Raw genomic sequence first — 115,164 nt, 5'->3', positions numbered from 1 at the left:
AACATCTCCTCTGCTCCTGCACCTAGTGCTCAGGATGGTTAAAAACACTAGTTTCTGTCACAGGATAGGGGAGAAAAACAAGTTAACAGGATTAATTAACATAGTGCGATAACAGAAAATCTGGAGTTGTTTTTTTGATGATCCAGACCTAATGGGTTAGGAAAGGCTTTCTGGAGTTGACCATAAAAGGACCAACAGGAGCAGAAGGTAAAGGGCTTTGGTGATCCTAGGAGCACTGCAGTGTGCCATAGCTGCAAGGCATGTGCTAGACTTATGGTAGGATCTGGGGAGACCAGGCAAAGAGGAGAGGACTGGACTGAGAGCCATGAAGTATATTTTCTTTTTTAATGAAGTAGTGCCTTGGTGTAACAAGTAAACAAAAATGGGGGGAAAAAATGAATTTTCTGCTTTTCCCAGGTCACCCATGTTTATCAGTCCACGACTTCATTTTGCACAAAGCTAAAAATTGTGTTGTTTAAAAGTGGAAATGAGCTTCCCTTACTCCACGCCTAGTTTTTTTTCTTTTAGCCCCCCATGGCCATCTCCAGTACAAAAGGCAGGGGGAGCCCCTGGGTAAGAGGCGGAGGTGGGAGAAGGGCTGTCTAGCTCCTGGACACCATGGTAACTGCCCAACACTTTCACTCCAGGAGGAGAGGTGGTGGAGGGTGCGCTGCCCAAACTCTGGGGTGGGGTGCGCCCGGTTGGGTGTGGCTGTGCAGCAGGGGAACGTGACAGGCATCCTGGGCCCTTGCCCCCCTTGGTTCTTAAGACAGCTGCTCTGTTGCTGCAGCCCACCTATGTAACTGATACTTCTCTAGCACTTAAAACCCAAAATACATGGCATTAAAGTTAACTCTGTGAGTTGTCCCATCCCCCACTGAGCTGCTGAATGGCTCTGGAAAACACTGAATGACCTAGTATTCCACACCAAAAAAAAATTTTTCTTTTAAATACAAGTCTCAGGTACAACTCAGTGTGTTCTCCACTAGTTATTTTTTAGCTTGTATTACTACCATTAATAACATTTATTAAGCCCTTCCTTACTATGTAAGCAGTGTTATTTAATTCTCAGAACTGCTTTATGAGCTCTAGCCTATTCTGAGTCCTATCACATGAAACAGATTTCAAGATTCCATACCTTGCTCCTGGAGCGCAACTGACTGAGGTGGGATTCTAAAACTCAATTTCTTGACTCTTTGAAAGAGTTTTTCCACATTCTGTTAAGACTTACCAAAACCCTACAAAGGCAGACATGAGTAGAAAGAGCACCGAATTACAAGAATCTGGATTCCAGTCTTTGCTGTCATTTCTTTTACGTGGGCCAAGTCACCTGGTAACTTGTTTGAATGGCAGCTCTCTCAGGTCCTACCCTAGGCCTACAGAATCCAAGTCCAGTGGGGCTCAGCAAGCATGCTCAGATTTGAGAACCAGTAAGTAGACTAGAGGTCATTTTCATCAACTGTAAGGTAGGTGTTTCAATTCTTGTTCTGTTAGTCTCAGAAGGTTGCTGCGATAACCAAATTAAGTGATAAAGGCACAAGACTTCAGAAACCCTTGAAAGAGCATCTTTACTGCTAACTTGCTACCATTTTTCATTCACTGTGCTTTTAGAGCCTATGCTTCATTTTCCCATAGTACTTCAAAAGAGAGGAAATTACCATAGTGTCTATCTAAGATGGGAAGCAGCCTTGGTCTGAAACAAACTTGCCGTAGTTAAGGGCTGCCATTGTTTGACCCTCCACACCAATTCTAACAATGGCGTTACTGTTCTGGTGATTAATATAACTGTCCCCATGGTGCTGGTGTAGAGCCTTGGCTATATGTAACCATCCTTTTGCTTATGCTACACTCAGTTCAACAACACCAAAATACCCAGAGGGTGAGACTCAAATCATGTTTTAAAGCTTCCGAGGTAACTTCAGTTGTAGCCAAGGTTGAGGCAGTACTATATGGAGAAAAAATGTGATGCTAATTTCACAAGGGAAGATCTGCCACCGTGTTCCACTAGGACCCTCATGGACATAATCAGCTTCTATTTTTATTCCCTCCAAGTATGAACAGACAGGGGAGGCATCACAAAGAAAGCATTAGTGCTGGGGTGATGGAACTACGCACTTCCACGGATGCACTTGTATTTTTGTGATGACCTTGGCCATAGTTCTAACAAGAATTTTTTTTTTAATACAGAATACAAACTTGTCAGTTTCTGCCTCTCCAGGTTGTAACTATTTTCATCTTCTATCTTAAGGATTTTTTTTTTTTTTTACTGTGGTGAAACAAAAGTAAAGCTTACTCTCAACCATTTAAGTATACAATTCAGTAGCATTAATTATATTAACTCTTGTGCAACCATCACTTTGAAAACTTTCATCACCCCAAACAGAAACAATTAAGCACGCACTAACTTACCGTTCCTCTTCCTCCCAGCCCTTGGTAATCTGTGCCTCTATGAATTTGCCTAAATATTTCATATAAATGAAGTCCTTTTCTGTCATACATACATACAGCACATTTTGTTTATCCATCTGTTAAGACACATGGCTTGTTTCCTCTTCTGGTATTGTGAATAATGATACCATAAACATTGGCACACAATGTTCCTGAGTCAAGGAATGGAACTACTGGGTCATATGGTGAATTCCACGTTTGGCTTTTTGAGGAGCTGCTTACAGAAACTGCACCGTTTTACATTTTCACCAACAAGGTACAGGGTTCTAGTTTCTCCATATTCTCATTTCCATTTGGGATTAGATTTTGGACTACTAGGTGTGAAGTTTTGTATCTCACTGTGATTTTCATTTTATTTTCCTCATGACTAATAATATTGAAAACCTCATGTAAGGATTTTTGTAATTTTTAAAATGTCTGAAAGTATTCTTAAATGTGTTACAATATAAGTTTATTGTAGAATTTAGACTCTCAATATAAATCCAGTGAAAACTAAAATTTGTTGAACCATTATGTTCAGTATTTTGTTTTCCTTTCCTGGACACCTGCTTCACTATCCAAATATGACGGTAGCTGTCTGGCCACAAATTTAAAAAGAACCCAAGAATGATGTGGAGAGACTATCAATTAAAACTGTCACTATGACAAGAAACCTGAAGGTTTGGGAAATGATGCACTTTACACCAAGTTTCAGTCTCTTCTTTTTAACTCAAGTGTTCTGAGGGGAACTTAAGCTGTGGGTTACTTCCAGGTTAGAAATGTTTTAAGCCTCCTGATTACAATGAGATACAGAATCTGAGCAGAATTAAACAGTAAGCTCTCACATTCTCACTTCAGCGTTTGCAAAGATTTTAAAGCCCCCTTCTTTTGCTCATTACTCACCCCTCAACTTTCAGTCCCCACCCTTGTTTAATATTAAACATTTAACTATGGTTAAATAGTATTTTTTGGTATTACTCACTTTAGTTAAATGAAAAATTATGTATCTTAATTAGTGAAAAGCCAATACTTCAACCTGGGAAAAAAAAGCCTGTGGTGACACATTGGACATGCTTTTGAATCAGTATATTAAGGAGACATTCATACATTTCAAGAATTGCTTAAATTCTGATATCCAGATTTAAGCTTGTGAACATATGACTTTAAACATACAATTAAAGCTATTCATAATTTGCTATTCTACTAACATTAAATTACAGTTACTTTGGAGCATAAGTTAAATGGTTTAAAGTAAGCCTGTAACATACCTGCAAAACACCTTCCTAACTCATACATGCAAAGTACTTCTCATCACTCTAACTTCTAAGTTACCCTGCTCCAGAAGTGACTACTCTAAACTAAGGCTTACTGTGGTCCAAAGAGAAGGAAGAAAAAAAAAAGTAACCAGGACCAATAGCTAGATATATTAAAAAAAGATGGCACAGCAGAAGGGAATGCAATCCTACAAGCGCAAGCCCTCAAGAAGCAGCATGTTATATGATAAACCCCTTCTTTAGAAAGGTGTCATTTCTATCACTGATACCACAGGCTAAATTATATAGCATGCCATCTTCAAGTAACAGTTGAGGCAATAGAATAAATGCAGAGGCATCACAATGAATCCCACTTAATACCACTATACAGACCAACACTTCTCTACAAATTCGTCTGACTGCCAGTTAAATACAATTTTAACTTCATAGCTTAACAATTAAGGGTCATACACTGAAGCCAATACATATACCTGGCATTTCAGTCTAAGCTATTCCATGTACATAGCTGAAATCAATTACAAAGTATGGCCTAACAACTGCTAGGGGAAATTTTTTAAAGTAGTTTTTACAAGTATTAAACTTATCTTGCACACTGAAGTCATCATACATACAGGGCAAAGTCAGAGCTTTTATATTCGAGTTTATTCTTCATTTAACTTTTAAAACACTACTATAATTGATTATTAAAACAAACAATAGCAAGTAGTGAGCATGTTATGATTATAGTCCTTCACTCAATCACTACTGCAAATAAAATGCCAGCAGTGAGTGTTATTCACTGGCCCCATTAGGAGGTCTGACACTGAACACCACCCCGAGGATGATGTTCATCATCCTCATATGCTTCTCCATTGTAATGGCGCCGTCTTTCCTGATTTGGATCAAAGTCCACTAGTTCTACCTGGTCCATTTCATCAGTCTCTTCTACTTCCTTCCTCTCAGGTAGGAGTTTTTCCAGCAAAGAGAGTTTATCCGGGGAGAGAAAGCCATTCTCAGGAAAGTTTACCTATAATAAGAAATTTCTACTTTAAGTTTAAATGACACTTCATCCTTAGCTCCTTAGACAAATACCATTGACCCATTTTCCCCAGAAAAAAAACATGAAACCACACAATCTTTTGGTAAATGAAACCACACAATCTTTTGGTAAATCTGCCAATCCCAGGTTAGAACACATGTTCTAAGAAGGCATATATCATCTACTATTCTGAACTAGAGTTCAAGGTAAGGTCTTAAAAAAAAGATCCTAATAAAACTACACTGTAATGATCACTTCTATTCAGCAAATACATTTTTAAATAGGAGAACCCATCCTAAAACACATTCTCATTCCTTCTAATGGATAATTTAAACAAAGCTATTGTTACTCAAAGACAGTCCCACCCAAAGATGTTTTTAATAAATGTTAAATTTGTGGGTCTGAGGCTACTCAAATTTAAGATTGAGGGAAATGGTTGGGTTACTTTAAGAACCAGAGCATTGCAGTATTTTGCCAAAAATCCACACCAGCTATCATGCTTCTGTTGAACTTTAAGATTCCAGTTATAGCCTTTCATTAGTAAATTACCCACCTGCCACCACCCCCCATCTTTAAATAGCCGATAATGATGCAAACAAACCAATACCAACTTGTTAACAAAAAATGTTCAACATAACAAGAGTAACATTAGATCTAGACAAGGGAGAATATAAACTTGGCTTCTGGCCATTCAGAAACTTAACTGCTACTGGATTTTAATAAACTAATCATTCTCTAACATTTCTACAGTACTGTATAGCTTACCTTAAATTCAATGATTAGGCGACCCTTTTCATATGGTCTACGATAAATTGGCATGCCTTCATTTAGCACACACTTGATATCTCCATGCTTGACAATCTGACCTAAAAACATTGAAGCCAAATTCCTTAAATACAATCACACTTTTACGAGGCAGCGAAAATAAAGAACAGAGCAATGTCCTAGCTCATTGATAGAGGTAAATTTATATGAAATGATGCTGATACCTTTCATTTATAGGTTTTCTAGGGGCTTACAAGAGAGCCAAGAACGCATGATTTCAGCTCAAGGACAGACAAGTAGCAACTTAAATGCCACTTTCCTCCGTGGCTGTACTAGCTACGAGCAGACAATGAAAACACTAGAATAGAAACAGACGCTTATCTAGTTACTGTACCTGGATGAGAAGTGATGACTATGGTTCGGTTGTCAAGAGTAGATATTGGCTTTTGGAAGCCACACAATGCCTCAACCAGCTGTATGTCCATACACATGAAAAGGTCTTCTCCTCGTCTGTACAATGTAAGTATGGCATATACTTAGATCTTCAAACCAGCAATGATTACAACTACCAAAGTAGGCAATTCTGTTCTCTTAAAAACAAATGGTATCTTTCAAAAGATGCCCTTTCTTCCCCATTCTTTTTTGTTTGTTTCCTTTGATAGGTACGAAGTGGATTTATTTAGAGAGAAACATACTCCAGAGTGTGGGCCATCTCAGAAGGTGAGGAAGGCCTCTTCCCCATTCTTAAGAGCTGAGAACTGGGTAAAGCAAACATATGGAAACTGCCAGCACAGTTTCCTGGACAAGGCTTCAGAATCCCTCCACACACTCTAGGCAGTGGAACAAACCTCAGGCTGGGTCCTGGATAAGTTAGGGTCTATGAAATTAAATAAAAGGCATATGGCCAATTTCAAGGGGAAGTAATTTATTGATGTACATGAATTAAGTAATATAGTGCCTGGCACAGTATGAACACTATTTTTATGTTTAATAACAACCCACTTCTTCCTCCTCATGCTTACTTTCTTTTCCAATTCATATTAATGACATCTTTTCATCAGGCAGAATACTCTCCAGAAATACTCTTGTTGAGGACTCACCTCAAATGATAGCATCAAAATTCTGAGCTCGATAGCATTTCCCATTATTCTTGAGACACTATTAATCTAAAACCTGTTCCTTGAGATGTCATTCCCAACAGACTTACTGGAACCCTACTCCAGTCTAATGTTTTAAAATTACCCATTGATACATTATTTAACACTGTTAACTTTCTTGTGCGTCACTATAAATTTATCATAAACACAAGATTATTTCCTAATAGACGTGAATTAATATATTACAGCTTCTTACACAGATGATTCTAGACTTTTATTTAAAATTAAAAGCAACCCAACTTACCATGAACTCAGGATGGAAGAAACTGGTGAAAGCTTTAGGGTACTTATTTCAAAACCAACTGCTTATAAAAAAAAAACTGGAGGCAAAGTTTTGTCTAGGGATGTTTCCCCTACTCTATCTATTTATACTTATATAACACATCTCCTAACTGAAGTATATCCTTCAAAATCCGAATTAGGCAACAATTTACCTACATTTAGACCAAAAAACCCAATGATTTTTGTCTTTAGCTTCTTCTAAGATTGAAACAATGATTAACAATCATTTATAGAAGACATATATAGTCTAACTTTTCTGCTATACTTTTCTAGGTTATTTCTAGGAAATGTATTCTACAAGTAATGAAAAAGCTCACTTATATTTGAGGAAAAAAAAACAAACCCAAATATGCAAGATGTCGGTTTGAGTATTTGATAAAAATTTTTACCGAGTAAAAACAGCATGGTCCTTCTGATCTAAAACGATGATAATATCTCCTGGCTCCAGTCCTGGTTCTTGGTCTCCTTCACCATGGAATGTTATCTTCTGGCCATCTTTCATGCCTAAAAACAAAAGGCTAATTTTATACTCTTAACATCTAAGTAAGGTCAGAATCTCTACTGAAACACAAATGCATGTTTGTGCATGAAAAAAATGTTCAAGTCTTTGCGGATGCTGAAGTTTTACAGAATTTACCAAAAACGCCCACATGCTTATTAGATCAGTCCAATTTCTTACTGAAGAAAGCTATCATAGTGGAGAACACAGATTCTAGAAGCAAACAAGTCAGGCTTCGAATCTCAGAGCTGCTATTTACTACTAGGCCAGATTACCCTAGGGAAGCAAATTGCATAACCTTCCTAAGTATCAACTTTCCCACAGAGACCTATGTCCTCCACCAGGGCTCTTGTGGGGGACTAAAGAAAAAGGTCTATGCTGGCACCAAATCAGTGACTGGCAAACATTATAACCATAAATGTTTTTAACTATTTCATCACTTAAAAAAAAACTTAAGTCAAATCATTTCTATTAAGTCTAACAGAAGCATAAGTCAGATTTTCTTCCATTGTATTAGCAGTAATATAAAATCTAAAAATTTAAAAAATATGTAATATTTATATTGAATGATTTTAGTCTTTTTTTTTTTTTAAAGAGGATAATTATAGTTGGGTACTTTCAGACCATGTGGTTATCAGTGTCAAAAATAAAGTTTTTCCAATAGGCAAATGCTTTAAAAAAATTATTATTTTTGGCTGCTTTGGGCCTTTGTTGCTGTGCAGGCTTTCTCTAGTGTGGCAAGCAGGGGCCACTCTTTGTTGCGGTGTGCAGGCTTCTCTTGTTGCGAAGCACGGGCTCTAGGGGCACAGGCTTCAGTAGTTGCAGCATGCAGGCTCAGTAGTTGTGGCTCGTGGGCTCTAGAGTGCAGGCTCAGCAGTTGTGGTGTATGGGCCTAGTTACTCCGCAGCAGGTGGTATCTTCCTGGACCAGGGCTTAAACCCGTGTCCCCTGCATTGGCAGGCGGATTCTTAACCACTGCGCCACCAGGGAAGTCCATCCAACAGGCAACGTTTCTTAAAGGCCAACACTTTTACTGAGATTTCTTCCCTCTGGCCCATACACCTTAGTTCAGTAAGGGCTTACTTAAGCCAACTAACACCTCTTTAAACAGAACTCATGTGTTTGCAGATGATTTCTCTACAGCAGTAGTGCCAGATTTCCTGAACCAATGATCACTGAAGTCACCCAACAAGAGCAACTTTGTCTCACTTTCTATTACGGAAAGTATTAAACTTACATAAAGTAGCCAACAGTACAAGAAGTCCCTATATATCCATCAATATAGATCCAGTAATTACCAGGTCATGACTACTATTTCATGTATAACACACCTCCATCCACATTCCCTGCATATATTTCAATTAAAATCCAGACATACCAATTAACCCAAATACTTCAATATATACCTCTAAAAAGAGAAGGACTTAAACCAAAATATCAGTATTACACATTGACAAAAGTAAACATTTTTTAAAAATTTATTTATTTTATTTATTTTTGGCCGCATTGGGTCTTTGTTGCTGTGCGCGGGCTTTCTCTAGTTGTGGCGCACGGGCCTCTCATTGTGTGGCTTCTCTTGTTGCGGAGCACGGGTTCAAGGCAATTGGGCTTCAGTAGTTGTGGCTTGAAGGCTGTAGAGCACAGTCTCAGTAGTCGTGGCACACGAGCTTAGCTGCTCCGTGGCATGTGGGATCTTCCGGGACCAGGGCTCAAACCTGTGCCCCCTGCATTGGCAGGCTGATTTTTAATCACTGTGCCACCAGGGAAGCCCAACAATCTGTCTTTAATCATTCACAAGGCAAAGTAACTATCTCACTACACTAGTGAAGCAATTAAACTCAGCTAAGTTTTGCTGGTTGTTCCATTAATGTTAAGAGTATGGGCAGGGGGCTTCCCTGGTGGCACAGTGGTTGAGAATCTGCCTGCTAATGCAGGGGACACGGGTTCGAGCCCTGGTCTGGGAGGATCCCACATGCCGCAGAGCAACTGGGCCCGTGAGCCACAACTACTGAGCCTGCGCATCTGGAGCCTGTGCTCCACAACAAGAGAGGCCGCGATTGTGAGAGGCCCGTGCACCGTGATGAAGAGTGGCCCCGCTTGCCACAACTAGAGAAAGCCCTCACACAGAAACGAAGACCCAATACAGCCAAAAGTAAATAAAAATAAATAAAATTAAAAAAAAAAAAAAAAAATTCCAGCTGATTTTTAAAAAAAAAAAAAGAGTATGGGCAGGGATTTCCCTGGAGGTCCAGTGGTTAAAACCCCACGCTTACACTGCACGGGGCACGGGTTCAATCCCTGGTTGGGGAACTAAGATCCCATAGGCTGCAGTGTGGCCAAAAAAACGGACAAGTGCAGCATTCATAAATGGCTTCACTTACTACTAATGCCCTCCTGAGTACATACTGTTGGTAACAAGTGGGGAATCTTACCAGAGAGAAATTCAAACCCTACTCAACAGGGACCAATTAAGGGGAAAAAATGGAGGGAGGAGAGGTACCATGATTCACATGGGTGAATACTATTTCAGGAGCTTAAGTTAATGTAGATGTATATTTTCTAATAACAGTTTCATTTTAAAACAGCAAAGTCTGAAAGAGCCAACCATGCTGATTATTTGAGTAAGCAGCACCATTTATTCTGGGGCTATACACATTTCTAAAATTTCTACAATGAGTTTGTACTGCTGTAATACATTTTAAAGCATTTTTAAATAAACTGAAAAAATTAAGGAACTGGCAAAATAAAGTAAATCCTAATAATATTTAAAGGAAATTTTAAGTTATAACCCAAGAGGCAGAAACTGACATGTTTACATAATCTGTAAAAACTATTAGAAAGTAACATTCATAGTCTAAGTTCTTACAAATAAGTTAATTAATCAAAATATACCTATTCCTTACTCCAACAGTAGTTTTAAACAACTATAAAATGTAACGTTAATATAATTTGCAATAGCACTCAAGAATTGAAAATAGAAAGTGGCTCAGAACTCACCTTTGTCAATATGAACTTCTAGAATTTTCTTCTCTCGAACTATCTTCCTTCCATTGCAGCTTTTACATCTATCTTTAGGACTGATCCGCTCCCCATGGCCCTGGCACTCCATGCAGACAGACTGAATTTGCTGAACCATTCCAGGTCCTATCTGATGAATTCTTATTTGCATTCCAGTACCTCGGCAATTGGGACAGCACTCTACTGCTCCTTTCTTACCACCTCGGCCTAAATAGTTCAAAAAGAAATTATGCTTGAATTTAGTACTGGACATGGTGACGAACGTTTTAATGAGACAGTTCCTAAACACTCCACTTCATTAATATTTTCAAGGTCTGATGGAATGCCGCTGTAAGAATCTACAATTCAGCCTTTTTATTTGATAAAATATCGCCACAATCAGCTTATCTATAAACATATTGACTGCTATTTTCCCAAGGAGTCATTTCAGAATTCTGGATTTTAAACATGTGCTCCCAAAGCACAATTCATTCATTCACTCATTCATGGCTGAGTTGGGTCTTTGTTGCGGTGCGCGGGCTCCTCATTGCAGTGGCTTCTCTTGTTGCGGAGCACAGGCTCTAGGCGCGCGGGCTTCAGTAGCTGCAGCTCGTGGGCTCAGTAGTTGTGGCGCATGGGCTTAGTTGCTCCGTGGCATGTGGGATCTTCCCGGACCAGGGCTCGAACCCATGTCCCCTGCATTGGCAGGTGGATTCTTAACCACTGTGCCACCAGGGAAGCCCCCAAAGCACAATTCTTAAAAGGCTACTTTAACTGTGAGATGAGAACATTTTAGAGTTTATTCTCTTTAGAAAATACCGTATTTCCAACAAATAACTTGTATTTATTAGAAAAACACCTTAGAGATTCATAGCCAATAATTTGACAGCTGCTGATACCCCAAAAGAGAATACTGTCAAATCATATTACAGATTATGAAGCCACTGGAATGCCTCTGAAGTTCTAGAGCGGATAGGAAAGACTCATCTCTGAACAGTATTGAGAAAAACAGACACCAAATTATATCAGTCCCACCTGCATTCAAAATAAATACATAAAAGTGCTGATAATTTGCTAATATTTCTCTAGGAGGTGGATTCAGGTGGTTTTCGTACTTGCACTCTTCAGAATTAGGTAGTGCAATATGTCAGTTTTATATATCCAGAACGGCTTCAGTTCCATTTTCAATTATATTATGAATGTTAAGACATACCTTCACATTTGTCACAAATCACATTCTTTTGCAGAGCTAGTTTTCTTGTTGCACCATTATATAAATCTTCTAAGGTTACTGTGAGTTGATGCACGACATTTTTACCTAGAACAAAACATTGCACATTAAAAATCTAAGATGCTGAATCTTGTGTTCTACACTATAAAAACGGTAAAGGATAATGAAAGATGAGCCCTACAAGGGTACACACATAATCCTCTAACTGTGGTGTAATTTCAAATAAGAAACATCCAGTGAGAGTTAAGCAATTTGTATAAGGACGTAGTTACGGCCATCCTACATTTTACGGCAATCAAAAATGTTAACTGCAAAAATCACTTGAGAAAACTCATGTTATTTAAATAGACACATTTCACAGTAAATTAACCCAAACTGCTTTTCTGTCCTAATATATTCTTTGAATCGTTCACTTATTATATTGAGTAACATGACCAATTACATCATCCAAAAATTCTTCAGCACACTAAATTCCAAAAACTAATCAAGTTTGCCCAGGGAACCTGACATATTTATTCAGCACTAACTGTTTAAAGGCTAGATTTCTCGGGCTTCCCTGGTGACACAGTGGTTAAGAATCCGTCCACCAATGCAGGGGACACAGGTTCGAGCCCTGGTCCAGGAAGATCCCACATGCCGTGGAGTGACTAAGCCCGTGGGCCACAACTACTGAGCCTGCGCTCTAGAGCCCGTGAGCCACAACTACTGAGCCCGCACACCACAACAAGAGAAGCCACCACAATGAGAAGGCCGCACACCACAACGATGAGTAGCCCTCGCTCACTGCAACTAGAGAAAGCCTGCACGCACAGCAACAAAGATCCAACGCAGCCTCCCCCCCAAAAAAGGCTAGATTTCTCATCCTTTACCATAGTGCTGTCCAACAGAACTTTCTACAGTGATGGAGATGTTTTGTATCTTGTGCTAGCCAACACAACAGCCAGCAGTCACACATGGCTATCGAGCATAAAATTATGGCTACTGCAGACTAAGTAACTAAATTTTTATTTTTCTTTGCAGTAATCTAAATTTGATGTGGCCAGTGGCTACAAAAGAGTGACCTATTTCATCTAGCTAGGAATGGGAAGTGGAAGGTGGAGATCATCTAAGAACAGAAGTTACAGAAATGTAGTCACCTGCCGATAGGTAATAAGTTCCTAGCTAGTGATTCTCCCAGGACTTTATCTACCATGAAATACTGCCTTACGCTTAAGTGAAAGAAGCTCTTGAACTTCCTATCTGCAGAACATGTCTAATGAACATTTTTAGTTACCAATCAAGTGTGAAGCGCCCTCAACTATAACCTGTTTCTAGATCCACTTTTCTGTTCTGCATCACTAATACTGTTCCATGTAATTGGTTCTGGAACGCTGAAAACTGCCCTTCTTACTTTAGCCTTATAGAGCTTACAGTATAGGGAAGAAATAAAGCTTCTAAAATTTAAGCAAATATTTTCCAATATCACACTAAAAAAATGACCTTGCATTGATCTAAGCCACACAGTAGAGTTTGCCAACCAACTGACCTTGACTGAAAATTGTTTTAAGGTAAATTTCTTAAAAATAAATAAAATACACCCCCCTCTCCTTTTAAGAAAATCTGAATAAACAATTTCCAGTCCTTCTGAATCCAAAAAAGCTCAAAGAAAATTTAGTGGTTTGCCCATTCCTTCTAGAATGGGCTCTACCCATTAGTCCTTGTTTATATGAACTACACTGGGAACAAAGTAAGATAAACTCTGACCAGAACACTGTACTTCTACGAGCAGTATTTCCACAGCCCAGAAAACCACATTTCTATTAAATGTTAAGGGCACATATTTTGATATAATAAAACTGAAACAAGATTAAACAGATAGCATGCTATTTGGAGGCAATGAACCTGTGTTCCAATCAAGACTCTGATGCATAGCAATATATGACCTTGACAAAAATTTACCATTCTGAACTGTAATTCACTTTCGCCTGTGTAAGGCCACTGTACCTCCCATTGAGGCTGAGGGGTGGGGGTGTGCAGATTGAGAATAAAATAAAATCTGTGAAAAGGGTTTTGAAAATTATGCTCCTATACTTCATTCCTTTAATGCTTGATAACATCACAGAAATCCTATGTACCCCAAGTGCTTTAGAAGCACTCACTTGTTAGCACTCGATTGGCTTAGCTATTTTTAGTCTCATCAAATCTCATTCTTAAACTCTTACCATAAATCAGTTTACAACATTATGCTAACAAGTAAACAAGCATTTAGTAGGTGAATTCTCAAGAATTTACTTTGACCAACGGCTAATTTTAATTTGCCACATGTGAACTGTCATTCTTACCTCTCCTTTCTCTCTGCATCCTGCCTCCTCCTCCAAAAAACATATCGAAGATGTCCATGGGGGAGCCAAAACCGCCACCTGCTCCACCTTCTTTAATTGCCTGCTCTCCTCCTTTGTCATATAATTCCCTTTTCTTTGCATCAGAGAGCACTTCATAAGCTTGAGAAATCTGTTTAAACTGTTTCAGAAAAGGGGGGATAAATTTCACTCAAAAAACTCAACTGTTACAAAGCACAGCCACTACATTAGACATACTCAATTTCATGTTGTAATGGAAATACCGTACACCTGGCAAGAACTATTCAGCTATGTTATGAGTGTACTACTTGCCTTCTCTCCTTCATTTGGATTCTTATCAGGGTGGTACTTCAAGGCCAGTTTCCTGTAAGCCTTTTTCAATTCTTCTTGGGTGGCATTGGGTTTGACCCCCAAAACATCATAATAAGTGGTTTCTTTCACCATTTCCTACAGTCTAAAATAAGAAAGTTCAATTTTAGCCGACTTTCAACTGGTAGTTTTAATTAATAAAATTTAGGCATAGAAATCTGTTCTCTGAGAAACCTGATTGTAAGAACACCACCTTCCCTAAATTTCACAGAGAAGGTAACAATTCCTTTGGTAATTTAGCTATCAATTCTAAGACTAAATATAAGTTAATAATTATCAGGGGATAATTCAAAAGCCTCCTATAGTAGCTGGTTCCCACTCTCCCACCTGAAAGCTCCCATAATAACGCGACTATTGTCTGGATTTTTCCTGTTTCCCTTCCCAACCAGCGACAGAGGGCAGTAAAGAAGAGGAGCACTAAGAGGTTCAATCCACTACCATTATTCTTAGTAAATCTGATAAATCATACACTTCCTAGAAAAGACATCTGGGCACAAGGCGGGGAGGCAGTGTTTTATGAAACTAAGAACACCAGCTCCAGAAAGCAAGCTCCCCTCCCCCTCAATCCTGAGGCTGTTTCTCAGTCACAGGACGTACAGCTCCTCTGCTTCAACCGCCGAACCTCTTTCGCCCCCACAAGCCAGCGTAGTTTACGCGCTGTTAGGTTTTGCCCTGCACTCAATGCCGACCGTTAGGGGTTCCTTCCTTTCCCCTCCCACCCAGGATGAAAGGGGTGGGAGAAGCCCAGCACCCAACAAAGCGAAGGAGGAGAGACCCGAGAAGCGAACGCCGCAGCCTCCGCCCGGCTCCTCCCGCAGCCCCTCGCCCCCCTAGCTCCTTCTGCGCGTGCGCAAAGGGTCGCCTCCCCCCCCCCCCCCCCCCAGCCCGCGGAGGAAAAGACTGAGGCGGCAGGTCCTCGGAGAACCCTGGCTAGATAGATAGGGCATGGAGAAAGCTCCAGGAAGGGTCTCGGGCCCACTCGCTGCGCGCCGGCGAGGGTTGCCGGGGTACCCCCACCAGCCCTCCAGAAGGAGAATCGTGGGTACAGGAATCGACAACCCTCCCGCCCACGCGGAGCCAACCGCCTCACGACCGCGGCTCCATCTGGCTTCCCGGCGCAGCCAACAGTGCCGGCCTTGGGACGAGGTGAAGCCCGAAGGCTGAAGCTCACCGGTGAGAGGGCCGATGCCGGTATGGGGGAGCGGGAAGGAGCGCGTTGCCGTGCGCAGCTCGGGCAGCCGCCGCTCTTCCACCTTTTCACCGAGCGTTCTGGAAAGTTCCGCCTGGAGCGCTGCAGCCGTTGTCTTTTGTAGCCGAGCGCAGGCGCGTCACCCACCGGAAGTCCCGCCCTTCCCACCGCTGCCACCGCCCGCGGTTGCCTGGGCAACGGCGCGGGGGCGCTCGGGCTGGGAGGGGCTGTGCGCAATCCTTGGTCTGGCGTTTGTGGAACTTTCTGGAGCCCTATCCTCCACCCAGCGAGTGCGAGAGTGCAGAAGTCTCGAGCGGGAACTGGGATTACCTAAGAGCTATGCGATTTTGGGTCGGCAAGGGATTCCCAAATCTGTGGGGCCGCCGCCGCTTGCGGGAGCGTGGAAGACTCGAGAACTGGGCCCGGGCAGGGCCTGTGCGCTGAACAGGAACCTCTCAGAACAAAGCTTTTTGCCGCACCTCTTCCCCCGTCGGCGCCTGGTTCACCTCTTTTGGCGTCTCTAACCGGCTTAGTTTTTTAGACTTGAGATTCTGGGAAGCCGCCGAGTGCGAAATGCTGAGCAAGACGGGCCTGGGCCTCAGAGCAATCACCCATGCTGTCCAAGGCCTCGCAATTCACCAAACTGCGAAGTTGGAAGAGCTCTTAGTGCAAGTCCAGACCCGTATACACACGTTATTTGCTTTGGGCCTTGCCATACGTCGGGCTCAGGCGGTGCTCAATGGGGAAACGTTTGCATTACCGTGGTGCGAACCGTGGGCCAGTAGTCTCTCTGGCCAGGCGTTCACCGGGTTTGGCTAGCGGGGGGCACAGTAACACCAAGAGTGGCTAACTGGCAAATAGTTTTAATTATTTGACCTAACGTGTAAGTCCTACTAGTCTGTGGATCTGGATCTAGAGTCTGCAGAATGAGTCCTTCAGGCTTTCAAATGTTGAGTTCAGGACATAATGGAAGATGGGGTCTGGCTTCCTTATTCAATAACAAAACAAACACAGGAGGACCTAGCACCAAGGAAGATGGACATGCAAAGCTGAAGAAGCCTGGTTCACTCAGACTTTAGTAGGGAGACAGGCAAGCCAAAGAACTGTAGGGGAACCCTATTAATCTGATGAAACAGGGAAAGCTTCTCTGGGAAAGTGGCAGTTGAGCTGAGTTGTGAAGAAAGAAGAGTATTCCCAGCAAGGACAAAGTGCAAGGGAAGGATATGATTAAGGTGTGAAAGAATATGTTTTTAGGAAATTGCAGGTACTTGAATATAGCCAGAGCTGAAAGCTGGAGTGACGGAAGGTGAGGCTTCAGAACTAGTTGGCAAACACCTGTTGGTGTATGTTACTAAAATAAGAATTTTGAACTTTACCCTGGAGGCATCCCATACTTATCAGTTCAGCCTTATCTCTTTAAATTGTAGCTTTGTGCATTTTCCCAAATGCAGTTTTTCACCTGTTCGTGCTTGTGGTACGGCTGAGAAACACCTTTTTTTTTTTAAATTTTATTTATGTATTTTTGCTGCGTCGGGTCTTCATTGCTGCACGCAGGCTTTCTTTACTTGTGGTGAGCAGGGGCTGCTCACTGCGGTGGTTTGTTGCGGAGCCCGGGCTCTAGGCATGCAGGCTTCAGTAGTTGTGGCTCGTGGGCTCTAGAACGCAGGCTCAGTAGTTGTGGTGCACCGGCTTAGTTGATCCATGGCATGTGGGGTCTTCCTGGACTCGGGGCTCAAAACTGTGTCTCCTGAGTTGGCAGGTGAATTCTTAACCACTGTGCCACTAGGGAAGTCCACACCTAATGTTTCTAATCTTAGATGTTACCTTCTCAATTATCACCTCAGGTGTAAAGGGTTTTGTTTTGTTTTCTTAATCTTCAGTCACTAAAACTCCAATGCTGCCAGGCAGCGAGCTAGGGCTTGATAATATAAAAATCACGGAAGTCGTTTTCCTTGCTGTCAAGGATAAATGTTGACAAAAGAGTATTGGGGTGCCAAGTAGGGGGAACCTTGCACCATCCAGATGAGTATCCCAGGCGGAGAGACCAACAGTTGTGAAAACATGAACAATTAAAAGAGAACAGTAAACAAACAGCTAATAAATATCGTCCATGTGTTATGTAGGCTTTGAAGTCCTCAAGTCCCTACTTTAGTGTAACGTGAACTGTGCATTTGTGAGTCTAACATTGGTTAAGCATATGAAATAAGCATCAGTATGGTGTATATCAAATCACTTCAACGGAGAGTTTCCACAATAAATATTACCATGGCTAGTGTTTCTCAAGTATTACCATATTTAGTGTTTCTTTTTACCTGAGGAACCCAACTGAAATTCCCACACGTTTTAGAAAGGTGAAAGTGTGATACAAACATGAAGATACCGTCTTGAGACTGAAACATTAAGACTATGAAATATGATATTGAAAATACTTTTAAAATCTGCAAGCTCTTTAAGCTTAATTCCTTTTTTCCAGTTATATATATATATTTCAGATTATTTTCGAGTATAGATTATTACAAGTTAATTCTTTATTAAGAATAAAATAAAGGGCATAAAATTTGGTTAAAAAAGAAAACTATGTACTCATTTGCTTGTATATGCGTAGAATATTTCAGAAAGATACCCCAAAACTAGTAATATGGTTGCCTGTGGAGAGAGCTAGCTGCTGGGGGGAGGCAGATGGGAGGAAGAAATTTCACGATATACCTGTTTGTAATTTTGGAATATTTAATCCATTTGAATGCAATACTTATTTAAAAAACTTAAAAATGTATAAAATTCCCTCCTCCCAATTCAGGCTTTGAACTAGTATCATCACTCCAGAAGCAAGTTAGGTGATTTTTAGTTGCCTTAAAAAACATCATTACGGGGCTTCCCTGGTGGCGCAGTGGTTGAGTGTCCGCCTGCCGATGCAGGGGACACGGGTTCGTGCCCCGGTTGGGGAGGATCCCACATGCCGCGGAGCGGCTAGGCCCGTGGGCCATGGCCGCTGAGCCTGCGCGTCCGGAGCCTGTGCTCCACAATGGGAGAGGCCACAGCGGTGAGAGGCCCGCGTACCGCAAAAAACAAAAAAACCCCCATCATTACGTATGTTCTGTTTGACGGTTTTTCCTTCATAGAAACTTATGTCAGTGGTGCTGAAAATATGTGCTGCTAAATATTCTGGTTTTTCAGTAATAGAAGTTAACACTTTTAAGAAACATTATTTACGTAAAATGCGAAAAGATTAGAAGTAATTTAGAATGTGATCTTTTTTGGTGCAGAAATAAGATCATATTATACATGCTGTTTGCAATTTGCCCTTTTGGCTTAATTTATTGTCATCTTACTATGTTAGGATAAATAGTCTAGCTTGTTACTTTTAACGAGTTTATAGTGTATAGCATGCAGGCACCATATTTAAACATTCCCCTATTGAGCATTTTGGTAGTTTCCACTGTTTCATGAACAATGTTGCTGAGATATTCTCAAATAACAGCTTTGGGCACTCATGAAAGTATTTCTGTAAGACAGACATCTGGAACTGAAATTGCTGTGTCAATGTGAATGCAAATTTAAAATTGAATAAATAACTTTCCATATCAGCTTGTACCCCTGTCAGCAGTGTATGAGTGGACTTTGCCAATGTGAGTTCTCTCTTTTTTTTTTTTTGTCTTGTCTAACCTTAAAGGTTAAAAAGTGATATCTATTGTTTTAATTTGACTTTCTTGAATTGTGTGGTTAGCATCTTTTAAATGTTTACTAACTCTTCTTCTGTCACCCTGTCTATTCCTCTCATTTGACCATTTTTCTGTGGTGTCCCTCCACTGTTTTAATGATATATAATAGCACCTTTATCTGTGATAGATAGTAGGTGTTAATGTGTTGTGTGTTGCAGTTATTTTCTCTAGTGTTTTGTAGCTTTTGACTATATGTGTATATATTTGGACCATATAAAGTTTTAAATTTTTATGTAGGTAAGTTTCAACTTTTTATTTTGGCTTCTTATTTCTTTTCTTCTCCTCTCTTCTTTTCCCCTCCTACTTCTTCATTTGCTATGTTTAAAAGACTTCACCAATCCAACACTGTAAATATATTCTCCCAGGTGTTCTTCTAGCACTTTCATCGTTTAATTTTTCATATTTAAATCTTTTTTCCACCTAGAAGTTCTTTTGGTGAAAGGACTGAGGGTTATTTGTAATTAACTGAGCTTTATCTTTCTGCAGATGGTGAGCTAGTTTGTCTAAATATTTTAATACTCTTTCTCCTAACTCGTGTGAGATGCCACTCTTATTATGTACTAAATTTACTTAAATTTAATGTCTGGTAGGCCTCTTTCTCCTCATTGCTCCTTCTTTTTACAATTTTCCTGGCATTTTCTAGTATTTTTCTTCTTCCAGATGAGCTTAAGAATGTTTCTGGCAGATTACCCAAAATCCCGACATGATTTTTATTGTCATTACAGTGCTTTTATATATCAGTCAGTTTGGGAAGAACTAGCATGTTTATAATGTTGAATCTTCCTCTCTGTAAACAAGTTATATTGTGCATATAACTGTATATTCATTTTCTTTATTGTGTTTTATGCTTTTTTTAAGTTGAAGTATAGTTGATTTACAATGCTGTGCCAATTGCTGCTGTACAGCAAAGTGCCTCAGTTATACACATAGAGACATTCTTTTTATAATTTTCTTTTCTATTACGGTTTATTGCAGGAGATTGGATACAGTTCCCTGTGCTATACAGTAGGACCTTGTTGTTTATCTGTTCTACACGTAATATTTTGCATTTACCAACCCAAATTCGCCGTGCATCACTCTCCCTCCCCTCTCTTGGCAACCACAAGTCTGATCTCTATGTCTGTGAGTCTGTTTCTGTTTTGTAGATAAGTTTGTGTCATATTTTAGATTCCACATATAAGTGATATCATATGCTATTTGTCTTTCTCTTTCTGACTTACTTCATTTGGTATGATAATCTCTAGTTGTGTCCATGTTGCTGCAAATAGCATTATTTTGTTCTTTTAAGGCTGATTAGTATTCCATTGTATATTATGTACCACGTCTTCTTCATTCATGTGTTGATGGACATTTAGGTTGTTTCCATGTTTTGGCTATTGTGAATAGTGCTGCTATGAACATAGGGGTGCATGTATCTTTTTAAATTATAATTTTGTCTGGGTATATGCCCAGGAGTGGGATTGCTGGATCACATGGTAATTCTATTTTGAGTTTTATAAGGAACCGCCATAATGTTTTCCATAGTGGCTGCACCAACTTACATTCCCACCAACAGTGTGAAAGTGTTCCCTTTTCTCCTCACCCTCTCCAGCATTTGTTATTTGTAGATTTTTTAATGATGGCCGTTCTGACCGATGTTGAGCATCTTTTCATGTGCCTACGAGCCATCTGTAGGTCTTCTTTGGAGAAATGTCTATTAAGGTCTTCTGCCCATTTTTCAATTGGGTTGTTTTTTTGCTGTTGAGTTGTATGAGCTGTTTGTATATTTTGGAGATTAAGCCCTTGTCTGTCTCATCATTTACAAATAGTTTCTCCCATTCTGTAGGTCGTCTTTTTTTTTTTTTAATGGCTTCTTTTGCTGTGCAAAAGCTAGTAAGTTTGATTAGGTCCCATTGGTTTATTTTTGTTTTTATTTCTATTGCCTTGGGAGACTGACCTAAGAAAACGTTTGTAAGATTTATGTCAGAGGATGTTTTACCTATGCTCTCTTCTAGGAGTTTTATGGTGTCATGTCTTATGTTTAAGTCTTTAAGCCATTTTGAGTTTATTTTTGTGCATGGTATGAGGGTGTGTTCTAACTTCATTGGTTTGCATGCAGCTGTCCAACTTTCCCAGCACCACTTGCTGAAGAGACTTTTTCCCACTTTATATTCTTGCCTCCTTTGTTGAAGATTAATTCTTCAACAAAGAATTGTTGACTGTAGGTGTGTGGATTTATTTCTGGGCTCCCTATTCTGTTCCATTGATCCATATCTGTGTTTTTGTACCAATACCAAACTGTTTTTGATTACTGTATGCTTTTTGTTTTAAACCAGGTCCTGATCATTTCTTCTTAAAGATGTTATTAGACATTGTCTTTTTGTTTCTATCACGAATGGTCTCTTTTCTTACCATTATATTTTATTTCAGTGGTGTGCTTTGTAACTCTTGCCAGGTTACAAGTATCCATGGAGATAGCTGGAGATGACTGGAGGCATGGTAGGAGCCAATTTCTTAAGGGCTTGAGACTTATGCTAGGAGCTTGAATTTTATCTTGAAAGCTCTTGAGAGATCCTGGAAGATTTTAGGGATGGGGTGATATAACATCTAACAGCTGACTTTTTTGGGAGGAGCGCCTGTCAGGTACTCTCTATAAATGTCATATTTTAATCATATCAACCTTGTTTTACAGATGATTTGATCATATTTACATTTTAGAACAACCATTTGGGTGCTAATGTGGAAGGTGGATTCATAGGAAGCTTTTATGATGAGAGATTAGATTAGAATTGGTAAGGCCAGGACTTCCCTGGTGGTCCAGTGGTTAGGACTCCATGCTTCCATTGCAGGGGGCACAGGTTTGATCCCTGGTCGGGGAACTAGGATCCCGCAAGCCGCATAGCATGGCCAAAAACACAAAAACAAAAACAGAAACAAAAAAACCCCAAAACAAAACAAAAAAATAATTGGTAAGGCCTACACAGTAGAAATGGAGAGGGAGGGAAATATAAGTATAGAGGTAGAATCTGCAGGTTGCGTTGACTGGATGTAGAGTTGATGGAGAAGGAGTCATGGCTGACTTCCAGCTTTCTGGCCTGAGCAAGAGGTTGGAGATGTCCTTCCTGAGATGGGGAGACCTGAAAGAGGAGGAAGAGGAAGCTGTGGTGGGGGCAGAGTTGGAGGGGAGGAAAGATGAGTTGAGTTTTGGGTGTGTAGAATTACTGCTATACTTTTTTTCTTTAAAAAGGAAAGAAAAATTTTATTAGAAAGTACAAAATGGAAAGTAAATTCTAGCTAAAATTCTAGTTTAAATGCTTGTATGAATTAATTTAAATTTCTTGCAACGTTTAGTTTTTAATTGACTGTGGGGCCTATTGGAGCTGAAATATATATTTTTTTGAGTGTCACCAATTTGTTCTGGTTCTCCTCTTATCTCTGTGACTACACATTGTCTCAGTCTTTTTTATGAACTGTTCTCCCTTTCAACCCCCAACCCCCAGTTGTTATTTTTTATTTTATTTTTAAAATTTTCTTTATTTTCTTTATTTATTTTTGGCTGCGTTGGGTCTTCGTTGCTGTGTGCGGGCTTTCTCTAGTTGCGGTGAGCAGGGGCTACTTTTGGTTGTGGTGCGCGGGCTTTCCATTGTGGTGGCTTCTTTTCTTGCGGAGCATGGGCTCTAGGCGCCCCCGGTCTTCAGTAGTTGTGGCTTGTGGGCTCAGTAGTTGTGGCTCGTGGGCTCTGGAGCACAGGGTCAGTAGTTGTGGTGCACAGGCTTAATTGCTACGTGGCATGTGGGATTTTCCTGGACCAGGGCTCGAACCTGTGTCCCCTGCATTGGCAGGTGGATTCTTAACCACTGCGCCACCAGGGAAGCCCTGTTATTTTTTACGTAAACTTTTAATTTTAGAATAGTTTTACATTTACAGAAATGTTGCAAGAATAGTACAGAGAGTTCCTGTATACCTGGCACCCAGTTTTCCTTGTTGTCAGCTTCTTAATAAAAATGGTACAGTTGTCACAACTGATGAACTAAAATTGTTACATTATTATTAACAAAAGCCCATTCTTTTTTTAAATTGAGTATAGTTGACATATAATATTATATTAGTTTCAGGTGTACAACAGAATGATTTGATATTTGTATACACTGAAAAATGATCACCACAGTAAGTGTAGTTACCATTCATCACCATACAAAGTTACAATTTTTTTTCCTTTTTAAAGTCCATTCTTTATTCTGATTTCCTTAGTTTTTACTTAATGTCCCTTTTCTGTTCCAGGACCCCATCCAGAATACCACATTACTTTTAGTCATCATGTCTCTTTAGGCTTTTCTTGACTGTGACAGCTTCTCAGATTTTCCTTATTTTGGATAATCTTGACAGTTTTAAGGAGTACTGGCCAGGTGTTTTGTAGACTGTCCTTCAATATGGGTTTGTCTCATGTTTTTTTCATGGATTGGCTGGGTTTATGGGTTTTGGGGAGAAAGACCACAGAGGTAAAGTGCTAGTTTCATCATATATCCAAGGTACATACTGTGAACATGACTCATCACTGTTGATGTTGACCTTGATCACCTGGCTGAGGTAGCGTTTGCCAGATTTCTCCATATTGTGAAGTTACTCTCCCCCCACCCCCGCCACCTTTTTCCATCCTGTATGCTTCAGAAGGAAGTCGTATTCATCTTGATATCATCAGCATGAAGGCATGGTCTGGCACAGAGTAGTGTTTGTTGAACTTAACTGGTTCCCTGTTATTTTGTGAGTCTCACTAAAGTCCTGACAGATAATTTTCTCTGTTTTATCAATATGAAATAAAAATTAATGAATTTGAGTAACTTCCTGAAAGTCACACATTAAGTGGTCAAATTGGAATTTGAGCCCCGTCTTTCTGAATGCAAAGCCTGTGGTCTTTACCATTCTGGCTTCACAGAGACTTGTATTTACTTTGGCCATCTTCCCTAAGTACTTGTAATACAAAAGTGTCTATAGATAATGTGGTTAGATCCTTCGTATATGGAACTTTCATTCTTCTATAATTCATCTTTTCAATTTAAAGTTGTACTTTAGACTTCTTAGCCTTGAAAAGGGGAGACGTCTGTGCCCTGTATTGCTTGATCCAATTCCAATGGAATGTCTTCTTTTTAATTCCCTACAGAATTGTGGAGGGTGGGTTGCCGCAGGGCCATACTGGGAAAATGGATACCAGTTAGGATGCTATTACAGTAGTATGGGACTGGCTATATAATTTGTAAGACTCAGTGCAAAATGAAAACATAGGGTCCCTTGTCAAAAATTATTGAGATGGGAATTCCCTGGCAGTCCAGTGATTAGGTCTTGGTGCTCTCACTGCCAGGGCCCGGGTTCAGTCCCTGGTTGGGGAACTAAGATCCCGGAAGCCGTGCAGCACAGCCAAAAAAAAGATTATTGAGGAATTCGAGACAGTGACAGCAGAGCATTAAACCTAGCATGGGGCTCTTCTAAGCGTGAGACCCTGTGTGACTGCACATCACACAGCCATGAATCTGGCCTTGCCGTAGAAGTAGCAGGCAAAGAGGGCCAATATTAAAGCTGTGGGAGTAGGATTGGAGAGTAGTGGTAACGCAAGATATTAAAGAGGTATACCTACAGGGATTGTTGATGATTAGATGTGATAGGTGAGTGGGTGGATAAAATATGGAATGTAAAGTTTCTGATGGGGTAATACTATTCACTGACACAGGAAATCAGAGGACCAGATTAGCTCTGAGGGGAAAATAATGAGTTCAGTTTTCAACATATTAACCGAGTGTGGATATTCAGGCAACACTTGGATATACAAGTATTCATAGAAAAAGAGCAGGAGGATACAATCAGAACTGATAGTACTTACTTATCTCTGATGTTGAGGATCAGGGTGGAGGGTGGCCACTGGGTGGGGACTTTAACCTTTTTTTTTTTTTTTTTTGCGGTATGTGGGCCTCTCACCGTTGTGGCCTCTCCCGTTGTGGAGCACAGGCTCCGGATGCGCAGGCTCAGCGGCCATGGCTCACGGGCCTAGCCGCTCCGCGGCATGTGCGATCTTCCCGGACCGGGGCACGAACCCGTGTCCTCTGCATCAGCAGGCGGACTCTCAACCACTGCGCCACCAGGGAAGCTCAACTTTAACCTTTTAAAGAAAGTATCCATGTATTTCTTGTATAACTGAGAAATATTTTTATTCATGAAAATCAAGTCACAAAGTATTATTGTGTTTGTAAGAGAAATGGATTGAATCTGAAAGCAAAAGTTTGCAAAAGTTTACACTAGTAAAAAGAGAGGCATTTATGAAAGAAATAGATTTGCAGCTCCATATTTTCTGTTGCCAGTAATACCATACACATGATTCAAAATAGGCTGTTAGTTTACTATTCTTTAATTTTTTTGTTGAGCACTCACAATCTATTGGTTGCTTTACAGGGTGTATAATTTAAAAAATGTACATAAAATTTTACTCTTAAGTTGTATCTCTGTATGATCTTAGGAAAATTACCAAGCTACTCTGAGTATAGTTTCTTTATTGGTAGAGACAAAACTAACTTTACTGGGAATGTGAGAATTAAATAGGATTATAAGTGAAAGTTCTTTGTAAACTCTAAATTTTGTAAATTCATACCCTTTAGCTCTGCAGCCTTCTTAGTGAGCCTCCCGTCTCCTTCCCAGTTCATCTCCAACAGCCTACCTTCTCAACTCGTTTTCTCACCACCTCCTGAACATCCCTTGTACTTTTCTGCTTCCTTAACTTTGGTCTCATTCATTTGTGTAATCAACAAGTGTGTATTGAGCATCTCACCCGCCTCGAGGCTTTGTTTAAATATCACCTTCTCAATGAAGCCTACAATGTCTACCCTATTCAAAATCACAATCTGCTCTTCCTCTTTAGCACTCCCAATCCCCCTTAACTTTTTTATATCACTTCACACTCATGACAAAACAGATTACTTACCTATTGTCTCTTCCCGCTATACCCTCTTCCCAATAGAAGTAAAATTTCATTTAGATAGAGATTTTTGTCTGTTTTGTTTTATGATGTATCCCAGGCATATAGAACACTGCCTGGTACAGAGTAGGTACTCAATACAAGTTTATGGAATGAGTGAATGAATGAATATGCATTGTGCCAGACTTTAAGCCAGGCACCAGGTAGATAGTTGTGAAGAAGCAGAGATGGTTCCTGCCCTCATGGAACATCCAGCCTAGCACTGTAGTGGTTTTTCTGCCTGCTTGGGCTGCCCTCCTGCAGGAAATGTCAGTGACTAATTTCTGAGTTCAGAGTAGCCTTTCTGCTCAGCAGTGAGCAATTTTCAGATAATTTTGCTTTTAAGTCTTAAAAAAAATTCTGATAGAAAGGAAGAGGGGGGTGGAAATAGCAATGCATTTTCTTTAGTCATTCTAAGTTAAAAGTCAACAATTTTCCCCAATGCAAGGCAGAACAGTATCCTCTTTAAAGCGCCGGGCCTTATAGATTGTTGAAAGAGGTCATGGAGTATAGCTAGTTTACTTTTTCGTTCTTTCTTTCTTTTTAACCTGAAGAAAGATGGTTGTAATTTTTCATGCCATTGAAAATGAAAAGATGTGCAATAAACATGTTTATTGCTGTCTTTTTGTAAATTGTGAAATGCTTCATCCATGAGATCTTGACCTATTTCTTCAGGTCCTCTATATGCAGTTGGTCAATATGAGTTTTTATATTGCTAGAACTCTTTTTTAAGAAAAGAGGGGAAAAAAGAGCTCAAATTGAGTGTATTTAAAAATAATCTGCTGACCCAGCACACATAAAACAATGCGTCAGCAGCTATTCTTTCTCTCACTCTGTTCTCATACAGGCAACCACACAATCCATGGACCGTCCAAGGCTGGGGGGCCTACCTGCAAGATGGAATAAAGAATTAAGGAATAACACTGCTGCACAGGTATGCAACTGAACTAAATGATTTTTAATATCCCTTCCACATGGAGACTATTGATCTTGATAATTTAAACTCCCAAATCCTGTTTGCCCTCATTTATTTTAATAATCCAGTTGATAACATTTTGTGTACATATGTCTTCTAAATAACTATTTTAATTCTTCACCTCACTTTGCTATCAAATATCTTCTAACTTAAGTTTGATATTCCACCTTAATTTCTTTATCTGCATGTAAATTCTGATGTAGATATGAATTATTTTTGCCCATGATCTTTTTGTCAGAAAAAAATAGATGAAAGGAAACTCTTGTAGAAGTAGCCTCAATCTATTGTCAAATATTTCTGTGGTGTCCCATGAACCCATGATATGATGTAAAAAATTTACTCTGCCAGATTTTTATTATTGTCTTGCACTAGATAACAACTTAACTTTGTTTAACAATTGTTGCATTGTGAATAAACTCTACAAGATCCTCAACAAAACAAAGAACAATACAAAATAAGAATTCAACTCAAGCAATGACCCCTATGTAAGGTCTCCTCTAATGCTTTTTTTTTTTTTTGCGGTACACGGGCCTCTCACTGTTGTGGCCTCTCCCGTTGCGGAACACTGGCTCCGGATGCGCAGGCTCAGCGGCCATGGCTCACGGGCCCAGCCGCTCCGCGGCATGTGGGATCTTGCCGGTCCGGGGCACGAACCCGTGTCCCCTGCATCAGCAGGCGGACTCTCAACCACTGCGCCACCAGGGAAGCCCTCCTCTAATGCTTTTGACTGATTTATAAGCCCTCTTGTGTGCTAACATCACCCTGTAGATACACTTCTATCATAGCATTTATGTAAATGTATATAATGTATTATAAACATTGATGCCAATGTCTTCTTTTAGAAAGTGTTCATAGACATTTCCAAGGATACAAGAAAAATCTCTGAAACAAAAAAAATCACACACATATACACACACACACACACACGCTGCCATAAATTAAAAGTGCAGAGAATGAAGAAATAAAAACATGGCTAGAGACAAAATAGAGCCAGGGACAAAGCTAAAAATGCAGATAGGAATGACTTTCACATTTGCTACAGCTGGGCCATGAATTTGTCTCTAAGCTGACAGCCTCATTGGTCCTACAATTCGTGGTGTCCATAGGTAAAAAACAAACCTGTTACTCTGGAGAAGTAAAACTATTCCCAGAATTGAGATCAGATTGGACTGTCTCCCAGGGATGCTTATGAAGAGAACATTGTGTTATAAGAGGAGCAGTGCCCTTGACAGCATCCCTGACAGGGTGTCTAGTTCACAAGGATGCCTCTTACAGCCTGATGGCAGCACACCAAAAAGGGATTCATGGGCTAAAGCACTTTTTCTGAGGTGGAGCACTCTCAGTGATCATGGCTTCGCAACATTTTATTTCTCACACCTAGTACAGTTATTGGCATATAGCAGGTGTCAAAAAGTATTTGTTGAGTGAATGTCAAATGGAGAAGACATAGTTCAAAGGCTCCCTCTAAAAGACCCCGCTGATTACCAAGACCTAACATCCTGCTCCCCAACTCTGCACCCCTTTTTAGCTATCAAGCGATACAGTTATGAAATATTTCTTCTACTGTTGGGGTAAATTGCCATTTCAATTTTAATATTAAACTTATCATGTCTTCTCCAAATATGGGAGTGAGGCTGGGCCATTTGTGTGTGGGTGTACACACTTGCTGGTGGTGGTAGTGGTAGTTTTGGGTCAAGAAGGTACTCATCAAACTGGGAGGTCAGTTTGCTAGTGACCTTCACAGTGCTACTGGCTTAGATCCAGACTCCCACATCCAGGCTGTTCTTCAGAGCAGAGGCAGAGTTGGTGATGGTGCCACATTGGGCCTTTGTCATTGGTCTGTGTGCTGAGCATAAGGAAGACCCAGTAACAAGTCACAGGGGCACTGGCATTAAAAGAGACTCAGCGCTGAGTTAGCAGCTCCTGACTCAGGGCTCCTTATAGTCCTGTAGGGTGACTGGGATTGAGCTGAGCTCACGGGTTGGAGTTCAGTCACTTTAGCTGGCAGAGTTAGAGGCTTGGGTTAGGCCCTGGTATAAGGGTTTTTCTTCCTGGTGTGTGTCACCATCTCTCATTCCTGTCTGTCATCTTCTTGTTGTCATTGACGTTTTAAAGGTGTTTTAGAGCAGGAACGCAGTCCCTCTGTGCAGCTTTCCACCTGCATAATCACAGGGGTGTCTTCATCATGATGAGGGAACTCTTCATCTTCTGGTGTGAAACCTTTCCTTGTTCTTGCTTCAACAGCAATGGCACTGCCAGGCCTAGAACAGGAAACTGGGAGGGGCAGTGCAGTGGCAAACAATATGGGCTCTGGAAGCTGACTCCCTGGGTTTGAATCCTGGCCCCGTGACAAACAAGTTACTTATTCCTTCTGTGCCTCAGTTTCCTCATCTGTAAAAAAAGGATAATAATGGTACCAAGCTCATAGGATTATTGTGAGGACTAAATTTGATGATACATGTAAATTGCTTAGAACAGTGCCTACATGTAGTAAACATTATATAATAATGTTTGCTCATAATAATAATAAAATAACAAGTATTACTGTCCTATTCGAACAGAAGAACTAATATAGCTAGTAAATCAACATAATATTGACTTACTAAAATATTGATTGAGTGCCTGCTATGTGGTAGGGTCTTTTCTAGGTCATTGAAACAATGTTGACCATGATAGACATAACCCTCATGGAGCTTACAGATGAATGGGGCCACAGACGTTAAACTGACAGTTACACCAGTATAATTGTACACCGGCATCTCTCTTATTACGGAAGTTGAACCTTGACCCAGGGTTCAGGCATTTTAGTCTTAAGAATTCCAACATACAGTAGAAACAGCACCTCTTATTTTTTTTTAAAAAAAGAGTGTTCTTGTTATCTCATGCTGTATGACAAAATGCCCCCCACATTGGTGGCTTAAAATAACAACAGTAATTTATTTGCTCAAAATTCTGCAATTAGAGCAAGGTTTATCAGAGATAGCTCATGTTTGTTCTGTGTGGTGACTACTGAGATTCCTCAACTAGGGCTGGAGGGTCCATCCAAGCTGGATCACTCACATACTGTCTGTTGGCTGGGAGCTTATCTGGGGCTGTTGACCAGGACCCCAGTATTCCTTCATAGGATCTCTTCATGTGGCTAAGTTGGGCTTCTCACAGCCTGGCAGCTGGGTTCTGAAGAGAAGCACGCCAAAAAGATAGGCCACAATGTGCAAGCACTTATCAAGGCTCTGCTCACATCCTACTTCTTAATATCCCTTTAGCCAAAGCCAGTTCCTTGGCCAAGACCAGAGTCAGTGTGGGAGGGGACTATACAAGGGCAAGAATTCTGAGAGGGGAGAATCAATAGGGTCTAGAAAAGTAATAGACTACCATAGAGAGAAAGACTAAATCTATATTTCCTAAAAAAATTTTTTGTCCTTTTTTCTCCTTAATCACATATGCCATATCCCCTATCTCTGAGACATCAGGGAGAAGTCACATATGTGGGAAGTGAGGTTTCTTCTGTATCAAAAGTCCTTTGGAGAGTGGTTAAAAACTTCTGTTACAGGCCATATAATTTAGGCCAATATTATTCTATGTTAAGTAGATGTTTTACTCATTGAAAGTATGGTGAAGAAAGAAAGTAAATTTAATTAAACTGTGTTAATTTGATATGCAGAGCTGGATCTTTGCTAGTGAAAAGAGTGACAAAGTAGGAGGGTCCCAGCGTTGTCTGAATAGTGTAAAAGTATAGACATACAAATTGGTTGTCAAGAGGAGCCAAACCACGGTCAGGAAAATGCCACTGGGCATCCAGTCTGAAGTATAGTGAGAAAGACAAATGGGAGAAATCGCAGGTAGGTCAGTATCTGAAGGGCACTGACAAGTTCAGGAGAGTAGAAGAGCTCAAAAGTGAGTCTGTGAAAGCTGAGTGTGTGCTGGAACTGAGCTCCCAGCACTGAAAGTTCCTTAAAGGGAGGGGCTGGGTCTGGCTTGTTGCCTTCTCTGTCCTCAACACCTAGCTCACTGCCAAATACAGAGGAGGCACTCCAAGCGGTTGTTGAATGGATATAGCCATTGAGGTTTGAAGAAACTGCAGGTTGTAAACCATTCCCTCTCTTTAAGATCCTGGTGCCATAAAATAATTAGAATGACTCTTTAAAAATTATGTACCCTTTAAAAAATATGTCACTCAGGGCTTCCCTGGTGGTGCAGTGGTTGAGAGTCTGCCTGCCGATGCAGGGGACACGGGTTTGTGTCCCAGTCCGGGAAGATCCCACATGGCGCGGAGCGGCTGGGCCCGTGAGCCATGGCCGCTGAGCCTGTGCGTCCGGAGCCTGTGCTCCGCAGCGGGAGAGGCCACGACAGTGAGAGGCCCGCGTACCGCATTAAAAAAAAAAATGTCACTCTGTGGTGGTTGGAGGTGGCAGGGCTCAAAAAGTCACTCCTCTGATTAAAATCCTTTGATGGCTTCCCTTCCCACCTAGATATCTACATGGCTTCCTTCCTTCTTTCAGGTCTGTACTCAAAAAAAGGCCTTCAACAATAAACAAAGTATCCTCATCACTTTCTATCCTGCTTTTTCTTTATAACATTTATCCCCACATGACTCGTATATTTCTTCTTTTTTAAAAAAATTTATTTATTTTTGACTGCGTTGGGTCTTCGTTGCTGCACGTGGGCTTTCTCTAGTTGCGGCGAGAGGGGGCTACTCTTTGTTGCGGTGCGCGGGCTTCTCATTGCGGTGGCTTCTCTTGTTGCGGAACACAGGCTCTAGGTGCGCGGGCTTCAGTAGTTGTGGCACGTGGGCTCAGTAGTTGTGGCTTATGGATTCTAGAGGGCAGGCTCAGTAGTTGTGCCACATGGGCTTAGTTACTCTGCGCATGAGGGATCTTCCCGGACCAGGGATTGAACAGTGTCCCGTGCATTGGCAGGCGGATTCTTAACTACTGCGCTACCAGGGAAGTCCCTATCCATATATTTCTTTTTTATGGCCTGCCTCTCCCCACTAGATTGTAAGCTCCTTGAAAGCAGAAGCTTTGTTTTGTTCACTGTGGTATAGGCCCTGGCACCTAAAACAATGCCTGACATGTAGAAGCTGCTCAAAAATACTTGAATGAATGAAAAAATGTACCAAGCAATGGAAAGCTAGAGCTTCTCTGATTTCATCTGGCTATAGGCCAAGACCCTGGAGAATCTTGGCCTCTAGTGGGATGCAAGTGTCCATGTGGGCTCCTAAATCCATGTGCCTCCTACTTGACCAGAGGGAAGAACTGATCTTGACAGTGCCAGGAGCCCAGGCCCTCCTGTTCTGGAGTTACTGTTAACTCTGTGTAATTGTGAGGTTGAGGGCCTGGATAGTACAGGATTCATATGGTTTGGGAATGGTACCAAGGGCAGCTGCATCAGTCTTTAAGTTAGCTAGAGTACTTTTCCAGCTTCCAACCAGAGAACCTTGACTGAATGGGTTCAATAAATTGAAAGAAACCCCTGTGTTGGGTATGTGGATAGGCAAGGAAAAAGTGGTAGATAGGATTATGAGGGATAGATAACATCTCATTCAAAAGTAAGACTAAAAGTTACTGAGTTTAGTCAGATTTGTGTTTTGAAATATTTTCTCTAGTTGCATGTAAATGGATTGGAGGGGGCTGGAGTGAATTAGGGAGAAAATAAGGAAGAACATTCCAGAGGAAATAGCATGAACATCAAGGAATGCAATAGAGTATTACAGCTGCGCCAGGGCTTAGCAGGGATAGTTCATCTATCTCTCTAGAGTACTGAGGAGGAGGGGATGGAAGGGTAAGAAGTTCAGCATTGCTCATATAAGGCTGGCAATGAAGAGATGATAGAAGGTAAGCAGGATAAGTTAGAATTAGTATGTTTATAAGAAATTTCAGAAGAGACCACCACAACATCTGCAATTTACACAAATAAGAATTGATGAATTGAAATGAAAGTTCTAACAGGAACCATCAATGGTATGAATGTTAGTCCTTGGGATTACAGTGACGATCCCCTAAACTCTTGCAAAGTTAGATTCTTGAGAGAGTTAATCTATGAAATCAACACATAGTGGGAGAGGTTAACTAGTATTGAAAGTAGGAGTTGAAAACAATAAAGTGTAAATTATAGGTGGAAAATTTTAAAGTAAATTGCAGGGTATAGTTTATGGATACATTAGCATGTTTACTCTGTGATGTATAGAACAGAACTTCTCTACTGGTGCGCCAATTATGGGTGTGACTCTAAGAATTTAAAAAGATTATCATTAAAAACTTAATCAGAAATGACATAGCTATTTCACCATGAAACCTAATGTCAAAAAGGTAATATTCACAGAAACATGGTCAATTTTCTCATGAAAAATTTTAAAATATTTTATTTGGATATTTAGCCAGAATCAATGTTATTTTCTCAAATGGTCTATTTTAAATTTTTATCACATATAATTATAAAGAAAATATAATGATTTTTTTAAACCAAGTTCCTCATAGACCTTAAGGTGACCCCAGTATGATTCGCATATATAATTTTATCTTTGTGCCATGACATCAAAAAGTTGGGAAGCAGTAGGAGTTACTAACTTACCTAAAAAAGAGAAATAGAATATCATTAGAAAATATTTAGGGACTTCCCTGGTGGCACAGTGGTTAAGAATCCACCTGCCAATGCAGGGGACACGGTTTCGAGCCTTGGTCTGGGAAGATTCCACATGCCGCGGAGCAACTAAGCCCGTGCACCACAACTACTGAGCCTGCGCTCTAGAGCCTGTGAGCCACAACTACTGAGCCCGTGTGCCACAACTACTGAAGCCCGCGTGCCTAGAGCCTGTGTTCCGCAACAAGAGAAGCCACTGCAATGAGAAGCCCACGCACCGCAACAAAGACTAGCCCCTGCTCGCTGCAACTAGAGAAAAGCCCGCACACAGCAATGAAGACCCAATGCGGCCATAAATAAATAAACAAACAAACAAACAAATTAATTAAAAAAAAAGAAAATATTCAACAGGAGTGTATAGGTTGTATTCCCCCAGAAGCATACACAAGGCAAGGATTTGAGTGCAATTAGTTTGTTTAGGAGATGATAGCAGGAAGGATCAGTAGGGGAGTGGAGAAGTGAGACAGGGATGGGAGGGAAGTAGTACCCGTGGGTTAATGCACAGGTTACCCCTCTAGACAACTGGGGCTGGAGAGCCTCTGGGAGACAGAGTAGTGTATGCTTCAAAGTTGTTTCGCCCCAGGGGTGTGGAAACAAGTTTACCCATTCACTTCTTTACATCATTTTCACTACTGCTCCCAGGAGTGTAAATCCCATCCCTTCTGGCCTGTATGCAGTCAGAGAAGGCTCTTGGGGCCGGAGGAAGCCTTCAGGCAGAGTCGTAGGTACTTGCAGTGAGAAGTTTTTGGATATGTGAAAGATGCAACTACTTGTATAGCTCACTAGGTTTTGGTCCTATCCCCACTAAGTGACTTTTGTTATTTGCCATCTGACCTAGGTTGGCCTACAGAGAAGAATATGTCTTGTCTTATCCAGTTGCTACTGCCTCCAAAATAGCTCTTAAATCAGTCTACTTCTGTATTCTTGTCCAGGCTGCCAACATCCTTTGTGCTACATCAGTAAACTCCTAACTGCTCTCAGCCTTTCTGTTCTCATCCTCCCTTTCAATCTGTTCTTCTTCACAGCAGCCACAGTGATCTTCATAAAATGAGAATCAAATAATGTCACTCCCTGGCTAACTCTTTAGGGTTTTTTCATTGACTATAGGATGAGCTTACATACAGTTCCTGAATGGTTTACTATCTGACCCTCGCTCATATCTCACCGTTTTCCTCTTACGAACTACTCTTGAGCTCCATTGGATTTCTGTCATGCCTGAAAGAATATGCTAAAAGCCCTACTGTAGGGCTTTTGTACATGCCCTTTCCTCAGTCTATATTATAGACCTAGAATATTCTTCTACCAAGTCTTGTCTGTTTCATTTTCATCTTTCTGGACTCAGTTTAATTGTCCTTTCCTTAGATAGGTCTTTCTTGACACCCCTCCCCAACCCCTCCCACTCTACCCTCTCTCCTGCAACAAACAAAATTTCCTAGCTATATTTTCTCTCAGAACTCTGTATTTTTCCTTTTGAGAAAATCTCTGAACCAGACCACTGCAGCCTCCCCAGGTTGGTCCTCTGGCTCCAACAGCCTTACCCTTAGACCAGGAGTCTCAAAGTATCAAAGAAAGAAGGGCCTTTAAGGGACGGGACAGATTATGTAAATGAGTGGGTGGAGACAATGGCAACTAGAGAGCACTTGGCAGCCACTCCAGTTCCAGCTGTTTGTTGCCAGAATTTGCTGGATTTCTTTCCCAAGAGACCAAGAATCCTGATTTTCATGCAAGATTTTCTAATTTCTAACTGTTATAATTAAAAAAAAATTACCCCCCCTGAGCAAAATAGCCAAAACAATCTTAGAAAAAGGAAAAAAAAAAAACAAAGTTGGAGGTCTCACACCTCCTGATTTAAAAAGTTATTATAAAGCTACAGTAATCAAAACAGGGTGGTACTGGACCAATGGAATAGAATAGAAAGCCCAGAAGTAAACCCTTGCATATGTAGTCAAATGATTTTCAACAAGTATTCCAAGACCATTCAATGGAGGCAAGACAGTGTTTTCAACAAGTTGTGTTGGGAAAACTGGATATCCACATGCAAAAGGATGATGTTGGATGCTTACTTTATACAATATATTAAAAAAAAACTCAAAATGGATCAAAGACCTAAATGTGAGACCTAAAACTGTAACACATAGGGGAAAAGCGTCCAATGATTTCTTGGATATGATACCAAAAGCATAGGCAGCAAGAATAAATATAGATAAATTGGACTAGATCAAAATTAAAAACTTCTGGGGCTTCCCTGGTGGTGCAGTGGTTAAGAATCTGCCTGCCAGTGCAGGGGACATGGGTTCGAGCCCTGGTCTGGGACGATCCCACATGCCGCGGAGCAACTAAGCCTGTGCACCAGAACTACTGAGCCTGCCCTCTAGAGCCGGTGCTGCACAACAAGAGAAGCCACCGCAATGAGAAGCCTGCGCACTGCAACGAAGACCCAATGCAGCCAAATAATAATAATAATAATAATAATAAATTAAAAACTTCTGTGCAGGGCACAGTTGACAGAGTGAAAAGGCAACCTACGAAATGGGAAAAAATATTTGCAAGTCATATATGTGATAAGGGGTTAATATCCAGAAGATTAAAAGAACTTCTACAATGCAACAACAATAAAATAACATGATTTAAAAATAGGTAAAGGACTTGAATAGGTATTTCTCTGAAGAAGATATACAAATGGCCAAAAAACATGGAAAGATGCTCAACATCGCTAATCATTAGAGAAATGCACATCAAAGCCACAGTGAGATATCACCTTACCTCACACCCATTAGGAGGACTGCTATTAAAAGAAAAAAAACCGAAATAAGAAAATAACAAGTGTTGGCAAGAATGTGGAGAAATTGGAACCCTTGTACACTGCTGGTGGGAATGTAAAATGGTGCAGCCGCTATGGAAAACAGTAGGTGGTCCCTTAAAATATTAAAAACAGAATTATGAATCAGCAATCCCAATTTTGGGTATATATACAAAATAATTGAAGGCAAGATCTCAAAGAGATACTTGTACAACGATGTTCGCAGCAGCATTATTCATAATAGCCAAAAGGTGGAAGCAGAGGAATAGTGTGGTGTATACATGCAATGGAATGTTTTTTAGCCTTGAAAAGGAGAGAGGTTTTGACACTTACAAGTGAATTAACCTTGAGGACATTATGCTAAGTGAAATAAGCCAGTCACAAAAAGACAAATACTGTATGATTTCACTTACATGAGGTATCTGGAGTGGTCAAACTCATTGTAACTTAAAGTAGAATGGTGGTGGTTGCCAGGGATTGGGGGCGGGGGAAATGGGGAGTTGTTTGAGTTTTGGTTTTGCAAGATTAAAAAGTTCTGGGAGGCTTCCCTGGTGGTGCAGTGGTTAAGAATCCGCCTGCCAGTGCAGGGGACACGGGTTCGAGCCCTGGTCCGGGAAGATCCCACATGCCGCAGAGCAACTAAGCCCGTGCGCCACAACTGCTGAGCCCGCGTGCCTAGAGCCCGTGCTCTGCAAAAAGAGAAGGCACCGCAATAAGAAGCCCGTGCACTGCAACGAAGAGTAGCCCCCACTTGCGGCAACTAGAGAAAGCCTGTGCGCTGCAACAAAGACCCAACGCAGCCAAAAAAAAAAGTTCTGGAGATAGATTTTACTACAATGTGAATATTCTTAACACTACTGAACTATACACTTAAAAACAGTTAAGACGGTAAGTTTTATGTTATTTGTATTTTGCCACAATTAAAAATTGAAAAAAAAATTTTATTTGAAAAAAGCAAACCAAACAAAAAAACTCCAAAACTCTGAGTATACTAACAAAACACATTTATCACAGTGTGGTTTGAAGCCTTTGCCTTCCATCAATGAATTTCAAATCTAAGCATGTACAATATTAGGATAACCTGGTGGGCTTGTTAAACATATTGCAGGGCCTCGCCCCCCAGAGTTTCTGAATTAGTAAGCCTGGGGTGAGGACTGAGAATTTGCATTTCTAACAAGTTCCCAAGTGTTTTGAGGCTACTCCTACTGATCTAAGGATTATATTTTGAGGGCTACTGCATTAGATAATACCACAGGCTTATTCTCTATTAATCTCTATATATGTGTTTGTGATAAATCTTTGGCTTTGGAGTCCTTGAGAATTTTGTGCCTGCCATGCCCCGAAGCCGTGCATTATGCCATGTGACCCTGCTTCTTGGGCCGGTAGTATGCTATAGAGAAATGGCTAGACCTAATAGGCTGGACATTTTTGCACAGTATATGTTGAATAATCCAACTAGACCTAATAGGCTGCCCAATTTTGCACAATATATGTTGAATAATCCAATTAGAATAATCCAATCCAGTTTTGAATGCAAGACACAACATAGGCAGGTCAGGTTGAAGTAGAGGCTAAGAGAAGCTTAATTCTGAGGAAATAACTGGTCAGGTCACCAGAACAGCCACTCTTTACCTCGAGCAATGTGAACCACATTCTACTGCCATGAGGCCTGCGTGGCTGCTGAGAAGCTTCCTGTGCTCCTCCACTTACTGGTGTGACCCTAATATAAACCTGCATCTTCTCTGCTAACAACTGCCAAGTCTCCCTTCCGTGTTTCCTGGAAGATCCTCCCACTCTGTTTTTATAGCTCTGATATCGCCATCATACCATTGAGTCTCTGCTTTTCTTTGGAAGGAAACAATATTCCAAATGAGAGAGGAGTTTTTCCATCTGCCAGAATGCCTTCGAATAATTGCAATATATGACTCTTAGGGAACATCCTGGAATTGCCGTAAAAATCGGTAAACACATTTCATTCCAGCATCCTGCTTCTCCCCTCCCTGACTGCCCCTCAGCCAGTTCATTTACTGAAGACAGCATTAAAAAATCTTAGCAGGTTTCTCCGCTAAGGTTTCTCCCCTCCAGTCCTTTCTACCCCAGAATAGGAGAAAGCAGATTGTAGCTTTGAAAGGGGGCGGCCACAAGCAGCTACTGTCTACAGCGCAAAAGGTGGCCTTAAAAGTAGTGAGCTTTTCCTTATGAAGGGAATGTCAGAGGCTGGACGGCTGCCTAGAAACGGCCACCGAGAGAAGAGCAGCCTGAAGACTCTCCCATTTCAGAAACTAAGAGGTGGTGATGGGGTAGCAGCTCTCGCATAGACAGATGCTGAGAAAGCTCGTCCTCTTTGGGATAACTGCCAAGATCCAAACTTGGACCGTGGCCCAATACAGGTCCAAGTGGGGCGGGCACTTCCGGATCCGGGCATCGGGCGAGATCCTGTCAGCAGGTAGTCACTGGTTGCTCTCCAGTCTGTCTCGCGACGTCATCCCACAGCGCCGGAAGTGGAGGAGTAACGTGAGCGTGTCAGCCTCCGCCGTTTCTAGGTAAGGCGGTTATCGGCCTACCTCTTCTGCCTGCCGGGTTGAGAGCCGTGGGAGTGGGCCTCAGGTCGGGTCCGCTGTTGCCTGTTAGGTGATGTGCCCTGAATAACGCTCTCACGGCTTCTTTCCCGGCAGGCGTTGCAGCATCCTCCGGCTCCAGGGCTCTAGGGCTCTGGGCTGCCCATTTCCCGTCTGCCGTGTTTTGGCGGCGCTCATGTTGGCCTCCGTCCCACTTCGCGTTCGTTCACCTGTGCCCCTGACACCTGTACCTAGCTTGGAACACAAGCAGAGGAAAGATTAGAGAATGGGCACTGTCCAACCCAAGGAGGCGGCGCAGCCTGTCAGGAAGGACATTGTTTTCTCCAGAAACGCTCCATGAGAGGAACTTGAGGGCCCTTCACAGCGTCCTCAACAGGCCTTACACGAAGACCAGAAGAAGCAAGCCTTTTCTCATGCAGACCAGTGATAGCGGTTCAACAAAGCAAGGATATAATTTCTATGTGGAATTAATGTGGTCCAGGTTTGGAGCCTTTTGAGAATTTGATTTATATTGGGCGTCATTAGAACACTTGAGACAGGACTCTTCACGTGGGAAGACACAACAGATTTGTGCCCTTTCACCTTAGTTGTGCTCTCGGATGATCTTTTTACATTTCCTTAGCTCCTGCTTTCATCCTACCTTCACTATTAACAAGAATGATAGTAGTGTTGAATGCTTGTTTTTTGCCAGATACTGAACTTTTTCTTCTTAATTTAGCCCTTGTGACAACGCTGTGGTGTAGAGCACTAATTAATATCGTTTTACAGCTGAAGAAATAAAAGACTTAGCTTAAATAACTGGCCACAAGTCTCACAGTCCGTAGGTGGTGGAGGCAAGATTTGAACTTGAGCAGTTGGATTTCAGAGGCTTGGATGTTATCCACTATTTTATATTGATTTTCCTCAACTGTTGATCAAGTTCCCAAACACCTTACTCTATTGTTGTCTACTATTTTAGGGAGAAAATTGAGGTTGTCAGGTGGGCTCTCCCTCAAATTTCTGCCTCTGCCTTCCCTTCATACAGTCATCTAGCTTTACACCTATCTTTACCTTTCCTTCAGTATCAGAGGATGAGCTGTCTCCTGATCAAAGCAATTTCCTTTATTTTTGCTTCTGACCTTTCTTTTATACTTTCACCCATGAGACCTTGTTTTCATTTGTCTTTTGTGCCCTTGTCTATGTCCCAGTTATGTATAAACAAGGTCAGGTTTCTCATATCCGTGTGTGTGTCATCACCCCACCCCCCACGCTCCCAAGCCAGAAAGAAAGAAAAAGTTCCTAGTGATCCATCTTCCTTTGGCTCTCATCCAGTAACTCTCTTCCCCTCTCATCCAAACTTTGAAAAGAGTATTCTAAATTCTGTCTCCAACTCCACCTGCTGTTCCTTTCTGCAGTCTAGCTTTCAGATCTGTCATTCCCCTGAAATTTTATCCTGTAGTCACTAGTGATTGATTATCAAACCAGATAGACATTCTTCAGTCATTACTGGATTCCTTTGCTGCTTTTGAAACTTGATGATACCTTTCACTCCCTACTCCTTTGCTTCTCAGGACAATACACTCAGCTGATTTATTCAACAAACATGTACTGTGATATAGAGATGAACAAGTCAAAGTGCCTCCTTCCTTTAAAGAGCTTACGTTCTGGCTGTTTTTCCATGTGCCTCTCTCACCAGTCATTTCTCCTGTGGATAGTCTTCTTCCTCCTCTCCTAAAATGTTGGGTGTTTACAAGGCTTGTGACTTTGGCCCATTGTTCTTTTCATTCTGTACACACTGCCTAGGTGAGCACATCAACTAGCTTGGTTTTAACTCCCTCCTGCATGCTCCCAAATCGAAGTGTCCGCTTAGATCTCCTCTGAGTTTCGTGCTCACCTCTGACTACCCTGGACAGCTCTGCCTGCGAGTCCCACAGACTGTTCAAATTCTGTCTTCTCTGAACTTACTCTTAGCACATCCATCACTAAATCTTGTTGATTTTGCCCCCTAAATATTTCTCAAATCTGTGCTCTTTTTTCCATCTCTATTATTGTCTTACTTTGGACCTTCTTTGATCTGAAATATGATGGCCTTCTAACTGGTATCCCCCCCTCTAGTCCTGTATCCGATGTTATCTGTTCTCCACACTACCTACCCTCCTCCCCCAAATGATCTTTGAAAACACATCTGACTGAGTCAAAGTCCTGCTAATAATATTTAAGGGGATCTGTCTGTTCATTCATACAATCTTTTCTCTCATTCAGCAAATATTTATTGTTTACTAAATTGCAAAATCCATTAGAGCTTCTAACGTTTGAGCTTTGCAGCTGGTCACCCAGGGCTCTGCTTCATCTGGACCAGCCTGCATCTCCGTCCTCTTTTTTTGCCTCATACTTAGGTTGCAGCAGTCCTGAACTGCTTCTTCATGTGCACTGTGCTGTTTCTTTGTGCACTGCCCTTGCTGTTCCCTTTGACTGGAATCTTCTCTCTGATTCCTTTCTCTTCTTCCTGCTCCTCACCTAATTAGGCTGCCCACTTTCACCTAATTAACCCAGTTAATGTATAGGTCTCATTTTAGGCCCACCTCTTATTGGAAACCTTCCTTGACACTTCCTTTCTCCAAGTCTAGGTTGGATACTCCAGCTTTGTGCTCCCACAACACCCTTTGCATAGACCAATCATTATACTTTCCACATTTGTTACAATTGTTTTTGAGTCTCTCTCCTCCACAAGACTCTGAGCCTTTTGAAGGCAGGTATGATGTATAATACCTGCATCATACAATACAAGTGAGATGTGTTACCTCCTTATTCCCAGCACCAGGGTGGCATAAGGTACATGGTAGACATGCAGTAATTTTGATTGAATGATCAAATGACTGAAGACAAAAAGTATATGATGTAGTGATTACGAACCCATTCTCAGGAGTTCCCTGGTGGTCTAGTGACTAGGATTCTGGCCTTTCACTGCCGTGTCCTGGGTTCAATCCCTGGTCGGGGAACTGAGATCCTGCAAGCCATGCAGTGTGGTCAAAAAAACCCCAAACAAGACAACAACAGCAACAAAATAACCCGTTCTCTGGAATAATTCAAATCCTATCTCTGGCACACATTGGCTGTGTGACTTGAACATGTTACTTTTCTTTTCTAAGACTTAAATTTTCCTTAGAATGAGAGTTGTGAAGATTAAATGAGATGATGTAAGTAAGACATTTAGCAAGTGCCTAGCACATGGTATGCACTTGATAAAAGTATGCTGAAGACCAGCAGATCCAGAAGTACAAGACCAGACCTAGCCTAGGCCAGTGACTTCCAGAGATCCTTCCTCCGAGTTTCCTGAATGGATGCAGTCTGTTTACAAGGAGATTATAATCTCATTTGGCCAGTGGGATTACATCCATATTTCATTTTCAGAAAAGGTAAATCCGACCACACGCAATAACAAGATGTAGAGAAGAGAAGAGGAGATGTAGAGGATAGAAGGCTCTGTGAAGGCCTCAGGGAGGAGGTGGGACTTGGAGGTTGAGAAGAATTTTTTGTTTTTTTAGGAGGAAGGGAAGAGTATAATTCAGTACCAGGAGAGCATATTCATAATGACTTACTTGGGAGACCTGATGTAGTATGTTATACCTGAAGGATGTATGTGAGGGGAAGGAAGGAGAGAGAGGGATGGGTAAATGGGACTAGTTTTATGAAAAGAAGTGGGAGGTGAAATAAGTAACCTCTGTGGGGTTAAAGTATGAGTCTCAACTTCAAGCCTGAGGGATTTGGGATTGATCAGGGCTGTGCTGGACATTATGGTAGCCCTCAGCCACGTGTAGCTATCGTAACTTTAAGATAAATTTTAAAAAAGCTAAGTAAGAAATTTAGTTCCTCTGTTGCACCAGCTACATTTCAGTTGCTTGATTGTCACATGGTGGCTACGTTAGTGTTTAGAACACTTATATCATTGCAGAACATTCTTCTGGACAGCGTGTTCCAGGTTACCAGATTTCTGGCCTTGTGCGGCCCATCAGATCACTTGGGTCCCTTAAGAAATAATCAGAATTTCTTTCTGACCAGTCCCTACAACTCTGGAGTGAAAAGTGTGGGGCTGAAAAGTAGAGAATTAGGATTTACCCACATAAATGTGGAGATGGGGTTGCTCAGAGAGAGTAGCAAAGCACCCCACGTAAGAGGAGCTAGAGGAGGGGAGAGAGAAGGAAGGCAGGAGAACCTGGATAGGATTATTATCTGGTCATTCACTTGCAAATATTTATTATATTCTTGCTGTATGCTAGGTATTAAGTGCTAGGGGTATAGTGGAAGGAAAAATGGCCTTGACTTCTGCTGTCATAGAGCTTGCAGTTTATGGAGTTTTACTGGATGAGTTATATTGAAGATTCAGGAACATCCATCCTTATGTGCTCCCCATATTCTAAAATGCTTCATTCCTAGAAGTTGGAATTGAAGGCTGAAATGGGCGAAGATATTGCTTAAGGCTAGTTACATAAGCATCCTGTAGTCACTGCTTCAGTTTCTCAAGGTGTAGTAAATAGAAACATTATAACTTCAGAACTTTAGAGGGAATGAAGCATGTGAATGTATGTTTGTGTGGGGCAGGAGGGGTAGGTCCTATTATCCTGCAAAAGTCAGCCATGCTCTCAGCTGTCTTCTGGATTCCCTCCTGTCCCTGCTATCCAACTGTTCTCTTTTCAGGCTTCTTTTATTATTACTGTGAGTAGTCAGTCACCAGATGACTTATTTCCCAATGCTTCATGAAGACATACTTCATTTCTCAGTCCATTACCTGCTCATTCATCAGTTTCCAGCAAGAGCAAACATGCCCCTCTGAACACATAGTGTTTAGAAGTGGGACTTGCCTGTAGCACCATCATCATTTGAGGCTCTGGGTTTAGGATTTTAGATTTACAGCTGACTCTTCATGCTCTTGCATCAGCTCCCTCACAAAGGAGTTGCCTTTTAGACCTAACTCTGGCCCACATTAAATTTATTAAATGACTCATCTCTGACTCTAGATTTCTCCACTCCAGCCTGCCTATACACAGCATCATTTCACCTCACTCTGCAGCTCAGACCCTGGCAGTTGTCTCCTATGGATTGTTAAATCTCCACTTTTTGGCCTAGTGTTCTTTCAACACCTTTGCCTTCTTTGGGTGACTCTCTGGGGCAGCTCCTCTTGGTTGTCCAACTAAGGTCTGCTTCTCACCCCTCACCCATGGCTTGTCATTGCTGAAATCTGTACCATCACTTGTGCTTTTTGAAGTGGAATGTCCACTCCCACTCCTTTTCTTTCTTATCAGTCCCCTTGGCTCTTGGCTTTTTCTACTGGGCAGTTTCCAAAGCCTTTCCTGACTGATCCTATTTCTGTGACTGCATGTCTTCAGCACTCATTTGCTCACTCTGCTTTGCGTTGTTCTGTCTTTGCAGATGGTAGTGAAACTCTGATTTTGAAAAATCTGGTTTCTTTTCTCTCCCCTTTGGATACAAAGCTTGTGCAGAGCGGCTGATTGAGTGTTGCCTTGCCTGCAAGGGGTGTTTCGCAAGGAGAGGGTATTTGAGGCTTGAGCATTAGTAGGCTTCTGGAGTCTAGGGAGGTGTCCCAAAGATCTAGTCTGTCCTTCCCACAGTTCCCTGTTCTGCCCCTAGGTGATCTCATCCTCTCTTTTTACCCTAACTTCTGTGACATGTTGATGCTTCTCATATATATACATTCAGTTAAGGACAGATACTTCCTTTTTGTGTCAGAGCTGGTCATAATTCTTACAACTTTAACAACCTTGTGGCATTTACCTTTATAAGCCCCCGATTCTTTCTCTCCCCTGAAACACTTTGTTTTACTCGAAACTGTGTCTCCTGAATTGCAATTCCCAAGACTCCAAATAACGCACTTTATAGTCTCAAAAAATACACACACACACACACACACACACACCCCCCCCACACACACACACCACACACACACACACACACACACACACACACACACTTTCAGTCCCTTCCCCTCCTTGAGCTTCATACCCGTATATCCTAGTGTGACTCTAGGATCTTCTGCAGGCAACTTAATCTAATTGCGTTTCAATCTGAAATCATCTCTTCTTCGCTTATCATTTATCCCTAAATTATGTCTCCAGTGTATTCCTCATTTTGGGTAATGAGTACTTCCAAATTAGAAACCTTCACTCCCTTGTTATTCCCCAAATGCAGTCAGCAATAAGTCTACCTTCACAATTTCTCCTGGCTCTTTTTCCTCTCCATCCTCTTTCTTCAGGCCTCGTCCCTCTCCCGAATTTCTTCTCTTTCTCTTCTACTGATATCCTACATGACCATAAAAGTTGTTTTACAAAAGAATATCAGACCCTCCAGTAGTGTTGTGCAGGTTGTGTATTGCACAAAGGTGCTGCATTCACACTTTAGAAATTGTAGGTTTGTATATTTATTATGACTATCTTCTGGCAGATGGCAGTAAAATGTGTTGTTCTAACATCAGTATGTTTTGACAGTTAAGGAATGGAAACCTTGGTGCCTATGGAGAACATCCTCTGTTCTTATGTCCTTAGCTCTCTGCCAGGCAAGCTTCTCACCCTTTAAAACTGAGCGTGAATATCCCTTCCTTGTGAAGCCTTTTTTGATGCTCCCTACAAGAGTTAGTCTTTCCTTTCCCTGGGCTAAGGCCATATTTGGCTACTCCCTTCTTATAGTAGATATTACATTATGTTGTAATAATTGATATATGAGTCTGCCCCATTGTACTCCAGGCCCCTGAAGGCTAGGGACAATGTTTCATCATTCTTTGATCCTCAGCAGGTAGCTTAATGTCCAGCACATAGAGTATATCAATAAACATAACAAATATTTGATTACATAGCATGACTGAGGCACAGAAGTAAATACTTTACCCATATTGTTTTATTTAATCCTCACAACACCTTCATGAGTCCTGTCATTATCACATTTTACAGGTGAGGAAATTGAGACTAGGGAGGTGAAGTCACTTGCCTCAAGACGAACAGCTGGTAAATGGCATGTGTGGTGGTGCTGGGGTGTGGTCCTGGAGGACCTGTGCTAGTTTTTCCAGCGATTCTCTTGTGTTTTGTCTCTCAGACTAATGATGCGGGTGTGCTGGTTGGTGAGACAGGACAATCGGCACCAGCGAATCAAACTTCCACATTTGGAAGCAGTCATGGTTGGGCGCAGCCCCGAGACCAAGATCACTGACAAGAAATGTTCTCGACAGCAAGGTAACTGGTCATAGGATTGTGGAGATTACCATGTTTGGTTCCCTCAGATGGTGATATAATCAAAGATGTACATTTCCTGGATGGTACTGATGGAAAACCTTTTGTGTGCCATAAACAAAACTCAGGAACTGAGCTCTTTTAGCCAGTGCTAGGGCCCCATGCACTCCTGACTCCACCCTCTGAAAGTGGTTAATATCCAGTGTTGGGAGCAGGCAGGTTCTATCCTGTACTATGGGTTGGTGGAACTGAGTTCTGCACTCTGCTTTGCCCAGGGAGATTCCTCTTTGGGCAGTGAGACAATTGAATTCTGGGATTTCCAGTTTGGAACCATGCCTGAGAAGTGATGGGATGGTTTCGTCCTTTACATTTTGCCACACACAGAGGGTGGTATCTTTAAAAGACTATGACATCTAGCTCTTGAAATGCCTTTCATGGGATTTAATGAAATGAAAGTCCTTAGGAAAAATCTTTACCATGTACCTCATTTTTTACCTGTAAACTCCAGACATGCTCACTGCTACCAGGCCTCCCCCTGCAGTGTGTTTGCCATGGTTCCTAAGGCTTGGAGTCTGCAGCACTGATTATGGTTTTTCCCACATGAGTTAATCTAAATGGGAAAAAGAAAAATGCCATGCTTGAGCTGGCTAAGCCAAACATACAGAAGCAGACTCTGCTTCTTGCTCTCTGTCTGCCTTGTCACAGCAGCAGCTGTAGGGATGTGTATGTCAGCCTGTCCAGAGGCTTTTTGTTCACGTATCTGAACACAAGTATTTAGTGTTACTTCTTCCCACACATGCTCAGACTGTTCTGTCCCTGCAATCCTTTTTCTAGAATATTCTTTCTACTCCTCCTACCCAAGGCCAGCTGAACTTCAGTTTTCCAGGAACGTATCTTTTAACTTTTTCTCTGTTGAAGGCATCTGATGGTTTCATACAATAGTGGAAGTCTTGATTTAATCCTGAGATATAAGAGCTTGTGAGAGAAATGGGTCCCCTTTCCTGACTGCAGAGTCTGTGATCCTGAGTGGGCCAAGGGCTCTGGAATAGGGAGACTTGTAGGGATTCAGTGAAGCTGCCTTATAAAGATATTAGCAGTAGCTAAGGGAGTATGTACACTGTTGGGCATTTTATGGAAGGACCTGGAGCCCTAGCCACCTGAATAATGGATGATTTTGCTCTTAGGCCTTTGAGGAAACCCTTGTCACATTGCCTCCTGGAGTGAGGCTTCATTGTCTTGTAGGGAGAACAGGAGCAAGTGCCTGGTTCTTCATGGCATTTGGGTTTAACTTTTTTCAATCTCTTTCAGTACAGTTGAAAGCGGAGTGTAACAAAGGATATGTCAAGGTAAAGCAGGTATGTCTATTTGTAACTTGGATTTCCATGTTATACTTGATGATTTTCTTACACTGTTGACTTTAGAATGTCTGTGCCAGCCAATAAAGGGTTCTCTGTCACGTGTGGAAGTGGCAGAGTAACGGAAGTGAATATTAAGCACAGTGCCTGGCACATAGTAAGTGGTGAACATAGGAGTAGCTATATTGCTATTATTATAATTATTTTCTGATTATTCCATAGGTAGGGGTCAATCCCACCAGCATTGACTCACTCATAATTGGGAAAGACCAAGAGGTGAAGCTGCAGCCTGGCCAGGTCCTCCACCTGGTGAATGAACTTTATCCATATATCATAGAGTTTGAGGAAGAGACAAAGAACCCTGGCCTGGAAACACACAGGAAGAGAAAGAGGTCAGGCAACAGTGATTCTGTAGAAAGGGATGCTGCCCAGGAAGCTGAGGCCAGTACAAGACTAGAACCTGGGAACAACTCTAGCCAGTGCTCTGTGCCCCCAAAGAAGGAGAAAGATGCATCCACCAAAAAGGTGAGGGTAGTGTGCTTGATAGATGATGTGGAGATTAAACGAGGTGTAATGACTACTTAATTGTTTTGTACGCAGTAAAGCCCAGACATGCCTAAGGGGTTATTAACCATGATGAAAGAGTCACTTGTTTGTGTCACCAGTCAGTTGGGTGAATATCCCTTTATGTACTTTTCTCTTGAATTTCTGAGGTAAGCCCCTTGAAGGTAGGGTGATAATGGCAGTGTGCTTAACACTGAGCTGCTAAAATGGGTCAGTGTCAGTGTGTATCTATAGAAGGTTAAGATTGGAACATTCTTCATAGATCATGTGATTCACATCCTGATGTCAAAGTGGAAACTTAGGCTGTACATGGAGTGGGAGAGGGCAAAGAACATGCAGTTCACACTCTGGTGTTTCCAGCCTCTGTCTAGACATGCAGCTCTGAATATGGTAAGAAAATGGGGATGGCTTATGATTCATAAAGGAAAAGGTTGAGGTAAAGAGATATAGTTTAATTCTTAAAGACTGACCTTATTTCCAAGTTTGGTTGGACTTTGCTGATGTCCAGTATTAACTACTGACAAATTTAACTATCGCATTTGTGATTTACATTGCCCCTTTTTGCTCTAGGAATCATTGGGCCACTGGAGTCAAGGCTTGAAGATTTCAATGGAGGACCCCAAAATGCAGGTCAGAATAAAATTTTGGCATTGAAATACATTTCACGTTTTAAATGATCACTTCACAGAGTTCATAACTACAAATGAAATCCAAGGAAATTAGTCCTTCTGAGTGAGATTTGTTTTACTGGGCTATTTTGTGAGATCAAGTGGCTTTTCTCATAGTCAGTAAGTTAGCAACTGGAGTTCTTTGGAGAGAAGCCAAGTTTTTCAAATGAATATCCCTTCTGCCTTGTTCCTCCTTCTTCCTTCTTCTTCTGGGTACTATTATTATAAGGGAAGTTGTGTTAACCTTAGTGTGGTCTCTTTCAACAGAGTGTCAGATAATGTATAGTGACTGTAGTTACTGGGCTGCCCTGGGATTAATGGTCAGGCATCATCCTGGGAGGAGTCTGAGTTCTTAAATTACATCCTGGGGTGACAAGGGGCAATCTGATAGGGCTTCTTGGAACACACTTGCGTGTATCATGTGGTCTCCTGTGTTAGAGTGAGAATAGTGCATTTGAGTTCATGCCTGCAGGGGTTTTACATCAGATCCTCAGGAACTATGTGCCTCTTCTGTGTGTTCTGTGTAGTGTGGTGACTGAAAACGCAGACTGGAGTCAACTAGATCTGTGTTGGAATTCTAGACTTCCCACTTAGTACTGATAACTATGTGACCTGGCACAAGACACTCAACTTATCTGAGTCTCTGTGCTTTCATTGGTCAAAATCGGGATACTAAGACCTTCTGCACAAGATTGTGGTGGGAATTAAGTGAGTTAATGAATGTGACTGTATCTGGCACACACAAGATGCACTGTAGATGTCCGTTTCCTTCTCTTGTGCCCCTCTGCTAGGTTTACAAAGATGAGCAGGTGGTGGTGATTAAGGATAAATACCCCAAGGCTCGTCACCACTGGCTGGTCTTACCATGGGCCTCCATTTCCAGTCTGAAGGCTGTGACCGGAGAACACCTTGAGCTCCTCAGACACATGCACACTGTGGGGGAAAAAGTGATTGCAGACTTTGCTGGGTCTAGCAAACTCCGCTTCCGATTGGGCTACCATGCCATTCCCAGCATGAGGTAAGCCTTGTGGGGAGTGCTGGTGTGTCCTGGTTCTATCTAGGTGGACAGATGGATTCAGCCTGGGTCTGCTGACTGTGCTCATAGCCCTGAGGTCCAGGGGAGTAGGGTGGGGTGTTTCCAAGGCAGGTGGGCTGAAACTTCAACCCTCCTGCCTGACTTGCTCATAAGCCTTGAGTTCCTACTTCTGCTTATAATTCGATAACTTACAGTTCTTTGTTCTTCTCAAAGTGTAAACTCTGATAGCCTAACTTATGAACTAGATGAAGCAGCTTCATTGCCTTCGGGTGAAGAACTGTGGTCAGTGGCTTTTATCAGATTTTTCAGAAGCATCTATAACCCCTAAATGATTAGGGGCCATTGCTTTGAAGGAGGCAAGCATCACTGAATTCTTTCATGACAGCCTAGTAGATCTAAGATTTAAAATAAAATGAGAAAAAAGTGTAGAGCCTGTTTTCCTTTGGCTCATACCCAGAGGGATTCAGAAATTAATGATTGATACTTTTCAAGGAATGAAAGCAAGGCAGATCTCCAGTTCTTTTGAGCTAAGCAACAAGAGAAGCAGAGTGATTGGGTTTCTGAGTCTTTATCTTAGGCTGTTTTTTTTTTTTTTTTTGGTGGTAAAATACACGTAACATAAAATTTACTATTTTAACTATTTTTAAGTGTACAGTTCAGTGGCATTAAGTACATTCACATTGTTGTGCGACCATCACCACCATCTATTTCTAGAACTTTTTTCATCTTCCTGAATTACCTCTCATTCCTTCCTCCCCCTAGCCCTTGGCAACCACGATTCTAGTTTCTGTTTCTATGAATTTGACTTCCCTAGGTACCTCGTATAAGTGGAATTATACAGTATCTGTTGTTTTGTGGCTGGATTATTTCACTTAGGATAATGTCTTCAAGGTTCATCCATATTGTAGCGTGTGTCAGAATTTCTTTTGGTTATTTTATCTAACCACCTAACAGTCTTCACAGTTTATTAGGTGGGTAATTATGACTTAGATTACTGGTTACCTTAACAAGTGAAATTTTTGTGCCACATTTTTTCCCCATCAATACTCTTTATTTTAAATTGAGGCATAACTTACATACAATAAAATGCACAATAAGATCTATAGTTTGATCAGTCTTGATGTATATGCCATGTAACTGTCACTGTGATTAAGATACAGAACGTTTCTATCATCTCCCAGGAAGTTCCCTTGTGCTCCTTTCTTGCAGTCCTCCCCTCAATCCCCACGTGTTGTTCTCCTTTCTTTCAGCATAGATTAGTTTTGTCTGTTCTAGAACTTCATATAAGTGGAATCATACAATGTATCCTCTTTTTCTATCTTTTTTTGGTCAGCATAATGGATTTTGAGATTCATGCATGTTGTTGTGTATATCATGGATATACTTCATTTTTTTGCTCTTGTATAAATACCCAGAAGTGGAATTGCTAGGTCACAGGGTGGAAGTTATGCTGTATCTCATTAAAAAAATATTTTTTAATTGTTAAAACCTTATTCAAAAATTTAGGGCGAAAAGTCACCCATAATCCTATTTCCCTAATACTGCAGAGCTCATGACTAACAGCCCTTGATCACAAAGCCCTTTTCACGTAGTAATCATGGTGTCCATACCCTTTTTTTAAAAAAATTTTTAATTGGGGTGCTTCCCTGGTGGTGCAGTGGTTGAGAGTCCGTCTGCCGATGCAGGGGACACGGGTTTGTGCCCCGGTCCGGGAGGATCCCACATGCTGCGGAGCGGCTGGGCCCGTGATCCATGGCCGCTGAGCCTGCGCGTCCAGAGCCTGTGCTCCACAACGGGAGAGGCCACAACAGTGAGAGGCCCACGTACCACAACAAAAAAAAAAAAGAAAAAAAATTTTAATTGGGGTATAGTTGCTTTACAATGCTGTGTCAGTTTCCGCTGTACAACGAAGTGAATCGATTATATGTATACGTATATCCTCTCCCTCTTGGACCTCCCTTCCCCCGCCCCCATCCCACCCATTGAGGTCACCACAGAGCACCGAGCTAAGCTCCCTGTGCTATACAGCAGGTTCCCACTAGTTATCTATTTTACACATGGTAGTGTATATATGTCAATCCTAATCTCCCAATTCATCCCAGCCCCTGCTTCCCACCCTGTGTCCACACGTCTGTTTTCTGCATCTGCTATTGTGCTAAGGAGAATGCTAAAGGCAAGAGCTGTGACTGGTGTGGGTGGGAAGCAAAATGACCAGTAAGTAAAGTTTCCAGTTACATATCCTTTTATGATCACTCTTTTTTTTGCGGTACGCGGGCCTCTTACCGCTGTGGCCTCTCCCATTGCGGAGCACAGGCTCCGGACGCGCAGGCCCAGCGGCCATGGCTCACGGGCCCAGCTGCTCTGCGGCGCGTGGGATCCTCCTGGACTGGGGCACAAACCCATGTCCCCTGCGTCGGCAGGCGGACTCTCAACCACTGCGCCACCAGGGAAGCCCTATGATCACTCTTTATGATATCATTTTGAATAAATTAAAGATAGGAAGGAAAAGGTAATAAATTAAATATTTTTTCTATTGTAAAAGTAATATATTTTCAATTTAGAAAATATAAAACTGGAAGTATGAAGTAGAACAAAGATCTTCTATAATATCACCACTAATTAAACTCTAGACCTTATTCAAATTTCAGCCATTTTTCTTTCCATTTTTTTTCTGCTCCAGGATCCCACATTGCATTTATTTGTTGTCTCTCCTTAGTCTCCCTGATCTGTGACAGCTCCTCCTCCTTTTCTGGTTTTCATGACCTTGACACTTTTTATGAGTACTGGCTAGTTGTTTTACGGGATGTCTCTCAATTTGAGTTTGTCTGATGTTTTTTCATGACTAGATTAAGGTTATCAATATACCACAGAAATGATGTGTGTCCTTCTCAGTGCATCATATCAAGGAGTGCATGATGTCAAGATGGTTTGTTGCTCGTGATATTCACCTTGATCACTTTGTTGAGGTGGTGTCTGCCAGGTTTCTCTACTCAAAGTTACTGTTTTTCCCTTGTAATTGATGAATATCTTGGGGGGAGATGTTTAAGACTATGCTACTATATATTTTCTCCTCAAACTTTTGCCCAGTGATTTTAGCATCTATTGGTGGATCTTGCCTGCAACAGTTATTATTATGGTGTTTACCTAATGGTAATTTTATGTTTCCCTCATTCCTTCTAATTTATTAATTGGAATTACTCTGTGTGGAAGAACTGTCCCTTCTCCCCCATTATGTATTTATTCAATACACGTATGGACTCATGGATATTTATTTTAGTCTATAGGATTTAATTTAATCTATCTCTGTTTATTGCTCAAATTGTTCCAGCTTTGGTCATTGGAAATTCCTTTAGATTGGCTCCTGTATCACTTTGACATGCCCCAAACATTTTTTGAGCTCTTCCTTATTTTCTGACTCCTTATTTTTTGGAACAAGATGTTCCAGGCTTATCTTATATTTTTCCTGTTCTAGCCCTGGAATGAACCACTTTTCCAAAGAGCCCTAGTTCTTTTTAATGGATAATGACATTTATAAGCCAAGACTAGGGCACGAGGTTTCTGTAGAGAGAAGTAGTTGGTTCCAGAGTGTCTTTGCTTCTAGGTTCTCTTAGCAGATGAAGCCAGGAAATACATGCATGAATCCTTACCCACACAGATACATGCACCTCTCTGTTTATTTCTCTGTTTACCTACCTGTACATGTGTATGGAAAGCCATGAGCTCATGCTGATACTTCTGATTCCAGTCCAACTCCACAGGTTCATCCTTGTCTTCCTGTTTCCTTTTTTGTGACTTCTTTCTCCAACAGTGAGAAATTTGGCTCTCTTTAGCTACAATTAGTTCACTTATTTGTTCAGTCCTAGTATACACATAAAATAGTTGCAGAATTGCTAATCCGCACCCAGGTGAGAAAGACATTTTACTCACTAGAGTACAGACTTTGTATATAACGTTCTTTTTATCTTTACAGAATTCAGTCAAAATACTGTTTTCCAAGCTTAACTAGGTAGTTATTTTCTTCCTGACCCCCTTCAGTGTGGTTCCCTTTTTATTTGTAATACAGTTAGGTTTATTTGTTACTGCTTATATTCCATTTTAAATTCCCACACGGCACTGGTTGGTTTTGATGATTTGTTGGGAGAATGTGAAATATTACTGATTCTAAGAGTCAAAGCTATACAAAAAGTCATCCTACTTGGTTTAACAAGTCCAAAAGCAAACTCTTGGTTTTCTTCCTTAAACCTGCTTTTCCTGAAGCTTCTTCATCTTAGCAAGTGGCACCTCCCCAAACCTACATCCAATCCATTAGTTGGTCCCATTGGTTCTATTCCAGAATATATTCAAAATTGGATTGCTTCTTGTCATCTCGACTGCTATAGCTCCGGTCTAAAACATGATTATTTCTGGCCTGGACTGCTACAGCAGCCTCCTAACTGGTCTCTCTGTATCCATCCTTACCCTTTCTACAGACCTTTCTCCACACAGTAGCCAGAGTGATCTTATCAAGTGTCAATCAGATAACAGGACTCCCCTGCTTAAAATCCTTCAGTGGTTCCCAGTGTAATCAGAATAAAATGCAAACCCTCTGCCAACCTATAAGACCCTTTATGATCTGGCTTCTACCTAGTCCCTGCTCCTTGTTTCCAGCCATTCCAGCCATATTTCCTTTCTGCTCCTTGGTTGCACCAAGCCCTTTTTCAGGGCCTTCACACTTGGTCTCCCCACTCCCTGAAACACTCTTTCAGATCTTTGCTTTCATGACTGCTTTCTCAGCTCAAATCACTGCCTGGGAGAGGCCTTCCCTGGACACCCTAGCTACTTAAAGAGGCAGCCTCTACCCTCAGGCACTCTCTATCCCATTCCCCTGTTTTATTTTTTTCTTAGCAATGTTAACATTTTGAATTTTCCTTGTTTATCTGTTTACTTGTTTATTATTTCTCTCCCCTCATAAGAATATAATTTCTGTAAGGGCATAGGCCTTTCCCATTTTGTTCACTGCTAAATTCCCAGTGCTAGTACAGTGCTTGGCCTGAGTAGGTACTTAATGAGCCGTAAATAGTCTTTTTTTTTTTTTAATTAGGATATAGTTGCTTCACAATGTTGTGCTAGTGTCTGCTGTACAGTGAAGTGAATCAGCCATATGTATATACATATCCCCTCCCTTCTGGTTTTCCCTCCCCTCTAGGTTACCTCAGAGCATCGAGTAGAGTCTGCGCTATACAGCAGGCTCTCATTGGTTATCTATTCCATACATAGCAGTGTATACATGTCAATCCTAATCTCCCAATTCATCCCATCCCCTTTCCCCTCTCAGTGTCCATGCACTTGTTCTCTACGTCTGTGTCTCTATTTCTGCTTTGTAAATAAGATCATCTATACCATTTTTTTAGATTCCTTATATATGCATTAATATATATTGGGTTTTCTCCTTCTGACTTACTTCACTCCGTATGACAGTCTCTAGGTCCATCCATGTCTCTACAAATGACCCCATTTCGTTCCTTTTAATGGCTGAGTAATATTCCATTGTGTATATGTACCACATCTTCTTTATCCATTCATCTGTCGATGGACATTTAGGTTGCTTTAAATAGTCTTAAGTGAATGAATGAATGAGTGGAGTTAAATGGAAACACTATCAATATTTTACATACCCATACTTTTTGTCATTTTGATTAAGCTAGGTTTAATGGTCAATCTTTGTTTCCTCTCAACTAGCCATGTACACCTTCATGTGATCAGCCAGGATTTTGATTCTCCTTGCCTTAAAAACAAAAAACACTGGAATTCTTTCAATACCGAATACTTCCTCGAATCACAAGGTAAACAGTGTTCTTTGGTTTTTACATTTGTTTCATTTTCTCAGTTGTTCTTTTTTTAAAAAAATTAATTAATTAATTTACTTTTGGCTGTGTTGGGTCTTTGTTGCTGTGCACGGGCTTTCTTTAGTTGGGGTGAGAGGGGACTACTCTTCGTTGCAGTGTGCAGGCTTCTCATTGTGGTGGCTTCTCTTGTTGCAGAGCACGGGCTCTGGGCGCATGGGCTTCAGTAGTTGTGGCACGTGGGCTCAGTAGTTGTGGCTTGCAGGCTCTAGAGTGCAGGCTCAGTAGTTGTGGTGCATGGGCTTAGTTGCTTGGCAGCATGTGGGATCTTCCCCGATCAGGGATCAAACCCCTGCATTGGCAGGCGGATTCTTAACCACTGCCCCACCAGGGCCCTTCTCAGTTGTTCTTATACTTGATTCATTTGTTTCCCAAAATAACCTGGCTTCAAAAACCCATGTACAACTTTGTGTTGCCTGTACAGAGAGCCCCACTGAAAGAAACTGGGTTATTTGGATTGTAGTAGGATTGCCACTTTGCTGTGAGCAGCCTTCTTGGGGGACTTAGAATGCTGTTATGTCAGGGTCTAAAAATGATTGTTTATTTTAACAATGGGGGACTTCAGAGGTTGTCCTGAGAATTATTGGAGTTCATGGATCTGAAAGCTCTAAACAGTTATTTCTTCCTTCTGCCAGCAGCTAGGGGGCTGCCTTCCGTCAAGAGTGGTTACTTAACAGGGAAAGGCTGCGTATACAGAAGGAAGCATTTCCCAGTGGGTATACTGTGGAACTTCATCATGCTGGGATGTTAATGATGACAGCTCCCATTGACCAAAGGCTAACTAGGGGTAAAGCCCTGTGATAATTAGCCTTTGACATAGTAACATGGATTGCTTAGAGTGTATCCTGAAGGAATGTAACCATCTCAGAAATAAGTTGCTCAGATTTAGAACCTGACTGAGCCCATTTTCCCAATAGTGAATGTAACCTCAAGTTTACTAGCTTTAAGGATACCTGGCATATTTGGGAGTCAGATTTTCTTCCTTCCTTCCTTCCTTCCTTCCTTCCTTCCTTCCTTCCTTCCTTCCTTCCTCTCTCCCTCCCTCTCTCCCTCCCTCTCCCCTCCTCCCTCCTCTTTCTTTTTTCCTTCCTTCCTTCCTTCCTCTCTCCCTCCCTCCCTCCCTCCCTCTCCCCTCCTCCCTCCTCTTTCTTTCTTTTTTCCTTCCTTCCTTCCTTCCTTCCTTCCTTCCTCCCTCCCTCCCTCCCTCCCTTCCTTCCTTCCTCTTTTTTTTTGTATCTGGCCTCTAAATTCTATTTCCTTGCTTGCAGCTGTGATTGAGATGGTACAAGAGGCTGGCAGAGTGACTGTCCAAGATGGGATGTGTGAGCTCTTGAAGCTGCCCCTCCGTTGTCATGAGTGCCAGCAGCTGCTGCCTTCCATTCCTCAGCTGAAAGCGCATCTCAGGAAGCACTGGCCAAAGTGATTCTGTGGAGCCTGAACTTCTGCAGCAGGTGTGGCTGATTGTTTAGACCAAATTCCTGACACCTGTTTTGGATTGTGTGTGAACTTTTATTTCTTGAATTAAAACATGCAATTTTTTTTTTTTCAAAGCTTGTTCTATTCCTGAGTGGCCACAATATGGGGTGACTTGAATAGTTCAGGAATTAGGAATTAGAGTTTGTCATGGATGTGTTCTTTGGTGAGGGTGGCTGAGATAGACCTGGCCCACCATCTCCAGGAGCCACATCAGGTCTGACTAATGGGAGCAAAGCCATGTTCAAACTGATCAAACACAGGATATAGAAGCAGAGGGCTGCTTATATATTTCTGTTTCTTACATTTATCCTTCCTCCTCAGAGGCAGGTGGTACCCTTTCATCAGAGCAGCCAGAATGGTCTCTTATTTATCCCGAAGGCACTGATTGGTCTTGTTCTCTGATCTTAATCTGGTCTGTAATATTCTCTGTCTTTCCCTCCTTCTTAGGGAGACTTAGTTTCTTCTGTCCCCTTCATTGCTTTCTATCCCAAACCACCCAAATGCTCCTTTTCCCAGGAAGTCTGTCTCATCAGTTCTCCTTCACTCTGAGCAAACAGGCTAGGTGAGGGGGTAGAAGGATGGAGTTTTCTTCTAATATCAGGAATTCCTGGATGGTATGGAAATACTCAGCCGTATGTTCATCACAGTTCAACTGTCAAGTCTTCTTGGTGTCTTGCTTAGATCTGTTGTCTGAAAATAAAGTTCATTTGTTTGGGGTCTCTCTTAGGTAATTGAAAACTATCAGGAGTTAGCTAATAGTCACAAAGTCAGCTCTGATGCACAAAAAGATAGTTGTTGAATGAAAAGTTGCACAGAACCCCATTGCTTCACCTTTCCCTCAGCACAAATTTGGATGGAACAGTTGGATTAAGTTACTTTTTGGATAACATCAAAACTAAAGGTGAAGGGAAGTCTAAAACATTATTTTTGATCAGTTGTTGATCTATTTGGCGGTGTGACATTTTTTGCTCTTGTTTGTAAAAAAAGAAAAGAACATCTTAACAATAACTTCTTTCTGAAGAGAGAAAAACCTCAATCCACAGAGACCACATTTGACCTGTGTCTTTCACAAATAAACAAGATGCCACAGTGGTTTTTTGGTGAGCATGGGTATAGTCATAATTAGTAGTAATTAGTGATTATAGCAGCTAACGCTTGTCCAGCTCCTTCATTTCTGGTATTATGTTAAGTACTCTATCCAAATGATGTCATTTACTTCTTACTCTTTGTAACTCTGGGGTAGCTACTATTGTTATGCCCCTTTAAAGGATGAAGATCTAAGAATCTGTAAAAGATCCTGGGTTCCAAAGTTGGTCTTGGTTCTGGTGCATTGAACTCAATATTTTCCCTCTCAGCTGAACAGTAAAATGCAGTACTAACCAGCAGAGGTCATAGACCCGCAGGGGCCTTGGGCCTGTGCTGACCAAAAGTTTCCATGGCTTTCGTTGATTTCTCTGAGGCTGGGTCTAAAGCCTTTAAAGCCCGTTTGTCCACCATTTTTCATCTCTGTCCTCTGTTCCTTCTGCATTCCAGGAATGTAGTCCTTACTAGCCCAGCTTATCCATAAATAGTTCCTTATCCAATAAATAGTTCCTTCTGTCTGGCTCAACTCTGGACCTTTGAGCCTGCCCAATTGTCTGCTTCCTCTCCTGCAGTGGTTGCCTCCTTACCCTGTGACCCATGGCCTTCTCCCTCGACCCTGTGGAGGGGATGTGGCTTCATAGCTTTTCCTTTGGTGTCATCACTATGACTCTTTCTAGAATCATGGGCTTGTTGGTTAAGAACAGACTCTGGATTCAGATCTGGGTTCCAATCCTGGCTCCAGGTACTCAGAGCTGAGGGATCTTAGGCAAGTTACTTATTTTCCCTGAACTTCAGGGTTATAAGCATTAAATAGAATAATCCATGTAAAAGATTTATCGTAGTGTCTGGCACAGAGAAGGGCTCGATAAATGGTAACTGGAAGCTCTGCTTTTATTTTGGTGGGGGGAATGGTGGGGATTGGGAAAGAGGGTTCACTTGATCTATCCCCTTCTTCACATCTGATGCCTTAGAACCCAGAGAAACTCTCTTTCTAAAGGTATACTCCATGGACTCCTGAGACCAGAATTACTAGTTTCCTTTTAAAAAATATAAATACCTGGGTTCTACCCCAGAACTATTGAATCACAATCCCCTGGATCTAGGAATCAGCACTATATAACAAAAATTCAGGATGATCTTTATTCATACTAAATTTTGAGAACCAGAGTATAAATCAGCCTTTGGCTTCAAAACACCTTGCATTTCTGAAGCTTCCAGATTAGGCTGTGTCTTGCCAGGGCACATACTGTATTTTCTGGTTGGCTTTCTGGGCCAGTTATGGGTCTTCCTTCCCTTTGCAGGGTCAATGTTATTTCAGGATCCAGGAAGACCTTGGGCAGTAGATGAGGGAGAGTGACTGGCTGTAGCCACCAGCCCTTCCTTTCTGCAGGGGTTGGAGGGAGCCCCTCTGGCCCCAGGTTCTTAGCCAAGTTGAGCTGATGACTGCTCCTCTTCAGTGGCTCCCATTCCCCTCTTCCTGCCCAGGGGTCAGTTTCAGAGGCTTGGCTTGGGACCCTGATGAATGTAGCTAGCCATAGACTCAGAGCATATATGTTTTTTCCTCTCCTGGGTTTGTCTCTTTGATATCCAGGGATGAATAGTCCCTTCAGGGACCAGGCCATACTTGGGATGGTCATTAAGGGTCTCTACAGGTTCAGTGACATTTCCTGGAGTTTCATCCCATACATTGGATATGCCTAGATATCAGAGATTCAGGGCTCATCTGTGACAGAATTGGCCTAACTGCCTCTCTCTGTCCCAGTAATGCCAACTTGGAGACTTCCACAGAGCTCTTCCATAGACTAGATTAAAAAAAAATACATGATAGGGAAGTCCCTGGTGGTCCAGTGGTTAGGACTTGGTGCTTTCACTGTGGTGGCCTGGGTTCAATCCCTGGTTGGGGAACTAAGATCTTGCAAGCTGTGCAGCGCGGCTGAAAAAAAAAAATTGATGAAAGCCATCAAGCCTACTCCCCAGGGTAATGTATATATACACATTTTATATACATTAATAGGGAGTTTATAAAGTCCCTGAAGTGCTTCCATAGACTCCCTAGTGGTCGGGGGACCTCAACTTACGAACCTCTGCTCTGGTGAAAAGGTTCGTCACATGTCCGGGATTTCAGGAGGTGTCTGCAATCACTGCAGAAGACAAGGGGCCAGATCCCATCTCCAGGATGTTTCTGGGATGCTTTCCTTTGGTCTCAGTGCTCCTTCCTCAGCCCTTTAGTACATACACATCCTGGGGGCCTCTGGCTGGAGTTGGAATCCGGACCCAGGAACTGCTGGCTGCAGTTTAGCCACCACACTCAGGCAGGAGTCTTGGGAAACAGGGAAATCCTCAGTGGGTCTGAGGGCTTTGGGAACCTTGGCTGACACTCATCATAGGCTATCTAAAAGGCATTGAATTGGGACTTCCCTGGTGGTCCAGTGGTTAAGACTCCACACTTCTAATGCAGGGGGTGCGGGTTTGATCCCTGGTTGGGGAACTAAGATCCCACATGCCGCACGGTTAAATGAATGAATGAATGAATGGCATTGAATCTGCTTTACCAAAATGAATGTCTAGGGGAAAACTGTACCGATTATCTGCACCATGATTGTATCTCAAGACTGAAGACCCAGTACAGCTTGTAGCAGCTTGTACTGTTAAACTAAGGCAGAGATTTTACTGAGGCCCCAGCCAGTGCACTTGAGAATTACAGAACATTTAACTAAATTTCAGATAAAGTGCCTAGTGAACTTTAAGAAATAGATAAATGCAGAAGGATTCAATTTAATTTTCCACCTAATGAATAATGTTATATAGTTTAGCATATCAGTATTAAAATCAAGATGAGAATATTTGATAAACTGCAACCAAGGAGAGACTGTATCACAGACAGTATAATATGTGAGAGATAATGAAGGAAAATTTGGAAGTGAGGTGGCCACCTCTAAATTCTTTGTTCAGCCAGGCTACTCAGTGAGCTTGAATAATAGATCTTTTAGAAGAACAAACGTAAATAATGACTTGGAGGGGCCAGAAAAAGGATGCAGAATATTGAGGTGTATAGGCTCCATGTCATCCCCTCCCCCAGGTGGGCTATTGTTGACATTATCACTAGAAAAAATTACCTTTCTTTGCCTGTTTAACCCAGATTTATCACTGCATTGCAATTGGGTGGAGTCTTCTCAAGGTACAGGGCATACTGGCATGAAAAAATAGACTAAAAGCATGTAAATCACATTTGTGATGCCAGGTCGTAGTATTTTCTCCATTAGGACTATCCTCTTTTATCTTGGCCCCATCATAGCCAGGCAAGACAGAAGTTTTATTAAAATAAAGCAGTTTAATATGGATGGATACTTTAAACTCTAGTCAAGAAGGGACATTTACAATTGAGTTCTTCTCTTGCTGAAAGATAAATTAGATAAGATGTGACAGAGCTGAACTGGAACCTGAAACTGATCAAGTGAATGTCTTAAATGGTGGCATGAAGAATAGGCTTTGAACAAATCATAAGCTGGAGCTGGAGGAAAGGACTCTCAAAGTCCATTAGCCTCTCTGAAATGGAGTAATCTATTATTTATATCTTAATCTGTTAACTTTTTTTTTTTTTTAAACAAACAAGCTACCACCAAGGAATGAGCTTTGGGTCTTAGAGTCTCCTAATGAGTAGGGTTCTGATGCTTCCAACTCAGGGAGGGGCTGGTAGGTGAGCAATATGTAAGCAATTGTGAAATGACTCATCAAATCAGTGACATCCTCAAATGCCTGAGAGTTCCTCTCTTGGCAGTTGCTATCTACCCAGACCTCAGGGAAGGAAACAGGCTGGGCATGGGGCAGTGGGAAAGGAGTTCTAGGATTCTGGGCCACTCACTGCTCAATTCCTTTTGCCTGTTCCATTTTGCAAATTTATTTTGAGACCATCTATTTCAACTTTGTCATTTTTTAGAAGGCTACTGGGACTTGGAGGTTTAAAGGGTTCATTTAGCAATTTAAACCAGATCTTGGCCTGTATTGGAAGTCTTCTTGACTCTTCCCAGATGCGCTCAGGGTACTGATATCTTATTTAAGAATAAGGAATGGCGTCAGTGCTAAATCCCACTTGTTTCTTGTCTTGCATATTTTCTTTATCTAAAGGTAGAGTAGGAATAAAAGGACTTAGGCCTTGCGCTCTAGAGCCCACAAGCCACAACTAATGAAGCCCATGTGCCTAGAGCCCGTGCTCCGCAACAAGAGAAGCCACCGCGATGAGAATCCCGTGCACTGCAACGAAGCGAAGCTCCCGCTTGCTGCAACTAGAGAAAGCCCACGCACAGCAGTGAAGACCCAACGCAGCCAAAAATAGATAAATAAATTAAAAAAAAAAAAAAGGCTTAGGCTTGTATTTGAAGCTCAGCTCTGTCACATGTTAGCTGTGTGACACTGGAGTAATTTAACCTCTCTGGACTCAATTTTATCATCTGTGAAATGGAGTTAAAATGTGTAATCCCCGATTGACTGTGAGGATTAAACAAGTATGAATGTGAAAGGCCCAGGTACAGCACTCATCAATCCTGGTCTTCTCTGCTAAACTAACCCCATCTGACCTGTGAGGCCTCAGTGAGTATCCTCTCCAGCAAATTCTTTTTCCCTTCCAGTCTTGGTTTCTCATATTTAAAACCAGGGCTTTGGACTAGATAATACTTAAAGTCCCTCCCAGTAGTAAGAGGGACTTATAACTTGCTTCAGGCTCCAGCTGGTTAGCTTCTATTGCTGTGTCCCTAAGGTCTCCTTTTTTTACTAAGATCAAAATTGGCAGATGAGCTTTCTAAAATACAGAGATTCTTTACATCCATGCCCTTAACTGTTAAGTAAGTTTTAAAAGAAGTCTTCATCTGCCCCAGTTTATGCTGATTCTGGACCCATGGTGGGGAGCAAAGGGCATAGCTGAATCTAGGGGTTTAAGTGACATCATTAGAACTTTCCTTTTCCATCTCCTAGTTCTGCTTTCCTGTGTTGACTCTCTCCAGGGAGCAACAAAAATAGCCATGGGCCTCAGAGAGAGAGACAGGACAGTCCTTTTCCTTGACATTCCTGCCCAAGTATAGAAAGGACCCTGAGTCTTCTGCTTAGGTCACATACTCATCTCTGGACTAATCAATGTATCTCTTAGGAGGAGACGTACTCTGGCCATTTTGAGGAACAGGACCATCTTGAGGCGAGATGGGTGGAGGGCCACAGGACTGATGGCCCCGCCAGAATTACACAGAACAGGGAAGAGCAAGTTGCAAAACAACAGATATTTACCACTCACATGGACTGCACAAATCATTCCAAAATGCTGGTAGCTCCCTTAGCCCTGTGCCATTGTCATGGGATCTAAGACTAAAATGGAGGCAGACAATCCTGGGCTTCTGGCAGCTACAGGTAGAAAGTTGACACAACCCACTGCGCGACCCCCAGCCTGTACTGTTTGCCTTGATTGGAGGAAAAACTATCATATTCAAATTGAATAGTTTCTCGCTAAGGACCTTTTGCAGAAACTTCTCCAGAAGCTGTAGGATGCACTCTTACAACACTGGCTAGAGTTGCTAGGGTCCTGAGGCACCTCCATGTCCTGGCTCACTAGTAGACCACCAGCTCTGCTGCTCTTTCATTGGCTGCTCTTTCATTGCTGCTCTTTCATTGGCTGCTCTTTCAGGGGTAGGAGGCCGGGACCAGGGCAGAGGAAGGGGCTTTGGGAGTTGCCTGAAAAGCCAGTTGAGCAGATGGATTCTTTTTTGTGTGTGTGTGTGTATTGATTCCTTCTTTTCTTCCTTCCTTCCTTCCTTCCTTCCTTCCTTCCTTCCTTCCTTCCTTCCTTCCTCCCTTCCTCCCTTCCTCCCTTCCTCCCTTCCTCCCTTCCTTCCTTCCTTTTTTTAACATCTTTATTGGAGTATAATTGCTTTACAATGTTGTGTTAGTTTCTGCTGTATAACACAGCGAATCAGCTATAAAATGTTCATGACAGAGCAAGGGGAGGAAATAGGTAAAATACTAAAATGTGATCCCTCCAGCTTGTCAGGCATTAGGGAAGAGACCCAAGATTTTGGAGAAAGGCCCCAATAGGCACCCCTATCTGAATACCCCACCTGAGAAGCTGTTAGTGTATGTCTCATGTGAATGAGTAAAAGACACCCTCTGCAGGTGGACGCTTTTAGCCCACACTCACCCCTGAGTCTGGGGCTCATGTAGGTCACAAATGTGCAACCTTACAGGATGGGGACCCTGTTTCTTACCAGACCATGAGGTTCTCTAGAACAGATGCTATTTTCTTTGGTTCTCTGACATGTACCCAATAAAATTCAGTGTACCTGGAACATAATAGGATCCCAATAAAATTTTGTTTTTTCTCCACTCACAGTGAAACATTTATTGGGTTTCTATTATGTGCCTGGTATCATGCTAGAGGTTGACGGTATGTATTTACATTTTAAACAATTCCAAAAAATGCCTGAGAGAGAGAAGAGTGGAGCTCAAGTATAACGTTTCCTCACAGTATCAGTCATAGGGATCTGTACCTGTTAGAAAAACTATGAATCCTGCCACAAGTGGAACAGCAAAGAACAGCATGTCCTACAGTAGGTCTGAGGGTATAATAGCATACTAAATTCCATTGTTATTTATAATAACAAATGTTTTTTGTTTTACTTTTTAGTTTCTAATTTCTTCTTTTTTAATGTATTGGAGTATAATTGCTTTACAATGGTGTGTTAGTTTCTGCTTTATAACAAAGTGAATCAGTTATACATATACATATGTTCCCATATCCCCTCCCTCTTGCGTCTCCCTCCCTCCCACCCTCCCTATCCCACCCCTCTAGGTGGTCACAAACCACCTAGCTGATCTCCCTGTGCTATGCGGCTGCTTCCCACTAGCTATGTATTTTACGTTTGGTAGTGTATATATGTCCATGCCACGCTCTCACTTTGTCACGGCTTACCTTTCCCCCTCCCCATATCCTGAAGTCCATGCTCTAGTAGGTCTGTGTCTTTATTCCCGTCTTACCCCTAGGTTCTTCATGACCTTTTTTTTTTTTCTTAGATTCCATATATATGTGTTAGCATACGGTATTTTTCTCTTTCTGACTTACTTCACTCTGTATGACACTCTAGGTCCATCCACCTCACTACAAACAACTCAATTTCGTTTCTTTTTATGGCTGAGTAATATTCCATTGTATATATGTGCCACATCTTCTTTATCCATTCATCTGTTGATGGACACTTAGGTTGCTTCCATGTCCTGGCTATTGTAAATAGAGCTGCAGTGAACATTTTGGTACATGACTCTTTTTGAATTATGGTTTTCTCAGGGTATATGCCCAGCAGTGGGATTGCTGGCTCGTATGGTAGTTCTATTTGTAGTTTTATAAGGAACCTCCATAATGTTCTCCATAGTGGTTGTATCAATTTACATTCCCACCAACAGTGCAAGAGGGTTCCTTTTCTCCACACCCTCTCCAGCATTTATTGTTTGTAGATTTTTTGATGATGGCCATTCTGACTGGTGTGAGGTGATACCTCATTGTAGTTTTGATTTGCATTTCTATGAGCATAGTATCTGTTATGGATCGGAATTAGTGGAACATAAAAGTGTTCATATTTTCCCACATAACATTCCAGATTATCAATCTTTGCTAACAAACAAGGTGATAAAGGCTATTGGGGTTTTTCATACCTTTTCTATGAAGTGTCTATTTTTAGGGGGATTATTATCTTTGGCCACCAGATGGCAGCATTTGAACAATAAAGTCTTAATTTGTCCTTTTTTTTGCAGCGGGGGGAGGGGGAAGAAGTTTTATGTAACTCTTTTATATTTTAGAATCAGTGTTTTAAAATAAAATATAGAGGGGTTTTAAAAATAAGGTTTATGTGTGTTTAACTGATCTCCTAATTAAGATAGAAGTTTGACAGAAAACCAGGGTGTAGGTAAGAATATAAAACACACATGATTGATAGAGGAGGTCATTTGGCTTGGAGATTAAATAGACTCTAAAATTGGTTAGAGCCATGGTTGAGGTCTGATTCTGGCACTTAACAGTGGAGGGTCTTGGACATGTCAAGTGCATGGTAGGCATTGAAAAATATGCTATCTCGTTTCCTCCCATTTCTTAAGCTGACCCCAAGGTTAGTAACTCTTGTTCCCATCACAGGTATACCCGGAAGCAGCACTGGGAACAGACATTTCTGCTGGGCATGTCTTTGAAAAGTGGCATCATTTTTACATTGACTTAATTGTTAATTCTCTGGTGGTTCGATATTAGAGGAAGTACTGTCAAAGTGAGATGGTGATCCACAGAGAAGGTAAAGGGCTGTGTGTGCATTTTTCATGGGCCAGTTTCCCCCAAAGCCTCTTTCTGATAAAATAACCTAGCTTCACCTCTGTCCTCCAGCTCTTTCAATGCTTCTCTCTTCTAAACAGGCAGAATAAGCCCCAACCTCAGATAATACCAGAATATTAGAGCTGGAAAGAACTTTACAAACCAAAGCTCCTGACAGTTTGAAGGAGTCACACAGGTTCTGAGAGGTGAAAACTATGGAGTCTCTCACCGTACATACATTTTCATACACATCAATTATCTATCGATTTCTTAGGGCAGAGGTTCTCAGCTGTTGTGCGTGTGTGTGTGTATGTACATCCCTTTGACCCTGATTATTTTGAACCATCTGGTAGGGCATTTTTCCAAACCACATACAGAAATTAACTCTGCTATCAATGGGAAAACATCTAATACTGTGTTTTGCGGGCAGACAAATGTTTAAACTCTTGCCTCAAGAGTCTGTTAAAGTTCTTTAGTCTATTAGCCTCTGATATCCCATTGAGTCATCTGGGACACAGAAGTGATTGTTTCAACATGAGTGACAAAGTTAAGTCTTTATTAAACACCAAGAACGCTTATATTCCCAAACTCATGGTGGGAGAATATATACTAAAATGTTAATTAGTGGTTTTTTCTGGATTGTGAGAATGTGGGTAACATAAATTTCATTATGTTATGAATATTTCTAATTAGCTACAGTGAATATGTTTTTGGGAATGTGAGAAAAACCAAGTTTTATTTAAAAAAAGTAATAGGTCACAAGGGAATGCAATCAACATTCAATTAATTTATATTAATAACTGATAAAACCAAAAATGGCTAGTAATTTTAACAAGTCATATCACTTCTCCAGTCCTCTATAGATGGAAAGACATCCTGCAAGTCCAAATTCCAAGCCTTTAACAGGTCCAGTTGGGCCTGAGAATGACACAGATGAAGGTAATTCATGTTCTGGATGATTTCCCTATCACTAGATTAGAAGACTAGATTTTCTCTGTTTGCCCACAACCTCAATCTCTGTTTCTTTTACATAGATATCAACTACATTTTGTTCAAAATTGTTGTACACAGCAACTTCCTATTTGTATTTACAAATGTCTTTCAGCAGCCATTGAAGTCCCATGATTTCCCTTGTGTTATGTTGATGTGGCATGTTATATTAGGTTTCCAAATATTGAACCATCCTTGAGTTCTGGGAATGAACCCTCTTGGTTCCTGAGGGCTACTTTTTCAGTGTTCACTTAGACTCCAGGAAACATTTTTGATGGGGTGGGACAGGGAGGTAAAGTTTTTAGGTTAGTTCATGTGTGAGTGCTTTGTGGCCTGGAAGCCAAACTTCAGACATAAAGATCAGGAGAAGTGGAGGAGCAAATAGGACCTGAAAATCAGGAGGAGAATGGTCAGGACTTTGGCTTCAGTTATCCTTTGTGGTAGAGAATTCAAGTAATGAGAGAAGTGGAGAGGCAACAAAAAGAAGTCAGAGAAGCTAAACCAAACTACACAGTGAAAAGGGAGGAAGAGAAAGAATATACAGGAGGTGAACATTTGGAGAAGACCTTGAGTCATTTGGGAAGTGGGAACTTTTTTGAGTGTTTGGGAGAATTAGGGAAGGGAGGAGGAGATTTTGGAGAAGGGTTACTCTCCCTAATGTGACCTGGATCCCCTTTAATAATTTTTGAGAGTTGAAAGCAAAGATTATATACGTCATCTTTTTTGGGGGGGAAATTTTGATTTCTGTTATTTTCTTTCCATTTCTCATATCTTGCATTTTGTGTTTCTTCCTTTTTTCTTGATCGCATTTGCTGAATGTTTGCTTATATTATAAAGTGATATTTTTCAGAAAAGTAGTTCTTGCGTTTGTTAGTTACTTTCATGATTGAACTTTTTAAATAATGAAAATATTTACTGCTATGAATTGATTGCTGGATTGGATCTGAGACTTAGGATTGGATCTGAGACTTACGGAGACTGCCTTGGCTGTTGATAACAAGGAAATATTTAATCTAATTTTAAGACCTGAACCATCAGATTTCCTTGTGTCCATTGAGAAGGCATATGTTCAAGATGCTAAAGTGGAAGTGGTACGTTTATCCCTAGAATTTGTTCCTTGTACATGTCACATTTCTTATGAGTATTTTCTTATAAATGAGTAGTTGTATTCGGGTGCTCTCATCTCCTTTCTCCTTACCTGTATCACAGCAACGAAACAATATGACCTAGGCAAGGATCTGCCATTAGTCTTTTATACTTTACTGTGATTCTAAACCCCAGTATTCTCTCCTTCAGATAGGAATTTGCATTTCAGTTCTATTTGTACAACAAAAAATTTTGTCCCCAGTTAAAGGATTTTTAATTTTAATGAAGTGCAACTTATTATTCATCCCCCCCCACTCCCCCTGCCCCAACTCCTGTTGTAAAGTCATCATCAAACCCATTGTCACCTAGATTTTCTCCCATGTTATCTTCCTGGAGTTTTAGTTTTGTATCTTATATTTAGGTCTATGATCCAGTTTGATTTAATTTTTGTGACAGGTGTAAGGTCTGTGTCTAGATTCATTTTTTTTTTTTTTTTTTGGTGACTGTCCTGTTACAAGAATTTTTTTAAAATTATTTATTTATTTATTTATATTTTGGCTGCATTGGGTCTGTTGCTGCGCATGGCTTTCTCTAGTTGCGGTGAGCGGGGGCTACTCTTCCTTGCGGTGCGTGGGCTTCTCATTGTGATGGCTTCTCTTGTTGTGGAGCTTGGGCTCTAGGCGTGTGGGCTTCAGTGGTTGTGGCATGCAGGCTCAGTAGTTGTGGCACGTGGGCTCTAGAGTGCAGGCTCAGTAGTTGTGGTGCACGGGCTTAGTTGCTCCGCGGCATGTGGGATCTTCCCGGACCAGGGCTCGAACCCGTGTCCCCTGCATTGGCAGGTGGATTCTTAACCACTGCACCACCAGGGAAGCCCCTGTTAAAAGGTTTAAAGCATTATCTGATGGGGAAATTTTTTAATATAAAATAAGCATCTCTTTCCTCCCCTCCCAATGTCCCACTTCTCTGATAATGAGAATCTATAATTAGAAGAAATTTCAAGGGAAAAGAATACAACTGCTAGCAGCAAGCCATGTAAATTAGGGAGACTAGAGTGAGAAACCTCCACTCCCCCTCCAGCTGTTTGTTTTTCTTCCTCTGACAGTTGGTGGGGGTGGGGTTTGGAAGCCACTGCCTTCCTGGGCTCAGTGTGCACAAACATTTCTAACTCCAGCATAACCTTCAGCAGAGGCCCCTCACCTCTTGCCTGTGCCTGTCTGCCAGTTCACAGGTGCCATAGAATGGAAGCAGTGTTCAGAAAACCACGCATTTGCCTCCGTATCACTGTCCCAAGCTCACTTCAAGATTTTGGGGAAAATGAGCAAGGGCAGCCACCACCCATGTTAAGTGTAAAAAGTCAGTCCTTTGTAGAAGGCATGATTGAATTGTCACAATTTGGAAAGAACTTGTCACAGTGTGTGATCTGCCCAGAGGCACTCTCCAAAACACCGCAAAATCCTCCAGGAATCCTTTTTGAAACTCCAGTTTGCCAGGCTGACCTGCTGAGCATACTGTTCTGTAAAGGCAGAGCTTGTTTTCCAGTTACTGGTGGTGGGAGGAATACCAGAGTGGAGTCTACTTTTTGAGAAAGAGATGACAACTCATTTGTGAAAGGGAGATGGGCATAGGGAGCGTTAGGCTGCCCAGGTGTGTGGGAGAGCAGTGAGGACAGGCATGTCTTTGGGGACAAAAGGAATTCTCAAGCTGGGTTTGCCCTGAGAAATAGAAACTGGTCTCTTCAAGATAAGATTTTTCCCCTCCTCTGGGGCCTGGAAATATGGTCTGCTGGGTATAGAGGGAGGCACTAAATAAACAGCACTGAGGCTCCCTTTGTGACAGTCACCAACCTTGGTAACAATGCCATAAGGTAGGTGGGTTCAGTTTCACTTTGCTTGAGGAATTTAGTTTCAATTTGCTTGAGTGGTTCTGGGAATTCCCTGGCAGTCCAGTGGTTAGGACGCTGTGCTTTCACTACTGTGGCCTGGGTTTAATCTCTTGTCGGGAGGAACTAAGATCTCGCAAGCCGTGCAGCGCAGCCAAAAAACAAAACAAGAAAAAAACTCAGAATGGCTCTGTCCCAGACCAAGGTAGTGGGTGGAGAATAGGGAATTAGAAGCTAGAACTCTTCCCAGGTGCCTCCTTGCGTATTCACACAGAACATCTCCCTTAAACCGGTTACTGAGCTGTAACGTTCAGTCAAAGTATGTTAGAAGGCAAGTTGAGAATGACCAAGCCTGGCTGAGCTGAAGGCAATGAGTGTGAAGGCTGGGCCATCTTATTTGAACAACCTGACTTCTTCCCTCAGTCCCCTTCATAAAAGCATGTGCTTCCCATCTCCATCCTTCCCTTCTAACCCTGTGAACAGAGAAAGGTGAAAGTATAGCTGAAAAATGACTTACTCCAGTAAAACCTCTGCTGCTATTGAGCAAGGGGAGGTGGAAAGGGCAGAGTAGAGAGACCCAGCATGTTTGGCTGTTTGGATCCTCCCTGCTCTGGCTGGCTTTTCGGAGTCTCAGTTTCCTTTATGGTAAAATCAGGTGTTAAAACAGTGAGAAGTAAGTGAAATAAAGTATCTAAAATGTCCAGTACAGGGCCTGGCCCCGTGGATTTAAATTTCCTTTTCTTCCCCCCAGCGACGAGGTGGAATGGACGGGCCTGCCTGGAAGTAGGTACCAGGCAGATGTGGACCAAGTCCCCCAGGAGGGGGCGGAGGAGAGTGGGCGGGGTAGGGGCCCGGGGCTGCGCCTCAGCCCATGTGAAGCTCTTGCCCACTTCCTCCCTCCCCTCTCCTCCCATGGAGATGGGCTGAGATAGCAGAGCCACGTCTTTGCACTGAGTGGGGGGAAGGAGCCGAGCCAAGATCCTCACCATGAGAACGCCCCTGGGGCTCTGAGGCATCCTTGGCTTGTTGGTGTAGGCCAGAGGCTGCCCATAGGGGCTCAAGCCAGAGGAGGTGGGGAACGGAGGACACCGTGACCAGGAGGGAGTCCTGGGTCCCAGATGGCTGGGGTTAGAGGAGGTTAAGCCCCAAGCCCTCCCCCAGGCTCCTGCTGGAGACTTTGAGGTCCCCTCACCCCCTTGCCAGGGTTTGGTGTTGGGGACGACCTGGGGCAGGAGTTGCCAGGGTGGTGGTAGTGGTGGTAGTGTGGGCACCTCCCTGGGGTTTGGAGTCATGGAGGGCTCAGAGAGGTCTTCTCAGAGAGCAGGAGCTGCTTGCTCATCGCAGGGACCCGGGCTTTGCAAGATCTGGACAACGAAGACTACACCTGCTGGCCGCTGCTCCGCCTGGATGGACCAGGGCATCATGCTGGACTGCAGGGAGTGAGTGCAGCTTGCTGGGAAACCCACCAGGGCTGGACTTGGATGACCAAACGCTGGGCAGTGAGGAAGGGGCCCCATAATATCCTCGGCGCTCCAGGGCCGCCAGTCTAAAAGTGATTTTAACATCACCTCTTGGCAAAATACCTGTACCTTTTCTATCCTCAATGACCAGTACTGATTTTTCTTAGTCTCTTGTGTTAACCAAAACAACCCACATCCTAGTCGCTGGGTTCAAATGCCAGATCTACCACTTAGCAGCTGTGTGACACTGGCAAGTTGTTTAACTTCTCTGATCCTCAGATTTCTCACCTGTAAAATAGAGACACAGTAGGTCTACCTTGTAGGATTGCTGTAAAATAATGACAGTTAAACACTTGGTACATGGTCACTAAATAACTATGATGATTATGGCAAATAGTTGTCTTCTAAGGAAACTTTCTTGTAGATTTGGTCTAATCTATTCATTGGAATTCTTGGTTTCTTTTCTGATGTAAGGAACTATACAACATGCAGGTTCTCTCTGCTCTCCTGCCCTTTCCACCTCCCTTGCTCAGTGGCAGCCGGCTTAGGTGAGCAGGTTAAGAAAAGATTCATTTTGGTAGATGCCAAATATATCTTAGGACCAAGTAAACATTCTTGACAAAAGAAGTCACTTTTAATTCAAAAGAATTTTGAGAAAGGAAATAATTTAGCTCCTCCTCCAAAGATAGGAGCTAGCAGGGTAGTTTCTATATTAATTAATAAACTTTTATGTTTTTAAAGTGGAAAAATAATCTGACACATGACAATTTTAGGTGAATTCACTTCACAATTGTTTGGAGCAACAGTCAACTTCAAGATTAAACTTTCACTCACTTGGCCAGGTACAGATTAACACTCCAACTCATTTGTGGTGACTAAGGAAAGTAAACATTTTGTATAATTGTAAACACCTATCATTATCATGGTATCCACCTTCTGGGTCCTTTCCTCCTGTTTTCTGTGTATTCTATCCCTACAAAACCTGTGAGGTTTTAAACCAATGTGACTAATAGCAAGGACAGTCAACAGGGCATCCTCTCTCCTTCTGTGGCTCATTTTTTCCTGGATGGGGCTACTCTATACACATAATATAATTGTGTTTTTCACCTTATCTACTCCTTTAAAATCTGAGGAGGACTTATCAAAATGAAAAGCAAAAGACCTTTGAAGATGAATGATGCAGGCAGATACTTTGGACTTTGTACTGTAATTAAAATTGTTTCTGAATTGCTTTTTAGTTTCTCATCACTGTATTCATATGGCTTCTGTTTCTTGAGAGAAAAAGCTAATTTTTGTCTTTTTAACAGAATTACCTAATTGCACAGTCCTTTTCAACTGTACAAAAGCCCACATTAACAATAAGCCAAGGGAAATAATTATGACTCGCAGACTGGGAAGAGGTAAATGATCTGATATGAATTTCTTGTGCTTGAGGAATTTAATTTGACATCAACAGAAAGAGCATTTTTCTGAAGAAAAAAATCTTCTAACTTAATTCACAGTGTACTTAGCTATAGACAGTTCTATTGACAGAATTTGTTTAATATTTTTCTGATTCATTTGATGCTTAACAAAGGGCTTTAGCTCTTGCCTCTCAATTCATTGTTGTATGGTTGTTTAATCTTAATTTTTATTGACTGGTGGGATATATAAAATAATGATAGTGAGAGATTTTAGTATGTATATATCAAAATTGGACATCTCCAGGAGGCAAATAATAAGTAAGGATATAAAGGAATTGAATGCTACAATAAGTAAATGTGTGTGTGTGTGTGTGCGCGTGCGTGAACACGTGAGCACCCAGGTGTGCACTCATGTATAGAGGAGAAAGACTCACATCCTTTGAATAGAGAAAAGATATACTCCCCCCATATGTTCATGGAACATTTAAAATAGTTGATCCCGTATTTGACAACAAAGAAAATTTTGATACATCTTTGTGGTGTTTCATTTTGTGCAACAATCGTGTATTACATTTATAATGCAAAAAAAACACCAAAATAAAAACAAAATTAAAAAAATGTGTTTGTTCTATTTCTAATGTCTAGAACAATGTTTGGCACATATTAGGTACTCAATAAATGTTGGCTGCATAAATAAGCAAATGGCTTTTAACATTCGTTGAATACCTACTATGTACTAGGCACCAAATATCAGGCATTGCCTTTTGGCTGTGTGGCCTAAAGCCATTTGAGTTAAAAGGATTTGGGTATATCACAGAACAAACCATGTGCACTCAAACATAACTAAAAGATCACAAGTCTGCAGTTATTCCTTTAGCCCACACCAGGGGCTCTATTTGTTCTCCAACTGCATCTGCTGAGGTGGTTTACTTTCTATCTTTGATATACAGGTATACATTTCCCACACTTCATGTAATAATTTTACAGAGTGAGGGAGGTGTGATAAGGGCATATGGAGTAGGGAAAGCTCTCTGATACTGAAGATGCTGACTGCATTAGGTAACTCTGACATCCTCTCCAGCTTTACCAAGAATAATTCTTTCATCTCCAGTCACACTGGCTATGTTATCTGTTTACTTATGATCATTTTTTGTTATCTGGAAATAGGTTCTTTTTTCTTTCATTTAAAAATGCTTCTTTTCAAAATATTGGCTTAGTTGAACGGGCTGAGTTTCTGCTGTAATTGCTGACTTAATTAATTGTAATAGGCACCCCCTACTGAAGTACTGCTCACCATAACAAGAACTTTTTTTTTTTTTCCGATACGCGGGCCTCTCACTGTTGTGGCCTCTCCCGTTGCGGAGCACAGGCTCCGGACGCGCAGGCTCAGCGGCCATGGCTCACGGGCCCAGCCACTCTGCGGCATGTGGGATCTTCCCGGACCTGGGCACGAACCCGTGTCCCCTGCATCGGCAGGCGGACTCTCAACCATTGCACCACCAGGAAAGCCCCAACAAGCACTTATTTTTGAAGACATTTTCAATCAAGGAAAATGTAGAGCCCGTAACTGGATTAGGCTATTCACTGTTTTTTTATTAGACGTTTGCTTACAGTTTGGAAATGTTTGCTGCCCATAAGCAAAATTAGCATCAGTATTAAAGGTAGTACCTTTTTCTACCCAATAATGTGTTGTGCATCTTCTTTAATAGTAGGCAGAATAGTAGGGTGTCTGTGTGTTTTTTCTCTTTTTTGTTTTTTAAAAATGATCAGTTATTGAGAGCTTGGTATGTGTTGGGCACTGAACAAAGCTCTTTAAGTAAATTATTTTAATCCTCACAACAATCTTATTAATTAGGTGTGACGAAGAAACCAAGGCTAAGTGAAGATAAATAATAAAACTAATGACAGAAATTCTCTCTGGCTTCAAAGCCCATGCTTTTAACCACTGTGCTATGCTTCTCCTGTCTATTGCACGGTCATATTCTGGAACTTGCCTTCTTCTAGAACACCTCCATTTTAGAAGACTCAAGTAAAACTCAAGTATCCTGATCCCAGCCCTCAGTTTTTTCATAGTTTCATTTCTACTATCTCTGTTTTTCAGCATCAAGATTTCCAGTCCCTTGCTCTTTCCACTTCCTCCCAGTTTATCGGTCCCATCTTGGGCTTTGTTTCTTCTCCATGAACCCTCATGTTTGATCACCTAAAATATTCTCCCACAAATACCCCTTTTATTTTTATCCTACTGCTCATCCCACTCTACTGTATCCCAACCCTGGATCAGTGCCCCAATTTGCTTCCTTTACTCCTATCTTCAGATTAGTTAATCAATGTTGGAAAAAAATATCAGTAGATCTTGCAATAAACCTTGCAGATTGGCACCCCCCCACATCTATGGCCTTGAACCCTTGTTGGGCTCTCAGCACTCTCCTTTCTTTCTGTTGATTGGCTGTTGTCAGGTTCCTCCTTCATTGTCTTCAATAAATATTCGATGTCACTACCACTGTCCTTAAGTTCTCACTTACCTTACTCTTAGCTGACTATGTTTTCTCCTACTTGATCAAAAAACTGAGGCCAGTAAGAATTATCTTGCTCACTTTCCATCCCCCTCACTACCGCTCGTCTACATGCATACAATTCCTGACTTCTTTCCACAGGATAAGGGGATCCCTCTTCCTGTTCAAATCCAACTCCTCACCTTGACCTCAGGTCTAAGATGGAAGCATCTGCACTCTGGGCAGTAGGATGTAAAGTCAAGGACCCAAACATACTGTTTCTTAAGAAAATTCCTGGACCCTCCTTCATGACCCTTCTCTATAACTCCATGGCCAGCATTCATTCACATGCCATAGGTGACTAAGCTCTAGGGAGGTTGTGAAATATAATCTTTATTTTGTGTAACTACACGCCTAATTAAATAATAAAATTTTATTATTATAGAAGCAGCATAGAATGAGAATTGGAGATATTGAACAGTCTCTGTCAATGTTCCTTTGCACGTGAAAAAAATTGGGTTACCTCTCTTTTTGTTCTTGACATGTTACTTATTTTGCAAATACTTAACAAATTTAGACCTTTTAACTTTGTTTATGGTGTCTCTCATCATACAGAGGTTTAAAATTATGTAGCCAAATCAGGCATTCTTTTTTTTCTTCATTGTTTCTAAATTTTATATTTTGCATAAGTAGGCCTTCCTCATCCATATGTTCTCATATTTTCTTTTGGTACTTTTATACTTTTGTTTTTGACTTTAGGTCTTTATTACATTGGCATTTATTTTGTGGTATAGTGTGGGTAGGGATCCATGTTTATTTTTTCAATTTTTAGCTAAATACTACAACTCACTTATTAAACAAGGCTTCATTTCTTATTCACTTGAAATGCCACATTTATGATGAGCTAAATTTTAATACACACGTGAGTCTATTATGGACTCCCTATTCCACTACTCTTGAGCTGTTTGTTACTAAACTCATACCACAATTTTCATTAATATTATTTTGTAGAATTTCTTTATTCTTCCTTCTTTTTCTTCTCCTTTTCCTCCCCACTTCTCCTCTGTTCTCTTCCCTACTACCATTTCATCTAGCCAAGCTTGTATGAGGCTTCTGTGAAGCTGAGGCAAACTGACACAGTATCCAGCTTTATTTCCTTAACCATGGAATCTTTGTCCCTTCCCTACTCATCACTCCCCCATTCTTTGTTGCCCATCATTACCCCTCCTAGGTCTTGCTGAGGTTGGAAGGATTGTGGCTTGAGGTTAAGGCTTGTTCTTTACACTTCCTCTTTCTGATCCTTTGGACCCAGTGTCTGTGTAGAATCTATTTCTCTTTACTGCTGGATTTAAAAACTTTCTCTAAGTTCTCTGAAGATGTGAAAACATCACTTGACCCCAGTATATGTGGATTCACCTCTTCCTTTATTTCCTCATTTATTTTCTTTGACTGAGACTCTTCTCTGAATTAGTGAGACGTTGAATCTCAGAGTCATGTAGCACATGAATGAGTTTTACATAATGCTCAGTGGTCCCATATGGCCGTATGGCCTTGGAAACAGTTTGGTACTCAAAGTTTGTCTGAACTTGTTCTGGGTGCAGATAATATGGAAGTGCTCATGTTTGTCTCAGAATGATGAGAAATAGGCATGCCTCTCCCTAGGGCTCTCCCTCCTGGGGCTCTGTGCACTACTTTGCTGCCACCAACCTTGACTTTCTCTATGGTCATGGCTTGTTTGACCAGTGTTCTTCTTCAACATTTTATTGATTCTTTAAAAAAAACCCCAAAACAAAACAAAACAAACCCCAAAAACAAAAGGGACTCCCCTGGCAGTCCAGTTGTTAAGCAAGTTCATTCCCTGGTTGGGGAACTAAGATCCCATGTGCCTGGTGGCACAGCCAAAAATACCCAACATTTTATTGGCTCTTATACAGTTACTCTTCCAGATGAACTTTCTCTCCAACTAGTCAGATTTTATTAAAAAATCTCATTAGGCTTTTGACTTTGATGGTTTTTAATTTATCATTTAATGGGAGGCATATTAACCATGTTAACCATATTGGATCATCAGAACAGATTCTGATGACAGGAGCTGGGGCTCTAGTGGATATTATGAGTGTGTGTGTATGTTTATAGAATGCTGGTGGTGGTGGAAGATAAAACACGGAAGGCTTTCCTTTATAGTGTGATTTCAATAGGAATTTTAGAGGAAAAAGTAAATTTACTCTGTTAGCTCTGATGAATTTTATGAGATAAAACAATCTATATGTAAAAAGGAGTCAAGGCCGAATAAGCCAATACAGTTTGATTTACATCAAAGTGCTAATATATTATAAAGTCACTGAATGCACATTGAAGAGTTGCCATAGTAATAGTGATTTTCATGAAATGATTTTGGATACTAGATTCTTGAGTGATGGCATTCCTTGTTATTTGCTTCAAGGCATCTTTAGCTCTCTGTCCTTCTCTCTCGTCTCCTTTGAGGATAAACACAGGAAAGGGACCAGTACCTGGTACAATTCTTTGATTTCAATTATTTGATTTAAAATTTGAAATCAATTTAAAACTAATCTAAGCAAAAAATATATTTATTGATAGGATTAAAGGATGGTTCACAGAGTTGAAGGAAATGTGGAAGAGGGGTCCTTCAGAGGGGTCAGGAATATGGAGCAACTCTAAGAATGGGAAGCAGTAATCATGACATAGCCTCCTCAGGGCAACCAGAATGGTGAGTGAGCTCGTACTGTTTTCAGTCTTGTATCCTTATATTCAAGGCTCAAATTCTAGGAAGTTTCTGATCTGCTCTGTTTAAAAAAAACTGTACATCTTGCCACTTAGAGATTGGTTCAAGATGGCACAGTAGAAGGACATGCACTCATTCCCCCTTGTGAGAGCACTGGAATCACAGCAGGAAGACACTGGAACTCACCAAAAAAGATACCCCACATCCAAAGACAAAGGAGAAGCTGCAATGAGATGGTAAGAGGGGCACAGTCACAATAAAATCAAATCCCGTAACCACTGGGTGGGTGACTCACAAACTGGAGAACAATTATACCACAGAAGTCTACCCTCTGGAGTGAAGGTTCTGAGCCCCACATCAGGCTTCCCAACCTGGGGGTCTGGCAACGGGAGGAAGAATTCCCAGAGAATCAGACTTTGAAGGCTAGTAGGATTTGATTGCAGGACTTCGACAGGACTGGGGGAAATAGAGACTCCACTCTTGGAGGGCACACACAAAGTAGTGTGTTCAGTCTCCCATAGGAGACTGAACCAGACCTACCTGCTAGTGTTGGAGGGTCTCTTGCAGAGGCGGGGCATGGCTGTGGCTCACCGTGGGGACAAGGACACTGGCAGCAGAAGTTCTGGGAAGTACTCCTTGGCGTGAGCCCTCCTGGAGTCCGCCATTAGCCTCACTAAAGAGCCTGTAGCCTCCAGTGCTGGGTCGCCTCAGGCCAAACAACCAACAGGGAGGAAACTCAGCCCCACCCATCAGCAGACAAGCGGATTAAAGTTTTACTGATCCGCTGCCAAACAGAGCAACACCCAGCTCTACCCACCACTAGTCCCTCCCATCAGGAAGCTTGCACAAGCCCTTAGATAGCCTCATCCACTAGAGGGCAGAAAGCAGAAGCAAGAATAACTACAATCCTGCAGCCTGTGGAATGAAAATCACATTCACAGAAAGATAGACAAAATGAAAAGTCAGAAGACTATGTACCAGGTCAAGGAACAAGATAAACCCCAGAGAAACAATTAAATGAAGTGGAGATAGGCAGCCTTCCAGAAAAAGAATTCCGAATAATGATTATGATCCAGGACCTTGGAAAAAGAATGGAGGCAAAGATCAAGAAGATGCAAGAAATGTTTAACGAAGACCTAGAAGAATTAAAGAACAAACACCTATAAGAATTAAATAACAAACAGAGTTGAACAATACAATAACTGAAATGAAAAATACACTAGAAGGAATCAATAGCAGAATAACTGAGGCAGAAGAACAGATAAGTGACCTGGAAGACAGAATGGTGGCATTCACTGCTGCGGAACAGAATAAAGAAAAAACAATGAAAAGAAATGAAAACAGCCTAAGAGACCTCTGGGACAACATTAAATGCACCAACATTTGCATTATAGGGGTCCCAGAAGGAGAAGAGAGAGAGAAAGGACCCGAGAAAATATTTGAAGAGATTATAATCGAAAATTTCCCTGACATGGGAAAGGAAATAGCCACCCAAGTCTAGGAAGCGCAGAGAGTCACAGGCAGGATAAACCCAAGGAGAAACATGCCAAGAAACATAGTAATCAAATTAACAAAAAGTAAAGGCAAAAATTATTAAGAGCAACAAGGGAAAAATGACAAATAACATACAAGGGAACTCCCATAATGTTAACAGCTGATTTCTCAGCAGAAACTCTACAAGCCAGAAGGGAGTGGCATGAGTGGCATGATATATTTAAAGTGATGAAAGGGAAGAACTTACAACCAAGATACTCTGTCTGGCAAGGATCTCATTCAGATGCGATGGAGAAATCAAAAGCTTTACAAACAAGCAAAAGCTAAGAGAATTCAACACTGCCAAACCAGCTCTACAACAAATGCTAAAGGAACTTCTCTAAGTGGGAAACACAAGAGAAGAAAAGGACCTACAAAAACAAACCCAAAACAGTTAAGAAAATGGTCATAAGAACATACATATCGATAATTACCTTAAATGTGAATGGATTAAATGCTCCAACCAAAAGACACAGGCTCACTGAATGGATACAAAAACAAGACCCATATATATGCTGTCTACCAGAGGTCCACTTCAGACCTAGGGACACATACAGACTGAAAGTGAGGGGATGGAAAAAGATATTCCATGCAAATGGAAATCAAAAGTAAGCTGGAGTAGCAATACTCATATCAGATAAAATAGACTTTAAAATAAAGAATGTTAAAAGAGACAAGGAAGGACACTACATAATGATCAGGAAGAAGATATAACAGTTGTAAATATATATGCACCCAACATAGGAGCACTTCAATACATAAGGCAAATGCTAACAGCTATAAAAGAGGAAATTCACAGTAACACACTAATGATAGGGGGCTTTAACACCTCCCTTACACCAATGGACAGATCATCCAGACAGAAACTTAATAAGGAAACACAAGCTTTAAATGACACAATAGACCAGATAGATTTAATTGATATTTATAGGACATTTCATCTGAAAACAGCAGATTACACTTTCTTCTCAAGTGCACATGGAACATTCTTCAGGATAGATCACATCCTGGGTCACAAATCAAGCCTCTGTTAATTTAAGAAAATTGAAATCATATCAGACATCTTTTCCGACAACAATGCTATAGGATTAGAACTCAGTTACAGGGAAAAAATGTAAAAAACACAAACACATGGAGGCTAAACAATACATTACTAAACAACTAAGAGATCACTGAAGAAATCAAAGAGGAAATCAAAAAATACCTAGAGACAAATGACAACAAAAACACTACGATCCAAAACCTATGGGATAAGCAAAAGCAGTTCAAGGGGGAAATTTATAGCAATACAACCCTACCTCAAGAAACAAGAAAAATGTTAAATAAAGAATCTAACTTTACATTTAAAGGAACTACAGAAAGAAGAACAAAGAAAACCCGAAGTTAGTAGAAGGAAAGAAATCATAAAGATCAGAGCAGAAATAAATGAAATATAAACAAAGAAAACAATAGCAAAGATCAATACAATGAAAAGCTGGTTCTTTGAGAAGATAAACAAAATTGATAAATCTTTAGCCAGACTCATCAAGAAAAAGAGGGACAGGACTCAAATCAATAAAATTAGAAATGAAAAAGAAGTTACAATGGACACCGCAGAAATACAAAGCATCATAAGAGACTACTACAAGCAACTCTGTGCCAATAAAATGGGCAACCTGGAAGAAATGGACAAATTCTTAGAATGGTATAACCTTCCAAGACTGAAGCAGGAAGAAATAGAAAATATGAGCAGACCAATCACAAGTAATGAAATTGAAACTGTGATTAAAAATCTTCCAACAAACAAAACTCCAGTACCAGATGGCTTCACAGGGGAATTCTATCAAACATTTAGAGAAGAGCTAACAGCCATCCTTCTCAGACTCTTCCAAAAAATTGCAGAGGAAGGAACACTCCCAAACTCATTCTACGAGGCCACCATCACCCTGATACAAAATCCAGACAAACATACTACAAAAAAAGAAAATTACAGACCAATATCATTGATGAATATAGATGCAAAAATCCTCAACAAAGTACTGGCAAACAGAATCCAACAACACATTAAAAGGATCATACACCATGATCAAGTGGAATTTATCCAAGGGATGCAAGGATTCTTCAGTATATGCAAATCAATCAATGTGATACACCATATTAACAAACTGAAGAATAAAAACCATATGATCATCTCGATAGATGCAGAAAAATCTTTTGACAAAATTCAACATGCATTTATGATAAAAACTCTCCAGAGAGTGGGCATAGAGGGAACCTACCTCAACATAATAAAGGCCATATTCAACAAACCCACAGCAAACATCACTCTCAATGGCGAAAAACTGAAAGCATTTCCTCTAAACTAGGAAAGAAGACAAGGATGTCCACCCTTGCCACTATTATTCAACATAGTTTTGGAAGTCCTAGCCATGGCAATCAGAGAAGAAAAAGAAATGAAGGGAATACAAATTGGAAGAGAAGAAGTAAAACAGTCACTGTTTGCAGATGACGTAGTTCTATACATAGATAATCCTAAAGATGCCACCAGAAAACTAGCAGAGCTCATCAATGTATTTGGTAAAGTTGCAGGATACAAAATTAATGCACAGAAATACCTTGCATTCCTATACGCTAACAACGGAAGATCAGAAAATGAAATTAAGGAAACAATCCCATTCACCATTGCAACAAAAAGAATAAAATACCTAGGAATAAACCTACCTAAGGAGGTAAAAGATCTGTACTCAGAAAAGTGTAAGACACTGATGAAAGAAATCAAAGATGACAGAAACAGATGTAGAGATATACCATGTTCTTGGATTGGAAGAATCAATATTGTGATAATGACTATACTACACAAAGCAATCTACAGTTTCAATGCAATCCCTATCAAATTACCAATGGCATTTTTTACAGAACTAGAAGAAAAAATCTTAAATTTGTATGGAGACACAAAAGACCCCAAATAGCCAAAGCAATCTTGAGGGAAAAAAACGGAGCTGGAGGAATCAGACTTCCTGACTTCAGACTATACTACAAAGCTACAGTAATCAAGACAATATGGTACTGGCACAAAAACAGAAAGATAGATCAATGGAACAGGATAGAAAGCCCAGAGATAAACCCACGCACCTATGGCCACCTTATTTTTGATAAAGGAGGCAAGAATATACAATGGAGAAAAGAGAGTTTCTTCAATAAGTGGTGCTGGGAAAACTGGATGGCTACATGTAAAAGAATGAAATTAGAACACTCCCTAACACCATACACAAAAGTATACTCAAAATGGATTAAAGACCAAAATTTATGGCCAGACACTATAAAACTCTTAGAGGAAAACATAGGCAGAACACTCTATGACATAAATCACAGCAAAATCCTTTTTGACCCACCTCCTAGAGAAATGGAAATAAAAACAAAAATAAACAAATGGGACCTAATGAAACTTAAAAGCTTTTGCACAGCAAAGGAAACCATAAACAAGAGGAAAAGACAACCCTCAGAATGGGAGAAAATATTTGCAAATGAAGCAACTGACAAAGGATTAATCTCCAAAATTTACAAGCAGCTCGTGCAACTCAATATCAAGAAAACAAAAAACCCAATCCAAAAATGGGCAGAAGACCTAAATAGACATTTCTCCAAAGAAGATATACAGATTGCCATCAAACACATGAAAGGATGCTCAACGTCACTAATCATTAGAGAAATGCAAATCAAGACTACAGTGAGTTATCACCTCACACCAGTCAGAATGGCCATCATCAAAAAATCTACAAACAATAAATGCTGGAGAGGGTGTGAAGAAAAGGGAACCCTCTTGCACTGTTGGTGGGAATATAAACTGATAGAACCACTATGGAGAACATTATGGAAGTTCCTTAAAAAACTAAAAATAGAACTACCATATGACCCAACAATCCCACTACTGGGCATATACCCTGAGAAAACCATAATTCAAAAAGAGTCGTGTACTGAAATGTTCATTGCAGCTCTGTTTACAATAGGCAGGGCATGGAAGCAACCTAAGTGTCCATTGACAGATGAATGAATAAAGTTGTGGCACATATATACAGCGGAACATTTCTCAGCTATAAAAAGAAACGAAATTGAGTTATTTGTAGTGAGGTGGATGGACCTAGAGTCAGTCATACAGAGTGAAGTAAGTTAGAAAGAGAAAAACAAACACCATATGCTACCACATGTATATAAAAAAAAATTGGTTCTGAAGAACCTAGGGGAAGGACAGGAATAAAGACACAGACATAGAGAATGGACTTGAGGACACGGGGAGGGGAAGGGTAAGCTGGGACGAAGTGAGTGGCATGGACATATATACACTACCAAATGTAAAATAGGTAGCTAGTGGGAAGCAGCCGCATAGCACAGGGAGATCAGCTCGGTGTTTTGTGACTACCTAGAGGGGTGGGATAGGGAGGATGGGAGGGAGATGCAAGAGGGAGGAGATATGGGGTTATATGTATATGTATAGCTGATTCACTTTATTATAAAGCAGAAACTAACACACCATTGTAAAGCAATTATACTCCAATAAAGATGTTAAAAAAGATTAATCTCCAAAATATATAAACAGCTCATGCAGCTCAATATCAAAAAAACACACAACTCAATGAAAAAATGGGCAGAAGACCTAAATAGACATTTCTGCAAAGAAGACATACAGATGGCCAAGAAGCACATGAAAAGCTGCTCAACATCACTAATTATTAGAGAAATGCAAATCAAAACTACATCAAAACTCACACCAGTTAGAATGGGCATCATCAGAAAATTACAAACAACAAATGCTTTAGAGGGTATGGAGAAAAGGGAACCCTCTTGCACTGTTTGTGGGAATGTAAATTGATACAGCCACTATGGAGAACAGTATGGAGGTTCCTTAAAAAACTAAATATAGAATTACCATATGACCCAGCAATCCCACTACTAGGCATATACCCAGAGAAAACCATAATTCAAAAAGACAAATGCACCCCAATGTTCATTGCAGCACTATTTACAATAGCCAGGTCATGGAAGCAACTTAAATGCCCATCAACAGACCAATGGATAAAGATGTGTTATGTATATACAATGGAGTATTACTCAGCCATACAAAGGAATGAAATTGGGTCATTTGTAGAGACGTGGATGGACCTAGAGACTGTCATACAGAGTGAAGTAAGTCAGAAAGAAAAAAACAAATATCGTATATTAACGCATATATGTGGAATCTAGAAAAATGGTACAGATGAACCCACTTGCAAGGCAGAAATAGAGACACAGATGTAGAGAACAAACATATGCACACTGATGTGGTAAGCCGGGGTGTGGTGGTGGTGGTGGGATGAATTGGGAGATTGGGATTGACATGTATACACTAATATGTATAAAATAGATAACTATTGAGAACCTGCTGTATAAAAAATAATAAAATTATATTTAAAAAAACCTGTACACACATACACATACACACTTGCACACTTGTTTTTCTTGTAGAAAGGATTCTTACAGAGATATTCTCATAGCGGTTTGCAACCTCTTTCAGATTATGAATCAGGGATGGCCATACAAGAAATGCTAGTTTCAGGGCTTCCCTGGTGGCGCAGTGGTTGAGAGTCTGCCTGCCGATGCAGGGGACACGAGTTCGTGCCCCGGTCCAGGAAGATCCCACATGCCGCGGAGCGGCGGGGCCCATGAGCCATGGCCGCTGAGCCTGTGTGTCCGGAGCCTGTGTCCCGCAACAGGAGAGGCCACAGCAGTGAGAGGCCTGCGTAACGGAAAAAAAAAAAAAAAAGAAATGCTAGTTTCAAATGGAGAAACACATTGTGCTTGAACAGTTTTACCTCTATGTACAGGTTTCTTAAAACTTGTCTTTCTCTGTCATTTTCTTTTGCACTCATAAATCTATGTCTTCCTGCTGTCTTATCTTGTTTTTCTTCATTTCTGAATTTTCATCAGTGAATTTCATTCATGAGGGTGTTCTGTTTTATTATGTTCTCTTCCAGAAACCTCTCCTGTGGCACCTCCCCCAGCCTTTCCTCCCTCATAGGCAATGTCCAGAGTGCTACGTATTTTTAGACCCCATTTCCCCCCTTCCTCTTGTCCTATTTCCTTAGTGTCCTCCTTTTAAGACTAAGTATGAAAACTATTCCCAGAAGAATCATGGCATGTGGAGCATAGCTGCCTCAACGAACACACACACCCACGGCATGAGGCCGAGCTGTCCCATCACACCTGAAGATTTATGAACACGAAAACAAATGCTTCTTGGTGCATGCCCCTTGGTTTGGGGTGAATCTGTTAAGCAGCATTCTGGGGGCAATAGCTTACTGATACATTACTTTCCTAGCAAATGTATTTTCATTTAAACTGGAGTATTCTGGAGTTCATGCCTTAATTCTTGTGAATGTCTTATAGAGTTTCATGCAGGGTAGAGAGAAAGTGCTGGGCAGAAGGTGTCTTGTGGGATCCCCTCAGTATACACCAAGAGGCAAAAGCCTACTATGTGCATGCTGGTTTCACACACTAAATGATCAATGTTTTGTGAAGTAGATTCTGGAAAACCTTTATAACACAGTGTAGTTATCCAGAGTTTTTTTCCCACCTGAGTACATTTTCATCATGATTCTAGTATAGATTAGAGTGTGGCTCTGGTTAGCATAAGCTCCTTTGATGGGCTCTTGAAACTCTGCTTAATATGGTCTCCTGGAGCCTGCCTGGTCTATGAGATCGACTCTGAGCTCAAGACTCTAGTTTGTATTTTTAGTCTATAAAGATCAGTGTTTATATTAGTGTTTATTAAGAATCCCCTTATTTGTGGCAGTAGGCAGTATATAGAGGAGTGCTTATCTGTCATCCATGACTTCCAGGAGCTTATACTCTGAGAAGACAGTGTGAATTTTAACATCTTTACTGTTTTTTATGCTTACAAAAAATCTGCTTCTTATAAAATATAAAACACATAAATAAATGGCATTGTAAGTAAAATTTGTCACCAATCCCACACCTTAGAGAAAATGACTCCACATTCCTTAAGGTTTTTCTATGCATGTACAAAAATATGCCTTTTTTTTTTTACAAAAATGGGGTTACACTCTAAATGCTGTTTTGCAGCTTGTTTTTTTTCCTACCTAACTATATATTGCAGACCTCTCTCCTTGTTAGTTACTATTCTAGTTTTGTTATTTTTTATTATTTAGTTTTCTTCACAGTTAGAACTATTTGTAAAGTGATTCTCTTTGAGGCATAATTTTGTTTTCTTTTCTAGGATCATATCCTAAACCAACATACTTGGTTTTTTGTAACTGCTAAAAGCAGTAAAAACTTGGAAGAAAAAATTTCAAAAAGATATTGGATAACAAAAGTCAAGGCTAGCAGGTCCGGGTGATAGAAATTCACAATCTTTACTCAGGAGTGGGCCTCAGTCTGAGCCAACTTTTTGCTTTTACTTCACACTCAATTTTTTTTTACCTTATTATAAATCCTTAGTAGAAGTAGGACATTAGAGGGGAAATGAACTGCTAGAAACCTGTGTGATGACAGCAGCAAGAAGTGACAGGTGCCATTCTGTTCGGAGGAAGGATTCAGAAAAGACATTTCAAATGACCCAAGGGTTTAAAAAAAAAAGATAGTGATCTAGAGCATTTTAGTATAGAGGGAAAGTATCAGTAATTCCTCAAGAGTTCCTGACCACAGTCCCAGGAGGAGAGCTGATATACATCATCAAGCTCCTGAGCCATAGGAAAAGTTTCATTATTGCCCCCTCTGTTGAAACAGAAAAATTGTTATGCATCAATATGTGTAAAATTAAAAAATTAACTGTTTAAAGGGGAAGCTCCAGTTATATGAAGAAGATATCAGCAATTGGGCAGCTCTTTCTTTGCCTATGGAATAAACCTAATTGTCCGTTCTTTTAATTGGGGTAGGGAAGCAGTGCGAGCCCCCTTCCTGGGCTCCCTTGCAGTTAGGTTGGCCATGAGACTGAGTTGTAGCTACAGAATATGAGCAGAAGTGAAGGGCACCTCATTCAGAGCTGGCTCATAAACAATATTCTTCTCCATTTTCTCCCATCTGCTGGTGGGACTTTGATGTTCAGGGCAACCCGAAAATTCATGTGTTGAAGATGGCAAGGACCTTCATCAACCTGGCTTCTCTCCTTTTTCCTTATCCCAGGCTGATTGGACTTCTAAATAAGCAAGAAAGTAGTTTTCATTTTGTTTGGCTATTGAGAAAATGGGCTTATCTTTCTTTACAGTGGCAAACATTACTTTTGCTAATATAGAGTAACACAGTCCTACCTCAGGAAACCTGGCAATCCGTGGAGATAGTCCAACTCCACTTGCTTGTATTTTTGTGTATGTGAAATCTCATTACCACTAAAACATGGTGACAGATGAACCTGGTGATGCCTTTAACATAGTGTCTTCCCCATTGTCCAATGACCGATGCGAATCCTGCAGGAAGCCTAGTTTTCTAGGTTTGGGTGTCACTAAGTCACTGGTTTTGGTCTTGAATGGGGTCTCAGTGGGCCTGGGTGGACTTCGGTCTTACAGCTCTTGCACTTCCCTGGAAACAATTTGATTCAAATCTTCCTTTATGACTTACAGCATAGTTTTGTAATTTTCTTTCAATCTATATCCTCCACATTTCTTCTTAAGTTTATTCCTAGTGGTTATTCTTTATGTATAATGAGATCCTGTTGCACTTGGAGTGCGATTTATATTTTTCATCACATTTTTGGTCTATTGCTAATATAAAGGAAAGTTAGTAATTTGTTTCATAACTAGCCCCTTAGTGAATAGTCTGATTAGTTCTAATTAGTTCTGATTGATTTCCCAAAGTTTCTAGATAGAGTATCATTTGATAATTCTTTCTTCTTTCTGATAGTTATACTTGTTGCTTTTTATTGCCTTCTTCCCACTCCCATTTGCCAAAATATTCAAGGCAATATTAAATAATAGTTGTAATATTGAATATCCCTGACTTCATCCTAAAACATATCTATATTTGTAAGAGGCTTGACTTCTCGTTTTCTGTTTTTCTATTCAGGGATATGTGAATTTTTTTAAATGAAGGAAATTGTTCTCTAAGTTTAATGCCCTGTGATGGATTACAGAGCATGGAAATTATCTGTGCCTTGAAAATGTGTTATTTTCAGATTATGTCAACTGGGTTGTTAGAAAAACACATAAATCTTTAGAAAGAAAGAAAATTATGAAAACAGAAATACATTTTTCCCACTTAATAATAGAAGTCAACTTAGCAGTAAAGTGCTTGTTAGCTAGATTTTGAAGGTTCAAGAAAAGTCTCCAAGACAGATGCATTTGCCTTGATTGAACTATCCTCCAGCTCCTGACACCCAGGGAGAAGATAAGAACTTTTTTAGTCCTAAAAAAATCCTGTTAGTTCCTTTCCTGTAGCACACAATAAACCCTTTGTTTAATTATTGTCTCTGGCACTTACAAATTTATCGTTTAGATAAATTATATTGTTTATACAAATTATATTATTTTAAAGTGGTTTTTAGGAAGAGAAGCAATGAATTGTTCAGTGTCGTAATGATTCACAGTAAACTTCAGAGACCTTCCTTAAAGGCGAATTGCAACCAACATTTATATAAAAACGTATTCCTCATTTCTTCTACAATAGTAAATTAAAGAAAAAGTTCTCTGGGACTTCCCTGGCGGTACAGTAGTTATTTAAGACTGTGCTTCCACTGCAAGGGGCATGGTTCGATCCCTGGTAGGGAACTAAGATTCCACATGCCGCTCGGTGCGGCCAAAAAAAAAAAAGTTCTCAACGGTTTTGCCCCCTGAAACCTGAAACTTAAACACAATGCATAGGGTGAGATAATTACATGATCATAGATAACCCCAAATTGCAAAGTAAACCAAACTCATTAAGTCAATGTACAAAATGTATTTAGTGTAAGCTTATTTGGCACATGTTAACATTGAGAATTAGGCACACACTTCTGAGTTATGTGCATCACCCACTTTCCTCAGCCCTATGCTCTTCCCACCTCCTTCACTCCCACCCTTCCTCTGAGAAACCCACTCATAGAGGAACCCACTGAGCTTCATCTCCCATTAATTCACTTCCTTGACTTCTTCTTTTTTTTTTAAATTTTATTTTATATTGGAGTATAAGGGGTTTTTTTAAAGGTTTTTTTAAAAAAGAATTAAAAAAACATTATTTTATTTTATTTTTTGGCTGTGTTGTGTGTGTTAGTTGCGGCACGTGGGATCTTCACTGAGGCATGTGGGATCTCTCACTGCGGCGCGCGGCCTTCTCTCTAGTTGTGATGTGCGGGTTTTCTTTCTCTAGTTGAGGCACGCGAGCTCAGTAGTTGTGGCCTGTGGGCTTAGTTGCCCTGCGACATGTGGGATCTTAGTTCCCTGACCAGGGATCGAACCCGTGTCCCCTGCATTGGAAGGCGGATTCTTTACCACTGGACCACCAGGGAAGTACCTGGAGTATAGTTGATTAACAATAGTGTGTTAGTTTCAGGTGTATGGCAAAGTGATTCAGTTATACATGTATAGGTATCTATTCTTTTTCAAATGCTTTTCCCATTTAAGTTATTACAGAATATTGAGCAGAGTTCCCTGTGCTATACAGTAGGTCCTTGTTGGTTATCTTCTTTAAATATCACAGTGCGTACCTGGCTTGACTTCCTTCTTTTCTCTCTCCACCGTTCACACCCCTGCCCCTCACCCCAGGGCTATGCTATGCTTGAAAGCAGTTGAGGCCACTTGCGTTTAGCCATAAGGTTTTTAATTAGGAGAATAAAAGAAATAGAGGATAGTCTGTTAGGTTTAAGAGAGTGTTCTTCAGTGGACAAAGGGAGTAGTGTAGGTCAGGGCAAGTTGAAAAATCCTCTCTTTTGTTCTGCTGGTGTGCTATGAAGTTCTTCTCAACTCTGTGAGATTGTTTTAACCTGATGTGGGCACTCTGAGGGGCTCCAAGTCAGTGAAGGGTGGGAAAGGCTTGATTCACCCCAACAGCCTCTCTCCCATCATTGAAATTCTTCTCACATATTAATCTGGTTATTTTCTTTTACATTTGCACAGGGCACCTATGGCATGAGTCACAGTAAGAAACTCATCATAAGAATGTGCCAGATTACAAAATAGATTTCCTTTCTCCCACTAATGGCAGATTCAAAATTTTAAAATTACAGTGACTCAGTAGGCTTAAGAGCATAATTTTTGAAGCCCCATACTTTTTTTTTCTGCTAGTGTAAACTGCATTTTTTTTTTCCGGTTGCACCGCGCAGCATGCGGGATCTTAGCTCCCAGACCAGGGATCCAACCTGCACCCCCTGCAGTGGAAGCATGGAGTCTTAACCACTGGACCGCCAGGGAAGTCCCTGAACTGCATTTTTGACTATAAAATTAATTAAAATTGTTATTTAATTCAGGCATTCTCAAATTTAAAACAATTGTCCCTACAGAGCTGTACACTTCAAATTGAAAACGAAAGGTGCAGTTACACCATAAATGGATGCAGAAAGGGGATCACAAATACAAATAGCACATGCCACTTTACTGCTAGTGTGTGGAGTGTGTGTGTGATTTCTGTGGCATGGGTGTCTTGTAGTATATGTGCATATATGTGGTGGATGTGTGGTTTGTGTGTTGGCTATATATGTATTTTATATATGTGTGTGGTGTATGTGTGTGTATTTATGGTGTATTTTTTGGTGATAAGTGTGTGTGTCATGTGTGTGTGTATGTTTGCGTGTGGTGTAAGTGCATTGTCTGTGTAGTAGGTGTGTGTGATGAATATGGTGTGTGTGTGTGTGTGTGTGTGTTTGTGTGTTCTGCAGGGAGCTGAGACCCAGGGCTTAGAGTTTTTGTTCTTAAAAGTATCTCTGCATTGCGATCAATTGGTAAAGTCTTTTCAAATGTTTCATCTCCCCAGAAATCATTTGGAAGGTGTTTTCTTAAGCCCAAATATTTGTTTTTTAGGAGGAAACTTCAAATGTTATAAACTGCTTTAAGTGAAAACGATTGATGCAATACTTTATCAGCTGATACTGTAGTTTAATTCAACAAACAAAGCCACTTGTATTCAGAGTTATTGTACTTAGAGCTTTAAGAGGTCCCATCTCCTCTGCGTCTGATGTGAACTCCATTTCCCCTATTCAGTTGCAACCGCTTCTTTCTCTTTAGAGGCAGTTGTGAGGGACGATGTACCTCATTTTGGCATCTCTCCTTATTGACCCTGTGCCATCACTTGGGAGACAGTGTAGCTTTAAATGCTAAGAATGGGAGCTCTTGAGTGAGGACACATGGGTCCAAATGCCAGCTCCACCAACTGGGTGAGGGCTTAATCTTGATGAGTTTCCTCATCTGTGAAATGGGGTGATAGTGGTACTTACCTTGCAGGGTTCTTGGAAGGCTTACATGAGATGATGATGTAAACATAGTGCTTGGAAGATAGTAAGTGTTCAGTGAACACATGCGTTGATGATGGAGTGGATCTTGTATGGGTCTGGCTGTGCCGCTATAGATATGGGGGGAGTGGAAGCTGCTAGTGGACCATTTCTCCTAAGATTTATTGTGAATTTATTCCATTTGGCCTGTATATACCAATTAGATTTATGAGTGACCTCTCAGCTTTTGCATCAGGGTAGCCTGATTTCTTGGTGGGGTTAATAATGCATCATTTAATGAATGTTCACAGGGGATTTTGAATATGCCAGTGGTTCTAGGTCTGGTCCAATGTTAGGGCAAAAAGTCCTCTGAGCAAAAGTGCTCTCCCTCACATGTTGAAACTAGCTACCATCTGTTTCCTGCTCTGGAATAGGTAAGTGTCTCAGCATCAGATAACTGTATTTTGAGAGCATTAAAACCCCCACAAAACTCTGGCATATTATATAAGTTACTCTGATTAACATGCAGTTATTTGGCACAATTTTCAGATGAAACTTCACATTTTGTCCCTGCTATTTCTGGGCCTCGATGTAGACATTAAAGTTTGAGCAGAGTATCCAGTAGAAGGCTCTGGGTGCTGAAACAGAGGCTGTGGATATGGGGTGTCTGCTTTTCATTTTTGTTTTTTCCATCCTATTTAATGGGGAGGGTCTTGGGCCCTCTCCTGGTGTGAGGAATGCAAGTTGTAGATTCTGGAGGTATGTTGCGGGGGCGGGGAAATACCTACACAGAAATACCTAGAAACTTAAAACCTTGTCTAGCACTGCAGCTGCTCCCAAAGAGTTTTGTGAAGATGTGGAGTGCCTGGGGGCTGGAAAGATGCCAGTGGGGACAGTTGCTGTATCCACCATGCCAGCATCTACTCCTGCCCGCTGGCCTTCATGTTTAGTGCTGGGCTTTTTGCTGAACGTCAAGAATTAATGGTGAGGGGGCAGTCCTGCCAGATTTCTATCAGAACTTTACATCTCCCTCTCTCTCTTTTTTCTGTCTTGTCTCTATAACCTCAGTCTAGACATCAGACATCCCACAGGGTTGTCTCTAGGGTTCCCACCTCCAGGTAGTTCTCAAGCAGTGCCTTTACTGTTTCCATCCCTTTAATCCCAAATTGATCCCGCCTCCCCTCAACCCCCTCCACTCTGCCAAGGGGTCTTCATTATTTCTCTAGCAAGATTTGGATCAATACCTTCACCTTTCTTCAAGGCCCACCTCCAGGCATCCTCAAATTTCTTTCCTTCCCTTACTTCACTTCCCCTCCACCAGGTTTACCAGGGCATTTTCTTGGAGAACCTTTTACCGCTTCTAGGTTTTCTACCACTAAACTTTGTGTCAGGCTTAGCTGTGCCTGTGATGTCCTCTCAGTCCAGCTTACCAAATCAAGTTCTCTTTTATATAACATAACTCCTGCTCTCTCACTGCTAACAAATTTTTGTCCACTTTCTGAAAGGGAAATGACAATTTTCTCTAGACCCTAGCTTATTCACTTGTAACCAAAGTGTGGTTGTGCTGTTGATCAATCAATGAGTGAAGAAGTCAGTACATTATGAATATTATTGAAACAGATTCACTTTGCTGTACACAAATCAACTATACTCCCATAAAAATAATTTAAAAAAAAGAGTCTTGGGACCTAAAAGGAAAAAAAAAATAATGTTATTGAGCAAATATAAGTTCTACCCCTTGGTATGTGCTTGAGGGCATATGAAGGGTAGTTATATATAGGTCAGCTTTCAAGAAACTTAGTCATGTTAGAGAGATAGTATTAACACACATGAATCAAAAAAACAACAGAGGACAAGTATGTATTGATTTTTATAGTCTGCCTACACAAAGGAATCGAGATGGTTAATAATAAAAGATAGCTCTATAAAAAAAACAAAAAAACAAAAAAGATAGCTCTATAAAATGTTGTAATAATGATAAAAGATCAAGATTCATGTAATGGAGAGATAATTAAAAAGGAAACCCAATTTAAGGTAAATTGTTGGGCTTGAGTACAAAATTAAGAATTGGGCTTCTTGGAAGTTAAGAAAAAGGGAAACATGATGAATCATATGATTTCTGTGTCTCATAAGAGGATACGTATCAGTTTGCAAATATTGAATGTTTTTTGGTACTACATACTAAGAAGAATCCACCCATTTATTTATTTATTTATTGTGTACATATGTGTTCCAGACACCATGGATATGAAGATATATAAGAAAAACAAATTCTCTGACCTTATGAGGTTTATAGTTTATTGAAGAGAGAGAGTCAACAAACAAGTAAATAAAGTACCATCAGATAGTAGGTGAATGCTCCGAAGGCAAATAAAGTGAATTAATGTGGTAGATCATGCTAGGAAGTCAGGAGAAGAAAGGTCCGTCGGAGAAGGTGGTATCCGAACAGATACCTGAATGAGGAGAGGAAGTGAGCTCTGCAAAGACCATTTCAGGAGAGGGAACAGCAGGCTCCAAGGCCCATAGGTAGGAAAAAACTTGATATATTTGAGAAACGACCAGTGATACTGGAGAAGATCTGCACATAGTGGGGTGGGGGAAATAGCAGTGGTGGGGCAAGTGGCAGGGGACTGGTAGGAGATGAAGCTAGAGAAAGTAGCCATGTATGGCTTCATAGAGATTCGGATTTTTTCCTCAAGTGTGATTGGGGAACTGTTGGGAAGTTTTGAGCAGGGAGTTATGTCATCTTTTAAAGTGTCTAATTCTAGTTCCCACTGGCTACTGTATGGAGAATAGAACATTGCAGGAGGCAAGAGTGGAAGCAGAGACCAATAGAACATTGCAGGAGGCAAGAGTGGAAGCAGAGACCAATAGAACATTGCAGGAGGCAAGAGTGGAAGCAGAGACCAATTGGGAGGCTGTGGGAAAAGTCTGGGTGAGAGATGATGGTGGCTGGTCCAGGAGGAAGCTGGTGGAAATGGTATTAAGTGTTCAGATTCAAGTAGAATCAACAAGACTTGCTGATCAGCTGCATGAAGGAAGTGAGAGAAAGAGTGGATTGAGATTGCTTTAAGTTTTTGGCCTGAGCACATGGATCAATGAGGGTCCATCTTTTGAGATAATGAAGACTGGGCATAAGCTGGTTTGGGGAGCAAATATAGGAGTTCTGTTTTGGACATGTTCAATTTGAGTTATTTATGAGACAACTCAGTTGAGATGTGAAGTGGACAGTGGGATACATGAGTGTGGAGCTCAGGGAAGTGATACACATTTGGACATCAGCAGCACACTCACGTTGTGTTTAACCGTTTCAGTGGAGCACTTAACATAATAGACAAGGTTTTCAACGGGGGAGAATATAGAAACATCTTTCAAAATGGCCACTTGGTGACTGTATTAGGGCACTTCAGAAAAACAGAACCAATAGGATGTGTATATAAAACAAACATTTAGTATAAGGAATTTGTTCATGTGATTATGGAGGCTGAGAGGTCTCAAGATCTGCATGTGGCAAGCTGGAGACCCAGGAAAGCCAACATGTAGTTTCAGCCTGAGTACAAAGGCCTGAGAATCAAGAAAGCTGATGGTGTAAATTCCAGTCTGAAAGCAGGCAGGCTCTAGACCCAAGAAGAGCTGATGTTTCAGTCTGAGTCCGAAGGCAGGAAAAGGCAAGTGTCCCAACTTAAATACTCAGGCAGGAGGAATTCCCTCTTACTCAGCCTTCTTGTTCTAAGTTCTTCAGTTGATTGGATGAGACCCACCCACATTGAGGAGGGCAATCTGCTTTACTCAGTCTTCCAATTCAAATGTTAATCTCATCCAGAAACACCCTCACAGACACACCCAGAATAATGTTTGTCCAAATGTCTGGGCACCCCCAAGGCCCAGTCAAGTTGACCCAGAAAATTAAACATCGCAGTGACAGTAGGGCATTACATCAAATTATAATTCTGTGAGGAATGTGGGTGGCTAAAATAGGGAGTTTTCTGGTGATCTAACTTGTTATAGGGTTAGAACCTTTAAATTCCAGAGGCTTGCCTGGTTTACATGTTAATGGTGGTTTTTCCCGATCACGAAAAAACTTTAGTTTTTTTCTAATAGTACTGTAGATTGTAGACAGAGCTGAATCCCGTGAGCCTGCCATAATGAATACCAGGCAAAATAAACTAATGGACCTAGTGCATGAAGTTAATTAATTAATCAATCAGTCCATTAGGCATTTATAAAGATTTTTAAATTTGCCAGATAATACCATTAGGTCGTAGGCTATTTGGGAGACCACCACATAAACAGATAAATTATGATTCAGCAGGGCTAGTGCCTGGACACGATGAAGGTGTGAGGAAAAGGCTAGGAAGAACAAATGAGGAAGAGACGATTCTGATGGAACAGAGAGTGGTGGCCAGGGAAGGATTCACAGAGAAAGAAAAACCAGGCTTTGCTAAAGGAGGTGAAGGAGGCAGAGGAGTGGCATACAGAGAAAGGTGTGGACGTCTGGGAGAGCCTGAAGTGTCTAGGCAAGAGCAACAAGTTCAGTGTGACTGACGTGTAGGGTGCACAGTATAGAGAGGAAGGAACTCAGATCAGCCGGGCCCAGAGGGTGGAGGACCTTGCATTGCTGCCTAAGGAACTTGTCTCCACCTTTTGCGGGCACAAGAATCACCTGGGGAGCTCATTAAAAGTGGGGATCCTTAGGCCTCCTCTCCAAGGAGATGGATGCAGTCACTTTGGGGCTCAGAAAGCAATAGCTTAATGAGCTCCCCAGCTGATTCCCATGCATCTGGTCCACAGACCCCATTGCTATGGGCTATGAAGGCTTTTAAGAACAGGGAGTGACATGACCTGATTTTTTTTTTTTTAGGAATATAATTCTGCCAACTGTGTGGAAAATGGACCGACTTCACCAGCAGGGAAAACATATAGGAGGTTGCTGCAGGCATCCTGGTAAGAGATGAGGAGGACTGGGGCTAAAGTGTTGGTGGAGATGAAGGAAAGGGCTAAATCTAAGAGACCTATCTGAGTTAGAATACATGGTTGACCTGAGCAGGAGAAGGGCTGAGAATAATGAAGGTGGATTCTCAAGTGTCTAGCTTGGAAAAATGAGTGGTCAATAATCGCTGACCCTTGGTAACTATTTGTTGGATCAGTGAATGAATGAATAAATAATAGGATAAAAAGTAGACGAGGTGGAATAAGAAAGGAAAATTCCATTTTAGATGTGTACATTTGAAGGCAATACAAGAACTATATAGATCTAGTAGTTTGTGAAGAAAGTTCATGCAGGTTTGGAGACATGGATTTGGAAGTTGTTGGGATAGAGATAGTTCTTGAAGCAATAGTAGAATCTGAGACCACTCAGCAAGAAGGTGTAAACCTTAAAGAGAAGAAAGGCAAGGATCTGAACCTTTGGGGGTATTTAAGGGGCAGACAGAGGAAAACTAGCTGGCAGAGAGGGGAAAGTGGCCGAAAAGAGGTTAGAGTATTGAGGGAATTCCCAAGCGGTCCAGTGGTTAGGACTCTTGGCGCTTTCACTGCGGTGGCCCGGGTTTAATCCCTGGTCAAGGAACAAAGATCCCACAAATAAAAAAGAAGTTAGAGGATTGAGAGGAGGTATGTTTTGAAAAGTTTTGAAAATAAAGGGAAGAAACAGTTTCAGAAACTATGTGTGCATGTAATATGTGAGTATGAGTGAATGTGTGTGAGTGTGAATGTGTGTGGGGGGTGGGTGGGTATGTATTTGTGTGTGTGTGTGTGTGTGTGTGTGTGTGCACGCGTGTGTGGTAGAGAGGTATACTGAGAGTACATTGTAAATCTGAATGTTGAAATATGTTCTACCAAACTCTTTTTTCTAACATAGTTTTCCAGTAGATTTGCTCTCTTTTAAGGTCATTCCTTGATTCATGATTGAACAGCCAGGTCAACAGCATAAAGGAAGTTAGTAGTCTTCCTATATGCTATAGCTGGAGGGCAGTACTTATTTCAAGTAAGAGCTATTTCAACTTACTTAGACAGGAGGTGGGCTAGGACATATCAACCCCCATCCCCACAGCATTTGTTTCTTTATAGCATTTAGATTAGAATTAGCTTTGTTTGGATTTCTTTTTTACTGTTAGGCTTCTACAGTTTTGAAGACATATTAACATACCAACCAGTAGATACGAGGGTGCCCATCTCTCTTTTTGTGTGTAAAAATTATTATTTAAAAAAATCTCTGCTAATATGTTTGACAAGACAGATAACTCATTTTAATTTTGATTTCTACCCCAGGCAAACACTTTTCAGGTGGTTATTCAACGTTTGTATTAATATTTTTTTCTGTAAACTCTGTTCAGGATTGTTGCCCACTTGTATTTTGGGTCTTAGAGGTCTTTTGGATTGATATTTGTATGTTCATTACCTATTAAGGGCATTAATAGCACTTTGTTATACTTGTTATAATCATTTTTCCAAACAGTCACTGATGCAGTGGTGGGAGGGGACTGTTAACAGTCTTGAGAGCAGGCTCTCCATCAAATTCAGAGGCTCACCAGCCAGGCTTCTTGACCTCTGGCCCTTGCACTTTTGTCTACATTTCTTAGAGGTTCTCCAACCAGGCCCAAGAAGGTCTCCTTACAGAATCAGTGTCCTTTGGAAACAAGGGTTCTCCTTGAAAATAAACTGAAGGTGAGCTTGTGGATTGTACCAGCTGTATGATTTACCTTCCTTTCTTCTCTCGCAAAACTCAGGCAGATATACCTGGAAATATTGTGGCACCTGGAATGTTGGGTTTCCTTGAAGGCCTGTCTAAAAGGAAGACATGCATGTATTCATGTATGTTGGATAAACAGGAGTTCAGTTATTTAAATATAGACTTTATGACTTCCTCCAAGGTGTTAAATTTATCATCAGATAATTATTTAAAGAAATTAAATCTGAGCTATATTGGGGAGGGGGGAGATGAGAGTTACTATTATATCATTTTTCAAATCTTATTTTCTTATGGTTTATTTTTGGTATTTTATTTTCGTTATATATTGACCTTGTTTACTGGTAAATTTGATAAATTCATTAATTTGTAGATTGTCTTCTCTGATAGAGGTGTTCTTAGTATTGCTGTTTCTTCTTCCTTAAATGGAAGAATTCATCAGTGAAACCAACTAGATATGGAGATTCCTCTGTGGAAAGATTTTAAAATGATAGATTCGGTTTCTTTAATGGTTAAAGCATTATTCAGATTTTATGTTTTTTCCTATATCAGTTTTGATAAGTTTTGTTTTTCTAGGAGTTTGTCCATTTTATCTAAACTGTCAAATTTATTGGCCTAAAGTTGTTCTATAATTCCACTGGCATCTCTGATGTTTGCAAACTCTGTAATGAGGTTTCCATTTTTATTTCTGTTATTGGTAAGCTGTACCTTTCCTCTTTTTTCTTGTTTGGTGTTGCTTAAAAGGATGGCCAGTTTTATTAGCCTTGAGGGGAAATCAGTGAAGGCGAGACTGTCTTCCCTAGGCCTCCCTTCTTCAGGAATCTTGGCAGTTTAAGTCCTGGCTGTGTTGGCAGGCCCCGATTTTATTTTCCCTCCCCAAGTCCATGAGATTACTGGCATCTCTGCCTCTAGCATCCATTCTCTGCCTGGCTTCTCATCACTCTCACCCTCCCTCCTGCCCTCCCACCCTCACTCCCTACAGCCTCTACCACCCTAAGAACCATCATTTCCCTGAGGAAAAAAAGAGGTAAACAGAATATTGGACTCACTTTAGCGAGCTTCCCTTTTCTTTGGAATCTTGGCCTTTCAAATCTTGGTTATTTTGACAGCTCTCTGATATCTTTAAACAGATGGCTAAAACCCCATAACCTGTAGCTATCACCCTCCCATTCCACCTTCCCCCCATCCCTAAGCAAACATTAATCTACTTTGTGTACTTACAGAGTTACCTCTTCTGGAGAGTTCATGTTAATGGAATTATATAAGATGTATTGGTAGTCTTCTGTGACTGGCTTCTTTCACTTATTTCAAGTTTCATCCATAGCATGTGTCGGTTCTTTATGCCTTGGCAAATTGTTGTAATCCTTTCTAAGCCTGAATCAGCTTTCAACACTTTATCCTTTGCACTTTCAATGTCATGAGATATCTGAGAGTTCTCTTAACCTGAGTTTTTTTTTGCCAGTGTCACTTCCTCTGGGACATCTTCATGCTTTTGTCACAGTCACTTTCATATTGAAGAGCATCATAACTACCTGCTTTAACTATTCCTTACAACCTGGGTTCAAATTTCACAGCAGCATCCTTATTTGTGCTAACCACTTCATCAGATAGGTTAACATTAATCAATTCATGCCAACATCTGAAATGATGGAACCTTTTACTGGCAGTAAAAGGTTCTTTTTTGGTCTCCCTGTAATTAATGTTTTCTTTCAGTATGGCACCTAACTTTAACACTTTGGCCTGAACGCTAGCTGACCTGATTTAGATTATTTTTTTATTGCAGCCTTCAATCTGTAGTAGAAATAAGTGCTCCATTTCAGCCATAATTGGTTTTCTGTTGCTGCTACAATTTAAACTAAAATATTTGGAAGCAACTTTACCTTGTGTTCTATATTCATTGAATTTTGTCAACACAGTTAAGACCATAGTTTCATGAAAGCCTAGATCTCATCCTACTTTGCTTTTCTTTTGCCATTTTTCAGATCCTCTAGTTGCATCCAGTTTCACTTCCAGCATTACCACTTTTTGTTTCTTTGCTGCACTTTAATCTTTTTTGTAAAATATTTCATGAGTTTATCTCTGGGAGACAAGGAGCTAACACAACTGTACTCTTTACTCTCTGTGAAAGAAATAACAAATGCACAGTGGCCAATTGCTGACGGCCTTGGAAAGAAGTGATGTGAGCAGTCACTGATTGTGATGCCCATCTGTTACTTATGGCGTGATTTGTGGACTGAAGGTTAGCAGCAAAGTTTGTATCTTATGTAATTACTCAGGTTAATATACGGTGGTAACTGAAATTTGTACATCTTGGGACTGTGCAAAGCAAGGGATGCCTGTGTTCTATTTCAGTGCATCACTTACCTTTAAACCTCATCTACTTAATACTCTTGGGTCTCAAACTAACTCTGAATGTTTTATTTGTGTCAGAGCCTTGAGGTGGTACCATTCTGACCTTTGGATTTAAAAATTATAGTAGAGAAGACAATTCCTGTGATTATCTTCTCAAAATGAGGGCTCCCCTGGCCTGCTACCTCCACTAATGAGGCCTTGAGCAGCTCTGCCTCTGACATATGTCATTTTCTTCTGTGGACAAGACAGCAAATCCTTCTCTATCTCTGATGTCTACTGTCCTCTGTCTGTTTCTCTACGTTCTTGCGATTTAGAACTGCCCTCTAGAAACACATGGCAGCCCTCACCTGGCTTTATAGCTCTTGCCTTCCAGCCAGGATGAAAGTTTTGCCTGAACACCCACGATGGAAGCCAGCTAGATGCTGCCTTTCTCATGAATAACTCATAAATACCAGAAGCACTGTTTTCCCTGAAGAATGCCCCATAGTGGCTGTTACAACCTCTCTTTCAAACCTCAGGCCAGGGCTTCCCTGGTGGCGCAGTGGTTGAGAGTCCGCCTGCCGATGCTGGGGATACGGGTTTGTGCCCCGGTTTGGGAAGATCCCACGTGCCGCGGAGTGGCTGGGCCCATGAGCCATGGCAGCTGAGCTGGCGCGTCCGGAGCCTGTGCTCCGCAATGGGAGAGGCCACAGCAGTGAGACGCCCGCGTACCGCAAAATAAAATAAAATAAAATAAAAATCTCAGGCCAATCTGTTTTTTCCCCCTTTAAGAATCTAGGATTCAAAAACTCTTCTGTAGTATTAAACATGAGATTCAAAGGCTCACAAAGGAAAAAGCATTCCTGAAGTTCTCTCTCTCTTTTTCCTTTGGCACCTTTGAGACATTTTCAATGTGACAAAATAGGTTTTAAATGGATCCAGAGAGATTCCTTGTGCTTCTTTTGTGCCTCCAAACACTTAGAACATAGGAAACATTTAACAAATGCTTGTTACTTTATTGGTTGAAATGACAAGCTACAGGCATACTTTGATTTATGCCTAAATTTATTTCTGAAAATTGATTTTTTTGAGGATGGGGAGGGAGACATGATACTGGATTGGCAGGAGGGGAAGAAAACTTGCCCTGAGAAGATTCATAATGTGGATCCTCCTAACAGTGGCAAAATATCTTTTGTTTAAATCCATGTTTTAAATATTTGCTTTAAATGTGATGTCTATCTATTAGTGAAAAACCGTTGCAGTCAGAATAAAAAGATAAGGGCATGAGACTTGGGAAAATGTATTGTGACTTGTTCCCTGGAGGGGAAAAGTGTAAAAACCAATGGGAATTTCTCCTGGAGACATGCTTATGGCCAGGCCGTCAAGCCCTCTAACTTGTTAGACGTCTGGGGTGTTTTCCTTTTCATTTTGTCTCTGCTATGATCTCTATGAATTCAGCAGACACCTAAGTGTGCATGTAGTGAGAGTAGCCTCCTCCCTTCTGCTGTTACTTCTGAGCAGCCCAAGGGCTATTTGCAGGTAGGGACAAATCCACTAGGTGGTCTTGGCTTTGTTTTCTCTAGTGCCTAGCAGAGAAGGGGACTATGCACACAGTGGGTGTCTAGAAGTGTGCAAGGAGTGATTAAATCATGTAAGATCCACTCTGGGAGAATCGAAGGTCAGTTAGAAGATCAGTTCAGGGCCCAACAAGGAGGATCTGAGAGCTCATAGTGCCATGTCATGAGACTGGATTCAGAAACAACAAGACTCTAGGAACTTCTTTGTGACATGGTTCATTACATGATTCAGATGGTCTAAGGGTAAACTGGCAGCTGCACACAGTGAAAGTCACACATAATACCAGGACTAATTCCACCCCAAAACAGCAGAGTTCAGGAGTTCCTCAGTGCTTACTTAATTTGGTTTTTGCTCATTCATGTTAGTTTATGTTTTAGAGGAAGAGTTTCTAGGAAGTAGGGTTCAGAGCTGTATGGGTTGAACTGTGACCCCACCCCCCAAATTTATATGTTGAAATTCTAACTCTCAGTACCTTGGAATGTGACTGTATTTGGACATAGGGCCTTTTAAAGATGTACTTAAGGTAAAATGAAGTCATGTGGATGGACCCTAATCTAAATATGACTGGTGTCCTTAAGAAGAGATTTGGACTCGGAAATGCACGGGGGAAGATCATGTGAAAACACCAGAAAAAGACGGCCATCTGTAAGCCAAGGAAAGAGACTTTGGAATAACTAACCCAGTTGACACTTTGATCTTGAATTTCTAGCCTCTAGAACTGTGAAGAATTAAATTTCTGTTGTTTAAGCCACCCAGTCAGTGGTATGTGTTATGACAGCCCTAGAAAATAAATACAAGGTCTATTTAAATTTCTATGAATAGTATCAAGTCTCAAGACCATATGTAAAATAGTTGCATTTAATGGAGCAAGCAGAAATACAACAGATGGACAGAATTTTTTTTTTCCCCCTTTTAATGGCAGGTATGGCATTTAAAGGCTAGGAATTGAATCAGGCAGGGTCAGACAGGATCATAGATTTATTATCTTTTATTTTACATCTGAAGATCTTTCAACTCTCCCAGAAGCAAGTCTTTGGTGGAATGTGGGGAGCAAGAGGGACTTCTGGGCCACTCTGATGCCATTAAGGGTTTAGTAGAAGTTATTTTGAGAAATCACTTTGGAGAGAGGTTTAGAAATGATGATATCTACTATTACTTAGCTCAGCAGTGGTTTTAAGTGGCACGGGATATTGCTGCACCTTGATTTTATCAATATCCCGAGAAAACTAAGGTTGTAATAACAGAACACGCATTATGTATCTATTTTTTGCCCCCATTCACTATTGTGGGACCTTTACCCTGCTATCAGTCTCCTTACCCCTCTTCTTTGTTTCAAGTGATTCCCAGGGAGAGATTCTCTCTCTCTCTTTTTTTTTTTTTGTCTGTATCAGGTCTTAGTTGTGGCCTGTGGGATCTTCGTTGAGGCATGCAGGATCTTTCGCTGCGGCGCGCGGTCTCTTTGTTGTGGCACGCAGGCTTTTCTCTAGTTGTAGTATGCGGGTTTTCTCTCTCTAGTTGTGGTGCACAGGCTCCAGGGTGCGTGGGCTCTGTAGTTTGTGGCACACAGGCTCTCTAGTTGAGGCACGTGGGCTCGGTAGTTGTGGCATGTGGGCTTAGTTGCCGCACGGCATGTGGGATCTTAGCTCCCCAACCAGGGACTGAACCCACATCCCCTGCATTGGAAGGCAGATTCTTTACCACTGGACCACCAGGGAGGTCCTGAGAGAGATTCTCTTATATCCTCTTGAACACAGACCTCTCATGATCTCTATTACTGTCTATCTAATTATCTATCTTTCTATCTATAACAATTTAAAGACTTGTTTGATATATTTCATAATTTTTAAGTTAGTTTAGATGTTTTAGTTTATTTTTACATATTTTATGAAAATAATATAACCACAATAAAAGAAAGTTTGGAAAGCAGATAAAAGAAAGAAATCACCCATAGTCCCATCATTCTAAGACAATTTTTAGCATTTGATTGATTTTCCTTTCAACCTTTTAATCCTATGCATAGGAACTTTTCTCCAAAAGCTGGAATTCTAATATATATACATGAGTTTCTATGCACCTTAAATTTTTTTTTTTTTTTTGCGGTACGCAGGCCTCTCACTTTTGTGGCCTCTCCCGTTGCGGAGCACAGGCTCCGGACGCGCAGGCTCAGCGGCCATGGCTCACGGGCCCAGCCGCTCCGTGGTATGTGGGATCTTCCCGGACCGGGGCACGAACCCGTGTTCCCTGCATCGGCAGGCGGACTCCCAACCACTGCGCCACCAGGGAAGCCCCAAGACTTAAATTGTTATCATGAGCCTTTGTCAATGGTTTAACAGAATTTTCTTAAGCATCATTTTAGCAATATATAATATAGCATTGAGTTGACACAATAGTTTACTTATCAGTTTCTCAATTCTTGGACATTTAGGTTGTTTCAAATTCTTTAAAAATGAAGAACAATAAACAACACAGACTTTTTTTTTTTTTAGTACGCGGGCCTCTCATTGCCGTGGCCTCTCCCGTTGCGGAGCACAGGCTCCGGACGCGCAAGCTCAGCAGCCATGGCTCACGGGCACAGCCGCTCCACGGCACGCAGGATCCTCCCGGACCGGGGCACGAACTCGTGTCCCCTGCATCGGCAGGCAGACTCTCAACCACTGCGCAACTAGGGAAGCCCAACACAGACATCTTTGACAATGGATATGTTTGAACATACTTGTTTTTCCTTTCATGTTTTGCATTTCTTCCTTAGAACACTCCCATTTGCTGATTTACAGTGGGAAGAGGCATGCTCTTTTTTGTGCAGAAGCTTAGAGTGTGTCCTACTGTTGGCGGTAGGATCCCTTATAGAGAATTTGTATCTGGGGCGACTCTTTTTAGTTTAACCTGTGCCAAGATCCCCGATGGCTTAGAAGCTCTGCTGCTGCTTTTGGGGAATCACCTTTGTTGTTCACAGCTAGTGCATTTTGCCTAATAAGCTGCAGACTGAATTTCATCAGTCTGATGAAGTTCAAGGATAAATGAATAGATGGAACCAGACAGAGTGTGTTCAAGACTCACACGAGGAGTTGGTTTGTGTCCTTAGACACCTCATATTCTCGGTGACCCTTCATATGTCAGTGAAGAGGAGTGTGAGCACCAGAAATCAGACACAGAGAAGCAGCTCTGTCGCACTGACCAGGGAGGAGAACAGGAGACTGTAGGGACTTAGTAACCGTGTCACTGGGCTGTGGGTCTTGCCTGGCGAACAAGATATCACGTTTTCCTAGAGTTAGGGGAAATGTGTCTCCCTAGCCTGTTACTCTTCCTTTGTTCTGAATAATCTTCTGGTTGTCGTTTGGCTTCTTTGGTATCTTGATACCAGGATGGTGGCAGCACACCATGTAACTCACTGTGTTTGCCTCTTTATTCTGGCTACGAGGAGGCTACTCAAGAAAGAATATCGCACCTCCTGCTATGCTTTGTGGGCTGACTTTACTCCCAAAGCCATCTTGCTTTCTTAATTTTATTTGCTCTTTGCCTCATCTTTTTATTTTGGATTTATTTTCTCTTGTAACATGTTTGCATATTTCTAAGTAGCCTTAAATTTGTTTTGGAATAAGTCATGGTTTGAATGAAGAACTTAAGATTGGCTTTCTGGGTTAGGAATTGGTCTGGTCCGTTTAGTATGAGCTTGCCACTGAGAGGTTGCTCATCTTGGGTCCAGTATCTGGATCTGACTGATCCACGATCAGACAGTAGGTCCTGACGATTCAACCTCAGTGCTGTCCTTGAGGGCCTGTCATTAAAAATCCAGCCCCTCTTAGGCTCTACCTTCCTCCACTTTGTGCCTCCTTAAAATGGCAAGAGATAGACCATATTTATTCAAGAGTTAAAAGCCTAGTTAACAGCTAAGCATTCTTACCCCATTTGTCTTTTCTGCTTCCTTATACATTTTACTTCTGTATTTTCAACCTACAGAAACTTTAATTTTGATTGAAGGGGAAAAGTGGATTTAGCTTTTAACCTGGATTATTCTGCTAACTAAATGTTATAATTTAGAATTTTGGAATTTTGGAACTGAGCCCTTTTAATACTTAGTAGCTCTTATATATTGACTTTCCCAGCATTAAAAAAATAATGAATTTACCTCTTCTTCCCTGAGGAAGCTCTTGAAGGTAGGGACCTCTTCATTTTTGAAGTCCTCACAAAACTGAAACCAAGTCTTTGCACAAAGCTGGAGCTCAACATAAGTCTGTTGAACTGAATACTCTCACCTTCAGACAGCCTTGAGAAATAAAGATGTATGGACACTCTATCCTAAGAAACAGAAAACAGTCCTGCTAATAAATATATATAGGATTGATAACCTTTACCAAAGCCTCCTCTCAGCGATTTCAAAGAAAGTCCCACCCACCAGAGGTGTCACACTAGGTTTCGGTTTAAATTCCATTTGCAGTCAGAGGAGCTTTGTTAATTTTAAGATTGAAAGGTATTTGTATGAAGAGTACCATGAAGATTGTGTTTACTTTTTAAAAAATATGTTATTTATTTGGCTGCATTGGGTCTTAGTTGTCGCATGTGGGATCTTTTGTAGAGGCACGTGGGCTTGTCTCTAGTTGTGGTGTGCAGGCTTCTCTCTAGTTGTGGCATGCGGGCTCCAGGCGTGTGGGCTCTGTAGTTAGCGGCACGCGGCCTCTCACGCAAGCTCAGTAGTTGTGGTGCGCAGGCTTAGTTGCCCCGAGGCATGTAGGATCTTAATTCCCCAACCAGGGATCAAACCCGCATCCCCTGCATTGGAAGGCGGATTCCTTTTTTTTTTTTCTTAACGTCTTTATTGGAGTAAAATTGCTTTACAATGGTGTGTTAGTTTCTGCTTTATAACAAAGTGAATCAGCTATACATATACATATATCCCCATATCTCCTCCCTCTTGCATCTCCCTCCCTTCCTCCCTATCCCACCCCTCTAGGTGGTCACAGAGCACTGAGCTGATCTCCCTGTGCTACGTGGCTGCTTCCCATTAGCTATCTGTTTTACTTTTAGTAGTGTATATATGTCCATGCCACTCTCTCACTTCATCCCAGCTTACCCTTCCCCCTCCCTGTGTCCTCAAATCCATTCTCTACGTCTGCATCTTTATTCCTGTCCTGCCCCTAGGTTCTTCAGAACCATTTTTTTTTAGATTCCACATATATATATATATATATGTTAGCATACTGTATTTGTTTTTCTCTTTCTGACTTACTTCAGTCTGTATGACAGACTCTAGGTCCATCCACCTCACTACAAATAACTCAATTTCGTTTCTTTTTATGGCTGAGTAATATTCCATTGTATATATGTGCCACATCTTCTTTATCTATTCATCTGTCGATGGACACTTAGGTTGATTCCATGTCCTGCCTACTGTAAATAGAGCTGCAATGAACATTGTGGTACATGACTGTTTTTGAATTATGGTTTTCTCAGGGTATATGCCCAGTAGTGGGATTGCTGGGTCATACGGTAGTTCGATTTTTAGTTTTTTGAGGAACCTCCATACTGTTCTCCATAGTGGCTGTATCAATTTACATTCCCACCAGCAGGGCAAGAGGGTTCCCTTTTCTCCACACCCTCTCCAGCATTTATTGTTTGTAGATTTTTTGATGATGGCCATTTTGACTGGTGTGAGGTGATACCTCATTGTAGTTTTGATTTGCATTTCTCTAATGATTAGTGATGTTGAGCATCCTTTCATGTGTTTGTTGGCAATCTGTATATCTTCTTTGGAGAAATGTCTATTTAGGTCTTCTGCCCATTTTTGGATTGGGTTGTTTGGTTTTTTGATATTGAGATGCATGAGCTGCTTGTAAATTTTGGAGATTAATCCTCTGTCAGTTGCTTCATTTGCAAATATTTTCTCCCATTCTGAGGGTTGTCTTTTCATCTTGTTTATGTTTTCCTTTGCTGTGCAAAAGCTTTTAAGTTTCATTAGGTCCCATTAGTTTATTTCTGTTTTTATTTCCATTCCTCTAGGAGGTGGTTCAAAAAGAATCTTGCTGTGATTTATGTCATAGAGTGTTCTGCCTATGTTTTCCTCTAAGAGTTTTATAGTGTCTGGTCTGGAAGGCGGATTCTTTACTACTGGACCACCAGGGAAATCCCTGTGTTTACTTTTAATTTGGTAAATGTCATTTCTATTTAGTTGTTTGAAATTAAATTTCAAATCTTTATAATAGTGAGAAACAGCCAAAATATTTCACATATAGTGAGAATAAGAGCCAAAGCTTGTAGTTATGGCAGGCCAAGGGTCTATGATTTGAGGTGAAAATATGATTGCTTTGGAAATCCCTCCTAACCCTCCAGTTCGTTCTAATTTCCTCCAGTGACTCAAATGTTCTGAGACCATATGTGGGCCTAGCCATTTGAGCATTTAAAAATAATAACTATATTTTGGGTATCCAGCTCATTACTGTGATAGTCCTTGAGAACAAAAGACACAGAAAAGTGTGTCTTTTTTTAAAAGGTGAATTCCATTTAGTTGCGTTAGATTCTGACTAGGGAGCTAAAATAACCCATTTTCAGAGCTCTTCAGAACGATTAGGCTCTGCATTTGCTGCAGAGTAGCCCTGATCAGGAGTAAGGTTTAAATAATCCCACTCATGATCATTTTTTTCTCTCTTGCTTTTTGTTCTGTACTATCTTGTCATTATAACTGATGCTTTCTCACCTCTATCTATTGTTAAAAAAAAGAAAAAGCTTCTTTTCTTTTGGTGAAGGGGAAAGGTGGGATATGTGGCCCCTGGATTCCTGATGATGGACAAATATTCACTCACACTGTGTCTCTGGCAAAATGACCCAGTGAAACTGGGCGTCCAAGTTATGAGGCATCTGTGAACACACAGCACAGGACATGCACCTGTCAGCCACAGTCACACAGGAAATGCATTCTTTAAGAAAATAAAATTTTATGCCTATGTGTAACCACTAATGGGGCAGTTTCTGTGATTGGAATAGAAAATAATTCTGAGGTGAGACTAGAATGTTAGCTCCACACGTGAAATTGATTCACTGTTAACCTAGTATAGGAGAGAATTGAAATCAGAAGGGTGCAAAGTGTCACAGGAGGTCATTGGTGTGGTTAATTTGATAAAACACAGACTTTAATAGCAGAATCATCTCAAACTTTGTAAAAAGAGAGTGACTGTGAAAATCTTTTATATCACAAGAAGTTCTCTGGTCATCTTATGGCAAAAGAATGGTCCTTCTTAAAGATGAGTTATACATTTTTCTTTTTCAACAGCTATTCCAAATTCACTTTTCTGTGACACACGCAGCTATTTTATTTTTTAAGTTTATTTTTCTTCAAGGTAAAAGTGACATTTTATCAATGAGAGAAAATGTCTGCCTTTCAAAAGAATTCTTGCTATGGAGAGAACATCTTGAAAATGGATGTTTGGAAATGTTTCCAACATTATATGATTTTGTTGTGGAAAATGATATGCCTCAACCACAAAAATCTTGATAGTTTACACTTCAAAAAACAGAATTGTCTAACTGGCATAAAAATTTCCATCACATAAAAGAGAATAAAATACCTAGGAATAAATTTAACCAGGGATGTGAAAGACCTATACTCTGAAAACTATAAAACATTGATGAAGGAAATTGAAGGTGATACAAAGAAATGGAAAGATATCCCATGCTTTTAGATTAGAAGAATTAATATTGTTAACATGGCCCTACTGCCTAAAGCAATCTACAGATTTAACGTAACCCCTGTCAAAATACCTATGACATTTTTCACAGAACAAGAACAAATAAACCTAACATTTATTTGGAACCATAGAGGACCTCGAATTGCCAAAACAATCTTGAAAAAAAGAACAAAGCTGGAGATATTACCCTCCCAGACATCATACTATACTACAAAGCTACAGTAATCAAAACAGCATGGTACTGGCATAAAAACACACATAGATCAATGGAACAGGACAGAGAGCCCAGAAATAAACCCATGCACACATGGTCAATTAATCTATGACAAAGGAGGCAAGAATATACAGTGGAGAAAAGACAGTCTCTTTGATAAGTGGTTCTGGGAACACTGGACAGCTACATGTAAATCAATAAAATTAGAACATTCTCTAACGCCATATACAAAAAAACCCCCTCAAAATGGGTTAAAGACCTAAATGAAATGGATTAAAGACCTAAATGTAAGACCTGAAACTATAAAACTCCTAGAAGAGAACATAGGCAGAACACTCTTTTACATAAATCATAACAGTATTTTTTGGGTCTGTATCCAAAAGCAAAAGAAATAAAAAGCAAAACCAAACAAATAGTATCTAATTAAATTTAAAGCTTTTGTACAACAAAGGAAACCACTGACAAAATTCAAAGACAACCTATGGAATGGGAGAAAATATTTTCAAATGATATGACCAACAAGAGGTTAATATTGAAACTATATAAATAGCCCATACAACTCAATATCAAGAAAACAACCCAATCAAAAATGGGCAGAAGACCTGAATAGACATTTTTCCAAAGAAGACATACAGATAGCTAACAGGCACCTGAAAAGATGCTCAACATTGCTAATTATTTGAGAAATGCAAATCAAAACAACAATGAGATATCACCTGTCAGAATGGTTATCATCAAAAAGTCTATAAATAGCAAGTATTGGCAAGGATGTGAAGAAAAGGGCACCATTGTACACTGTTGGTGGGAATGTAAATTGGTGCAGTCACCATGGAAAACAGTATGGAGATTCCTTAAAAAACTAAATTTGGAACTACCATATGATCTAGCAATTCCACTCCTGGGTATATATGCAGAAAAAATGAAAACATTATTTCAAAATGATACATGCACCCCAATGTTCATAGCAGCACTATTTACAATAGCCAAGATATGGAAGCAACCCAAGTGCCCATCAACACATGAATGGATAAAGAAGATGTGATATATATATATATATATATATATATATATATATATATATATATATATAATGGCATATTACTCAGCCATAAAAGGAATGAAATTCTTCCATTTTCCGCAATGTGGATAGACCTGGAGAATATTACACTTAGTGAAATAAATTAGACAAAGAAAGACAAATACTGTATGATATCACTTACAGGTAGACTCTAAAAAATAAAACAAACTACTGTGTATAGCAAAACAGAAACAGACTCACAGACATAGAATACAAGTTAGTGGTTACCAGTGAGAAGAGGGAAGGGGAACGGGCAAGATTAAGGGTATGGGATTAAGAGATACAAACTATTATGTATGAAATAGATAAGCAGCGAGGATATATTGTATAGCACAGGGAATTATAGGCATTATTTTGTAATAACTTTTAATGGAGTATAATCTGTAAAAATACTGAATCACTATGCTATACACCTAAAACTAGTATAATATTGTAAATCAACTATACTTCAGTTGAAAAAAAAACTTCCAGAAGAGAAAGTCAGTGGGTTTCATTAGCTTTGTAAGAACTGATTGATATCAGAGAACATAGGAATTTTTTTATATATCTTTATTGGAGTATAATTGCTTTACAATGTTGTATTAGTTTATGCTGTACAACAGAGTGAATCAGCTGTATGTATACATATATCCCCATATCCCCTCCGTCTTGAGCCTCCCTCCCACCTTCCCTATCCCACCCATCTAGGTTGTCACAAAGCATTGAGCTGATCTCCCTGTGCTATGCAGCAGCTTCCCACTCGCCATCCATTTTACATTTGGTAGTGTATATATTGTCAATGCTACTTTCTCACTTCTTCCCAGCTTATCCTTCCCCCTCTGTGTCCTCAAGTCCTTTCTCTACGTCTGTGTCTTTATTCCTGCCCTGCCACTAAGTTCATCAGTACTGTTTTTTTAGATTCCATATATGTGCGTTAGGATACAGTACTTGTTTTTCTCTTTCTAACTTACTTCACTTGTATGACAGACTCTAGATCCATCCACCTCATTACAAATAACCCAATTTCATTCTTTTTATGGCTGAGTAATATTCCATTGCATATTCCACATCTTCTTTATCCATTCATCTGTCGATGGACACTTAGGTTGCTTCCATGTCCTGCCTATTGTAAATAGAGCTGCAATGAACATTGTGGTACATGACTCTTTTTGAATTCTGGTTTTCTCAGGGTATATGCCCAGTAGTGGGATTGCTGGGTCATATGGTAGTTCTAATTTTAGTTTTTTAAGGAACCTCCATACCGTTCTCCATAGTGGCTGTATCAATTTACATTTCCACCAACAATGCAAGAGGGTTCCCTATTCTCCACACTCTCTCCAGCATTTATTGTTTGTAGATTTTTTGATGATGGCCATTCTGACTGGTGTTAGGCGATACCTCATTGTGTGTTTTTTTTTTTAAAGGAACATTTATTTATTTATTTATTGGCTGTGTTGGGTCTTTGTTGCTGCACGCGGGCTTCCTCTAGTTGCATTGAGCACCACTCTTCGTAGTGGTGCATGGTCTTCTCATTGCAGTGGCTTCTCTCTATTTTTTTTTTTTTTGTGATAGACAGGCCTCTCACTATTGTGGCCTCTCCCGGCTCCAGACGCGCAGGCTCAGCGGCCATGGCTCACGGGCCCAGCCGCTCCGTGGCATGTGGGATCTTCCCGGGCCAGGGCACGAAACCGTGTCCCCTGCATTGGCAGGCGGACTCTCAACCACTGCGCCACCAGGGAAGCCCTGCAGTGGCTTCTCTTGTTGCAGAGCACAGGCTCTAGGTGTGCGGGCTTCAGTAGTTGTGGCACGCAGGCTGTAGAGTGCAGACTCAGTCGTTGTGGCTCACGGGCTTAGCTGCTCCATGGCATGTGGGATCTTCCCGGACCAGGGATCAAACCCGTGTCCCCTGCAATGGCAGGCGGATTCTTAACTGCTGTGCCACCAGGGAAGTCCCTGTGATCAGTGATCTTTGATGTTACTATTGTAGTTGTTTTGGGGTGTCACACAGCGTGCCCTTGTAAGATTATTAAGTTAATTGATAAATGTGTGTGTTCTGATTGCTCCACTGATGGGCCATTCCCACATCTCTCTCCTTTTCCTCAGTTCTCCCTATTCCCTGAGACATAACAATATTGAAATTAGACTAATTAAAACCCTACAATGGCATCTAAGTGTTCAAGTGAAAGGAAGTCATACTTCAAGTCTCTCATTTTAATCAAAACCTGGAAATGATTAAACTTAGGAAGGTTGTCAAGTGCCAAGATAGATTGAAAGCTAAGCCTCTTGCACCAATCAGTTAGCCAAGTTGTGGATGCAAAGGAAAAATTCTTGAAGGAAATTAAAAGTGCTACTCCAGTGGACACATGACTGATAAAGTGAAATAACTTACTTGCTGATATGGAGAAAGTTTTAGTGATCTGGATAGAAGATCAAACTAGCCACAACATTCCTAAACCAAAGCCAAACCCAGAGCAAGGCCCTAACTCTCTTCAAGGCTGAGAGAGGTGAGGAAACTGCAGAAGAAATGTTGGAAACTAGCAGAGGTTGGTTCATGAGGTTTAAGGAAAGAAGCCATTTGCACAATATGACAGTGCAAGGTGAAGCATCAAGTGCTGATGTAGAAGCTGCAGCAAGTTATCAAGAAGATCTACATAAGAATTAATGAAGGTGGCTACACTAATCAGATTTTCTTTGTAGTTGAAATAGCCTTCTATTGGAAGGAAAATGCCATCTAGGACTTTCATAGCTAGAGAGGAGAAGTCAATGCCTGGCTTCAAAGCTTCAAATGACAGACTGACTCTCTTGTTAGGGGCTAATGTAGCCGGTGACTCTA

At 41.0% G+C, this 115,164-nt stretch overlaps 2 protein-coding genes across 9 annotated transcripts; one reads left to right on the top strand and one right to left on the bottom strand.

The window, feature by feature from the left end:
• Positions 1–4,324: 4,324 nt before the first annotated feature.
• On the bottom strand, positions 4,325–15,686 carry DNAJA1 (DnaJ heat shock protein family (Hsp40) member A1). The gene is made up of 9 exons (XM_060014873.2): positions 15,530–15,686; positions 14,302–14,443; positions 13,972–14,149; positions 11,633–11,737; positions 10,420–10,647; positions 7,313–7,427; positions 5,879–5,994; positions 5,485–5,585; positions 4,325–4,707 (listed from the first exon to the last, which is right to left on the bottom strand). Exons 2-9 carry the CDS (start codon positions 14,431–14,433, stop codon positions 4,489–4,491), a joined length of 1,194 nt encoding a protein of 397 aa, XP_059870856.1. The 5' UTR covers positions 14,434–14,443; positions 15,530–15,686; the 3' UTR covers positions 4,325–4,488.
• Positions 15,687–16,514: 828 nt separating this feature from the next.
• On the top strand, positions 16,515–98,039 carry APTX (aprataxin). Of its 8 annotated transcripts, XR_009519907.1 has the most exons (10): positions 39,212–39,717; positions 46,317–46,453; positions 47,759–47,805; positions 48,028–48,330; positions 48,940–48,999; positions 49,829–50,055; positions 55,792–55,895; positions 57,224–57,406; positions 66,676–66,826; positions 67,697–68,556. XR_009519907.1 is itself a non-coding variant. In XM_060014881.1 (9 exons), exons 3-9 carry the CDS (start codon positions 46,321–46,323, stop codon positions 57,376–57,378), a joined length of 1,029 nt encoding a protein of 342 aa, XP_059870864.1. In that variant the 5' UTR covers positions 16,515–16,853; positions 27,090–27,176; positions 46,317–46,320; the 3' UTR covers positions 57,379–57,507. The 8 variants fall into 8 exon arrangements, 7 of the variants coding, with proteins under 7 accessions (XP_059870864.1, XP_059870863.1, XP_059870860.1 ...); XM_060014881.1 differs by lacking the exons at positions 39,212–39,717; positions 66,676–66,826; positions 67,697–68,556 and adding exons at positions 16,515–16,853; positions 27,090–27,176 and having other exon boundaries at positions 57,224–57,507; XM_060014877.1 differs by lacking the exons at positions 66,676–66,826; positions 67,697–68,556 and adding an exon at positions 39,153–39,200 and having other exon boundaries at positions 39,333–39,717; positions 57,224–57,507.
• Positions 98,040–115,164: the final 17,125 nt, after the last annotated feature.

The sequence above is a fragment of the Delphinus delphis genome, chromosome 6 (genome assembly GCF_949987515.2).
Source record: "Delphinus delphis chromosome 6, mDelDel1.2, whole genome shotgun sequence".
In the NCBI taxonomy this organism is placed as follows: domain Eukaryota; kingdom Metazoa; phylum Chordata; class Mammalia; order Artiodactyla; family Delphinidae; genus Delphinus; species Delphinus delphis.
This window is presented reverse-complemented; position numbering and strand designations above follow the sequence as displayed.

What these genes read in the sequence shown, in the direction of transcription:
- DNAJA1 (XM_060014873.2), bottom strand. Translation starts at nt 14,433, where the DNA reads ATGGTGAAAGAAACCACTTATTATGATGTTTTGGGGGTCAAACCCAAT. An exon ending in GATGCAGAGAGAAAGGAGAG is followed by an intron (nt 11,738 to 13,971) that starts GTAAGAATGACA and finishes GTTTTGTTCTAG; the next exon opens with GTAAAAATGTCGTGCATCAA. An exon ending in AGAAGTTCATATTGACAAAG is followed by an intron (nt 7,428 to 10,419) that starts GTGAGTTCTGAG and finishes TTTTGTTTTTAG; the next exon opens with GCATGAAAGATGGCCAGAAG.
- APTX (XM_060014879.1), top strand. Translation starts at nt 39,650, where the DNA reads ATGCAGACCAGTGATAGCGGTTCAACAAAGCAAGGATATAATTTCTAT. An exon ending in TGGAGGACCCCAAAATGCAG is followed by an intron (nt 49,000 to 49,828) that starts GTCAGAATAAAA and finishes CCCCTCTGCTAG; the next exon opens with GTTTACAAAGATGAGCAGGT. An exon ending in CATGCCATTCCCAGCATGAG is followed by an intron (nt 50,056 to 55,791) that starts GTAAGCCTTGTG and finishes CCTCTCAACTAG; the next exon opens with CCATGTACACCTTCATGTGA.